Source organism: Periophthalmus magnuspinnatus, chromosome 8 (assembly GCF_009829125.3).
Source record: "Periophthalmus magnuspinnatus isolate fPerMag1 chromosome 8, fPerMag1.2.pri, whole genome shotgun sequence".
NCBI lineage: Eukaryota > Metazoa > Chordata > Actinopteri > Gobiiformes > Gobiidae > Periophthalmus > Periophthalmus magnuspinnatus.
The window spans coordinates 11,874,068-12,018,246 of record NC_047133.1 but is presented as its reverse complement, the minus strand read 5'-3'; the positions used below and the strand labels follow the sequence as shown (position 1 = coordinate 12,018,246).

The following is a 144,179-nucleotide window of genomic DNA, read 5'->3' as shown; positions in this document are numbered from 1 at the left end:
GGTCCAAATCTAAAAAAAATTAAAAAAAATCCATAACCATATCCAGCAACTTCACAGCTCTTTGTTGTGATGACATTTACAGGGATGTCAGCTCTCAGTTTTTCACTTTAATTTCTGATGCTCTGAGTCTCCCCTCCTTTTGCTCACCGCGCTAAGTCACCTCCCCTTCAGAGCGCTATCACAACACGATCAGCGTCCATCCCGCTAATGAAACTACTACAGATCGCATCAGGTTTGCTAGGTTTGTCGTGTGGGAGCATGGGCAGCGTAGGCTTGTGGGCGGAGCTTTGCACAGAATCTTACAGCTAACAGTAATGAGGGTTTGAATATGGCCCAGGAGAGATCGCTAAATTACTCAGACATGCATAGATGACACAAAAAAATCTCTTCAGGCATGTTTTTGATGAGGGGACAACATTATAACATGGTAGAAAACACCAAAAAGAATCTATTTTGCATAATACCTGAGCTTTAAAGATATGGGCTGGTGTTTATCATGTATTTTAAAGGTCATGTACCCAATTTGTCCCTCGCATATGAGCAAAATCCATCTTGCCCCTGTGCAGATATATTGCATATGCAGCTCTTGAGGTCAAAATATGCCTGGTGCATGCTGTCGCCATCAAATTAGAAGGGCATTTTATTGTCTGATTATCTGGAAGTGCGTGTTAGCATGTTAACTGTTGTTAGTGTTGTTTTATCTTCACGGCAAAACTGTGGTCTGATCTCTGAAAGTTTTGAAAAGCGCTTATTAAACTCATGAATAATCAGGATGCTTGGAATGCATAATGTAAGTGAGGATTAATTTTGGACCACTGCAAACTGTCCGTCCGTTAGTTCATGGGACCGCGAGTGTAAACAAGCTATTTGCATAATTTCTAAAAGTTTGTTTTATTTAATTACATTATTAATACGTACGTCCTCTTGTTATCAAACAAACACATTGAAATTAAACAACAAAATGCTATATAAAACTGAACAATCAGCACCACGGACAGCTCCACAGCACAGGGGCGTTCAGGCAGTGGCTTTGAGCTCTGTCCAGGTGCTGATTTGGAGATCTCTGCTGTCTTTGCGACCTCGCTGCTGAGAGGGGACTTAATCGCTTTCTTGACCAAACGCCATCGTCTATTGAGAGCCAAAAGAGCAAACAATAGGGTTTTGTAAAGTTAATGCGTAAATTGAAATGCTTAAAAGTGCACTATGTAACTTTTCTGGCAGGGAGTCCACGGTCTACTTTTCCATCGAAATGTTATTGCTTCGCCTGCAGTGTTCCATAGTAAGACATTAAACTTAACTTAGTTTTATTAAATTTGCGGTGTATTTAGTGAATAAATAAATTAATAAAATAAATAAAAATAAATAATAAAGGTACAGGAATAACATGCAGACAAGCAGGGGGTAGACAATCCACTAGAAATGTTCCATAGTACATCTTCAACAAAATCCAGTATTTGTTCGCTTAGAGTAGAATGCACGTCCCAATTTTTTTAAACAGGGGCCACTAATTAAAAATGTTGGTGGTTTATTTCCAGCTCTGACCAATGCTCTGCCACTGTGTCCTTAGGCAAGACACTTGCTTCTGTATTAGATGTTACCTGAGAAAATGCTATGAACAACAAAAAATATTATATATATATATATATAACAGTCTCTTTCATTTTATTATTATTTTTATGTATTTATTATTATTATTATTATTATTATTATTATTATTTATTTATTTATTTATTTATTTATTTATTTATTTATTTATTTATTTATTTATTATTTATTATTATTATTATTATTAAATTGTATTTATTATTATTACTTTTTTAAATTTTGTTTATTTATCATCATCATCATTTATGTATGTATGTATGTATGTATGTATGTATTTATTTAGCAGATTACTATATAATCCATGACATAAATAACATCATTTTGAAAACAATACATTAAAATCATGCACAGGCCCTTTAATGTTGATACTTTGCAGCTGATATTATCAACATTCCCTGGGGGGGTGATGCTAACAAGAGGTACTGATCTGTCTGAAGCTCTGTTACTCAAGTTAAGACTATAATCTGAGCTTTGTTTTAGCACAATCTGACCACAAAGACTCATGTTTGCTGGAACAACAACAGGTGAGCTGATTTGTGCTGTTAAACAAGTCCCTCTCAAATAATATTACAGTCACTATCTAAACCAGCGGTAGCCAACAGTTTTTCAGTTAGTCACTCTCACCATTTTTGTTGAAAATTAAACACCTAAACAGGACTGTGAATGCTCGGATTGATTACAGCCTGCTGAAAATGTCTTGTTTAAATCGATTTAGTAAATTTTCTTGAGAGTTCAGACTTAAATCTTAAAAACTATTTGGCAGTGTTTGCTAATGTATACACTGTGGAACCACGGTATCTGCTGAATATTCCGCCATAGACATACATACATACATTTATACAATACACCCCAGCGTGTCATCACTGCAAAGTATCAATACATGACAACAGACGTATAAATGAGCAGATACAACCTTGCTGGACTGTGCATTTGGTAAATACTGAACACTATACGGCCGATATATAAATACTACCTGCTGGCCCCATGTTCAACACATCATCATATTCTGTATCTGAACACTACCTAAGGGGCCAGTCCATAAGTGCTCCATAAGCTAAAACCGCTGTTGTTACTAGTGATTATAAATAATGCTGACGCCAATTCGCCGAAAGGGGCTGCAGAGATTCACATCAATTAAACATGACTACATTGTCCCACATTGGTCATGAGCACTCCCATTACCAACTCCAACAACACAACAAAATATATTCATGTTTCACAGGGAAAAAATTCTTAATACAGAACTTTAATGGTGCGCTATGTAATATTTCTGGTTGAGGGTCTGCAAGTCGATTGGGAAATGTTATTGGTTTGTTCAGAATGTTCCAGGGGATAGCATTTAAAGTGTTTTTTCTATGTATTTGAGCAAAATGTGTCTTGCCGCAGTACAGATATATTGTAGAAGAGGTCTTGCTGTCTGGATCTAATTATAAAGTGTTTATAAAGCGTTTTGATGTCCAGGTTTTAGAAGTGTGTGGTTTGCATGCTAGTTGTTGTTAGCATTACTGAAAAGGCAAACCTCAGCTCTGGCCCTTGAAACTTGTGAAAACTTTGGGCCACTGCAAATCGTTTGTTTTAAGATGGTAAAAATCAGGTGCAGCGTCGTTAAACGTCTTCTACAATGCTACTAATTTTAAATGGTTTTCAGTGGTCCAAAATTATTCCTCACTTTGCCTTATGTATTATTCACCACAATGAATTTCTAAGTGCTACTCACAGCTTTCAGAGATCAGTGCGGAGTTTTGCCGTGAGAGTAAACCTAACGACACTTAGCACGCGCTTCCTGATTAGCAAACAACAAAAAGCTTTCTAATTAGATGCAGGCTGTACACATCAGACATATTTTGACCTCAAGAGCGGCGTATACAATATATCTGTACTGGGGCAAGCGTTCGACTCCAGTGAAATTAAGTTAATTGAGCCTAAATTTGGAGTTCGGACCGCAAGTATCATAGCAACCGAAGAGCCAATCTGGAGCCAGGTTGTTCTCACCTGCACCATTATTCACTACATTATTCACCACAATGATCACACCATAGTTTTGCAGTGAAAGTAAAGCTAGCAACACTTCCTGATTAACAATAAAATGCTTTCTAATTACATGCAGACAGTATGCACCACACACAATTTGACCTCAAAAGCTGCGTATACAATATATCTGTACTGGGGCAAGACATATTTTGCTCAAAAATGTGTAATTTAATGTCATCTCCACAGAGGCAAAGAGGTGATAGACCCTCCAACAGAAAAGGTTAAGGTACATTTTATTGCCCCTGTAAGAACATTTGTCCTCTGCATTTGACCCATCCTTCTACGTCACTGAAGCATCTCCTCAGGGACCCATCTACAGATCTTGAAGTAATCTTGGTCAGGACTACCTTAGCTGACAGATTTGATGGTTGAAACCGTAGTACCCGGAAGAAACCCACCAAGACACAGAAAGAACATGCAAACTCCATGTAAAAAGCCAACAGTACCACCAGAAAAGTTCCATAGCAGGCCTTTAATACCTCCACTTAAGGGAAAGAACGTTGTATGGCATGAAAATTGCATGTTTCGCCATTGTTCAGTTTATCACTAATTCAAGGCAGCATGTGCAAAAATACCCGCGTGCGTTACCAGCCCGGAGGTAAAGTTATTCATAAGCGGTGAATTATTGAGGTTTAGGGAACACTGGGGGAAGCGAAAAGGAGCGGGGTATTTGCTGAGTGCGCGCTTTGTTTTGGTTTGGCACTTATGAAGGAATACAGGCAATTAGCGCCATGAAACAAGCTAACTACACAATGTTATTAATGTGTGAGAATAAAGCAGGGAGAGATGGTGAGATAATTAGGAAGAACTAGGAAGAAATAATGATGTCAAAGGGAACGGGGGTAAAGGTGTTTTTTTAAATATGATATGGTGTATGGTTGGAAATTGTGCAGTGAGTTAAGTGAAACCAAGAGGAAGCAGGTTTGAACCAATAGACTGTATAAAGAAGGGGACTAAAGGAGTGTGACATTGTTCGGTTCCAGTCAAATTAAGCTGATATGGGGGAATTTGTCTGCTATTAATGTTCATATCTTGATTTACGGACAAAATAGCAAAGTAAAAACACCAGGATCATGTATAGTGGGTTCATACGAAGATTGTAAGACCAAAATGACGAAGTTCACTGCAGCAGTTACAGAGGGAACGGTGACAATTTGTGTAGAGAACTGGAGCCCGAGTCCTGTCAGGATTTTTTAAATTTTAGACATTTTTCTTTAATTTCTGGTGAATTTTAATGTGTTCCAGTTGGTGACAGTCAGCTTAAGTTTACATTATAAATGGTCCTTACAAAGTTGCCCTCACCTACACCCGGCTCAAAAACAAATGCAGGCAGCAGCAGATTTTTGCTACAATAGGTATAAAACAAATGTAATTGTTTGAGAGGGATATTTAGGCTGCTGTAAACACAAAAGCCCTGTGTCCAATAAAACTATAAAACTATATTAACTATAAAACTATATTATTTTCAATATAAATGTATGGGCTCTTGAGGGCCATCTGGTGGCCTCTGGGCCCTAAGCAGCTGTTTAGTCTGCTTATTGGCTGGGCTTCCTCACAATGTCAAACTATGTCAAGCTTTGCGTTCAAAAACTGTGCTGCCTCTACTGGCTACTGTGAAATCACTCAGAATTGCCCTGAATAAATAAATGTCTAGGAAAAAAAAAAATGAAAAAATGAAAATGTTAGACTATTAGCAATGAATACCCTATATGGTAGAAATCCAAACAAATAAATCAATATAAATGTTTTCTTTGATTATTCTATGGAAATGTTTGGAACGATGTAAGAAATGCACATACATAAAAATTCAGTTGAGAAAAAACCTGGTAAAAACATGTAACATTAAAAAAAAAGTATGGCCAAGAGAATACAGCTCCTGCGCCCCCTCCCCTGCTTGTCCCTCCTCCGAGCGCTCCTCCTTTGTTGGGCCTGTTCATTATTATTAGGTTCTATTGTTTATCCAACATGATGCTCTGAATGTGTAGGAGGCGTTTTTGCATCCCCCTGCAACACAACATCTCATTACATCAAATCAAATGCTTTCACTGATGTTCAACTTTTAGCGGTTATAACAGCTAAAGCTTTTTCCCAATTTAAATTATGTATATTAGTTAACATTTCACCTCCAATTACTGGCCAAACTAAGACAAGATTATTTTCATTTTCATTCGTTTTTTTGTTTGTTTGTTTGTTTTCCCCCAAATGTGTGGTGATTTAAAGCTGTGTCTGCATGAATAAGTTCCAAGTTTTATTTTTACTTGAATGTTCTACAGCATTTTCTTATTTATTATTATTATTTTTTTTATTATGTTTGTATTTAAAACCAGTACAGATAAATGATATAAGCAGCTTTTGAGATCAAAATAAGTCCACTGTGTGCTGTCTGCATCTAATTATTACAGTATTTTACAGTCTAATAATCAGTAAGTGCGTGTTGTTAACATTGGTCTCTGAAAGTTATGAAAAACGCTTATAAACTCATCGTGGTGAGTAATTAGGATGCTCGGAGTGCTTAAGTTAAGTGAGGAATAACTTTGTACCACTGCAAACTGTTTAAAATGAACAAGTTCTGTTTTTTTTCATGTTTTTATCACCGTAAAAATCAGGTACGGCGCTTTTCAAAAAGACCATTTACAATCTCTACAGCGAACTCCTCCTTCTGTATTGTAACGCCACATCCCATCGCATCAGATCAGTACACGTCGGATCGCTAACATCAAAACAGTGGGGAGGGACAAGACAAGCACAAACAAACACAAAAATAAATAAATAACTTTACACCCCAACAGCGACATGATAGGAGCAGAGGAGCAGGCGTGAGATATGCTGGCTGAGTGCACCGTGTGAGAACATTAGCGCAGGGCAGGGGAGTCCAAGTGCGTAAAATGGTGTCAAATTTGGACCACTCCTGGTATGTGCTCCAAAAATATGCCTCAGTTTGAAGTTGAAAAGATGGGTTGTGTAGCTTTTCTGGTAGAGGGTATATGCCGTGTGCTTGTTTCCGTGGTGATGTTGTGGCTTTAACTTGAATGTAACACAGCATAGCATTAAACATATATCTGCATTAAATATATATCTGCATGGAGATGGCAGCAAGATGAGTTCAAAAGGGGATATTATGCAAATCAACTTTTTGTAGCTTTCTATCGTGTTATAACGCTGTTCCCTCATCAAAAAGTTGCCATACATGTTAGGTTAGCGGGTTAGCGAAAACTTCAGTACAATGCTCAGCCCATAAGTCTACGTCATCCATGCTCCCCCATGATAATACTCCATAAATATTAAAAAAAACATGATACAAAACAATACTCTAAAACTTCATATACCTGGTACGAAGTGCAGTAGTTTCATTAGCAGGATGCATGCTAATTTTGTTGAGATGGCACTCTAAAGGGGGAGTGAGCGCCAAGAGCAACGGGAAGAGGAAGGGAGAATCGGACCTTCAAAAGTGAAACTGAAAGTATTTATGTTGTCATTTTAATGCATTGTTTTTGGTGAATACAGCATTTTCAAAACAATAAAAGGTAACATGCTGATCTAAATATGTTATGTGTTAGCAGTTAATACCCCATAGAAATGTAATACCCCCTCTGCAAAACCAACCTTTCTTTCTGCTCAAAATATGCACTTTACTGTGTTCAAATTAACAGATTATGGTTTTAAGATTAGGGTGGACCGCCGATTGTAAACCTGAATTTCAGTGCCTTCTGTTTGGATACACTCTTTTGTGTAGTGGTTGTTAATTTATCCAAATGTAAGGCAATGTAAGTCAATCTAGCTCTAGCTTTAAGTTAGCAAAGTAAGAAATATATCAAGACTGTCATTATATAATCTATTAATTTTACATAAAAGCTCAGTGGGCCATAGTAGCACAGTTGGCAGAGTGTGTCCATCGATCTGAAAGTTGGCGGTTCGAATCCCTCTCTCGACATAAACATCATTGGTTGAGTTAGCGGTGCTTTTCCAGCTTCCACAGATGAATGCTGCCGTTGTGTCCTTGGGCAATTCACCCACATCACCCCCAGTGTCTATGGCGCTTTGAGTGACTTGAAGGTCACTCAAGGCGCCATATAAAAATGTAAACACAGAGCATTTTCTTGGGTAATACCTAACACAGAAGCTACTGAAGGGTCACCTCATTTCGTCCAATCAGGCACATTGTCACTGTGAATCATGGGAAAGCAACTGCCTGACACTATCCTAGACACTTGATTCTCTGTCATTGTGCATTTTCAAGAGTGACAATGAAGGGAATAGTAGGCAGAGATTGCAGAACAATAATGAAGCAACTGCATGACACTATCCCAGACAGTTGTTTATGTGTCATGGTGCAATATCATAGTGGCAGGGGGTAAAAGTTTGAATGAAACTGCTCCTGACTCATGGTTTGAAATTAGCTACTCTTTAAAAACATGCTCTATCACTTTCACTTCAAACGGTTGGATTTTGTGTGTTTCTCTCTCTCCACTACCATTGTCTAACCTCCAAAGTTCGTCCATTCAAACGTCTGCCACCATACCTCACCCATTCGTGTATGTTTTGGCCTCTCCTGGTTGAATTGTCAGATTGGGTACTGACATAGCTGGTCCGCTGCACTCTGTCTGTGCCCTGCAGAGGAGAGATAGGGCTTGTCCCAGAGGCGATGCGGATGTGTGGGCAGACTCCAATGGAACTGATAAGCCCTATACCTGCAGCACAGAAATGGCGCACTGGATTCCACAGGATACAAGTAGAATTCTATAATTGAATAAAGAAGCTGTATCTGATTTACTGCCTTAAAGGGGCACTATGTAACTTTCTAGTGGAGGGTGGAGGCTGGAATGTTCCACGGTATGATCTTAAGCATGTCTAGCTCCATGAAGACAAGCAGGAGATTCGACCAGGTCAAGTCACGGGTTAGATGGTTAGACAGGTTACCCCGCTCAGTAAGAATGCATATTTTTCAAAGCCATTTTTAGTATAATAAGCAACAGTAATTAAACAAATGCAAGATACACAAGTTAAATGTAATTCTGTGCAACATTCCTGGCAAAGCAATAGAATCGCCATGGAGATCAAGTGTCTAACCCTCAACTTCAAAAGCCACATAGTACATCTTTAAAAAAATAAAAATAAACGAGAATAACATAACTAGTTAATTTTAACCCTTGTGCCTTGCTGAGGGAAATGTGTGTATCTGACGGTTTATTTATCATGATAGCTTTGGCTGTAGTTGTTTGATTGCCATGAAAATTCACAAAGGGATGAAACTCATTTAAGTTTCATCCTGATTGGACCAATTTTGGTGATGTGAAAAGTTCTTTGGACACTGATTGTGCTTTGGAAATGTGTGTATCCATTGACTTCCATTATAAATAAATTTTTTGACCCCTACTCTAAATCAAGATGAAAATATTTTTTTTTTAGTTTTCAGGTGTTTGTAATCCCAAACACATGGCTGTAACCAGAGCAGTCTTGTGTGATGTCACCAACTACTGGAAACTGCAATGGCCACGTACTGAAGGCAGCACAAACTTCTGCTATTAAAACACCATATACACAGTTTAGTGGTAAAGTTGATTTAGTGTTTAGTTCCACTTTAAGATTTAAAAGTCCTATATGACACAGAATTAATTTTAGTGAGCTTTAACCAGGTTAGAATGTTGTTACCTCATCAAAACCATTCTTGGAGTTGTGTTTTGTTTCATTCAGACATGTTTGAGTAAACCTTTATTATTCGTCTGTCTACATCTCCAAAGCTCAGCACGCTCTGTTCTACCTCATAAACTTGAAAACAACTGCTTCTTGACATCACAACTACTTTTTACCTTTAGTTCAGTAAAGATTGGCAATTCTAGCACTGAAATTATCCAAATGATTATGCAGAGTTTGTGTGTTAAACATGTGTGAATGAAAGAAAACACAACTCCAGGTATGTTTTTGATGAGGAAACAACATTATAACACAGATCAGAAAACAGTAATTGAATCATCACCGTGTGTCTCCAGTCATTGACCCGTCTCTTGTCTGCATTTGTCTACTTTTACAGTCTGAAACATGAAGCTTACACAGTCCCTTCACCACATACATGTACTGTACTGTGTTTTCTATGGGGACTACACAATGTTCTCATTAATGATTCAGCTCCACACTTGACCAGACATGTCAACTCTTTAAACATGTGTGGAGGTGTCTCTAAGTGTCAAATCATCACCCTATACCTGGAATAAAACAGCTCTTAAAGGTACTCTATGTTACTTTTCTGTCAGGGGGTATTGTTATTGACTTGCTTGGATTGTTCCACAGCATTAAACTAATCTCGAGACAACAGATGAAGGCAGCAGGCCAAGTTACAAGTCTGATCTGTGAAGAGGCGAACCCACTTATAGTAAGAATGTATGTTTTTCAATGTCACTTTTTGATATAAAGATGCCTGGAATGGAAAAAAAAAAATGCAAGATAGATAAATGTAACACCATATTGTGGGGAATCTAGGCAAAGCAATAACATCTCCATGACCACAAACAGGTATGTCCCAAAAAATAAAAAGTTACATGATGCAGCTTTAACAATGAGTCTGAATGGATTAGGTGTCTGATGCCCTCTGCTGGCAAATTAGCAGATAAGAAACATTATTGTTGATAATAATCAACAGATAATAGTGATTTCATTTTAATAATCAAATCATGTAGTTTTTGTTTAAAGCAGACCTATTATGCAAAATCGACTTTTCAGAGCTTTTAACCATGCTACGATTGTTTCCCCTCACAATGTACTCACCCAAAGTTTTATTTAGAGTGATTTGTGCATGTTTGAGCAGTCTGTAATCACTTTATTTTCAAGATGCCATATTGCCAATCAACCCCCATTTTCACTGCCACCGCCATAGACCCACTGCTGTCTACTTACTTTGATTTACAGCAACGTCGGCTCCCATTTAGCACCACTGTTTTCTAACACGGAAGTCACCAGATTTCTTTCTTTTATCAAGTCATTTTAGATGAATATTGTGATTTAAAATGTGCAAACTTTAACATAATGATCCACGGGTGTCATAGATTATAACTATATAACAAACACAGGCACAATATTTCTTCTTTAAATTAAAATAGGCAAACATGCATTATGTAGCAAAAAACATGGACTAAAAATCCATTTTACAAGTAACAACATAAATATAATACTAATAAGTTTACTTTCTAATATTTATCTAACCCATGTCTGTACTTTTCCTACCCACAATCCCCCAGGAGGCTTATGGTAAATAGAAAACTGGTTTACACTTTCCATTAGACGCTTAACTCCATTACATAACTAACTGCTATTGATCTAAACATCCTGAGAGACACGGATGGACACGCACTTCCTTGAATTCCCTCACTAACCTAAACTACTACACAAAATATGTCCACCCGACTCTGGGTAAAAGGCAGAAAACACACTTCCTTAAAGCAATAATTGCTCTGGGACTGAAGCAAACATTTAAGTTAAGTTGGGGAGACAAAAATGTTTATATTGCAGATCTGAAAATAGTCCTTAAAGGGGCGCTATGTTGGAAGGAATCTGTTTATTGCTTAGCTTGGAATTTTCCCCAGCGTAGCATTAAACATATCTATCTTGCATTTATTCAATTACAGGTGTTTTAGTGGAAAAAGTCACTTGGAAAAAATGCTAGCTTACTGTGGGTCACCTCTACACAAATCTGACCTGTAACTTGGAACTGGCATCATGAGCTTGTCTCCATGGAGTCAATGAAGTTTAATGTGATAATCTTTGAATTATAATTCCTCATTACAATATACCTGGAGTTCATTCACGCTTCCTGTTTACGAGGCCGTCTTGCTTTGAGCCTCAGAAATCACAGTTTAAATGTTCTCTTATTGTTACATCATAGGTAGAAATTCAAAGGTTTCCTGCACAGTTTACAGCCTACAAGTCATCTCCAGACTCACTTTTGAGCATTTCTGAGGTCTAATTGCACTCATTCCCACTGTGTGTTTCAATCCAAATAACAGCACAATTATATAACATAATATGTGTCCTTTAACTGAAACATTCATCTTATACTGTAGCGTACCTGATTTTAGTCCTGATTTCCATCCTGGAGCGTTGTATGGCAGGGACCACCCCCACCGCACAGCCTCATTACCCACACAGAATCAATCATTTAGGGGCTTGGATGAACACAATCAGCAGCCACTTTGCGTTTGCCTGGAGGGACTACTTTCTCTGGTCGTAGCCAAAGCGCCGGCTCACTCATACATATGGAGGGGCATGGTGTGTCGTGAGGCAGCAGGCAGGTGTCAGCTCCCTAAATGCACACAATTTGAGTTAAGCTATGCACTGCGAAAATACTAATTTAAAAGTAAGTCATATTTGATAAGTTTCATGGTACTGGATATGTTTTTTTTTCATTTATCTATCCTATAAATGATCTCTTTTTTTTCCAAGTGCAATTGTGATTGATCTAAAGGTTGGTGGTTCAAATCCCACTCTTGACCTAATCATGGTTGGTAAAGTGATCAAATCCACTGGTCCACAGGTTTGCGGTGCGACCCCTGCTCTCACAGATGAATACTGTTGTGTCCTTGAGCAAGACACTTAAGAGTATATACTACAAGTAAAACTTTTTTTTTGGTTTGGTTGTTCCACATTAATTATCACAAGCATACTCTCATTCAGTGTACATGAAAATTATTACATGAAGTGGTTGAAGTGTCTTGCTCAAGGACACAATTTCACTATGAACTAGATCAGAGTTACTCCCACCTCACAGCAGTACCTGATATTCCTGACGGCCTCCCATCCAACTACTAACCAAGTCCAACCCTGCTTATCTTCCGAGATCAGACAAGATTAGGCATTTATGAGCAAATTTCAACTCATTTCAATTTGCCAGCAGTTTGCACTTTTTTAACAAAAATGTGTAGTTGCTGTACTTTGGTCATGCTGTTTTATTAATGTTTAAATAGTATAGTTTAACATTTCTGAACAATGCAACATACAGGACCTTTAAAGAAAATTTTGTTTAGATTTTTACAAGCCTGTCAGCATGCTGCCACACGACAATTCTCCATAAATATACAAAAACATGACACAAAACAATACACTACAGCTTCACAAATCTGATGTGATGTGCAGTAGTTTCATGAGCGGGATGCACACTGACTGTGTTGTGATAGCGCTCTGCAGGGGGTAGTCTCTTAGCATTGAGAGCAAAGCGAGGGAAGACTCAGAGCGTCAAAAGCGAAAGTAAAATGGATTAAACATGTGAACATAGCACTTTCAAAACAATCAAAGGCAACATGGTGATCTAAATATGTTACACGTTAGCATTTTATACCCCAAGTGTAATACCTCTTCTTTAAAACTTCAATGAACAATGAACCACACAGGACCTCTAAACACCTATATTTTGCCAACATCTCCTTCTCTTCCTACGTCTGGTGCAGTGTCACTGTTGAGGCTAAACGCGCTCAGTGGGGAGGCATGCAGTGATTCACCTCGGCTTACATAAAACCTTTGTCTATATATAGCGTCAGCATGACTCCAGAATTCTGCATTGCCGAGCTGTGTGCGTGGGCCCGGCTAGAGCACCCTGCCTGATCCGCAACGCTAGCGTGACGAACACCAAAAACCTGTTAGCGGTTAGCGCGTAGCATCCTGTATATGCTCGTGTGTGTATGTGTTCCCTTTACATGGGCCCATGGGATTGGTCTAATGTATGCGCTATTATGTGTTGGTTTAGCGATGTAGACATTTTGTGAATTATACAGGGAGGAAGAGCAGCTGTGAGCGCGCGCGAGGGATGCCCAGGAGGGATAGGAAGAGCGCTCTCCGAGGACAACAAAAATAAATAAATTAATGAAAAAAATGGCATGCATATTTGTGAGTTGTAAAATCTGTAAAAAAAAAATAGCATCGAGAAGCGGTGAGAGGTAAACAAAGGCTAAATCCATATTTATGTGGCATCATGAATGAAATATGAACAGTAATACACATTGGAGTGGGCTGATAGAATAATAGGGGATGGTAGAAGAAAAACTACGGATGATAAGGTGGACAAGTGTGAAACGTTTCTACCACTTGGCGCCTGTACCTTATTTTTACTCTTTTCAAAAATAGTTCACAGTGTTCCAAAGTTACTCCTCATTAACTTATGCATTCCTACTTGTTCACTGCCAACAATAAGCGTGTTTTCCCCTTGTTTTCGAAGACCACATTGGAGCAACAACAATTAGCATGCTAACACTCACTTCCTGATTCTAAAACACTTTATAATGCACTTCCTTATTCTAATACAGACAGCACACAGCAGACTTATTTTGACCTCAAGAGCTCTTATAAAATATATCTGTACCAGCTGAAACATCCCTCTTCTCCACTATATTTCCACATTATGAGCTGAAACTTCTCACTCTTTTTGCCCCATCACCACATTGCCTGTATCTGATTATTATTTTTTTTTTTTTCATGCATTTGAGTAAAATTTGTGTTGTCCAAGTAACGAGGTAGAGGAGAGTTAGATGTTTTCGCTGGTAATGTGGTGATAGGGTGGAGGAAACTGAGATGTTTCAGTTGGTAATGTGGCGAGAGGGGAAGAGGAGAGTGAGATGTTTCATTTTGGTGATGTGTTGATGGGGAAGAGTCATGTGAGAAGTTTCAGTTGGTAATGTGGGGACAGGATGGAGGATAGTGAGATGTTTCAGTTGGTAATGTGGTGATACGGTGGAGAAGAGTGTGATGTTTCAGCTATGAATGTGGTGATAGGGAGGAGGAAATTGTGACGTTTCAGCTTGTCTTGTGGTGAGGAGCCGTGGAGAGTCAGCTGGAAATGCACTGATGGCAGGAGGAAAGTTAGACCTTTTAGCTGGTAGTATGGAGCTATGGTGGGGGAAAGGTAGATGTTCCAGCTGATGATGTGAAGATGGGATGGAGGAGAATGAGATGTTTCAGCTAGTAATGTGGTGATATGGTGGAGGACAATGAGATGTTTTAGCTGGCGATGTGGGGATGGAGTGAAGGAGAGAGATATGTTTAATTTGGTAATATGCTGATTGGATGGAGGAGAGTGAAACGTTTCAGCTAGTAATGTGGTGATGGGCAGAAGGCAGTGAGTCATTTCAGCTGGTAATGTGGTGGAAAAGAGTGAGATGTTTCAGTTAGGCAATAATGTAATATGATAATATGATAATATGGTGGAGAAGAGTGAGATGTTTCAGCTGGCAATTTGGTGATATGGTGGAGGAGAGTGACACAATTCTGCTGGTAATGCGGTGATGGGATAGTGTAGAGAGAGAAGTTTCAGTTGATGATGTGGAGATATGGGGAGAAGACTGAGATGTTTCAGCTGATAATGCTGTGAAGGGACAGTGTAGGGAGACGTTTCAGTTGGTGATCTGGTGATATGGTGGAGAAGAGTGAGATGTTTCAGCTGGTAATGTGGTAATGGGGCAGAGAATGAGATGTTTCAGCAGGTACAAGGGCGACATGGTGAAGCAGAGTGAAAAGTTTCAGCTGTATTGTGGTGAAACATCCCACTCTAATTGGCATTTAAATAAGTTTAACACTAATCATACTGTGGAACATTCCAGGCAATGCAATGACATGTCCATGGAGACAAGCAGGTGGCCCAAAAAGTTATATAGTTCCCCTTATATATTAAGTGAAAACCTTTAATACAGTTCTAACATACGGTTGCATAAGCCATTTTCATTTCACTGCCGGTCAAATCCCACTGTGCTATAGAGTATCCAATAGAGGAGCCAATCCAATATTTAAACAACCGTACTCCATATTGCTATTCCTCTGCAACACCTGAACTGTGACCCTGAACTTAACTTGATTCTTAAAGAGGTACCACGTAAAAACTATCTTAAGCGGATGAGTACATTCTATTTTCGCTGTCAAATCCTGTTACAAATTCCATTAATCAAATTGTTTTTCCTGGAAGACCATGCACAGTATAGTTCACTGAGGTGGAAAACCCCAGGGAACTTTAAGGAATAGGGAAAACAAGCTGACAGCAAGATGAGGCATGGTGAGTTGACATGTCACTTACTTCCGCTATACTGGTACCTACAGATGCGTGTATGTATATATGTATGTGTGTGTGTTTTATAAATTAAAGTGCCTCACCTGCATGTCATAGAAATGTCCAATCCAAGACATACACAAGATAGGATGCAATATTGTTTACTATTTATGGGTTTAAAGTGCATATGACAGATTATATTTTTTGTAATTATGACTTTGTTTGGTGGGGTAGTACCTGTGGTAAATATTCATCATATTACATCAGTTAAATGGCAGTTTGTGGAAAAAAGCTGAGAAGAAATCCTAAATAAGAAATCCCCTCTGTATTTTTTTTTTTGCTTCTATCAACAAAATGAAGAAAGACATTTACAGCTGCCCCTGTGCATTTTTTCAGATCTGCGCTACAGTGTCTTTATTCGACTCCTACACTGTAAAACTCCTGCCTCTGTGTTATTGTTAAAAGGTTGACTCAGCACTGTTCACATATTATGGGCCATCTGTTGCCAGGTCAGGGGAACATATGGATTATAGCTGTCTCTACAAGTGGTACTTGTTGGAGAGAAAGGAAATAGACTTGTTACAATGGGTTATTCTTGTCCTTACAGTTTCCAACACGATACAGTCACAACTAAACCTTGAATGCAGGATACAGCACATCCCAGAGAGACATTTTGAATTTCACTGTATACTGCATAAGTTATGAATGTATTTATATTATGTGCAATTAACTAATTTTCTATAAGCATTGCAACTCATGTTCAGATGACAATTTTAGTTTCAGTGCTGAAATCCAGTTGATATTAAACCCTAAAATCACTCTGAATATTCACTGTCTAAACCCCAGCTACTGCAGCCAATCATTAACCAGTGCTAGTGCAGCCTCTGCAGCTTAGTGAGTGAATTCTGGTTTCACATGAGGTATGGCTTGTTTCGTGGGGCGACAGTGGCTCAGTGGTTAGAGTGTTGTCCCCAAACCCAAAGGTCGGAGGATCGAGACTGTCGTTGCGTCCTTAGGCAAGACACTTCACCCACATTGCCTATATGAAAGTGGTGTGTACGCGAATGATAGGTGGTGGTCGGAGGGGCCGATGGCGCAGATTGGCAGCCTCACTTTCGTCAGTCTGCCCCAGGGCAGCTGTGGCTACAATAGTAGCTTACCATCACCAAGTGTGGAAATAAATGAATAATGACTATAGTGTAGCGCTTTGAGAGGCTTTGAAAAAGCGCATTACAAGTGTAAGCCATTATTATTTATATACTGTGTTCTCTATCTGCAGTCCAATGACGCACATCTGCGCTACCATTAACTTATTTGATTATTTTTTTCAGACCAAGGTTTAGTTTGCTTTCATACCTTTTTATACCTTTCAATCCATACTTCACTGATCAGACTGCAGATGGCGCTGTCATCCTCCTTCCACCAGTTGGGAGACAGGGCCAATATGTGTTTGAATCGGCTGACCGGACATTTCACAGCAACAAAACTGTCAGGCATGAAAACAAACTAAACCTTTAGGGGGCCCTAAGTTGAATTTGCCCTTAGGGGCCCTCAGCATTTCAGTGCCACATATTCATATTTGACAACATTAAGACATCATCACAACCACTTATAAAAAGACTGCAAATTCTGGAGGCTCACAGCAATAACCACAAGTATAACAGTATAAAAACATGTAAGGATGGGGTGTCTGCCAAAGAAATTTTAGAATTCTGGACATTTTTTTCTTGGTTTCTGGTGAATTTTAATGTGTTCCAGTTGACTAAAGTGGGCTTACATTTATCAATTATTTATGTCATAAAATGCAGGATTGGATAGAGTAGCCAGAAGATGTACTTAAGCAAGGGAGTTACTTCAAAATCATATCACTCAAGAAGTACAAAGTAGTGATCCAAGTTAAGAGTTGCATAAAAGAAACAGCCTATTGTCAGGCTTTGGATGCTGTGATTTCATGTAAATGCACATATTAATGAGTAGGATGCACAGATACCAGTATCGGGTGCCAGTACTCCTACTCGTCAATGAGCTGCCGATACCAAGATCCGATACCACTGTGTCTGTGCTGCCTCTTGTTTGACTCACAGCTCATCTCTCCACAGAGCAGTGAGCTCTGAGCTGAGCACTGCGCAGGTGACCATAAAACTGCACATGAACTGTTCTGCACATTAAGCACAGCTTTAATCACATGTGACTGTCACGTGAAATATACAAATATTTAGGACTCTAAAGGTTTTTTCATAGTTCACAGAGGATCAGCGCAGTGCTTGTATTTACAATAGTAGCATGCTAACGTTGCTAAATGGCGCTGGCGATTATTTGCTTGTGCTTTTTGTCAGTTATTATAATTGATAAACAAATTTAGCGACTGAACAGAGCGGGTTCAGAGCGTTTAAAAGACGTACAGCATGTCCATATTGGACAAAGTGGGACCGTTGTAAAAGTAACACAAGTCACTGTTATGCTAACAGCAGTTAGCGTGTTAGCCGTTAGCTCGTTAGCAGTTAGCGCCGTCTGCAACAAGGAAGTGGTAAATATTAAAGCCAAATGCTTATCTAAATAAATGATGTTGGAATTATACTTAACTACAGTGATTTCAGTAGATAAGATAAGAATTCTAAGATAAAAAGTGGCTATAGTATAAATGAAATTGATTAGATTTAGAACTATAGTCAAACATCAGTAAAAATAATGTCTGGAAACGGTATTTTTACTCAGTATCGGTACTCAAACTGAAGTACTCGTTTTGCAAAACGTGGTATCGGTGCGTCCCTACATGAGCATTCACATTCAGGAGTCGTTCACAGGTCGTTCTTTCGTTCATCAGATGTAACAGAGGTTTCTGTCATAATCAACGTTGTTAATGTGACACAGGAGCAGTGACGCTTTAACTAAACTCACATCATTTGATGTTTAGAGACAAAAGGATCAGACAGAACCACAAACAGCCAGTGAAATAACTGGACTCACCTGCTGTCCTCTGTCCTCTGAGGTGTGTCCTGTCTGCACAATTATACACGTCCAGCCTCACCGTTTAATCTGCAGGTCCACTGGTGTAAAGTGGGTCATATTTCGAGTCTTCTCTGAAAAGTCCTGTCCCCAAAACAATCTTCCTCTGGGCTCTTAATGCTTTGTCCAGTATTTTGGATAAAACGAACTTCACTAACTTTTAGTCTTTCAGTTTGTAAAACACCCATTCAAACGTCCCTCTGCTGCCTCAGCGCTCCCAGAGTGCACCTGGAGGGGAGGGGTCCTTCACACCGGTAACATGTAGCTGTCCACATCAATGCCTGACTCAAAAAATGTAGGCAGCATATAACTAGCTACTGGAAATAAAACACATCTAATCGTTTAAGAGGGATATGTAGATTAGTATAAACACCCGAGTGCCATTTACATTTCGGAAAAAAACCTTTCCATTCATTATTTTCAATATAAATATATGGGCTCTTGGGGGCCCTCTGGTGGCCTCGGGGCCCTAAGCAGGGCCTGCCCAGTCTATAAACAGACTAAGCTGCTGCTAAGCAGTTTGATAAAGATTCATTCCGTTGCTGAGGAAAGCTACAGGAAGCAGCTGGAACATGTAAAGCAGGTAAACGAATGCTCCTGTCTGACAAAAAGAATTGCTATCAAATATGTTTAGAGTTTATTAATAATGTTTTTATGAGTGTTACTCAACAGTGCCACCTTGAATGGATGGCACATTTAGTTTGACTGACAGCTTAATGTAAATCTGATTGTCTACCCCATGCACTGGGATTGGTGATGCAGCTCAGTGAATAGGCTCTCCTGGGCTAGAACCAGACTCAGCCATGGGAGACAGGTGTACTACCCACCGGGAACACTCAGCTCAGGCTGCATTCAGACTTATCTTGATTTGGACCAATAGAAAATTGTTAATTCTATGTAAAATATTTAGTAGAACTTTATTTTATGTAATACTGGATTCATTGTTAAAAATTAGGTATTATGCAAAATCAGCTTTTTGCAGTTTTCTACCATGTTACAACGTTGTTCCCTCATCAAAAACATACCTGAAGAAGTTGTATGTGTCATCCATGGATATTTTGAGCAATTTAGTAATCTTTCCTGGGTCCTATTCAAACCCTCCTAAGGGTTAGCAGTACATCACCCATGTTCCTGCACAACAATTTGCCATAAATATACAAAAACCTGATATAAAGCAATACGCTACAACTTCAAAATCTGATCTGAAACTTTAAAACTTGTTAATGCGTTGTTTTTGGCAAATATAGCATTTTCAAAAGAATGAAAGGGAACATGGTGATCTAAAGATGTTATGTGTTAGCAGTTAATACCCAATAGAAGTGTAATACCCCCCTCTTTAATGTAAAAACAAAATTTTCAGTCACTTCACAGTTTTTCCCTTCTTAGTTTTTTTACCCACTACCCCCAGCCCCTCCCTCTCCCCCTGACCCCTCCGCTCTCTCCCCTCTTACCCTTGCTGCTGTCGTCTATGCTCAGGTGAACCAGCTTGACACACCACACGCTTTCTGGAGATGAGATTGTGTGTTTGTGTTACCGTGGATATTGTGGGTGGTCGGCTGTTTGCAGATGGCACCTTCTCCTCGCATCTCGGTTGACACTGCTGATATGAAATGTATTCTGTCAACCTCTACCAGCAATATGCTCTCTGTATACAGGCGAGTGTTGTCACCATATAAAGAGTTTCAAATATGGAATAGACTCAATACTCGATGGTGATTCTGATACCGCGATACCCTTTAGATGATAGAGCGAGATTTTTAACATTAACTAATACTTTGTACTTTTTTTTATATTTCCATGTGCTCTTATATCTGTGTAATCCCTCAGTGTCCAGGTAGGTTCCATAGTGGTCCATGGGTGTATACTAGTCTATGTGTTTTATACTTGTTCTGATACAGCTCAAGATCACTCTAAAGTTATTCAGAAGAGGTACATTTTTTGTTACTTGCTGAAATGAGTATCTAGTTTCGATATTGTTATTACAAATACTCATGTTGCTGTTATTGAGTAGATTTTTGAGTTCTTTTTTGTACATATTTTTAAAATCTGTACGTATACCTGCACTTGAGTAATCACCCCAATGCACTGCTCTTTCTCTGCTTCTTTGTAACACCTGATCAGTCAAAGCTCAGAGAACAGGCAAAGACAAATTTGGCAGTAGCATTTGTAGTTGAGTACATTTTAGCCACGTAGCTGTACTTTTACTTCAGTATAACCTTTCAGTACTCAGAGGTTGGTAGTACTCATTTACATTTACTTGAATAACTTATTCAAGAAATTGTACTTTTTGGAGTAACAGCATACTTTTTTATTTTATTTATTTCATTTGTGTTTCTTGCACCGCTCCTTCAGATGTGATTCGTTTTTTTGTAATTTTTGTGTCTACCCTTTGAAAAATAGCAGACTTTGTGCATTATGTAATGATTTGTCCTTCATATTACAACAACTTCAAATTATAAATCAGATATTCTGTCATGATAGTTAGTTACCCTTCTTGAGTTGTAGTTTTCCAAATACTTTTTTACTCTTACTTGAGTAATTTCTTGGACCACTACTTTGTACCTTCACTTGAATAATATTATTAACTAACATTACTCTTATTTACAATTTTAGCTACTCCACCACATCTGTCAGTTCTCCTTCAACCACTGCTTCAACGTCACTGGTACAACCCATTGGCAGCACTTGGGACCCTCCTACAGATCTTGAGTTGATCTTTTGAGTTTGTGCAGGAGTATCTAGTTGGAGGATAAACCTATTGAGCATGTTTTAGGTTTGGAGAACCAGGAGTACCTACAGAAAAAACAACACGGTAAATGGTCACATTTTTTAAATTTCTTTTTTACCTTCAGGGCATTTAAACTGCTCACCCATTCAACCTGTGGGTCATCACTAATGATTTTTATTTCGACAGCAGGACTTGAACTGCCAACCTAGCGACTGAGCTACTCTCTCTCTCTCTCTCTCTCTCTCTCTCTCTCTCTCTCTCTCTCTCTCTCTCTCTCTCTCTCTCTCTCTCTCTCTCTCTCTCTCTCTCTCTCTCTCTCTCTCTCTCTCTCTCTCTCTCTCTCTCTCTCTCTCTCTCTCTCTCTCTCTATATATATATATATATATATATATATATATATATATATATATATATATATATATATATATAATTTGAGACCTGCAACTTAACCAGCCTAACCACTACAGCACTGCCACTGCTCAACACTATTTATCTGCAGTGGCAAAAATGAACTCTATCTCAATTGGAATTTGACACCTTTTACAACTTCAGTTTTAATTCAATCTTAGTAATATATTCAAAATGGAAAAAAAAAAAGAAAACGACAAAGCTTTCATTCAAATCGACCTGGTACAGCTCTCGACCTGTTGGCATTTGAATCATGCTTTTTAGCCGTGGCTGTCTTTCATTGCGTTTTGTTACATCACCTTAATTTAAAATGATATCCACGACCCCCGAGAGACGAATGGAGTTTGTATAGTTGGAGGTATACGCTAGAGGATTGTCTCCTTTTGATTCAGATCTGTTTTTATCCCCAACCCTATGAGGAAAAACTCACAATAATCCAACCTGCAGCTACTTCCAGGGACTTACTTTATGGAGAAATGGTGGAGGGATGAGGGCATCTAGTGGTAGACTGTAGTGCTGTAAGCCTGTGGATCGTGATCGGCCTTTTTCTAATGCAGATGAAGTTTTGAAGCCTGAGTCAGACAGCACATAAGGCATTTTTTTATCTCTCTCTGGAAAGTAAAAAATACAAAAGAGAGAAAAAAATTGCATGTTTAGTCAGTTGGACTATTCTCCTACTATAACAGAGTGCCCGTGTGTGTGGACAGATATTTATCACATTGTTAGGACTGACATATGTATACACCTTTTATAGGGTCATGCCTCCATTTGCATACTTTTACTGCCACTTGAGTAATATTTAGTCTGAAGTAACAGTACTCTTACTCTTGAGTGATTTCTTGGGCCACTACTTTGTACTTCTACTTGAGTAATAGTATTTTGAAGTATGTTACTCTTACTTAAGTACAATTTTTAGCTACTCTACCCAACTCTGTTCTTCACTAATAGATCTGCTTGACATCACATGATCACCAAGTTACAGGTCAGATCTGCGGAAGGGCGACCCGCTCATAGTAAGAATGACTGGATTTCAAGGTATTTATTCAATAACAGAAACATATGATTGAATAAACGTAAGAATTTATAGTGCATCTTCAGGAAATGTAATGTTAAATGGACTTTTTAGAGCTTTTAACCATGTTATACCTGTTTGCCCTCAGCATTTAGTCACCCGGAGTTTTATTTGTGATTCATGCATGTTTGACCAAGCTTTAATCGCTTATTTTCAAGACTCCATATTGCCAATCAATCCCTGTTTTCACGGCTACTGGCATGCGCCTGCTGCTCTGTATTTACTTTTTTTCTCTAGTTTTATTTTCTTAACCGGTGATATGCATGCGCAGTATTCTTTGCGTCTTCTTTAACACAAAGCATGGAAATCCAAAAGTTCCAAAACAACTGTGGCCTCTAAAACCGGTGTAATTTGACTTGTGTTACTGAGGACATTGTATTCCAGAGCCCTCCCTCTACATCCCGACAGTTGTTAGTTCCACACTGGGGGCTATGCGTCGCAGAGCAGAGTCAAAGCAGCCAAAGCAGCCTGTGTGCGAGTGGACCAAGTGCTTGTTACAGCTTCTCTTTCACATGAGCTATTTCTAAACTCAAGGGACACTGCAAAGAAACAGGATAAGAACTCCAGGACAGAATAAAGGTGAGGTGGATAATATTGCATTTTTTGTTATAGAAATGTGCAAAGATTATTCATGTTTTGTGCAATATTTGAACCTTAACCAAGACATTTGAAGACATGCTGTACCTTAGGTCTTAGAACATTATTACACAAAATTATCTGAAAGTCACCATCAGAATAATGAACATAAAAAAATGTTTAGTGCAAAGCTTTCATAGAGATATAGTAGTGAAAACAACTTTAAAAACAGTGGAACAACCCAATAAACCAATGGATCACTACTGGTTAATACATCTATCACTCAATTGAATTTATTCAGCCCCGCCCACTTTTTCCATAAATGCAACTAAACCTTTCGGTGGAGAATTTGGGAAAAGTTTTGACGCTAAAATATTATATAAAGTAGGTTGATTTTTTGTCAAATATTCAATGTTTATGTGCAACAACAAGTCAACAATGCACCGATTCTCTAAAACGGCTCTGTAGTCCCTATGGAACTTATTTGCTGTCAAGATCAGCAGACTCATGCAAAATAATATAACCACAATGATGATGCAACTTCCGGAGTAAGGTGAATAGTGGCAAAACATTTGATACTTGATACTAAGCACTATTTAAGGCTAGTGTTTAGTAATCTCCATTGGTTTAACATTAGGCTGTGGCATTACTAGGCATTAGAGTTATGTCACAATCCCATATAGGTCTATAAAACTTTGAGATGTTAATTTTTGTCAATCTGTCACTCACAGAGAAATCCCAGTGGATTTAAAATGCATGAACTAAAAAGGAGCACACTTCACTAAAATGGAGATAACAGGTTAATGGTTTAAGGTTATTCAAAATTTTGAAAATTGTCAAACTTGGGAAACTAAGTTTGACAATTTTTATATAAAATTTTACTTACATGGGCAGCAGGCATAGGGATAGTATATATAAAAGGACATAGCTAACCTGCTATGTATAGAAGTGAGCATAGGTGCGCTTCCAGCTCTATTGACACTGGCTCCAATTCACCTTCTATTGAAAAACGGTCGCCTCTCTCTCTGTAACTGCTGCTGTCAGACTTGTCGTTTTGGCCTTAAAATGTTCGTATTAACCTGCTCTACATGATCGTGATGCTGGTCCTGTTTATTTCACTATTGTGTCTGTAAATCAAGATATGAATATTCATAACAGATAAATCAGGCACCTTATTTCCCCAAGGTCACTCCCGTTACCCTTAGCAACAGGTTTGATTGACAGCAAGTGCTCTCTTCCTGATAAACCAGCAGTGTGGGCGGGAAGGGTTGGGAAGGGGCAATCCTCACTCTGGATTGGGTCTTTGGTTGCTATGATACTCGTGGTCGAAATTCCAAATATGAAACTCGACTCCAAATTGGCCCTTATAACTGCTAGCCTGGATGAGCTGCATTTGACTGAAGCAGAGAAAGAGTCGAACGCTCGTCACACTCACTTAGTCCACTTCTTTATACAGTCTATGGCAGAAAATGTGGTGGATGTAGAGGTAATTCTGTAATTGTTACCCAGCAACCAAAATGTAAATGTGATGGCACACATAGAGGTACTCCTTTTAAGACATTAGCACTACTTCTGGTAATTTCAGCTTTCTTCTGAACTTTTCTTCTCAAACTTCACTGATGTAAAATGCAATAAATATTTACCTAGGTACTATCCCTCCAAACCAAGTCACAATTAGAAAAATATGAAAACCTGCCATATGCATTTTAAATTATTTATTTATGTGGGTTGAGGTTTAGAGGTGGTTTTGCAGCATTTTGGAGGATTTGATCATTTTGAAATAAGGGAGAAAAACAGTTCAGTTGCAGTTCTGATGACAAGTATAACTGCTTACAGATGTGAAGTAGGCGTCTCTTTTTGGCTTTCACTCCCTCCAATCGGCTTACAGTAAATACTGAGCAGGAGGACAGGTTATTTGCTGTTTAACTGTCAGATTGCAGATTTGTTGACCTGGTTTATGGTTCATATCTCTGGAATTTGAATAGTGCTCTGTGTTGTAATGAAAGAAAGTGTATGAATTGCAATATGCAATATGCATTGAAGGATGGGTCAAATGCAAAAGACAAATTTCTCTACAGAGACAAGAAAGTGTAGCTTAACTTTAAATAAAATGGTCTACAGTAAAATACTGAGCTGGCAACATAAATTGCAATTTTGATCTGACTATGTAGTAATAGAAACAGGTTTATTGACTTCATGTTTAACACTGCTGAAATGATCCTCTGCTGCTGACCCCACCTCTTCATATTGGCATTTCACCATAGCATGTAGGGTTTTGTTTTTATTTTTATTTATTTTATTATTATTATTTTTTACAGTGTTTGTTTGTTTGGTTGGTTTTTTTTGTTTTTTTGGGGGTTTTTTTAATGGCTAAGTTATTTTTCTCCCTTGTGTGCCACAGGATAAATGTGTTAGTGTTAGGCTCCATCCAAATGAAGCCAATTGAGGCGAGCTGTTATAGCAGAAAAGTTTTTCCATAGAGTGCAATGTAAACAAAAATTGCTCGAGTTCTGCTGAGAGAGCACCTACAACTTTGAAAAAGGTACTTAGCAGCAAGGTGCACAGCTGTCAATCAAACCTGTTGCTAACACTAGCATCGAGAGTCAACCTCTGGGAAAGATTATTATAATGTTCAAATCTTGATTTAGGGACTGTTTTGCAATAGAAGTCAATTATAACCAGAATTGGATGGAACCAACTCGCGCTTGTGGTCACTTCCTATTTGGAATGAGGTGGCTTGCGGGCTAGCTGCATATTTATCTACAGGGTGGCCCAAAAGTCACTGACACTTTTAAATCTTCAATAGCTCTGATAATTCTTAAGTTATACTCATCAAATTTTAGCAGTAGGTAAAATGAACCTTCAGAGATTTTTGGCAATATATACAGTTATAATTGTTCACTTACACTTGAACTTATCACTACTTAAACTAGGGAAAGTAAAAATTACCTAATTTTTAAAAATAACATTTTTTAAGTGTCCACCATTTTCTGTTTCACACTGAATAACTCGATCCAACACACTTTGCATAACATTTGAAAGCATTTCCGGGCTTGTGGCTATTATTTGATCCTCGATATTATGTTTTAAGTCGTTTATTGTCTGAGGTTTATTCACAAACACCTTTTCTTTAAGATCGCCCCACAGGAAGAAATCGGGACTAGTCAGGTCTGTGGAGATCACATACTGCCCTCTGTCTTTGAAAACGACTTATCATTCCTTTAATGGCATTTACACTTGGAGCATCTCTGGTATTAAAATGTCGACGATAACACCACTGGGTTTCTGAATTTGACCCATGTGACTCAAAGTACCACAATTCACAATGAGGGTTTGTTCCTCGGTGTTGTATTTGCTCAGATTAATGTCAGAAGGGTCGTTTTAAATGCTCTGAAAAAATAAAAGAAATATATTTAGAAACAAAAGAGTTGTGAATTTTTTTTCAACTGTCAGTAACTTTTGGGCGACCCTGTATATGTAAAGTCTATGAAACAAGTAAATTCTCTTGATTTGATTTCTAACTCGTCTTTCCTCTCTCTCTTTGCACACCTGAAGGTCTCACACTCTGCTGCACCATGCCCCTTCACCTCTTTCTTCCCCCTCTCCCCATCTCGGTAGTCTCGCTGCCTCTTCTTCTTCTTCTTCTCCTTCCCTGCTCCTCTTCAGTCCCTCTCTCCTCCTCCTCTGCGGTGGACCCCGGTGGCCGAACAGAGTATCGCATCTCAGATCCCACCTTCACCTGCTTCACTCACCTCGTGGTTCACTCCGGTACAGGTGACGTTTACGCTGGTGCTGTGAATCGGATTGTAAAGCTCTCCGCCGATCTGAGACTGCAGGCAGGTCATGTGACAGGCCCAGTGGTAGACAACAATGAGTGCTACCCCCCTCATATTGTCAGACCATGTGAACACAGGTAAAGTAGGACATAATACACATAATATAGTTCATTTAACACAATTTTAGTAGGATTGTACTGGGTTTTATTGAGTTTTAGCTGAGAAGATATGAAATAAGTCAGTTTTATAGCGTAACGTGGTTAAATGATGGACTTAAATAGAAGTACAAAGTAGTGGTCCAAGGAATGACTAAGTAAGATTAACTTAAAGAGTAACTGTCAAATATTACTCAAGCCGGAGTAAAAGTATGTTGCTAGAAAACCTCTCTGAAAAGTACAATTTGTCAAGTAAATGTAACTGAGTAAATATAACTGAGTAGTTCTAACTTCTGCTTTGTTTTGACCCTCTTCCCTGTGTCTCAGCTTGGACTGGTCCAATAATGTGAACAAACTGCTCCTGGTGGACTACAGCGGGGACAGACTGCTGGCGTGTGGGACCAAATGGCAGGGAGTGTGCATGTTCCTACGCTTGGACAATCTCTTCAAACTGGGAGAACTTCACCACCGCAAAGAGCATTATCTGTCTGGAGCACGTGAGGGGATGGCAGGTATCGGGCTACATCCAACTTTTTCCAACTTTTTCTAACCCATGCTTGTCGGTACAGAACTATTGGCTTCTGCTGGCACGTTTTATAACAAACTGTATGTAATGATTTATTGAGCTGGAGCACAGCCTGTATATACCATGACACACCATACAAACTTTATTTACAAAGCACCTTCAAAACTTTAATAGTTCACCAAAGTGCCATACACAACATCCCTTATATGTTTGTCTGGTGTTCTTGTGGCTGTAGTAGGTGTGGCATTTTGGATGTTTTCAGTCTGAGGTTGGTAATATAAATACAAATACAACTGGTCAAGGTGATGAGAGCAGAGTCATAATGTTGTCAAATGTGAATCATCAATAGCTGAGTCAGGAGACATCCGCTATCAGGGGCCCAGAGACAAATCAGCTTAGGGCCCCCCTCAAAGCTAGGTCCAGCTCTGGTGACAGACCTATAAAAACTCAACAGTATATAGGCTTATAGATGGACATAATTAATCTGCTAGCCGCTGCCCTCAAAATAGCAAGTGAGCATCCATTAACTATGATGTACAAAGTAGTAGGCCTTTAAGAAATATAGGACATTTATACATCAATTTTATAATGATGTAAAAAACAAATAATTCATTTTGTTGTCTAAGTTGTTTCAGAACACCTTCCCTCCCCTGGTTAACCTGTGCCTTGATCTTCTCTTAGGTGTAATTGTGAGCGACAAGGACCACAAAGACCAGAATCATCTTTTCATTGGTGCTGCGGTCGGAGGGAAGCCCAAATACTTCCCCTCGCTCTCTAGTCGCAAGCTAGTGTCTGACACGGACACCCCCGACATGATGTCTCTGGTCTATCAGGATGAATTTATCGCTTCCCAAATCCAAATCCCGTTGGACACTGTTGCCCAATACCCCAACTTCGATATCCACTACGTCTATGCTTTTTCCAGTGGCTCCTTCATCTACTTTCTCGCGCTACAACTGGACACCGAGCTCAATGAGGGAGGTAATGGAGGTGCGGAGAAGTTCTACAACACCAAGATCGTTCGATTGTGCTCCAAGGACAATAGGTTTCATTCTTATGTGGAATTCCCGCTGGGCTGCACCAAAGACGGAGTGGAGTACAGACTGATACAGGCCGCGTTCAAACAGAGAGCAGGGAAGAAGCTGGCCCTGGCACTGGGGCTGGGCGAGAACGATGACGTGCTGTTCGTGGTCTTTGCTAAGGTCAGAAATCATCAGCAAATATATAGGCCTACTAACCAGGGCTGGGCACATGAACACATTTTATCCCATTAACTCAAAAAATAATTAATTGAGATTAGTTATTATGTCGCACGTAAACGCAGGTCACAAAAACTGGATCTAACCGCTCACTCAGACTGTACCTGCTCCACCTGTGACCCCTATGTAGGACCGGTTTAGTGACACTCACCAGAACCGGAGGCTCTGCTGTGTTGTTGCGTCACCACCTTCGAAGCTGCACGGGCAACACCATGTACAATAACTATTAGTCCGACCCCAGACTTACCCCAGGCTCAGGGTGCATTCTGAGTGAAGCGTAGAGCCCCACCTCTGCGCTCACCTGTTCCTCTCCCCCCTCTGTCCTCTCAGCACATGCATGATGAACATGGGAAATGAGGAAGAGGGCCAGTTGTACAGAGAGTGTGACAGAGATAAATCCAAGTTCCATTTGACATTTTAATCTATCCTAAATCATGTTTACTTTGAAAAGATGGGGATATTATCTATTAACATCCCACATGTTGAGTAAGCAGACAGCTGGTTTGAGCTAGGACTGCACCAGACTGAACCAGGACTAATCAAGGACAAACTAGGAGTCTGATTACCAAGTCTGAGTCAGAACTAAAGCAAGACTAAGCCAAGACTCTGCCTCCTCATAGGCTCATAGTGAGCAGAAGGTAGCAGCAGAATACTCACAACAACCACAGGATTAGAGGCTTTTGATTTAAAAAAAAAAAAAATAGGTTCAGCTTCAAAAGGTTAAATAACATTCCAATCCTATATTTGAAAGCAGACATTGAAAAAACATACCAGAGTCAAAACAACAAAGCACTGGGTGAATACTGCAGTCTAGTTAGGCCTAAATGGTAAAATAAAGAGCTATTTAGGAGCAATATAAGAAAAACCCCTGTATTGTTTTTTGACCTTTGCAATCAATTGCAATTTAAGAATGCGATTTATCACAATAAAAAATTACATTAAATTGTGTAATTAATCAGGTGTTTTTAGAAAAAGTTTCACTCTTCTTCTTTTTTTTTTTTTTTAAGTAACATATAATTTTTCAAATTGAGTCCAGTTCCTTATGAAAACAACTCAAACTACTGATGGGACTTTGGGCTCTTCACATGAATGTGGATAAATTGAATAGGCAGCATTGAACAGTTAAAATGAGTTGAGAACAGTTAGGTGTGACAAAAAATGCAAACTGTTAAAAGACATTTTACAATGTATTTCAAAGCTTTAAAACTAAAAGCCTACAAATAAAAAGATAAAATGGGGTTGACTGGTGGGCAGCAATAGTTAAAAGAATATATGGCTCACAGCAAGGCACAAAAGTCTCATCCAGGTGAGATCCTGGTCCAGCGAAGTGACCTGAGCACAGAGAAGCAGGCGCTTCACAACAGCTGCACAACACACAACAATGTGAGGGGTCTTTGGCCAGCAGCAGCACTTATGTGACTGGCAGGGTTACCTCTGCCACTGCGTCTTCAGGCTTGGATTCAGTTCAGCCGAGTCCTGCTGGTTCCTCCACCGCAGTGTCTCTCAGATCCACTCCCTGGCCCTTTGCTTTGTCTTTTGACCCCGAGGGCCACCAGAAATGACACACAGCACAGCTGTAAGGAACCATTCAAAACATCAAATCACTAAATCAAACTGTTTAACTGTTCAAACATCAGAACTATCACAGTGTTTACTGTCAGCTATGGAGTTGTAATTTCTATGACACAGCAAATGGATCTGGTCTAACCCTAATCTGGATTTGTTTTTTAGGGCCAGCAGAACCGGTCTAACCCCCCCACAGAGACAGTCCTGTGCCTCTTCACACTGCACGACATAAACAAGGCCATCACCGACAAGGTCAAGTCCTGTTTCCGGGGGGAGGGCAAACTGTCTATGCCCTGGCTCCTCGGCAAGGAGCTTCCATGTATAAATACGGTTAGTAGGACTTAAAGGGAACACAGTCAGATTTTATGAGCTTTTAACTATTTTAAAATGCTTTTTCTTTACTTACTCAAAGTTGTCTGGAGGACGAAAGGGGAAAGTGAGGAGGGGCTGGGTCTGGAGCAATAAAGGAGGGGAGGAGGGACTGGATCCAGAGGACTAAAGGGGAGAGTGGAGAGGCAGGGATGGGCGGGGTCTGGAGGATCAAAGGGGAGAGTGGGAAGGGGAGGAGGGTCTGAGTCTGGAGGATTAATAGGGAGAATGAGTGAGGGATGAGGAGGAGCAGTGTCTGGAGAACTAAAGGGGAGAATGAAGAAGAGAGGAGAGGTGGGGTCTGTAGGACTAAAGGGGAGAGTGAGGAGGAGACAGTCGTGTGTCATAGGTTCTGGCAACCAAACCATCATGTAAAATGTAAGTAAGTAAAAATGGATTGCTTTAGTTAACTTTTTTAATATATTCACTTAATAATTAATAATACAAAAATGACTTAATTACAGTGATTTAAAATGCTAATCAATGATCATTTATATTCTGGGATCCCTCTTGTACGTACTTACCCTGGTGTGTGGTTCTCAGCCCCTGCAGATTGAAGATGACTTCTGTGGTTATGACTTTAACCAGCCTCTGGGAGGGAATCATGTGATCCAGGGACATCCCCTATACGAAGACCGTGTCCAGGGCATGCGGGCCGTGGCTGGATACACCTATGGGGAGGACACCCTAGTCTTTGTGGGGACAAGGACTGGACAGTTAAAAAGGGTGAGCTGTGGTTTTGATTCATGAAGATCAGAGGGTTTGTACTGCAGTGCCATATCTGGACCCATTTTAAACCGTATACAGTTAAGCGCTTTAGTCCAATGATCTCAAATGATTGTTGACACTTAAAGCAACACTGTGTGAGATTACTGGTCTCCACAGCGACAAGCAAGCGGTGGACCCTTCAAGGATTAGTGGAATAAAAACACCTGTACTGAAAAAAACATTGATTTCAATATATTTTTGGACAGAATTTGTACGATGTATCTTTTCAGGTGGAGTGTCTGGCACTTGCTCGCTTGAAGATGTTATTGCTTTGACTGGAATGTTCCATAGACAATAAACATCTATCCCCATGGAAACAATCAAGTTCAAATATGTTTTTGTTTTTTTTGTTTTTTTATAAGTATAAGATAGATAGAGCTATTGACATGCTATGGAACATTACAGGAAAAGAAATAACACTAACTTGGAGAAGGGTCAAAAGTATCAAAAATCAGATAACAATCGATATTAAAACTAGTATTCAAAGTAGATACTCATTTAAACTGGTATCAGTACTAAAAAAACTTTCCTGAACCTTTCCTTAGCTGAATACCTCACAGACATCGTAACAACACTAACGTAATTTAGCCCTGCTCTTATTCGTAAACTCTAAATTGGTAACGTTTTTATATTGCTCAGGTAAAATTATACAAAAACAGGTCCTAGAATTTGTATGGAATAACTGAACCATTCCTTGTGTCTTTCTGATCTGTGTGGATGATTTCAGTTCCGAGTGGATGGCGTGTCGCACTCCCAGAATGCTTTGCTGTATGCGACGGTGAGCGTGGTACAGGGGGAGCCCATCCTCAGAGACATGGCCTTCAGTCCAGATCATCGCTACATCTATGTGCTCAGCCCTAAACAGGTAACCCAACAGAGAGAACATATAGAAGAAGAGGAGGAGGAGGAGGAGGGGTCAAACCAAACTTTTTTTAATATATATATTTCTGGTGGGTTGTCATTATATTGCCATTATTGAGCTGGCTTCTTGTTTTACACATTGGAGGTATTTGGCTGTCACTGCTTTCCTTGTTTCCTCTTCAAGGTTGTCATTTGCTTATGGAATACCAAGGTATTTGAAACTGTCCTCAGTGTTTGATATTGTTCCTTCTGAGAGTGAGACTTCTTCTGTGTGGACTACCTTCCCTCTTTTTGACACCATCCGGCTACACTTCTCAAGCCCGAAAATATAGTTCCCCATAAGCTGTATAAGTATTCACTGTGATTCATATGACTGTGTTTACCCTGTGTAGGTGACCCGTTTACCGGTGGAGTCCTGTGACCAGTACAGCACCTGCTCTGAGTGCCTGGCCTCCGGGGATCCTCACTGTGGCTGGTGTATCCTTGCCAACAAGTCAGTACTCTTTACATTATGTGACAAAAAGCACTCATCCCTCACAGCAGGACGGTTCCAGATTGGACCACCAGACGTGTCTATGTGAAGTTTGCATGTTCCTCAAGGCACAAAAGAGCAAATCCTCCAACTAAGATAGTCTTGACCAAGCCTAGCTCAAGATCTAAAGATGGGTACCTATTGCTTCTGACAGGCTGGCCCAGAGACACTGAAGGATGGGTCAAATGCAGAGGACAATAAAGTGCACCTTATGTCTTCCATCCCGGTGTTAATGAGATATCTGTTGCCATAGCATTTACCATTTCAAAACTAAATTCTGTCTCTTTTGAATGGTAAGAATAAAGACTACTATTGATACTTTGCAGGGAGACTGGGGTATAGTGTGGTGGCGGAGTTTTTCATGTATGTCTATGGTGGAATTTTCAGCGGTTGCCATGGTGACTATGCACAAATTAGCAAACACAGCCAAATAAGTTTTTAGATTGTCTGAAAACTCAAGAATGCAATATACAGTAGTTTTGCAGTTCCAGCTAAGTGAATCCTTTCAGATTGTTAAAACAAAGCTGAGACTGAAGACAGAGCAGTGCTTCTAATTTTTTATGTTTTTTTTGTTGTTGTTGTTGGTTTTTTTGCAGCTGTTCGAGACGTGAGTCGTGTGACAAGTTTGAGGAGCCGCAGCATTTTCACACTAGACAGGATCAGTGTGTGGATGTCCCAAGTGCTCCCAAACCCAGAGAAGACATCAGTTTGGCCTGTCCAATTTGAGAAGAAAAAATATAATGATAACCAAACTTAAAACTCCAAAATGTTTTTTGTTTTTTTTTTCAAATTATGACACAATGTTTTACACTACAAAAGAGGAAAAAACTGATCTGAGCGATGTAGATGAAGTATCTTTTCCAGAGACACATAAACTGTGCTCATGGTGAAATTCAAACTGGTTACCCTCTGGTTCCTGATTAAAGACCCACTACACCACAATCAGTGTGTTTTTTGGGGTTTTTTTTTTTGTTTTCCATTGCAAGATCTCAACATTATAGACCTTATTCATCAAATGTTACCCCATAGCCACAAGAAAACTCAATATCCAACTCTGCTTCGCCATAGACTGGGGGAAATGGTGGAGGAATGGCGACGGCTGGTGGTCAACTCTTGTACTGCAGGTGTCTTTCATGCGTGCCTGTGGGTCTTGATTTGTTTGTTTGTTTGTTTTTTTTGCTTTTTGGTTGTTGTTGGGGGTTTTTTTCAAATTCAGATGAAGCTTTTTTTTCTTTTTCTTTTTATTTTTTTTTTTAACCTTTTAAACCTGTTTTAATTTTGTTCCTTCATAAAATACATACCTGGAATTGTATCTTGCTTCATTCACTCTTGTTTCATTAGTCCATTAATGCAAAATCATCTTCTCTGAGCACTTAAAAATTCCCCATTTGCATTTTGCTCAGATTGTTGCATCACAGGTAAAAATTCAAAATCCTCCTATGCAGTTTTTAAGCCCATGAAGTATCACCGAACTCATTCTACGGTGAAATTGCAAATGCACAGCTCTATTAGCATAGCTTTCACTGTGGTTGAGCGCAGTAAAATGAGACAATTCATTCAATTTGACCATGTTTTAATACTGTTACAATTGCAGAATGTGTTAATACTGTTACAAATGCAGAATGTTTTAATACTGTTACAGAATATGTTAATACAGTTACAAATGCAGAATGTTTTAATACTGTTACAGAATATGTTAATACAGTTACAAATGGAGAATGTTTTAATACTGTTACAATTGCAGTAGCACCAATTAACAGTAACAGGTAGCGATACTCTTTCATATGACAACATACAAAACTCCCTATATTTTAAACTTGATCTAGAATCTGTGTTTTCTCCTGCTTTATGGCTAATCTTGGGTCCTATCCACATGAAAAAGCCCAACATCTTCTCATTTAAGTGAAACTGAACACCTAAACCACAATCGCATTTCAAAGAGCGCTACTAAACCGGGCAGGACCTGGAGGGGCGTGGTCTAACAGTATAAGCAACACCATAACAGGTATCCACACTTCAAGCTCCACCCCTGCAGCCAGGTGTTTGTAATCAGAAACACCTGGCTTTAATCAGGGCAGTCTTTTGTGATGTCACCACACCCATTTTTATAATTTTGACCAGAAGGCTGCAAATTTACCTAGTCTGCCAAAAACACAGTAACAGTAACAGTAGACAATGTTAGCAAACAACATAGACCCAGTTTAGAAGCATAAAAAAAAGACATTTTTGGATTTTAAGCAATAACAAGTAGAGTTATACAGGCCCTCTGCACTCCATCTGAAATTTTGACAAATTTTGAATTTTTATTAAAAAACAAACAAACAGTAAGTTATCAAAAGATTACTAAACATTTTTTGTCATACTCTGATATACTTTGAAGTAGGACAATAATAATGATTAGGTTAGACTACCAATCAATCAATCAAATACGAAATTAACTATAGTAGTTTCGAGCTCCTTTCGATCACAGATCAAATTAAACATTGTAAAACTTTGCATAACACTTTCCTATGGCGTTTTAAAGCAAGACATGTGTATAAAAAGTGAGACTTTATTTGATCTCAATGGTGGTGATGCGTGCGTCTCCATCTACGTTCACCACAGAGTATTTTTCCAGGCCCATGCGGTTTGGGAATGTGAAGGAGGAGCCATCCGGGAGAACCACCAGGAACTCAGCCGGGTTAAATGTGATGCTGATCTGAAATGATAAAAGAAAAGATTCAGAATTTTGGGTCCTATAATACGTACCATATAGAGGTAGGTGTAGTTGTATGTACTTTAAAGTGGGACTAAACGCCTAAAGAAGAGAGTGAGGGAGGGCAGGGTTTGAGGATGTAAGGAGCAGTGTGATTGGTCGAACAGGTATCCACACTTGAAACTCCGCCCCTGCAGCCAGGTGTTTGTAATCAGAAACACCTGTCTATATTTAGGGCAGTCTTACGTGATGTCATCAATTACTTGAAATTGCAGAGGCCACTAGAGGCAGCACAAACTTCAAATTAAGTGTTCTTGACCAGAAAACTGCAAATTTATAGCCTTTCCAGCGAGACCATTTCTTGAGAGATCACAAACCCTTGAACAGCTCCGCCTAAATTGTTTGCATGTGATAGGTCCAAACTGACCAATCACAGGGAAGTACTGTGGTTTGTGCAAAAGATGTACCTACCTCAGTCTATGAAGCTGTGTAGAAAAGTGTGTAGAGAGAATCGCTTAATGCATTTATGGATGGGTAAGCTGTACTTTTCTCTCAGCTGGATTTAACTACAGTTTGATTTCTTAGCTTTTTCGCTGTTGTGACACTTTGACCAGTCAACATGAGCTTGTCTCTATGGAGATGGATATGTTTAAAGTATCAAAATGTATTCTCGAGACCTTTAAGCCTCATCAAAACCATATCTGGAGTTGTGTTTTGTTTCATTCACACATGTTTGAGTAACACTATTATTAGTCTGTCTCCATCTCCAATGCTCAAAATGCTCTGTTGCACCTTGTGATGTCCACAGCTACCTTTTCCTTTCCTGTGTGGGTATAGTAGGTAAGAAAGCACTCATTAGGGGCTTGAATGATTATGATATTATGATAAGTATGACTGAGGCACAGTTCACACTTAGGGTATCTCATTAGACCTAGACTACAAACAGAAACTGTAAACAATATTTGTGTTAGTTTCAGTGTAGTTAGCTCCTCCCTTCAGAGAGAAGGGACAGACTTTATATTTTTCTTTTACTATGGATCAAACCTGGACGACTGAGTTCAGTAGAGATCGACAATTCCAGGGCTCAAAGGAAGGGCGTGGTCTACCGGTATAAGGAACAGTGTGATTGGTCTAACTGGTATCCACACTTGAAGCTCCACCCCTACCAGTCAGAAAAACCTGGCTGTAATCAGGCTGTCTTTTGTGATGTCACCAGCTACTGGAAATTGAAGCGGCCACTGGACTGCAAATTGACCTAGTCTGCCAAAAAAAGGACTACTTTAGTTCAGTTGAGATCGGCAATTCCAGGGCTGAAATTATCCAAATGATTCTAGTGAAGGTGTATGGAGTTTAAAAATGCAATGAAGCATTTCCTGTATTACCACATGACATCACAAGGTGGAATGGAGTGTTTTCAGTCACCAGGTCTGCTTGTGATGTGGAAACATTAGAACATAGATCAGAAAATACTGTAATGTGGTCCTTTTAGTGCCATACTGTGGGGCATTCCAGTCAAATAAGCAGGTGGCATAAAAGTAACATATGTGAACCTTTGAGATAATGTGAGTTTTTTTTTTTTTTTTTTACCTTCCAATAGAAGAAGGAACTGAATGTAATGCTGTGATTGCATGGAGCCAGTGTTACCTTGAACTCTCCCCCAACCGTGAAGGGGAAGCTGGTCTCCCTCTGCTCAGCACACCAGACACCACCCTGGTACGAGTTACACACCACAACGTTCTGGTCTCCGTGCGCATCGAAGCGAGGGTTTATATGCATGGTGACGTCCTTCTCATCTGGGCCAATGTTCACCGCAAAACTGGACGAGAGAACAACACACAGACGCAAACAGAAGTGTCATCTTAAAGCAGACTTATTGTGCTTGTGTTTGCCATATAGTTGTAGATTTGTACTAAAATGACTATACAACTGCTGAATCCTATGCTCAAACATACACAAATCTCTCCATGTATGTTTTTGATGAGGTAACAACATTCTAACATGAACCAATTTCACATATTATAGGGCTTTTAATGTATTGCGATTTATTCTAAACAAACCAAATAATTCCTAAAATCTAAACATGTGTCAACGTATTATTGGTGAACATCATGTCAAATGCACGTACTTTGTGGCGTCTGCTTTGGCCGTTCCCACCAGCGTCAGAGTCTGTCCCACCTTGAAGGACATGTTCTTTAAGAGCAGTGTCCCCTGTCAACACAAGAAACGACATCAATTAAATCTAAATAATAATATGAACACATTTTAAAAAGTAGTAGGTAATTATTTACAAACAAACACAGCCAGCTAATTTTTCCTCTCAACCAGTCACTTCATGAGCTTGCCATAGACTCCTAGATCTAGAGCTACAACCCTTCCTTGCCCCAACTCCACCGCAGCAGCAGAACCATCAGCCTGCCCCTCATTAGTGTTGTCTAAAACACTGAAAGCCAGATACTAATCAATAAAAATAATAATACTAATAATGCACCAGTCTCATATTGTGCTTTTACAGAAAATTGTGTGTATTATTCATTCATTCAGTAGTGGTAAGCTACTATGGCAACCACATGTGCCCTGGGGCAGACAGAAGTGATGCTGCCAATCTAAGTCATCGGCTCATCCAATCCGAACACTCACACATGCACCACATTCATACAAGGCATTCATAGTAGGCAGCTAGAGTCACTGGCACTCCACGGTGGGACCTATTCCCATCGGTCGCCCATCCATATCCTAACAAGGCCAAGCCCTGCTTAGCTTCTGAGCAAAAATACTAATCGGTGCAGGTATCAATACTATAATTCTGAACATTTTTGGAAGTAGTATGACCACATGGCAGCTCAGTGCCTCAGTGGATAGCAACACTCCAGCCTCACAAAAAGAAGGTTGTGGGTTCTACACAAAAAAGTGTATATTATCTTAATCTTTTGATAACACTACTCCTCAGCCTCGCCATCTCTTCCTCTTCCCCACCACTAGTCAAGCCCCCTATTTTTTTTTAAAAGGAACTATAAGATTTACATCTTAAATTCCATAAACATGACCTAAGAGTTGAGGGAAACAACTTTAATGATGATTTATTCTTAGTTACAAAAACACTGGACATAATAGAAAAGATGTTTATGTTCTAATTTGGTGTTTTGTTTCTCAAGACCAGACTCCAATCAGAAAGCAGAATGAGCCTCACGTGAGTCTCTTATTTAAGTTGCCAGTTTCAATACTGAAATCCATTTGGTTTAAACTAGTGCTGTCAAATAATACATTCAAAATCAAAAATGGCTCTGATCTGAAGCTCCAGCACCCAAGGTGCTGGGGTGCTGGAGCTTCAGATCAGCACCCCAGCACCTGCAGCTAATCATGAATCAGTGCTAGTGCAGCCTCTGCAGCTCAGTGAGTGAATTCTGAAGGTTCTGATCTTTCACATGAGGCGTAGCCGATCCATATCCTTATTCTGCCCCTACCACTTTTGTCTCTAAATGCTAGTAAAATGTTCTTTCTGGTGGCAATTCTGGTTAAGCAGGAATCTCATTCATTTCGATGGAGAATTTGAGAAAAGTTTTGCCACTAAAATATGATATAAAGAAGGTTAATTTGAGTAAAATGTTCAAAGTTCAAGGGCACCAACAAGTCAACAACGCACGATTTTCCAGGAGGCTTTAAAACAGCTTCGTAGTCCTTATAGAACTTATTTGCTGTGAAGCTCGGCAGCCCCATGCATGACAATTGTGGAGAGCAATGTGAATACTGAGAATAAAACTTGTATCCCCTATCTGCAGGTTAAGGCACTGGCAACACAGGTTCAGTTGTGTATATACCTTTTTCTAAACAATAAGAGCATAGGGGACATACTTATTAAAAATGTATCTTCATTAGATCACCGACGTCTCCACCTGCCGGAGTCTAAGCGTCAAAGTTCATCCCTTCTACAAACTATTCATTCATTGTCATGTGTCTGTTTCTCTTGGCTTTCGGTAGCACCACCTTTATAATAAGTCCATTCTCCATCAGATTCACGAGCACATGTTCCTCATTAGTTTGCCATTTGTGGAACACTCAAAGATTCCAACTCGGTCCCACGTCCGCCAGTTGTTCGGCAGCTGCACTTTTTCCCTAAACCAAATTTGGAAAAAAGTGGGCCTTGATGAGTAAAACTTTCCAAAGTACAGAGTAGAAAGTGCGGGAGACGGAGGAGAGCTGAGGGAAGCAAAAATGGCTGAACCAAAATGCACATGTGGCAATGGAAATCATGGAATTCACTGCGGTTAAGAAGATAAGATTTGTTGCTCTGAACTTTTCGTCACCTTTAGGATATATCGCACATGTGGTAACTGTTTATCAATAAATTGTTTGTGAGATTGACTGTCTTGTCATTTAGGGTTGATTTGCTGCGTCTAGCTAGCGTTGCGTTTGGGGTATTGAGATAAGATTTAAATCGATTTTACGTGACCACAACGGGGAAAAAATTGCAGCGTTGTAGTAGCTCAAGGTACAAGATGAACAACGTGTAGAAAGTCCATAGCGCTCTACAGATAAGTGAATATTCAGAAGTATAAATACGTAAATAAATATGTATAAAGTATAATGCATAATCAGTAAATGTATTTGAGCGTTTAGTGTCCGCCATCCAAACAGCAGTACCAGTTCAAACTCGTGGATGGACGTTTGATATTAACTCTCTGCTGGAGACTGTTAGTTTTTATCAAGCTGTACTTAAAAACAACTTAGAACTGTGCGTTTGTGAAAAAGTAAAGTATGTTTAAATGGAAATAAATCCTGTCTAAATTAACACATAAGGAGAGTGTGACGTATGGGTGATTTGTAGTTTAATTATCACAAGTACTACCCAAATGTGTTACTTGTAGTCGTAGCAAATATAAATTATTGCAAATTTTGGTAAATTTAGATATTTTTATGTTGAAATAAAAGTGCTTGTGATACCGGTGGAATGCTATTGGCCTACAGAGGTGTTCATTCATGCATCAAGACTCATTCATATACCACAGAGCAAACACAAGGTGAGGTGGTGAAGTGTTCTACCCCCCCAAAAAACAACAGTTTTACCAACAAAATGCAGCACCAATAGCAGGAATCAAACAGGCAACCTATAAGTTACTGTAAGTTTTTTCTTTTTTCTTTTTTACTGGATACATTTTGAGGACTACTGACTATTAAAAAGATAGAATATTTGTTTCGAGTTGCTAAAAAGTGGACTAAGTGAGTCTCCAGCCAAATGAAGCTCATCGAGGCACTTATAGGAGTGAATTTGGAGTTGAATTCCATATTTGGAATTCCTACCGCGAGTATCATAGCAACCAAAGAGCCACACTGGTTCAGCAATGAGTGGACACTTAGCAACGCTGTCAATCAAACCTGTTGTTAATGCTAGCGGGAATGATTGTCTGTTATTAATGTTCATATCTTAATTTATGGACACAATAGCAAAATAAAAAATACCAGGTGCAGAGCGGGTTAATATGAACATTTTAAGATCAAAATGACGAGTCTGACAACAGCAGCTACAGAGAGAGACAACAGTTATTCAATATAAAGTGAACTGGAATGCAGCAACTAGCATGTTAGCTATGTCCATTTATTTATAGAGTCTATGGCTGCAATGGTAACGGTTCCAATTTCTCATCAATCTGAAACTCATGAATATGTACAAGAACCCAAGCAAAGTATTAAATTATCATTGTAGCATTATTAAAATCTGAAAAACTTTGTTAGCTCAGTGGATACGGCATTTACCCCATGTTATTTAATGCCATTTTCACTTCCCAATAAAAAATAATAATAGGCTATTTACTATTCTGTGTAAAGAACTGAACTAGCAGCTACTCAGAATACACAGATATCACATGGTCCCAGCGCCAGTAAGTAAAAGTTATTTCAGTTCAAGCTAAACTATATTAGACTGGAATTTCATAGAGCGACCAAAATGTCTCTTAAACATGAGATAAGGGCACAGATCAGCATAGTTTGAAATCCTTTTTTTATTTGTTATTGATACTTTGCAGCATTCCCCGGGGCTGTGACTCTAACTCCAGACACTGCTCTGTCTGAAGCTCTGTTAGACTTTATTCTGTGCTTTATTTTAACACAAACTGACAAGAAAGAACTGATTTAGCTGAAACAACAGGTGAGATTGTGCTGTTAAACAATCTCCTCTCTCAAATGACACTCAGAAGCATTTTGTATTTTTTTTATTGAGTTTTCAGATCATCTTAAAGGCACAATATTACGGAAAACTGACTCTTGTGAGCTTTAGCCCATGTTATAATGCAACAAACAGGTCAAAAACATACCTGGAGTTGTGTTTTGTTTCATTCACACATATTCGAGTAATCCTGCATTATTAGTCTGTCTATTCAAAATGCTCCGTTCCACCTTGTGATGTCATGAAGCGGTAGTACCTTTTACTTTTAGTTCAGTAGAGATTGGTGATTCCAGGTCTGAAATCATCCGAGTGATTCTACTGAAGGTATATGGCATTTAAAAACACAGTGGAGCACTTCCTGTATTACCACATGACATCACAAGGTGGGAGGGAACGTTTGAGAGGAGAAGTCAGCCTAAATATCCAGGATTTAGGCTGTTTTTAATGAAGAAACAACATAGTATCGTAGATTCTAAAAAACAGCGTATTATTATGGGCCTTTCAAAACGTTTTGTGTTTACGTGCATTCTGTCACCATGGTAACTGCTGAACATACTACCATAGACATAAACCAGAACTAGAGCAGCACTTAACCAACTCTACCTCAGGACTCAGTAATCAGTGTAGTAGCATTACTTTTAGTAGAAGTAGTAATAATAGTAGTAAGTAGTACTAAGTAGATATTGGTAATGAATAGTTTGACCATATATGGCATTAACAAGGATTTGCATTTCCAAGTTATACCTATCATTATTTGTGCACAGTCATTTCACATAGTGGTATGTGCTAAGCTTGTGTCAATGTCACAAGCAAAATAAAAGTAAAACATAAAAACATATATTTACAATAACATCAACCAGAAATATTGAGTAAAGTTAACTTACTTGATTCATTTTTGCAGATTGGTAAGCTACAGTGCCAGAAGAAGGAGAAGTGAAGAGCTCTGCAGACTGGAAGGCCGGGCTAGGGCTGGGTCATTCTATTTATGCACAGAGGGCGGGGCTTAGATGTGACAGGCAGACTCCACAGCCAATCAGAACTAAGCCCTGAAAGAAATGGACCAATCAATCCTAAAGAATCTTGCTAATATTTATTCACATCTTGGCAGTACTTAAGTAGTAAGTACATAAGCAGAGGGTAGTTATTACTTTTGTCACCGAATACTTTTTTACTCCAGTCCCTTTTAACAATATTACGTGTTTACTACTGTTTTGAAGTAAAAGTATTGAAATTATTATGCAAGTCTATAAATAAATATAAATGAGAAATGGTAAATGTATGCATAACATTACAGTACCTTACACCACACCCCGTACTTATATGTTGCACTGATACTGAGTCATTTGTATAATTTTTACTATATACTCAGTAGCAGTATTTCAAGGTATTCTCTGACTATATTTGGTTACTCTTGTCCTCCTTCCAAGTGATAGTAAATACCAAAGTGGTCCGTTATTTCTTGACAGGACTTTGTTAGGTTTTTACTTGCCGGGGTGTTGACCCTGAACGCACTATGAACGCATAGCCTACCGCAGCAAAGTGGGACCGAAATAGAAGTGAATTTGTTACCACGGAGACAGCTAAATATTTGGCAGGCGCAAGCTATCTTTCATTGCACACTGCATTCAGCCAGCTGCAGTGTCCAGTAACAATGTTTATGTTTAGTGGGACAGGCAAATGGTTTAAATCTGTAGGGGATTTTCAGAGTTTTGTACCAGTTTGGCAAAAAAAAAAAAAAGAAAACTAAAATGGGTGTAAAATTATAAATGGTCAGGGCTAAACTGGGTGACACCAAGACTTAGTCAGCTATGAACAATGGTTAAAGCAGGACATGTGTAATGGATTAGGTATAAACTAGCACTAAAGGGGAAGAAAAAAGGACTAAACCTAAAAGTCTATAAAGGGCTAAAGCAGGATTAAATCTGGACTAAATGAGATCTAAACCTATTCTCTACCAGTAATAATCTAGTGTGATGTTTTCTCACACCTTGCAAGGAGCCATGTTTGGACTGACCCTGACATGTCTTAGGTTAATGCTTATGTGTGTCTTCATGCTCTGGGCTCCAGGACAGGACTCTGCTTTGTGAGACACTGACGTCACAAACAAACATAACTATTGATTTCTTATTTATAAAAATCAAAATTGTATCTGAATTATACTTTTTTATAGGGATGTGTGATATATCAGTCTCAGCATCGGTATCAGCCGATATTTAAATGTATGTGTAGGAGCAACGGCTCTACTCCGAGATCCTCCAGTGTGACCGAGCTCTTCACCCTATCTCTAAGGGAGCACCCAGCCACCCTGTGGAGGAAACCCATTTTGGCCACTTGTATCCATGATCTTGTCCTTTCGGTCATTACCCACAGCTCATGATCAGAGGTGAGGTTGGGAAAGTAGATTGACCAGTAAATCGAGAGCTTCGCCTTTCGACTCAGCTCCTTCTTTACCACAACCGTCCAATACAGCGACCACATCACTGTAGATGCTGCACTGATCCGCCTGTCAATCTCACGCTCCATCCTTCCCTCACTCGTGAACAAGACCCCGAGATACTTGAACTCCTCCACTTGAGGCAGAGACTCTCCACCCACCCGGAGAGAGCAAGCCACCTTTTTCCGGTCAAGAACCATGGGCTCGGATTTGGAGGAGCTGATTCTCATCCCAGCCGCTTCACACTCGGCTGCAAACCGCCCCAGTGCCTGCTGCAGGTCCTGGCTCGATGAAGCCACCAGGACATCATCTGCAAACAGCAGAGATGAGATAATTGACTTTATCAGAAAGGCTGACGGATATGATTCCTCTGTAATTGGAACACACCCTCCACACCCTGGATTACGCCTGAACTAAAGACTATTACCAAATGAAGACGCTACAAAAGAAGAAGCTCATAAATTCCATTGCGTACATGCTTGAGTGAATTCTATGGTGAAATGGCAGAACTACACGCAGAATGTTTGCTGACTTATCATGACTGAAGGGCACTATTATGAAATCTATGATGAATATTCTGTAGTCCTTATACACTCACCACATTCAGTGTCATGTGTATTCTGCCCTCAAACTCAACCTTAAGACAGTCATGAGATTTCAATGACATAATGATTTTAGACAAAAAATAAAAGTTTTAAGAAATGTGCTAAAGGATAAATGGTAGAAAGATTATGGAAATTCTGTCACTTTTAGGACAAAAATGTGGTCATTTTGTCATAAGTTAAGAATTTTATACTAGACATTTTCTAGATGTTCCACAGTATGGCATTAACAGCCTATATTACTCTATTCTCTGATCTATGTTATAATGTTTCCTCTTCAAAAACATACCTGGAGTTTTGTTTTGTTTCGTTTACACATGTTTAACACACAAACCCTGTATATTTAGGTTGTGTTCTTCTCTCAAACAGAAAACACGCTGTTCCAACTTGTGATGTCATCATGTGGTAATAGAGGAAGCGCTCCACTGTGTTTTTAAGCTCCATACACTTCACTAGAATCATTAGCTGTAGCTGTGAACTTAAAAACTACCACTACATGACATCAGAAGGAGTATTTTGAGTTTTGGAGATGTAAACAGACTATTATTGAAGGGTTACTCGATCGTGTGTGAGTGAAAAACACAACTTGAGGTATATTTTTGACGCGGTGACAACATTCTAACATGGCTTAAAGCTCACAAGAGTCCATTTTTTTTAGGACCTTTAAATGTATCCTTTCTATAATACAGTTGTTGTTTTTTACCCCTAAAAATATATATCTTGAAAAACATTACATCTATATTTAAGATTACAGAAGATGATAAATGAGTGTCAATAGTGGTGCATTTTGTAAGCACTCACCCTCCAACCTGGTGATAGCTGGTTCAGATCTCACCCATCATCATTGCACACTCCAGTCACGAGGTAACAGGGAGGGCATCCACTGTAAAATCACAGTCATGTCTGAATAAAATAAATGATTGGATGGCACTATTTTCACTTCACCTCAATATTCATGCATTGCACACAGGTAAGTACATTTCATATCATATTCCATTTGTTATTCTTAATCATAGACTGTATATATAAATGGACGTAGCTAACCTGCTAGCTACCGCGTTCCAAATGGGAAGTGAGCATGGGCACACTTCCGACTCCATCGACTCTGGCTCCAATTCACTTTAAACTCACAAACTCTCCTCTTTCTGTAACTGCTGCTGTCATTCTAACCTTAAAATGTTTGTATTAACCCACTCACATGAGCCTGGAGTTATTATTTCATAAATACTACCTCAACTTATAGTTCAATGCATGAAAGAAGGAACTTTTTTCTTTAATAATAATGATAATAATAATGTATTTTATTTATAAGCGCCTTTCAAAATACCCAAGGACACTGAACAAGATAAAAATTAGATAAAAACAGACAAATACAATAAAACATGACAAAAAACTTTCTACTGCTATAACTTATTATAGATGCAAACTAACTACTAAGTGTTTATTTCTGCTATTTATTTATTGCAGCTCATGTTTTTTTAACAATACTGAACATTTAAAATATTTTTTGGGGAAAAATCCTGCTTCATGGTTATTGTATCAACGGCATTTTATTAGTTTCAATAGTATCGTTTATTGCCTATATTTTCTGCAATTTATCACAGTTCAAATTTTGTTTTACTTGTTCACTTTTGGTTCTATACTTTTAATATGTTGGGTTGTTTTTCTTTGACCCACACCTAGTTAAATGGATTTTTAGTTAATGGTTGAAGCCAGTAGCATTAAAAAAGGTCTACTGTGCTTGTGTCAGCTATAATATATAGTTATAATGTATAATGCCTGCGGATCATTATATTATAATTTGTACATTTTAAATCAAAATATTCATCTAAAATGACTTGATAAAAGGAACAAGTTTGCTGACTTTCACTTTAGAAAACTGCGGTGCTCGATGTGAACTGACATATTTTACTGTTACATGTCAGCTTAAGCTTAGACTTTCAGCTTTATCAGTTCTTTTCCTTGAACAAACTGACCATGTGATTTGGTCAGTCAGCGATCTCTGTGTCATCTGAGGAATTTCACCTAAGTTTAATTTCTCTCAGGGCATGTCCTTTGACTCTCCTCTGCAACAAAAACTCCACAAAAACTCTGGAAGAGAAGCACAATAAAGGAAGAATCCATTCCCACGGATTGACAGGCCGATACTGAATTCCCGTTTGTTCCTGGTACCACAGAGCAGCACATTCATCTGCTTTTGTTGTTTGTAGCTCTGTGGTTGCGCTCTGGTGATATTTCTTATGGCTGTAGTCTATTCACATTGCTCAGTCAACCATTTTCACTGTCTTCTCCTCCTCTACCATTTCTTCTTTAGTGTCTCCATCTGTAAAGTCCATCTCACCAGTTTGTTTTTTGGTTATAATCCCCCTCAGTGGTTCTGATACCTCTCTCTTCGATCTGTAATTTTCTGAGATCAGATGAGATCAGGCGTTGATAAGGAGATTTGACCACGACCAGTCTAAAATAAAAAAAAGAAAACAAATAAAATCAAGTTAAAAGTCATCCAACTTATTCTAAATCTTTCCGTAAATCTTTTTTTTTTTTTTAATTATTATTATTAAAACATGCAACATCTTCCTTCTTTTATGTCTTCAGGTCTGGTCAACCAAATGTATGAATCAACTTATCTAAAAGTTATTAAAACAATATCAGCCTTTCTCTTCTCACCAGTGTTTGTTGAGTGTTGAGTGTGGAGTGAATGATTAAGGCATGGAATTAGAAAGCAACTGTATAAAATGTATATAATAACATTTTTACTACACGTGGCTCAACTCAGTATTCATCCTCTGGAAAATATGACATTTCAGTGACATTTGGGGTAGATGCATGTTAAAACTGAACCTTTTGTTTCCCCCCAGTGGTCAAAATTAGACATTACTCCAATCTAGAGGTCTAAGTGCATTTATTTGAGCAACTTTTAAATACAATTGTTCTTTTTGGTCCTATTTGAGTAACATAATATTTATGTTGGTAATATTAAAAGTCCTATATTATGCAAAATTGACTCTTGTGAGCTTTAATCCATGTTGTAATGTTGTTACATCATCAAAAACATACTTGTTGAGTTGTGTTTTGTTTCATTCACTCATCATTAAACTGTCTACATCTCCAAAGCTCAAAATGCTCTGTTCAACCTTGTGATGTCATGTAGTGGTAGTTTTCAAGTCACTTTATCTTTTGTTAGAAGTGTTAGTAGAAGTTGGCAGTTCCAGGGCTGAAATGATCCAAATGATTCTGGTAAAGGTGCGTTTAATTTAAAGACACAGTGGAGCACTTCCTGTATTACCACATGACATCATAATGTGGCACAGAGTGTTTTCTATTTGAGAGAAGAACTAAATATGCAGGATTTGTGTGTTAAACAAAACACAAATCCAGGTATGTTTTTAAAAAGGAAACAACATGATAACAGATCAGAATATAGCACAATGCAGTAACAGTGCTGTTACTTGAGAACATTTATATACCACCTAATGCTGTTATTGAAATGCCTACTTTCAATTTCTAGTCAAAAGTATGTATCTTTAGCTGACCTGTTATTATACTATTTTATGTCAAATATTTCATTTAACTCAATGAACTCAATTGAACTAATTATATCCTTAACCTATTTAAACAGAAAACATAGACTGTGCAATTAGTATAACCAAATTTTATCATTAAACCAATGTGTAATTAATGATGTTATAATGAAATTGCTCAAACTATAGCCTATCCTATATCAAGTCAGTCTGATGCAACCACAGCACAGACGACAGCAATATGCGATGGTTTCCTTGTTGTTCTAGTCCTCTGTTTGCATTGCACTCTAATCTAATGTAGCCTGTTATCAAAGCTGTAAATTGAGCATTGAAGATTTATAGCAAAAGGAAGTTTGTCCATAATTTTAAATGGACAAACTTTACAAATGTGTTTGGAATAATTCAAGCTCTATCTGCTGTTATCAAGGTTATCTGGCTTTATAATTATAGACTAGCGTTGTCACAACTACTAAAATTTAAAACTCAATTTTGATACTAAGGAATAGACTCAATCGACACCCCTGGTTTTAGTATTAGCATAGTATTGATCTGGTTTTCAATACTTCTGACAGTCCTATCATAGACATACACAATATAATTTAAACTATATGTTGGCCTTTCCTATTTTACAACCTGGTTTGGTTTAAATTAAGTTTAATCTAAATTTTTGTGATAGCCTGCCCAATATCTGGAATTTCCCCATTGTGAGACAAATGTATTATTATTTCTATTTAGTGTGAAACTTGGACAACATCTTTTTAAATATCAAACATAAACAGAATACCTTTGCTTACTCACCTGAATTTATGCTCTTACATAAGTCCGTTGCACACATTTCACCTGTGGTTACATCAACCTGGACAGAGCATTACAGCTATATTACACCATAACAAAACTTTATCTAATTATATGAACCACCTCCTGTCTGTGATTGGTCTGTCATTTAAATATTCTGAAATTCTGCAGTCTGATTGGACAGTATAGCAAAATAGGCGGGGCTACATACCTAACCACGCCTTCCTCATGATTATTACTAAACCGCTAATAACAACTTTAAAAGGCAGGGATCTTACATTCAAATTGACTATTTTGCACACTGCTGGACCTAATTGACCAAATGCACGTTGACATATTTGGGATTTAGCTTTTTTTTTTTAGATGTTTTTAAGGCGTTGATTTCGTTTGCCCAGCCGTTTCCACAACAACTGCTGCAGTCCTGTTTATTTACACGGAAAAATGGCTTCGATAGCAGCCGCAGCAGCGAGCCTCGACCCGGGCTCCATACCGCTCGCAGACGCTTTGGTCCCCGCCAGCATCTTCGCTCCAGACAGGGGAGGATGTGCGGAGGATATCGGGGATGAGAGCTTTGAAGATGAGGACGTGTTGAATGGAGAGTCTCTGGATCGCGTTGACTTCACCAGCAAGGCAAGCAATCAAGCTAGGCCCCGGTTAGCTTAGCGATTTAGCATCTCCGGCTACAAATGAATGAATGGGATAAACGCATAATAACGCGTTTATTATAATATATTTCGAGTCTGTGTGCAAATGCAATGAATGTGGGCTTCAAAATGTTAGAATTCTGATTTTGCAATGGTAAAAGTTTCATAAAATAGCCGCGGAATATGAATAAATGAAAGAAATAGGCAATTTAGTTTTAGCTAGCCTAGCGCCGCCTGCTTGCTAACTCTGTAACGAAATTATAATAACAAGGGATAAACAAGATGTCTGCGTTATCTGTCGTGTTTTTAAATATGTGCAATTCAAAAATGTGTAGGAATACAATTTTACAAAACAATTAAATCATTACAAAAGCATATATATAACATGATATGCGTGGAAATCATTTTATGCAACAGATAAGGCAGGGTAGTGCAGACATGCTAGCCTTATTTGTAGCATAAGAGTAGATAACACGCTTATTGAGCAGTTTCAAATAGGCTAATTTGACACACAAACTTACAACAATACTGCAGTATGTGGGTGGTACAAAGTGCATATAAACTGACGTATAGATTGATTACAGGGACTTGCATAGGTTGGAGGACTTAAAGATTTGGTTTTATGTATATTCCACCTGCTTGTGTCAGCATATGTTAGTCATCTATACGTGTATTTAGTGTTTACTCAATGTACTAATGAAAATATTAGGCTACCCATTTGTTTATGTTTTATTATAGTATAGTGTGGGCTTTATTAACAAAAAATAATAGCTATATATATTGTGTAATTTATTCTCAATAATCAAATTATATTGATTAAAATGAAACAAAAACTTGTTCTAGTCCTCTGTTTGCATTGTACTCTAATCTAATGCTGCCTTTTATCAAAGCTGTATATTGAGCATTGAGGATTTATAGCAGAAGGAAATTTGTCCATAATTTTAAATGGACAAACTGTATAAATGTGTTTGGAATAATTCAAGCTCTATCTGCTGTTATCAAAGGTATCTGGCTTGCATCTCTAAAACTTTCATATACACAGATGTTCCACTATATATTGCACATCTCTTAGTAAAATAAAACATTATTAATAGATATTTATTTTTATAGTGGCAATTTAAAACATAGCATTGGCATCGAGGACATAGATAAAATATATTTATAGATTTATACAAGTTTGTAACCCATAGATGTCAAATGGTAGTAGCAGCGTTTGTGAGTCAAGCTATAAAGAAGTTGATGAATAAGTGAAATTCTTTGTTTTGTTTTTTTCTGCCCCCTCACTCTCTCCTCACAAATCCTAACAGCTCGCCCTGGTGAGCCCAAATGGAGAGCAGTACGACTCACTACTGCGGCAGTTACGCGACCGCATGGAAGAGGGCAGCGGTGAGACCATCTACGTGGTGGGGATGGGCTCAGGTATGATAGAAGAAAAGTAAATTCACCATGTGCTAATGCTGTTTACAGCACAAAAATATACACAAAGTAGTTTCAGTTTTATTCAGAAGTTAAAACATCCTGTTTGGTGAGGTTTTCGTCTTCTCAACATTTCATCTCTCTATAAGGAATTGAGACTTGGTGATAGTTTAGTATCAGGCTGCACGATGAATCAAAATCAAACTGAAATCACAATTACCAAATCACAAAGGCTTCAGTTTTTAAGTACCATCCACAAACAACAAAATCGGCATAAAAACGGCAAACACTGTAGTTTAAATGTGTACAAACATGCGATTCTTTTAGTATTTGTCAGTTCATATTTCAGTCTTTTTGACAATTCTGGATGCCGTTAAAATGTGCAAATCTTATTATTGAAACATGAACCGCAAATCTAATTGTCATCAGAGAGCTTGTCAAAAAAATACAATTTGATATTTTACCCACATCGTTCACCCATACTTTGGTGCACTTAGTTTTTTTATTTTCAGCATTATAGAACTGACAGCAGTAGTGGGGAATGTATTGTTATTCCCCACAGTTGCCAAGAAAGGATACCAGAGCCTCTACAAGCATTTAAATGGAAAGTGAAAAGAAACCCAGGGGAAAACAAGCATTATTGCGCAAAGTGAAACCCTTGGGCTCCTACCATCCCTTTTTACAAACACGTGTAGAAGCCACTACACCGCAGTAAACTTGCTTTGCTCTCTCAGATAACTGCACAGATGGTGGTTCCCAGGGTCTGACGTGAGGAGGTTATGCAGCCTCTGCTTCCAGGAATAATTTACAAAAAGAATAATTAATAAGAAATAATCCCTATATATGAGAAAATTAATTAAATGATCTTGGTCAATGTGTAATTCATAATTATATCACTTATTTCTGTGACTGCTTGTTGTAACTGGATGTGTGTGCTGACCCCTTGATCAGATCTATTGTGAGAAAGTATTACGTGATGAAAGCAGGGGCATCCAGTTGTGATAGAATGACTGATGTGTTCATGTACTCGTCGACCAAAAAATAATTTCTACTATGGTGGGCAATAAAGTTTAAGTTAAACTTAGGCCCTGGGGCCAGTTGAGACACTCAAAAGAATTTTGATTTGCTTTCAGACTTCCTATATTGGCACAAATTGCCACTGGTAGAAAAAAAAAATCCTAGTCTCCTATTCAGTCTTATCATATTTATAATCTTGACTTGATATTGGTTCCAAGCTTAAATACAGATGTTGCCTCACAAAGCTAATGCTCCATTTAATTGATCCACAGAAACAAATGAATTCTGATGTTCTGGGATGATGAGCCAATGTCAGGGCGAGGCAATGTTTTTTTCTACAATGTTAGATTTTATTTTATTTGGTCTCATAAAAAAACTTAAATGCACATGCTTTTACTGGCAGTGTATTGGCTGCAAACCTCTTCATTAAGTAGAACCAAGCTGATCATTGACCATTAGAAATAGAATTAGAATTTGATCAAAAATATATTATCTTCCTAGCCTTACCCAATATATCTCTTTATGTCTATAAAATAAAATATTTGGACATAAAATATTGTGCATTACACATGTACTTCCTCTGTAATATCTGCCCCTCTCCCTTGTTGTACAGATGGAGGAGACTGGGGCCTGGATGAGTCAGACATGGAGGCCTCTGTAGCCACAGTGCGCTCCATGTGTGAGCAGATCGACGCAGACCTCATCCCTCTCCGCGAGCGCACAGAGGCTGCAGGATCCGTACGTGACTACCTGATCCGCAGACGTGTGGGGGAGCTGGACTTCCTGGAGGTCAGGTAAGAGGTCAAAAGTCAGAAGAATAATGTGAGATAAATGTATGTTCACCTGCCCAGGGACTGCAGATGGAAAGTAGCAGTAGTGAAATCTGGTACAAATCATCTTTTCTTTTGTAAGATTAATGAATTTGTAAATGTTCCCTGACAAAATATCAGTCTCAACTCACTAGAGCCAGTTTCCAAAACAGACCAGTAACTGAAGAATAGAACCTACACATCAACTTGTCGGGATAGCAGCCAAGAGTCACATACAAATGCAGTTAACATCGCCACATAAACAGTTACAAGAACGACAAAAGGTGTCAACTCTGATCTAAACACAAATTACCACAGTTATTTTAGCTTTTTTGGTCAATTTGCCTTGTAGTTGTTTGCCTCTCATGAGCATAGTGCTGTTGTGTCCTTGGGCAAAACACCTCAACCATATTGTCCTTGGTAGCTTGTTGTTCCAGGAACCACTTCCTCCCATATCAACTGTAAACTTGAACAAAAGATAGTTGCAGAGGGAGATGCACACAGCACATAGTGGTCTTATTTTGAGCCTAAGGGACAAAACAGATTTTGCTTAACTACATATATCACATATTTATTTTGCAAAGTCTTTGCTTGCAATAAAGATGTTATTGCTTCTCTTTTACTCCAGAGTTGCTGTAGTGGGAAATGTGGATGCGGGTAAGAGCACTCTTTTGGGCGTTCTGACACATGGAGAGCTGGACAACGGCAGAGGCTTTGCTCGCCAAAAGCTCTTCAGACACAAGCACGAGATGGAGAGCGGACGCACCAGCAGTGTGGGGAACGACATCCTCGGCTTTGATCAGGAGGGACAGGTGAGGAGAACAACTTCTACTGCAACAACAGAAATACTGAGAAAGAAATGCTGATCGGCTAAAAGTGGCACCTGTAATTAGGAAGCAAAGACAATTGATGCTTTGCAAAGACATCACGCTGGGTGTTCTACATGTATCTCTGTGGTGGAATGTTCTGCAGTTACCATGGAGACATGGTGCACAGATTAGCAAACACTGGCAAATAAATTTTAAGATTCTGAAAAGAAAGAAAAAACAATGGGTTTAAACAACATATTTTCTGGAGCCTGTGATCAGTACGAGCATTCATGGTCCTGTTCAGATTCAAGTCTAACAGAGCCTCTAGTTAGGACATTTTTTTCTGAAATATTGTTATCGTAAAATTTAACAATAACAATTCTACTTTTCTACTTTGTGTCTGAATAACATTATCTTTTTGTCAATTTCCAGGTAGTGAACAAGCCTGACAGTCATGGAGGCAGCCTGGACTGGACCAAGATCTGTGAGAAGTCCTCCAAAGTGATCACGTTCATCGATCTGGCCGGTCACGAAAAGTACCTCAAGACCACTGTGTTTGGGATGACTGGTCACCTGCCCGACTTCTGCATGCTCATGGTAAGTGCACAGTCTAATATGTTCTTTTATGTAGTCAACCTGAATCTTATTATATCAATATACAGAAGGGCCATATTGAATTGAAATGAACATAATACTAGAAAAAAGAAATGAATGCAGGATTAAACAGATGGCCAAGTAAAATATCATGTTGGCATGTAAAAATGTGTTGGAATTAAAGGAACTGTGTGTACCCCGTGCTCTTGTAGTATTAAAAAGGTGTTATAATCAGAACTGAATATGGGTTACTAGTGCCTTAACCTGCATATATAGTAGAAGATGCATACAAGTTTTCCTCTTTCTTACATGGACAGGCCACGCCTCACGTGAAAGCTCTGAACCTCTAGAATTCACTCACTGAGCTGCAGAGGCTGCACTAGCACTGATTCATGACTGGCTGCAGGTGCTTGAGTTTAGGTAGTGATGATTCAGATCAGAGAGAGTCAGAGAGTTTAGGTCTAAACCAAACCTTGAGGTAAAAATAAGTCAGCTACGTACTCTCTGCATCTAATTATGAAGCGTTCTGTTTGTAATTGTGCTGCTAGCATGCCAATTGCTGTTGAGATTAGCATTCCCTTCACGGCAAAACAATTAATGTTCTAATGAGCTTCTACTGTTTTAAAGATGAGCAGTCACCACTATGACTTTGATTAAAATTGCTAAACATGTGGAAAAGAACTGAGGTATAATTTTTCTTCCAAATTGCCCTGTCCTAACCTTGAATATCTTTCTTTTGTGCAGGTGGGCAGTAACGCTGGTATAGTAGGAATGACCAAAGAGCACCTGGGGTTGGCGCTAGCTCTCAATGTGCCTGTGTTTGTGGTGGTGACCAAGATAGACATGTGTCCCTCAAATATCCTGCAGGGTACTAAATATTTACTATATTTGTACATATTTGTATTTATATAAAGTATACTGACTGATCCTTGTGTCTTTTAACAGAGACATTAAAGCTGCTCCAGAGGTTACTCAAGTCTCCAGGCTGTAGGAAGATCCCTGTTCTTGTCCAAAACAAAGACGATGTTATAGTGACCGCGTCCAATTTCAGTTCTGAGAGGTACAGCCTGTTTGCTTACTCTTTACATTACATTTCGCTGAACTCTTTGGCAGTCAGTAGAGTGAAGTATTATCAGGGGGTCAGTACGATATTATGTCATTTTAAAAAGAGGCGCAAATCACAGGAGAGTTTAGTAATTTATGTATTCATTCTAACTAAAGGCGCTGCATGAACAAACTGTGTATAAGCTTGTTGTATAGAAAAACTTAAATTAAAATAGTTCTTGTGTGGCTTCTTACAAAACATTGCAATCGTAACTTTACTTTGTGTCTTTGCAGGATGTGTCCAATCTTCCAGATCTCCAATGTGACCGGTGAAAACATGGACCTACTCAAGATGTTCCTTAACCTCCTGTCCTCCAGAACATCGTACCGTGACGACCAGCCGGCAGAGTTCCAGATAGACGACACCTACTCTGTGCCGGTACATGCACAATCAGATCTTTTGTGGAAAGTACAAGAGTGCATTAGCTTTATTGGCTTAGGGCAAAAAGTGTTCTAAAAGCAGCTGGTCTACGCTCCCCAAGGGAAGTAACAGAAGGCACCTTTTGTAGTTGTAGATGTAATGTTAATGAATTACACCAGGAGACATTCTCTCTACTCACTTTCAATTATGCAATGGTAGAAAAGAGTTTCTTTGGACAAACCTTATTTTGTGAAACAGCTAAAAATACACAGAAGCATAGTTTTTTGCCTTCTGTAAACTACAATGAATTATTTTGTATAAAACCAAGCAGGATTCCATTACACACCAAAGAATGATTATAAAGGAAACTAAATATATTACTGTGTTTCTAGGGAGTGGGAACAGTAGTGTCTGGAACTACTTTGCGTGGATTGATACGTCTGAACGACACCATGCTCCTGGGCCCAGACCCTTTGGGCAGCTTCATTCCTATCGCTGTCAAATCCATCCACAGAAAAAGAATGCCCGTGAAGGAGGTGAGAGGAGGCCAGACCGCTTCCTTTGCTCTTAAAAAGGTACGTAATGTTTTAGAAAATTCACTGTTCTATACACCAAGGCCGTGTTTCTCAACAGGGACACATACATAAACATGGTATAAAGGTTTTATTCATCATGTGCATTTATAGTGAAAAATAAAGAAAATATTTGCTGTCAAAAGGTTTAAAACATATGAAATACAAATAAACAATATGCAATAATAAAATATTCTACCCAGATTTTTTATTTTAATTAATATGAATACAAGGTTAAACAGTTAAAGGTGCTGTGCCTAATTTTTACCATGAAGTAATTCATTTTAAATGGTTTGCAGTGGTCCAATGTTACTCCTCACTTTCAAGTTTATAAGCATTTTTCACAACTTTGAGAGAACAGAGCTGTGTTTTGCCGTGAAGATAAAGCTAACAACAACTAGCATGCTAACATACTCTAACTGTGTATTTTGACCTCCAGTGCTGCTTATACAATATATCTGTACTGAAGCTAGGTACACAACCTTTAAAGTAGTGGTGACATCAGTTAATAAGTGCTATTTGGTTGTTTTTTTGTTTATTTATTTAGTATTTTTTTACATAAATAAATGACTTGTTATACCGGACTACAGTGCATGGACAAATAAAGTGAATGTTTTCTCTTGTATTGTCAGATCAAGCGCTCGTCGATCCGTAAGGGCATGGTGATGGTTTCTCCTAAGCTAAACCCACAAGCCACATGGGAGTTTGAGGCAGAGATCCTGGTGCTACATCATCCCACCACGATATCCCCCCGATACCAGGCTATGGGTACGTAGCAACAAGCTAACTGCACTAGAAAAAACGTTGCCTAAAATAAAAGCCTGTTTTTGTTCAGTTTGGTTGTGTTTGTTTTAGAGCTGCACGATTTGGGAAAAATATCTAATAGCAATTTATCTGACAATCATTGCCATTGAGTTTATATTTGCAATTTATGTTTTAATAGGATTTTGTTAAAAGTTCATATTTTAAGGAGATTTTGTGAAACAAAATGATGGTTCTTCAAAAACTGCAGCCTTTGGGATTTGCTAACTGCTAGTTGGATTGCGATTAATCTTGCAGCGCGATTAGCAATTCAAAACTAAATATTTTTATATCTTTTGATGGGCAAAGTCCTCAAAAAAGACAAATATAAACTTCATTACTGTCAAAACTTAAAAGCTAAAAAGCTAATTGCATATACTGTATTGTTGTTTCCAGTGCACTGTGGCAGTATCCGTCAGACAGCCACCATCTTGTCCATGAACCGTGACTGTCTGAGAACCGGAGACAAGGCCACAGTCCACTTTAGGTTCATCAAGACCCCAGAATATCTGCACTGTGAGCAGAGACTGGTGTTCAGAGAGGGAAGGACCAAGGCTGTGGGCACCATCACCAAGGTAACCGCACACACAATATGCTTTTCCACCTTCAAGACACACAAAGCACTTTACGTGAAACAACCACCCATCCATTCACACGCACATTCACACACCAGTGTACACAGACACTCCCTGTGATGTTTATGTCGAGATTTGAACAGCTAACCTTCGGCTCAGAGGACAAACACTTTGCCAGCTGAGCTACTGTCGGCGTCTCACCAAAATGTATATGCAGTTGTGTTTTATTTCCTCGATGATGTTACACTGTAGCAAACATAGTAAACATCTATGTTGCATTTATTCTATTAGAGGTGTTTTTATTGCTCAAAAATACCTTGAAAAACACGCTTTACTTTAAATCTACCTGCAGATTTGTCTATATCACGCTAAAATGCCTTTAGTCTTTTAAAGGCATTTTGTATTGGGTAAAAGCCAAATGTATTTTATTACTATATCTGAAAATGTATTGCACATTTTAAAAATCAATGAGAAGACTGGAAGGATAATAAGTTTAAAGAGCGATGTGTTGCTGGGCATTGTTGAGCTATTTTAAGTTATTTAACACATTTTTGTGATCTGCTTTTTCAGCTTTGTTCACTGTCTTTTCACAGCTTTTGCAGTCAACCAACAATTTGCCATCGAATTCTAAACCTCCTCAGATCAAAATGCAGTCGACCAAAAAGGCCCATATACGAAAAGAAGAGAGCAGCACAGCGGCAGGAGAGGAGTCAGCCACGATAGCACCGAGCGCAGGCCCCAGCACAATACCACCGGTGAGAATTTAACTGTTCTAGAGTTTATGTCATTTTTCTCCTTTACTGTTATGAGTGATTATAGATGTAACAGTGTAATCATAAGAGACAGAAAGGCAAAAAACCTTATTGTTAGTAAGTTCATAGCAGAAATAATAATAAGATTCACTGCTCGTCCAAGCTGCTTCTTGAGTTCTGCTCAGATTGCTGGTATATATAATGTTCTAATGTTTCTTCTTACAATAATTGTAACACTAAAATCTGTCATTGTGTTATCCCTTGTCTATAAATCTAATGAACTAACAACACATATGTTATAACTAACTCTTTCTACTCTCTCTCCTCCATTTTTTGTATTGTTTACTTTGTTGGTTCCATGTCTTCCCATCCCATTATTATATATTTTCTATTTTATTTTCTGCTGCGCTCTCTCCCTCCCTCCTGCTGGTCACACAGGGAGAGGGAGACGAGGACCCTCAAATAAAGGAGGGCAACAAAGAGAACAAGGTAACAACTGTCAAAATGGCCGACAAACTAAGTGTAACGTTTTTTTACTTGTCAAAAACGTGGTGTTTGGGTGTTTTAAATGTTTGTGATGATAGCACCTCAAATAAGAAGGTCACAGGTTTGATTTCTGGACAGTGTTGGGTATTTCTGTGTTTGCATGTTCTCTGTGTCTGTGTACAGTAGGTTAAACTAGATTTATTATGGAAAATCGACATTTCAGAGCTTCTATAACTATATAGCAGACACAAGGACAATATGTCTTCTTTAATGCTAGATACTCCTGACCTAGATGTTGGCACAGATTTGGAGTAGGATCCTCAGGCAGTACTTTGTGGTTGTCTAGCGCCCCTGACTGGTGAGTCCAAATTTCTTTATGGCGACCAAAAAGTTGACCATAATTATATTCTTCATCAAACTGTCAAAATGCATTTTAGTTGTTATTTTGCAGGATGAGATCTGTCAAGTATCAAGCGGCCATTATGTATATCGATTAGGTATGCTGTTGTACGAGAACCATGTGGAAACAACAGCCTGCGACTATCCCAGACTGTGTCCGAATGCCTACCTGAGCTCCTCTCCCCTCATTCACTCCATAGGCCTGCACTATTTAGTCTATAGTGCTCTCACTGACAGAGTGATTCGCACACGCAGGTCACTACTTTCAGGTCATGTGACTCGGCCATATGGAGGAAAAAGTGTCTGCTAAACTGGACTGGCACATAAGTATTTACGGGCTAATAATAACTGTACAAGTTTTTGTCGAGATGGAGTTATCGCAAATGGACTGGACTATTTGCCTTTTGTCTGAGACTTGGAAATTATCGCACTTTTAACAGCTTAAGCTTACGTAAGCGGCTAATGCTACCAAATTTACACTATAACTGTTTATTTAACAGTTTGTTATTCATAATCAGGGAGCAACACTGCTTTCACTGAGTCGTGTCATGTCCATTTAAAGACCTGTTGCTCTCTGCTGTAGTTTTTCCGATTTCCAATTCTAATTTTGATTGCAGTACATTATTAGCTGCTGGTCATTTGGGCACCACAAAAAATGGCGTGACCCCTAAATAGTGCCTTAACTAGGAAATAGTGTGGACATGCGGGGACAGCTCCAGACTCATGGTGCAACATCACAGTGAGAAAAGGGACTATTTGTTCAAAATGATTGTTGCTCCTCACTCATAGTTTAAAATTATCTACTGGGCCAAACCTGCTTGTCAAAGCCTCATCCTGTCAGATCTCAGAAGCTAAGCAGGTCTGGGCCTGGTCAGTACTTACACAGGAGCCCGCTGGGAGTATCAGGTGCCACAGTTGAGGAGGCAGTGGCAAAAACTGTCATTGTGTCCTTAGGCAAGACGCTTTACCCACATTACCTGGTATGAATGTGGTGTGTGTGTGCCAGTACCACCACTGAGTCTAGAGTGAATGAATGATACACGGAAATGTAAAGAGAGTTTGAGTGTCTGGAAAAGTGCTATAAAAGACTAATGCTTATTGCTTCTATAATGAAATCTCAGGGATGTTATTATTATTTATTGTCCAGCCCGGTCCTACATGTTGTTTGGGTGTAGTCTGGTGTTGTACTGATAATATTATGTTTATTCTATATCTACTCCATTACATGTGTGTTCATTTTTTTGCAGCCAAAATCCGGAGGAGGAGGGAGGAGACGAGGAGGGCAGAGGCATAAAGGAAAGTCCCAGAACACCACCAACGCCACGGCAACGCAGTCTAGCACTGGGGGCGGAGCCTGCTAAGCTATGTGACAATACCTAACCCCTCTGCCACCACTCAAGTGTCTTCATAACATTCAAACCATCAAGTAAAACATCTGGCACAATACCACTGAACTGCAATATTATTTGATTGAACATAAAGGCTGGTTACATGTATAGGGATAATTTATAAACAAAAAAACAACAAAAAACAGTTTTTAACAATTTGGGAGAGTTTTTTTAATTAATTTTTTTAATTACAAATATTGATGATAATTAGTTAACATTGTAAGCACATCCAGAATTCGTAGTTGAAAACTGAACTACAACAAAAAAAAGAAAATTTGATAAAGGACAATTTATAAGTATTTCAAAATGTAAAAAAAAAATAAAAATGTAAACATGCAAAAGCAATGCAAATTAGGGTTTAATTTATTGAAAGTAGGCCTGGGCAATTAATTCAATTAATTTGTGGTTTTAACAAGATTTAGCAAAAATGCAAAATCTTAAAATTGAACATTATTATGAAGGAAGTTTACTCCAGACTTTCTATTTTACAAAGCAGGTTATAGTGCAATTAGATTGTTAAAAAAACGCTAATTCTAATTTGAACTATTTAAATGAGATTACAATACAATACATTTTTGAAGGCAGTTTATGTTTTCATAAATAATAGAATATGATGTGAATGAGAATGTGAAGAGCTTTACCTTCAGTTAAAATCAATAAAAATCCCAATTGTTCAGCGTGTGCAAAAACTGTAGATTTTATTTTTTGGTGATATTGCTCAGGCCTAATTGAAACAAAAAAAACTATCCCACGCATTTTATGATTGCATGAAGACACAGGACATTTTGTCCATTTTATAACAGCCATTTAAATTGTGATTTAAATATGATTGTGATTTTAGCAATTATTCTAAACAAATTTGCATTATAGAAAATTATGTTGAATCAAAATTCTCTGAAGCTTTTCCGACACACCAGCTGTGTAAGGAACGGTTACACTTTTTCCTTCTAGGTTCAGATTTCCTGTTTTTTGCTCTGTTAGGTCTATTGAAGGCCCGTTTTGGATGTCCTCAAGCTGAGAGGACTTTTAAAGCTTTAGTATCAAAATCAGTATCAGAACTGAAAAAGCTGGATTGGTGCATCCCTAATTTATAAATAAATAAATTGTTATAATAAGAAGTTATTCCTGTACATATGTAGCCAGTCCTTTCAAAGGGAACAAATCGGGTACATTTAAAAATTTGAATTTTACAAATACTTAAATAGACCATTGCTGTCCATGTTTTTACATTCTATCCGAGGTATTCATGCACATTTTTTTTCTCTTTTTTTAGGATTAATTGTTGCTGTTTTTAAGGAATTTGAGGTTTTATTAAGGTAAAACTTGAAACCAGAATTGCAAATGGGTGTAGTATTTTATTTATTTGTAGAAAATAGAAGAATTTGATTACTTAGGGAAAAAAAAAATTAACTTTAAACAGCAACAAGGGCAGCTAAAACCCTCCCTCCTATCATTCCCTGTGTGAAGAATTCTATTTATAATATCACATTATGTTGAATGCTTGTGCCCAAATTGGAAAAAAATATATTGTACAAAATGTATGCAAACTGCTCATGAATGTAGCAACACAATTTTCAATTTTAAGTTTTAGCTATACCGGAAATATAAGCTGTAATGTTTCTCAATTTTGCCAGTTTTTTTGTTTTTATTTTGGGTTGAAACACTCAGAGGCGCTGTACCTGATTTTTTTCCCCCATGTATTTGAGCAAAGTAGAGATTTTATAAGCAGCTCTTGCAGTCACAATATGGGCATTTAATTATAAAATATTTTATTGTTGATAATCAGGAAGTGTGCTGTTTAGGATGCTCAGAATGCAAAAGGTAAGTGAGGAGTATCTTTTTACCACTGCAAACTGTTTAAAAGGAACTAGTTCTGTTTTTCACATTTTTAAGAATGGAAAAATCAGGTACAGCGCCTTTAACAATAAGTTTCAGAATTGTTACACACACAAACACGCTTTTAGCATAGTGCAGTTTGCATCGTTCAAATGAGGTAATCCATTCACGTGTAGTTCAAATGGAGAATAGCACACATATTCTACTATGGCAGTTCCTGTTGTTTCTACCCTTATGATTGCATTATAGCTGCTTGTGAATTTCCTGTGACAAAACTCAATATGCCGCCAATATGACCGATAATAAACTGGCTTCAACTGGACATGTGTTGTTTGTGGATTTTTTTCTTCATAATTAGAGGTGGGAGATATTCTGAAAACTTGCAGATATTAAAAACACTACGTCACAATGCATTTATATTGTCTTTCAAAACTCTCAAAGTTTAGCAATGCACTTCAATGCACTCTGTTGTTTCCTCCTCAAGAACAGACCTGGAGTGTTTTGTTTCATTCACACATGTTTAACACACAAATCCTTCATATGTAGGCTGAGTTCTTGTCTCAAACTGAAAACACTCTGTTCCACCTTGTGATGTCATGTGGTAATACAGGAAGTGCTCCACTAAACTGTTTTTTAAACACCATACACCTTCACTAGAATAATTTGGATGATTTTAGCCCTGGAATTGCTAATCTCTACCTCTACATGACATCACAAGGTGGAACAGAGTATTTTGTACTTTAGAGATGTAGACAGACAAATAACAACTCAAACATGTATGAAACAAATATGAAACAGAACAACTCCAGGCATGTTTTTGAGGTGCTAACAACATTATAACACTGCTTAAAGCTCAAAAGAGTCGATTTGGTTTAATATAGCACCTTTAAACAAATTCTGTAGCCACAGCTGGGCAGCTGTGGCTACAGAATTTGTTTAAAGGTGGGGTAGACTGACTAAAGCAAGACTGCCAATCTGCAACATCAAGAATTACTGTACATCACATTCAAACATTGGCAGCTTTGGCAAAGTGGGTGAAGTGTCTTGCTCAAGGACACAACAACAGTGAGTATCGGTAAGAATAAGGTTTGTATCGAGCCAGTTTTATAAGTAGCAACTTGGATGAAATAGATAAAAAATAGAAAAAAAGATAAGATCAAAATTAAAAAATACAATATTTAAATATAAAATATGCAATTTTTTTTTTTTTTTTTTAGCATAAAGTGAGATTTCTGGAATTTTTCTGGTACATTTCATTAACTTTCTGTTCATTCAGTTGTGGACCTTGTTTGCCATATTTATAGATCGCAGATCTTGATATTTATAGACAGCTCATCTTGGATGGATTAATAAAACATCAGTTAAATATATCACTTTGTCAACATCACCCAGCCTGTGTTTCATAAAAGATGCTAATTATTGTAACAATTATAATAATGTCTGAGTTAATAGATGTGTTTTTATCATTATGGCTGATCAACACTTCCCTAATTTTTATTGCGACATTTGTCATTATTGTACATAAACTAATGAAAAAGTTACTCCAAAGTCCAAGTTCTGACCTCCGAGTATAAATGGAACGCAGCATTATAGTCTGTCCTCCCCTCCAGAGCTATTCTCACCTTTACATCTGAAAAGTTACACAGTGCAGCTTTAAAAAGACTCCAATAATGCGCAAAGCATAAATAAACAAAAGACAGCACAGATATTCTAGATGAAATACAACATTTATTCACTGTGAATTTCAACAACATATATATATTTTTATGTATAGCTTTATTTACATAACATTGGCAAGTGCATGCTACCATAGTAACCCACCTACCCATAGTGTTATCATCACTACTCAGAAGGCAACAGGTTTTTAAAGTAACAGAGTACTTTTTGAAGTGTATTCTGAGGTATGCCGGACTATTTTTTTTATATTTTGTTTATATTTTTTTTTTGGAATGTTAAGATTTTGGTCAAACAGGAGACAGGTCCTTTGCGTTCTACATAGTCACATTGATGTAGACACAATTGTAGAAATATTGTTTGGAAAGTACACATTTTTTGCACTATTTTTTATTTTTAAAAGAAGAAAATATTAAGGGGTGATATTTGGAAGTGCAAGTGACATTTTGGCAACTTCACAAGGAACAGAACTCGGCTGGGCAATATTTATTTGGATAACACTGATCATATTTTTGCCATCTGAAATGTACTAAGGTAAGTTACGCGAAGTCGCTGTAAACGTCGCCACAACAAAGAGCCATGTAGCCGTAGGCCTCTGGAGCTGCAGATCACACTGGGGAGTAGTGGATTTTTTTTCATTTGAACCAAAATGACTACATGACACTACCACATACTGCACATATCACTGATTAAGAAAATGTGTGCAGAACAGTGGGCGTGTGTCGGTGAAAACGGGAGTTGATGCCAATATAGCGTCTTGAAAAAAGTGATTAAAGATTGCTCAAACATGCATAAAGCACTTCAAATACAACTTTGAGAGGGTGAATGAGAAGAACAACTATAACATCTTTAAAAGCTCTGAGAAGTCGATTTTGCAGAACAGGTCCACTTTAAGGTAATTGAATTGACTGTTATATTAAACAAAAAATTACAGAAATAATAATAATAATAATAACGCATTATTATTAATGTCTAATGTAGGGCTTTTCTATACGCTCAAAGTTACTTCACAATTTCTTGCATGGGGCCGACTGACAGAAGTGAGGCTGCCAATCTGCACCACTGGCCCCTCCAACCACCACCAACACTCACACCACATTCATGCTAGACGAGGTGGGTGAAGTGTCTTGCCTAAGGACACAATGACAGTGGCACTCCACTGTGGTACCTGGTATTCCCAGCGTCTCCCATCCAAGGAGTAACGAGACCCAGACCTGCTTAGCTTCTGCTTAGATCAGGCTTTAGGTTTGGCTAATAAAATAAATACCCTCCTTTGGAAAATTGCACAAAATGTTGATGTGCATCTTGATCAACGATTCTGACAATTTTCTTATGACACATCATATATTTTTCTTAAATTTGTCAAAAAAGCTAAATTTTTGCTGACCTATAAAGCAATTCTTAAACAAAACTGGTAACAAAATTTCAAAAAATGTGAACAGTAACATTTCAAGCCATGTGTTAGTAGAATTGTATAACATTCTATAGCAGCCCTTTGGCACTGGACAATTCTATATACACAAATGTAGGATGCTGTTGTCTTTTTCCAACAAGAAGTTAAAAAAGTTTTTTTGGCAGCTGTTAATGACTTTATACACAACTCAATTTTGCCCAAAATGCCACTTGCACCATGTTGATCTCCACCCTATGTTGCACAATAGATTTGGTTTATATACGGAGCCAGAAAATGCGAAAATTTTGAGAATTGTTAGACCAAGATGGCCTTATTCAAGTCTTATTGGTGTGGTTTTAACCTTTGATTGACAGGAGGCGCACACACACATAGCTGTATGTGTCTAACCGTCGATGTCCCAGCTAAAGAGATGATGCTTCACCAACATGTCCTGCACGCCTTCTTTGAGTGGCCTCTGCTCCTTCTCCTGCAAGACAAAAAACAGGGACAAAAATTACTACAAACAGTATACAAATCTGGAAGATGGGACGTGATGGAGAAGAAGGACGGTGAAAAGAGATACCAATTATGTAGGTTATATAAAACACCACATAAGTGCAAGAAAAACACCGGAACACCAAAAGTGACTGAACTCTACAGCCAAACAGGGACTGACACCATCTTGAATTCACACATCTATGTAGCTCTAATACTAAAGGTTCTACATTATGCCAAATAAATGTTTCTTCTTTTCTGAGAGTCATCCTCAGTGGTCAAAATTTCAGATTTTCGACTTGTACATGACAACTGGAATGATCCTGGAATTTTTACTTGGAAAATTGGAGAACTAATGATAGAGATTAGAAAATCCAACATGGTTGCACCCTGTGTTAGGTGATGATAAAAATTAAAAACAGAAAATTAAAAATGTTAAAATATTGATCATACTTGTGTTATGTTCCCTTTAGTTGCTCCCCACTGTCCACCCGCTTCTGTGAACCTGTTCCTGTCCAGCCTCTGCAGTTATAAATGTGGCATTATGCTCTGTTTTACTTATGTTGCCAACGCGTACAGGGAGCTTAGGGTGACCAGAAGACACTATTTACCTGGGACAGTCTCAGTTTTGAGCTCTGTGTCCCATGCCGGAGCAGAATTATCCAAAATCATTGATTTGTCCCAGTTTTATACAAGAAATGTCATACGTGTCCCCATTTTTGGCCAATTTGATAACCACCAACAGTAAAGGGGACAATACATACCGTAGTCATTTGTCATAACCATTTGCCACCCAGTTTTGAATTTTTAAGAACTGGACACTCTAAGTGAGCTAATGTCAACAAAACCAGAAATTCACTGACAATGTCCGGGTTACTAAATTAACTTACGGTAACTGGATCTTCATTTTGGCTAATTTGAGACCTTTCAATTGAATCTGTACTGTAATATACTGGTCATGGGCCAGTGGGTCATGGGTCTCTGGACCTGTCTGTTTATTTAGTTTGTAGAACAGGGACTGTAGCATTTAAGACAATCTCACTTTTTCAGTACTTTACAAAGACGTGAGTGTGGTCACTGGTGAATCTCCCCGAGTTCAGATGGGTGTGATTGACAGGTGGATTAGCCAATCTGAGGTGAGAGAATTTTGTTTGGGTGACAAATGAGCTTCTTCATTTCACACGTCACTGAAAAAAAATGATCTTATCACATGATCATGTTTGATTCTGGCTGGAGATGCAGCAGAGGGCGTGTAGGAAAAAGAGAGATATATCTTTCTGGATTTGTAGGGCAGCCTTCTGGTGTTCACAAGGCTGAATAATGCATAATATAGGACCTTTAGGTTCAGTGTCAGAATAGTCTAAAAAGTGAGTGATTCCCAAATGGTGGGTTTGGACCCTGAAGCAAAATATATTCAATATGCACATAGAATAAATAATATGTACAAAATATACTATAGATTAAAGGGGCTATACCCAAATATTTGTAACATAAAATCTATGTGGCCCTAGTACAGATATATTATAAAAGCAGCTCTTGGGTCAAAATGAGACTGCTGTGTGCCGTCTGTACCTGATTAAGTGTTGTCGCCTTCTGCAAAGCAAGTAAGGTTGGTATTAGCATGCTAGTTGTTGTTAGCATTATGGTGATGGCAAACCTCTGTTGTAGTCTCTGAAAGTTGCGAAAAGTGCTGATAAACTCATTCTGCATTCTGAGCATCCCAATTATTCACCGCTATGAGTGAGTGAGGAATAACTTTACACCACTGCAAACTGTTTAAAGTGAGCCCTTATATTTATCAGAGATTACCAAACAGAGTCCCATAGTCAGACCAGTTGAGAAGCAGTCCTCTAACACTAGATACTGTCACTGTTAGTAAAAGTGTCAGTTACAACAAAATTACCTAGAGATCCCAACTAAAGAGGTGATGCTGAACCAACACATCCATAACGTCTGCTTTCAGAAGAGCACTGGTCTGGAATAGCACACAGGCGTTATATTTACTAGCCTACATGCTACAGCTACACTAAATAAAATGGATATTTGTAGCACAAGGGTTGGCTTGGATAACAGTTGAACTCACCTCTTTCTTGTCAGGAAGCTCACAGTCCTGGGACAGACTGAAGGCAAACTTTGATAAGACCCTAAAACAAAAACAATCATTAAAAGTGAATTTGTATCTTTTGAACCAATGAACCAATGACTGGACCGTACAAACAAATACTCCACATTGATTTTACGAAGTGTCACAACAGAACAAGCTGAGAAGGCAAACTTAAATCCAGGTCAGAGAAAAGTACGTAAATAGTCTATATTTCTACTAAAATAGGCAGAAGTACACCCTGTCAGTGTCTCATTGTTCGTTTTGGTTTGTTCGGCACCGGCTTCCGCACGAACCATAATGCTCTTTGCTTTTGTTTACTTAATATTTTTATTTCTGTGTAACAATATCAGCCGATTGAGGATTCGGTGTATAAAGAATGAAAGGCTCAATAAGAAACAGATCAGCATAAAGAGAAAGGAGTGTGTACCTGAGTTCACACTTGATCTGGACCCAGCCCGGGCTGCGCAGGAAGGACCAGGGCTGGTACCACTTCTCCACCACAGCCATACTGGAGCACAGGACCTCCAGCCACAAGTGCAGCACCTGCTCACTGAGGGCAGAGGACAGGTTTACACTGTGTATCAGTTTATGTGGGTGTATGAATAGGGTATATCACATATGTCAAACTCAAGGCCCAGGGGCGGAACGCGGCCCTCCACATCATTTCATGTGGCCCTCGAAAGGGTAAACTCAAAGGTATGATGGTTTTAAAATGGAATTTTATCAGGAGATACGCAGTTACGCAGCCACATTTTTACATCTAGGCTAACTTGAACAAGTAATAAATACAGAAACAGTTAATTAACAAGTTAAAAAAGTAGTTTGATTTATTTTACATCCGGCCCTTTGAAGGCAGCTATTTTGCTAATGTGGCCCCCGGTGAAAATATGTTTGACACCCCTGGGGTATATGTATGTGGTATATGTAGGTGTATATATGGGTGGATGAGTGCATATGTTGTTTTCATGTGTTTAGTCTTACTTGAGTCCAACGCAGATCAAAGACCTGAACTTGACGTCCATCTGAGCGTGTGCAGAGTCGTGGCTCATGTTCACAGACTGCACTGCCTGAGGAGAGCACACACGGTTTAAAGCTCACCAACAGGATTATATTATTACTAGATTATCATATTATACTACAGTACAGTATTCAGATGCATTAGTACCAACATTTTGGGTATCTTAACATATGTACTGTTACTGAAGGCACATTTGAATCAGCCTGAAGACAAGATAAGTTGAACTGAAGAATATGCACAAAATGTACTAAACATTAAATTCAAATGATCAAAATACAGGGTCAAATCAGTTGAGAAGCTAACTAGCCTCTACATAATGTTTTATTTCTCTGATATATCAATATATCAGTTCATTTCTAAACTTTACTATATATTTATACAATACAGAGACGCTAGTGAGAAAAAAAAAAAAAAGACAAAAACATGCACTTACTCTGTACAACAGCTCCTCTGGTGTTAGAACTTTCCCATCTTCATCTAACCTGGATTTATGGAATTGGAAAATAGATTTAGTGACCCCAAAAAATGCTTAAAAAAACAACTCATATAGCACATTTTTACCTGTATGTTTTACACAACACCAGCCTGGAGTACACAGAGTTGAAGTCTCTCTCAACTTCTCTACTTGCCGCCTGTGCAAACCAGTAAAAAATAAATACATAATTATAATACACAGATACACACATGTATATATATGCATACACTGCACATCATATCAGGTTTTTCCAAGTTGTTGTGTAGTTTTGTATCATGCTTTTGTATATTTATAGAGAGTTGTCTTGTGGGAGCATCGATGACGCACAGCTAACTGTGAGCCCAGGAGAGATCACCAAAATACTCAAACATGCATGGATGACATATAAAACTTCTTCAGGCACGTTTTTGATGTGGGAACAACACTATATGGTAGAATTAAATTTGCATAATACTCCCTTTAAGTGTTTCTATTCCATGTATTTGTTGCATCTCATGTTTTTAAATGATATTGTACATTTGGAAAGGTTTTATTTGGGATTGTCCTGGTATAGGGTTATTATACCAGAGGTACAAGTACGATCGTTAGAAATTATAGAGATATTTTCTACTGAAATATACTGCACTTGAAAATGTGATACTGTGACAGGAGTAAAATGTGCATGTAAAGATAGTGAGTGTTACCATGACTACATTTGCCCACCTCCTCTATGAATAACCAGGGGTGACATGGTCCTCCCAGTATGGACGGCTTCTTGAGGCCGTGGTAGAAAATGGCCTTCAGAGCTGGACACAGCGTTCCCCGAACCAGGTCTGTCACAGCCTCGGTAACAGAGTCATCTCCTGCCAAAGAGTACTACCAGATACACACAGAAAAATGTATTTGAATAAGTACAATAAAAGTACCTAAATAAAATATAACAATGCATCTTTACCTCTTTGCTCCTCTCATCCAGTATTTCAACAAACTTGGCAGGAAACCATCCTGAAAAAAGAAAAATAATAATTCTTAGACTTTGGCTTAAAATTATTCTGAAATGTTTTTTTGTTTCCATTACCACTACTCCTGCTTTGATCATTTTTTTCATTTTATGTTTTATGTTATATTTTTTGTTTAATTAGCTTTTTATTTTTATTAACAACACTTACTACTTCTGTTTTTTCTGTAGCTTATTAGCAAAATATTACAATAAAAATATGACAGAGTATCAACATAAATAACCTTGCCTTGAACTACTTAGACCATAATCCTTTGTGCTAGTTTACTGTATTCAACTGTAAAATTTTATATATTTTGACCTATTGAGCTATTCTGGGGGCATTTTTTATTCAATATTTGACTTTGTGTTTAGAAATAATATAAATGCTATTGAGCCAAGTTAAAACATCAGAAAAACAAAAAGGATCCCACCTCGAAGCCCATTGAGCTCCCCTACCCAGCAGTGTTCATCCTTCTGTGAAATGATCTGTGGAACAAAAAAACTTCAAGATCTTCATCTTCAAAGCCACTGAAATGTAACGCTTTTAACACGCTCAAATTGACTGTTTCTAAACCTACCATCATGTTTAACCATTACATTAAAAAGCAGAATGAGAAGGACTCTGAATACTTTAGTAGTAGTTTAGTAGTTTAGTGGACTTAAAAAAAAACCATAATAAAAGTAAATAAATAATAGTAATAATAATAATAATTACATTGATTTTTTTGACTGAAAATACTGCTGTGGTTTATTGAAATTCTTTACGCTTTTTTATTTTCTTTTAATTTACATGTTTTTTTGGGGACATTACATGAACTTACATTCAGTTCCTGGAGACCGGGCCTAACCTCTCACTAACCACACTACCTGCCAAACCTTAACCTATTTTAACCCAGATCTAAACTTACCCTATTTTAACCCATATCTAAACTTACGCTGTTGATCTAATGATTAAGAATTTACATTATGGGGACCTTATTTTTTCCTCAAAAGAGAGACAGGTCCCCATGATGTCAGTGTGTGTACAGATTTTAGTCCCAACACATCACATAAAAATTTGGGCTAAACTAGGACTAAATCCGAAACTAAACCTGGATGAGACCAGGAATACAGCAGGACCAAACCGAGTCTTTACCAGGATTACACCAAATCAAACCATGACCTAACCCTAACTAAAAAAGACATTGCTTGAGTCTGCTATATAGTTACAATCTATGACACATGCGGATCATTGCGTCTCAAATGTTGTAACATACAGTGATGATGTCGTTTTTCCTGAAGCCCAGCTCGTCGTCATCATGGCGCTCAAAGTCCAGCAGCGCTTTGGCCCGTCTCCTCCGGTTCCTGGACACCATCAGGAAGTTCTCATGGTCCCTCTGGTGGCTCTCCATGGAGTAGTCTGGCGTCAGGTCCTGGGGTATATTAAATTGTGTCAGATATTCTATGACATTTTCAAACATTTTTATCATTCTCTCACTCAAGATATCTACCACTAGGATCAGCAGTGAACAAGGACTAAACACTAAAATATTATACTAGGGCCAAACAATGTGTAAAAAAGGTGCAAACTGCAATAAACCAAAAAAAAAAATGCACCAAAAATTGGACTAAACCTAACTTTAGATTTTCTTTCCTGTTTACAAATGGTAGACTAAACATGGTCTCAAGTGGAATTAAAGCACACCAGGACTATTTATTTATTTGATAGGGACAGCGCATATTAATGAACATCTGTAAAGACAGTGTAAACATGCCAGATTATAGCAAAAAATACTAATTTCCACCTGTTGTCCCTAGGCAGGTACACAGACAACAAATACAACATAGACATTACAAAAATACAATAAAAGCAGCTAAAGGTGCTCACAGACCTGGTTTTCCTTCAGCCACAGTTTAAGGTGCAGTTTGAATGTGGACAGAGATGAACATTCTCTTATTGTCAGAGGAAGACTATTCCAAATATGAGTCCCTTTAACAGAGAGCACGGTTTGTCCAAATTTAGTGCGTCTGTGTGGTACATCACAATCTCCTCGAGATGTGGCCCTGGTTCCCATCCCAGTTACAGTCTTTAATTTGATAAAGTCTTTCAGCGGAGGAGCAGCAAGTCCATGTGGAACTTTAAATATAAAACAAGCATTTTTAAACTGTATAAAATTATCAAAATTCAACCAATTATATTTTTCTAAAACAATACAATGTTGAAAGGAGCTAGGATTTTATAAGATTTTTATGGCTTTTTTAAAGAGGGATTTGATTGGTTTTTGTGTTGTGCCGGCAGCAAATGACCAGGTGGTTATGCAATATTCAAAATGAGAAAAAATCATTGAATGTAAAAAAAGTTTAGCTGAGTGCTGTGTCATAAAAGGCCTTACATGTCTAAAATTTCGCACATTAAAATTGATTGTGTTTGTCATTTGTTTTATGTGTTTCTTAAATGTCAAATTCGGATCCAAAGTCAAACCTAAATACTTGAATTCTTTGACAAGATCTAGTTCTACTCCATCCAAAAACAAAACAAAACACTGGAGCGCTGCAATTCATTTGCTTTTTTGGTAAACATCATACATACAGTTTTCTTTATGTTAAGTTGCAAGCAAGAACCTGCAAGACTAAACCAGGACTACAGCAGGAGTAGGGCAGGACTACAGCAGGAGTAGGGCAGGACTACAGCAGGAGTAGGGCAGGAGTAGGGCAGGACTATCACCAGGACTATCACCAGGACTATCACCAGGACTATCACCAGGACTATCACCAGGACTATCACCAGGACTATCACCAGGACTAAACGCACTACATGTTGGGTTTCCATGCTGCTTGGCGATATTACATTGATTTCCCTTCAAGATTGTGATCCTAACCTTAACTATAGTCACTGCTTGCCTAACCTTAACCTTAACCCTAACCTTAACCTATTTCAACCAACATCTCAACTTAAAATCATCTTGATGATACCAGGACTAAACCAGGACTAAACCAGGACTAAACCAGGACTAAATCTGAATTTGAAGTCATGTTGTTTATCTTTATACCGGGATACCGATACCTTAAAATCATCTTGATATCAGGACTAAGTGGGGACTAAACGGGGACTAAACAGGGACTAAACCCATATCTGAATTTGAAGCCATGTTGTTTATCTTTATACTATACCAGGTCTATACCAGGACACAACCAGGCACAAATCAAAGACTAAACAGGTCCAAACCAGAACTCCCTGCACCCCTTGTCCCCTTTAAGTAGAGTTACCGTGCTCCCGTGGCGTGGGTCCAGACAGTGGAAGTGCTGAGCTGTGCGTGTGATGGCCTCCCTCAGAGCAGCCACCAGCTCAGTCTGTTTGATGTTCTTAGACTTGAGGGCCTCTGCCTCATCCTCTCCAAACAGAAGGGAGCTCAGGGTGGACTTCCTGCGCAGAGACTGTCTCCTCACCACCTACACAGAGAAAATGCACCACTCTAGTATTGCTAATACTATAAACTTGTCATCAGCTTTTTCTACATTCATCTCACTTTATGTAACCTTTATTTTACCAGGCAAAAACAAATTCTTATTTACAATGTTAGCCTGTGTGTGCTAAAAAGCATTCGAGAGGAAGGGAGTTGACACAGAAACAATTAGCATTAACACACATAGGCTTAAATAATTCTGTGCCATGTTGTAACGTCCCTTTATGTAATGCAGTTAGGGTAATGTTGGATGCATTATTCACTGGAGGTACAATAATGCCCATCTTGAAGCGAGCGCAATGCATCAATAAACAGGAAACACCTGCTGCTAACGTGGCTTAGCTTTGTTTTGCTAAGCATGTGGGCTTTGGGTGAGAAATGTTCTACTTTGTTGTCTTGTTTTCACAGTTTTTTATCCAATCATTTCGCTCTGATGGTTAAGTCTCTCCTTAAGATAAAGCGATTCGGGAGGCGAAACAAACCAGATCAGCTTCGGACCCCACAAACGGACCACTACGGTTCACTTAAGATAACAGATACACTTTCAGACCATGCTGCTATACATTAATGTTATTTTAAAGAGGGGGTATTTTACTTCTATGGGGTATTAAAAGGTAAATAATAAAAGACCAAGACAAAGTTACATCACATATCTACCTTGTTGATGTTGCTGTTGATCGCCGTGTTGCCGTTGTTAAGTTGGGCCTGTTCGTTGAGGATGTAGGCCAGGTGCTTGTGTCTGTGCGCCTCCAGTGTCTCCTGTGACAGAGAACCGGCCAGCCTCATGGCCTCTCCCAGCAGCACCGCCACATCACGGAGCTGACTCGGCAGGTCCGAGAGAGTGTTAAAGATGGACGCCGAGTTCTCAGACGAAACCAGCTCGTCCTCCTACACAGACAAATATATGATATGAAGTTATTATTTGGGTCATCAACTAGTCAGAGGTTATTTTGCTGATAAGTTAACAAACTAGTGAGCAAGGGCCTTTTATTTTGTTCGTTAAGGATTACGAACTGTACATAATTGTTTGTGCATGTTATGTTTTAAAAAATATACTGAAAATGAAGGAAAAAAAACAGCATTTCATAACATAACAGGGTCAGATCATGATTTGATTTTCATTGTCATTGCCCAGCCCCTATTACATTTTTTTTAGGAAAACATAGATTAAAATTAAAACCTCCTCCTGCTCGTTTTCATGGAAATGTTCCTTTGGCTATAATGTTCCACAGTACGGCCTCAAACATTGATGATGTGCCACCTATAGAAAGTTACGTACTGTACCTTTAACACTTCAAACTAAATTCTCCTTCAAACAAATTTTTGATTATTATTGATTATTTCAGCGTTGCGTACTTTAGTAGAAAATGTGTTGTATTTTAGATTTTATTCTAAATCTTCAATCTCATGTAAATGTGTCTTCTGCATGTGACTAGCTTGATGCGCATGTGATGAGTACCTTGATTTTGAGCATGCCCAGAGTGACCTGAAAGAGAACCAGAGAGCCCTGGTAGAAGAGCAGGTCCCAGATCCTGAGCAGCAGCCGGATGTCCACCACACTGGCAAAGGACGTTAGGAACCAGTGCAACGTGATCAGGGACAGCTCTGGAGAGGAGACACAAAATAAACTGATTACAGTTACTTCTAATAAAAATAATGGCTCTGATTTAGAAATAATTACAACTGCACAACTGTAAAAACTGAACTTTACGGCAAATGTATTTAAAGAAAACAACTGATGCTATATTTCTGGCATTTACTAATAAACTAATAGATAATGTAAACCCTAAATTTCATATTTTAATCATTGTAAACCATAATAATTTAAAACTAAAAAAGGTCAAAACTGCAGAACGTATGCTGGCCCAACCTTTTCTAACAAACATTTCATATTTTGTTTATGAGCTACAGTCTAGATTTTCAAAGAATTAAGTAAGTACAGGTACAAGCAAGTACAGGGCCATAGGCGGTGATGGGAGGTAGGTGAAAACAGACATTTTTTGAGCGCTCAAACAGAGGATAACATATGATTCCTCAAACATGAATCACCCATGTACCATCCCATCCTCTAAAATACATCAAGTACATCAAGGGGCATTCTAATAATAAAGTAGAGTAATGATCTGATATTTTGTGTTTAGTTCAGATTTGACACCTTTTGTTGTTCTGGTAACTGTTTATGTGTTGTTGTAATGTAACTGCTTTTGTATGTGAGAAATGGTTACTATGATGATAAGTTGGTCTGAAGGTTCTATTGATCAGTAACTGGCCTGTTTGGGAGACTGGCTCTAGTGAGTTGAGACTGCTGTGGGTTTGCTCTTGTTTTGGAGTGGATTATGGCCTGCAGTAGCCCTTGTGTTCAGAAAATAAACAACCAGCAGAAATTTGGCAAATTTTTCTTACACCAGAACATGTCAGTATTATTACTAAGCTAATGATGAGAAGGCTATAACATGGTTAAAAGCTCAAAAGAGTGGATATAGCGGGATATGTTTCCTTTTTATTATTTTTGATGGTCCTTTCTTCCTGTACCTATATCATGGTCCTGCAACAGGCGGTCCAGGTCGGGCAGGTACTGCACTATGAGCTGCCTCAGTACTCTCTGGTCAGTCTGCACGCCCAGCAGAGTGGAGGAGAAGTACGAGGGAGGGAGGAGGTCCTCTATCAGAGCACACATCATCCACAGCACGTCCTCCTCCTCCAGGAACAGCAGTAGACATGACACGACCTGACGGGAGAAGTCAGACAGTCAGAGACACAGAGAGAAAGTATATTTCATCCTTTTTTTTTTTTTTTAAGGAGCTAGAAAAAAAATCAAGGGTGGGTAAGAATAACGTTACTAAGGAGTGGTCCAAGAAAATTTAAAGGAAAAAACATAATGCATAAAATCTGGTATTTACAAAAGGATAGAGATGAAAATGAGAAACAAAATCATATCTGAAACACAAGAAACACAAAAGTTCAAATCAAGCTTTTGTCACTTGTACTTGCAACTTTTACTCAAGTAAGAGTAATAGTACTTCAATAAAATATTACTCAAGTATAGGAGTAAAAGTATGCTCCTAGAAAAGTACTCTGAAAAGTATAATTTCTAAATGTCTAAATGTAACAGTACTACCGATACGAGGAAGAAAAGGCGAGATTTGAGAACTATTTTTTTTTACATCAAAACAAAAAAGATAAAACCAAGACCAACCAAAATCTAATGTCGGACTTAAGGAAAATCGTGAATAAAATCTGCCTTTTGTCCATTTTACCAAAAACAGAAGTGTACTGTTTTTTTTTTGTCCAAAAACAGTAAACTTTTGTGAAATGGACAATTTTGTGTGGTCTCCACATATTTATTTTCTTGTGCGTCAACCAATGTTGTTCTTGTTTGAGAGTGAAGTATTACACAAAAAAATGAATGTGAGTGAATACATGCAAGAGTGCCACAATATCACTTTATAAAGAGCATTTTTTTTCCATCACTTTTTGCCGCATTTTTAATAAGCTGTTTTAGGGCAGATATTCGATATTCTAAAAAAAATACATTTCAATATTATCATTTTTTCTATTTACCCCCCAGTTCAACCACACACTGGGTTAGTATGCCCTTGCTCTCACCATTCCCGTGCCCTGGCAGTACCCTATATCTGGATAGAGCCATGCCAGCCCCCGGAGTACCCGCCTCAGCCTGGGCACCCCCACACTGCTCATGTTGTTAAAGCAGGCATTAGAGGGCATGGTTCGCAGAAGGTCCTTCTCAATCTGTGGAACAAAGGACAGAAAATATGTGTAAACTGAATGACATTTAATGTAATGATTATGTACTACAGTGTAGGATCTGACCTGTTTTGAAGTGGTGCTTTCATCATTAGAACTATTCTTAATTATCTCTCTGTAGGAAATCTCAGAGGTCCTCTTCTTTTGGAGTGCTCCTGACAAACGCATCCAAAGCTGATGGAAAAAATGTATACATTTTCACGTTACATTACCAAAATAATTGCAGCATTTGTGAATATTTAAAAAGGGATTGTAGAGTCAAAAAGCGTCCAATTATAAAAGTATATTTTAATGTCTGTGAACCAGAAAGTAAGGCTGTTACCATCCTAGTTTAAGTTAGCAGTGATGTGACAGTATTACTCTGGCCTCTGAAAGCTGTTTAAAATGGACTAGCTTTTAGTGTTTTTCACAATACTGAGACTTTAGAGAGTCACCCTAGTACCTGTGGTCTCATACTGTGTGGTATACCCCCGAGCACCAACGAGCGTAGCCTGTCGGAGTGTGGCAGGGTGGGGGAGATCAGGTCCCAGGTCAAATCTCCCACTGTGTGGTTGTGAGTGAACTCCAGGTGAGCCTGCCAACGCAGCCTCTGCTGGGGGTCCTCTCGCTGGGGAGAGCCCTCACTGCACAGCCAGCTCTGGGCCTCCACACCCTCTGGAACACAGAAGGGAAGGAGGAAGTACTAGTTGTTAAATATATAAATTATAATAAAAAAATAATAATAATAATAAAAAAGGTTTTGTATTTATTATAGACAGTAGTAGTAGTAATACTATGTTTTACTATATAAACTATATATAACTATTGTGTGTATGACATTTTTCATAATATAAGTCGCACATTTAGTGATCTGGAGTGAGATCGAGAGTAAAATTGTAAGCTTGTTTTTTATGCTTTAGTTATCTGATCTTACGTTAACATACCAGACATTTATTCAGTTCACCGTCTATACTTCATGTAGCTGAACAAATATGTGTTATGTAACAGTTGATTATACATGATACAGTTCAGTTGTTTGGCCACAAGATGGCGCTGTTGTGTCTGTAATACCTTTAAGAAAATGTACTTGACTCGTTTTCTTTTCTATATTTCATATTTAATTTCCCCTCATTTATTTCCCCTTCATTTATAAGACCATAAAGGTGATTTTTATTTGGAACAATATCGTAAATGTTTAGTTTATCATAAGTCTAGTTTAAGGTCGCAAAAACTAATTCCGTTGTTTTCCGGTTCAGTCTTACCTAACAGAGCACTATTTAAGAAACAATTGAAAAGTAAAAATAAAGTTTTGGGTTCACCGGTTTGTTTACTAGCAGGCCAAAGTGGTATGTATATTTTCCATGAGTTCATGTGCAGTTTTGTGTGTATATGTAATATGAGCCAGAGCTTATGTTATATTTTATGTGATTGTTAGTTCTACTGTGTGAACTGTGATGAAGAAGTAAGACCACAGTGAACAGCAGTGAAAAGAACTCTTATGTCTCTCATGTTTGTGGACAAGCCGGCATTAGTCACATTAGCGTAGAATATCTGATTAACTGTTAATATCTTACATTAACATACCAGACACATTCAGTTTCGTCTATGCTTCATATAGCTGAATAAATATAGCAGTAAATGTGCTACGTTAGCGTGCTGTACTACTATTCAGCCTGCTGTTCTCTATTTTATTGTTATTTTTATAACTCGCCTTTAAAAATAAAATGTCTGCTCTTGGTCTCGAATTTTGTAAAATAAATTTCCTCAAAAATGCGACTTATAGTCCAGTGCAATTTATATACTTTTTTATGTTATGCATTTTTTTGTGGTGCAAAATACTCTAGAGCGATGTATAGTCCGAAAAATATGGTATACAAAACTATTTTAGTTCAGTGCTGATGTAGACTATGTTTGACCCTGTTCTAGTTCTGGTTTAGAAATGCGACATCTCAAGTGTTTGAATGGAATACAAAAAATCTGTAAGTTCATTATTTAAATTCAGTCTATCCACCACTAATAGAGAAATATTGAACCATAAAGTTAATGTAGTGTTACATTTTAAATACCTTCAATGTCCACTCTGAAGCCAAACTCATCATACTGAACTTCAGGCTGCTCTGAAAGGTCTTTCTGTAAAAACAAAATCATTTACACCAGTTCAATCAAACTCAAGCTTTTGATTTAATTTATCAAATCATATGATACGGTGTTTTCAAAGTTTACATGCACACCAAAATCTGATGGTTAGCAGATTTCTGTACCTTTAAGAAAATGACAGAGAAAGAGAAAGAACATGATTTTGCCCTTTACAGGTCATTTTAATAACCTTACAACAAATCTGTCAATATCAGATTTTGAGAGTGCGTGTGACCACAGCCAGATAGTGAATGAACTATCCCAAACCTGATGGTATTTGGCTAAAATGTCCTGCGGCCACATGCTGGGGGTCAGAGCGGAGAAGGGCCCTCCAGGAGCCGGGGTGTACGTCCCTGAAAGAGACAGATACATTATATAACCAAAGACCGGTAATGCAAAGAGAATATCACAGTCATTCTGTTGTTTTCAGTCAGGCTTTAAAATCGGATTAACTGCACAACTCTATTTCAAACGAGATTGTGATCAGATCACACATAATACAACAACATAACATACCTGACATGATGCAAAGCTCTTGGTCAGTCTGCCGGAGCGTCAGAAAGTCCTTAGTGATCACAAACAAACAACAGCAGACAGTGTTAGTCAGAGAGCAGCTCGGCACAAATGTGGACCATATGACTGCACTCCGGGCTAAAGGCTCAATCACTTCATAAACAACTGCACTGTGTGGGACAAAAGAGGTACTGTGCTGTTTATAACCAAAAATATTACACTTCTGAAATAAACGAATTAGCATTCAATTTAGGGCTGAACAACTGCAATGTTGCTGTGATTTGGTTGGTGAATGATGTTTTAAGATTAATTTTATTCACAGTGGTCACACATTTTGGTCTAAATGGAGCAATAGCTAATTTTGCACACATTCCCATGGAGATTTTTGGCCTTCTTCAGAATGTTTTATATTATTTAATAATTACAGCCTTACTTATTTTATGATTGCAACCATTAAAATGGAATTTGAATCATTTTGAGAATCGTTTGGGAATATTCAAAGATGGGATATACTTTATGGGATTTAATCAACAGAAATTAGATTAACAGATACCAAAATATCCATATTCACACTTTTCTCCATAAAGTTGGTATTGCTTTGCATGGAATGTTCTGTAGTATGGCATTAAATTTATTTAGTATTTATTTCATTAAGGGTGTTTTATTGCTAAAAAACAACATGCATTCTTACAGTGAGTGAGTTCGTCTTTACTTCAAATCTGGCCTGCAACTAGGCTATTTGGTGTAACCTAATTGTCTCCATGGACATTGAGACGACGACCATACCATCCGTCATATAAATTTATAGGCAAAGCAAGCAGGTGGAGGACCCTCTACCAGACGTTACATGTTTTACTATTGGACAGTAGGGGAAAATCTCACATTTTTCTGGTAAGCATTGTGATAACGATTAAATTTATGTTTTAAAAATAAGATTCTGTTAAAAGTACACATTTTAAACGTGTCCTGAAGAATTGACAAAAAGACTGAAAGAGGAACTGGCATGAACTGGTGTGTATACTTGATTCCATTTAAATTAGAGATCAGCAGTTATGTTTTTTTCAATGGCAGATGCATTGTTTAGTGTCCAGAGAAACCAATGCCCGATAAGCTTTACTGATATTTTTGGGCCGGTATGCAGTGCCAATTTTGGTAATTTGACTCAAGTTATCTCTCTGTGGACTAAAGTTTTTAAATAAAGCTTTAAGCATATACTCTTTATGCATATGAAGGCAGCTGGTTGGCCAAACTAAATATTGGCCTCTGCTGGAGATTTAAGGTCAATAGCCGATATGCTGCAAAGTGTAAATATATAGATATATCAGTCTATCTCTAATTTAAATTGCAATTTTGATTAGACAGAGATTCCTCTTGCAGCCCTACTGGACTGACTGTGCAAAATCGAGGTGAAGAGTGAAGCAGCATTCAGCTATTTGCCAAAGATAGAAAATATATGGGCATCCTGCAGCAAATCCAACAGAGATCAAAACTGTCATCATCACATCCTATAATTCAACTCTGCCCTTCTTTCCATCCTCAGGCACAGACTGATTCAACAAAAACCCAGCAGACAGCACAGCCATTTTGTTATTATTTGTCACAAAGCCAAAAAACTACATAAAACTGGAACACTAGCTGCTTTGAGCAAGATGTCTCTAAAATAGCTGGATGGGGAACAGAACAGGTCCACTGTCTGTCAGGATGTGAGCATATGTAACAGACTTGATTTGGTGGGATAGTATTTACATATTTATAATAGTTTTACATTTAAGTGGCAGTTTGTGGAAAGAAAAGCACAGAAGTACAAAACACAAGTAGCGGTGAGTTCTACAACGGAATACCTCTACCTATGTCAACACAAAAATTCTATCAAAGGAACGTACAAGGAAGGCGTGGAAGTAGGTCGGTCACGATATCACATTTTGAAATGTGATATATTGCTGAAGTAAATACAGGCGATAAACGATAATATTGAAACCAAACCATAGAGCATAATTATCTCCAAAAAAGTATTCTTAACTGTACAAAACTGAAGTACAATAAATAAATAACAGAATGCAACACTTAAGTAGTTAGTTTGTCTATAATGAGTCACAGAAGTTCATAATTTGACCTTCTACAGCTCAAATCTCACCATGGAACAGAAAATTTACCAAATATTTCCCACTAGTACAAAGAAAGAGTATCCACTATAAATATTGACCTCCAAAAATGATTGTTCCATCTGTCATGTATTGGACAAAAAGTTGATATAAGATTTATTGTGATAAGCCTACGCTGAAGACATTATAAAATACACCTCTACTTCCAACGAGGTATTAAGGTGTTGCAGCCCCCTCTATTGTCAGCAATGGGAATGAACAGTGAGAACATAAACCAATGAAGCCCTTAGGACATGCGAGTGCTTTGCTAATAGAGCCATTGTTTTGTTGTGAATACTATTTAAGCACAGAATGAGTCTGGTGATAGTTTATGGGCTAAGTAACTGCAGGAGAAGTTTTTACCTATGATGCAACAATTTGGGCAAAATGCAAACAGAGCATTTTTGAACACTCAGAAGAGATGACTTTGGATTAATCAAGCGTAAATCAAACAAAATACAACTCCAGCTATGTTTGTGATGAGAGGAGAACAATATAACAAGCCGAGAAAAGTCAATTTTGCAGTGAAATGAGTTGTGTAGTCTGTCATATGCATTTTAAAGCAAGGCAACTCGGCTCCAAAATCCTGCCAAAATGAGTCATCCATGGTAGCAGCAGCAGCAGCAGCAGTAGTAGCAGCAGGCTCGATGGATCTCCCAGGGGATTAGGGAGTTTAGAAAGATGAAAAATCAATTTGTGACTGGGAGAAAGGCCAAATGCTGTGAGGCAGTGACTGTAGCTAACTGCGGCGCGGATTACGAAAGGCTTACAAATACAACAAAAAAACCTTTAACTGTGGAAGTAAAAGGAGTAGCTAGTAAAGAACGGATTGATTGAAATTGCCGAAAAATGGTGGTAAAAATACATTTAAAAATGACTGAATAAACAAACAGAATAGAAGTACATTGAATAGGATCATGTCAGCTAGCATAAAGAAATTACACTTAAAGAAGTACCATGTAACTTTTTAGTTGGAGGGTCACCCATCTGCACTTTTTATGGGTAGTGGAGCGGGCACTGCCTCATTTATAAGGTTTCACAAAGTGGCATTAAACTCATCCATCTCTATGGAGACAAGCAGGTGACCCCACCAAGCCCAGTTACAGGTTTGATCAGTGAAGAGACAACCCCACTCACAGTAAGACTGCATGTTTTTCAAGGGTTTTTTCTTCTTCTTTTTTTCCTTTTTTTGAGTAATAAAAACTCTTAACTAAATAAATGCAAGATACATTTAATCTCATAGTGTTTAACATTCCAGACAAGGTGAGAATGATTTTTTGAGTTGATGGTTGTTGTTGGTCTTATTGAGTCTGTGGTTACAGATAATAAACAAATCTCTGTCACCATTCTGTGTTTTTTGCATTGCTATTACAGAGGTGTGCTAAAGTAAGGCAAGTTTATTTACATAGCACAATTCATGCACAAAGTAATTCGCAGTTACATTAAAATCACAACAAAACTAATCAAAACATAAATAATCATCATAACATTAGCATTAAAAGATAAGTGTGCATATGACTGAAAGTTTTTTTATTCTGCATAGTTAAACACAACTATTTTGAGCCTATTTTGAGCTTAAGTAGAGGCCTGTCTCACATGTTCAGCAGGAGGCCGGCCCCTGAAGTCCTCAGAGTGTGAGATGGTTCATATGACACTAACATGTGAGAGATGTACTTTGGTGCTAGTCCATGGAGAGACTTGTACAAGCAGAGCTGCTTTAAAGTCTATTCTCTGAACCACAGGAGCCAGTGCAGAGACCCAAGCACAGGACGCATGTGTGAAGTACTTCCTGGTTCTAGTCAGGACCCGAGCAGCAGTGTTTTGGTTGCCTGGACGTGCCAAAATATTGAAATATCCATTTTGATACTATATTTGGTGATACAATATCAATATTGTAGGCTACTGTATTGATATCTATTTCTTGGTCTATTTTACAAATAAAATTGTGTGAAGGAAAACTTGTTACGTTTGACATATTCACCATTTTGATGATTAAAATGGGTCCATTCAATATTAGGTTTGTGTCTGTGTAATCCCTCAGTCATCCAGGTCTGATCCATAGCAAAGGACGAAGTTTACAACAATTTGTCCAGTTGACAGATTTAAACTTTGTCCTTTGCCATTAGGTTTGTGGTTTAACAAATAATTATGGTTGCCAAAATGTGATTCTCAACAAATAGTGATGCACTCTATATCATGTGCAATATATTGTTATATTAATTATTGTGAGCCATGTATCGTGAGAGACCATGCCCTGATTTCAACAGTACATTAAGTCACATTGACAAACATTATTATTATAACATTATTATTCTGAAGACCTGATGCAAAAGGGTAACAACAGGAATGACAAGTCACTACAGTTTTAAGCTACTGTTCAAACAATGGAAATCTCATGCTCTGCTGTCAGTGTTTGTCTACACACCCACAGGGACAATAAGGAGGAGACATCCTGCTGCTAGCAACACTGGTGATTTCACTCCTCAGGTCAGCAGCCAAATCATTTCTGACAAAGCAAGCCAATTTCCCTGTTTGCCATCGCCCCCACCCAAGGGTGCTCACGACAATGGAGTTTGTGGTGACTCATACAAGGCTATAGCTAGAGGTGGGAGATGAAAAGTGGTGTTTCTGAATATTTGCGGTTAACTTTGTGGTCAATTCGTTTTTTCAGCAAATGAATCCTTACCATGAGAGTTCACTTTCTTTCCTCCACAAAAGGTTAAAAAAAAGTAGACCATATGTACTTTAAAGGTACATTAACTTTCAGAAGATGGCATGTCACCTGTATAATTCCATGTAAATAGAAAGTTAAAATAATACTTCAGAACATTGTACATGAAAATAGATTAGTTTTATGTCATAATTTGGCAGATTATAGCCATAGGAACAACATTTCCATGGAAACAAGCAGAAAGAGGCAAAGGAAAGATCCAGGCCAGGTCTGTGGAGATGCAAGCCTGGTAACAGTTTTTTTCAGTTTTTAGTACAATAAACATAACTAAATAGAAAATACATGCTTTCATTTTAATCTATGTTTTGACTAAAAAGTGACTCTGGGTTTAAAGGTGCACTGTGTAACAATTCTGGCAGACTGTCACCTGCTTGTCTAGAAATGTAATTTGTTTGCATGAAATGTTCCCCAATATGGCATTAACATCTACGTAGGATTTAGTTAATTACATGTTAATTTTATTGATAGAAAGAATCATTGCGAGCGGTGTTACTTCTCCACAGATCTGACCTGTCACTTAGCCTGGTCACACACGTGCTTCACATGCTTGTCTCCTTGTAGATAAATGCCATACTGCACAACATTCCAGACAAAGCAGCAACACCTCAATAGACACTAGTTTAGTATTAACCAAATAAAATAAAAAACAAAGAGCTTGGTTAACTGCATCTGATGCTGATAATTAAATTATATGAAAACATAAATATATATTAAGAATTGAATAGTTCTCCTTCCCAATACATTGCCACTGCAGAGAATAAAATTAAAAAAGTCATCAAATTCATTCCCGTTGACAAGTTAAAGACCGATTGTGTGTGACGTCAGTAAACAATCTGCGTAATGAACGTGGCTTAACGTCACCTCGTAATTGAGTTACTACTTTAATACCGTTACGTTTTGCTTGACTTTTCCACGTCATTATATTGAGAACTGAGTAAATACAATCTTTAAATTAATGAAATCGTTTAACACAGGAGCCAAACCACTGATCAATAACCCAAACTCCATCCATTCGTTTTGGAGTTGTCAGCTGTTAGCCTGGCGTTATCATTAGCCACATGCTAGCTCTATTCCCAATGCAATCCTACGAGCAGCGCTGCAAACTTACCTCGGGATCATGCTAGCAGAAACACGGGATCGCTGTTTTTACGAGTCTTGGATCCACGTAGAACTGCAAACGGCGATCGTCAGCCCATCATTCGCGTTTTATTTTATTTTAACCAGTTGTGCCTTTTGGAGTGCACCTGCTAGCGCCGAGTATCTGCCCGGTATCCTTGCGCCTGCCGTATCTTTTTCCATGTACATCCAAAATGTAGATCCACATCCCGGAACTGGTGTTACTCCGCGAGGGATAAAATGACGTGGGTTAACGAGATGCTTTTTTTTTTTTTTTTTTTTTTTTGATCCCCCATCGCATCCATTCATGATTTTGTCCCCACTTCATTCATTAGAACTGGGGAAAGAGCCACCAATTTAAAAAAATAAATAAAACAAATCTGCTGTATTCTTTATGCGTGTTGCAAACATCTAAAAAGTATAGAGGCAAAAAATGTCCATGTTCAAATTGGTGTAAAAATAATGTTTGAAACTGAAAAAGAAAAATGGAAATGAACTATAATGGTTGCTTTGACAAACTGTAAACAATGATAGTTAATGGAGTGATAATGAATTGATTTCCAAAATACGTTATAAAATACATATGTTCAAGTCTGAATTATTTCACCTTCAGATTTTTTTCACTTTTGGATTTTTTTTTTTTTTAAATATCATGGCCACCGAGGCAGTCTATTCTTTTACAATTGTCCCTATTACATTTATCCTAATGTAAAATTTTTGATTATAAGTTTCTTTCCCACCAAACTATACAAAATACATTTAGACATTACATTAATCAAGATGAGGCTGCTCTACCTGTTTCCATCCAAAATTACAAACAGGATTAACCCATATTTATATTTAACCTATTTGAATAGTACACTGATTTAGGCCTACTTTTTTCCACAAGATGTCGCTATTCTGCAAGGAGTAAACCCAGCACAGGCTAAGGACAAAACATTTTACCTTTACATAGCTAACAACAACACGTGTAATTATTATAAAGATATGTATTAGCCTATTCAGAACAGCTGCTTACAAGGTTGCATAAGCCTATAAGTGATTGTAATTTTCATCACAGATTTCCATAAGGGACCTATTTCTTACTGCTTCACATGTAGTTCCATTTCTTTTTTTTATATAATTGGTCCCATGCTGCCCCTGACACATCATCACCCTGGCTATGATGCAGGCAGAGTTCATTTTTAACCATGTTTCTTCCTCAGTATTCAATTTGCTCTGCAGTGTGGCACTGGTGACTCATCCCATGCATTAAAACAGTGAGCACTACTTGCCCGCACTGGCCTCTGCTCTGCACTACTAAATATGACATATTGGCTACTGCTAAAGTGGGTGGGGTTATGTGTTTTCACTTGTAAAAACTCATTTCTGTATTAGTTTCATGTGGATTGGTTTCCCAGTGATTACCAGGTCCTATAACTTTTTGGTTTTTGAATTTTTAGGAGCCGATGCAACAGGACATTTCTAGGTACATTTGTAGTAAGTGTGGTGTATTGTACTGAGAGTAAAGAATCCAAGAATACATACAATTTTTATTATCCTTGAACATAAAATTAATATAATAGATGAATTACTAATTGTTCATGCATTGTTTTTAATGTAACTGCTTTTGTATGTGATACTTGGTTGCTATGCCAACAAATTTACGAAGCTACTGTATATATAAGATTTATATTTATAATCTATGTTTGAGACTGCTGCTAACGGCTTGTGTTGGTGCAGGTTATGGCCTACAGTAGCCCTTATGTTCAGAAAATAAGAAAAAAACTGAAGAAATTTGACATGTTTCTTTGCACCAGAAAAGATGTATAGGTAGGTTGTATTCAGATAACACCAAAACATTCTTGAATCCCGATAGTTTAAATTGAGTTGGAGACAGATCAGAATTCTATGGTGGAATTTGCTGTGTAACTGTCATATTGCAAATTTGTTGACCTGGTTTATCATTCATATCTTTGTAATTACTAGGCCTATCTACATGAAATAAAAACTGGCACAAAGCCCAGCCACTTCTTTGTCAGCATAAAAAAGTAAAGTGAATTCTTTCTTTTTTTTTCACAATAGCCCAGTGAAATGATGACACCCTTAAACTTTAGAACATGAATGCAATCTTGATCTTTATGAGTCACAAATTCACATTTAAAACATTAACACAGCATAATTCTTTTGACATTTGTGTAACAATCCAGTGTCCTGTTCTGCTATAGTGTTTTTGGTTGTGTTTAAATGTGTGCACTCTATGGGTCCTCTTTATATGAGGGTGTTACTGCACCCCTATGCTCCACCCAGAGGCCTGAGGTCAGCTGACCAGCTCCTGCTGCTGAACCCAAAGCCAGACTCAAGACCACAGGTGACAGAGCCTTTTCGGTGGCAGCACCCACACTATAGAACAGCGCCTCCTGTCTGTAAGATCCTCTCAGTCTTTAACGCTGTTTAAGACTAGACTGAAAATTGGCATTTAACACTAACTAGACAGGACACCTTGGTGTTTTATTGTTCTTTTCCTGAGTGTCATGTTATCTGATTATTTGTTTCTTGTTGACTTTTATGTGAAGTACTTTGGTCAGCTAAGGTTGTTTTTAAAATATACTATATACTGTACATTGAATTGAATGAATGTCTCTGTACCTTTTCTATGACGTCAGGCGGAGACGGGAGGAGGAGGAGGGGGGAGGAGGAGGGCAGGGGTGTGTGTGAGGGTTGGTGGTGAGGGGTGACGGCAAAGCAGGACAAGACAGACAGGGAGGGGGCAACATAACATGGGAACATGGAAGATTTGGATGATATAGATTTGCAGACCAAGAATTCCTCCATGAATATAATGCCAATGATAACTGTTTGATACTGTGCATTTGTGAATGGAAAAGCATGGATTTAACATTTAACATTAATTAGATTTTTTAAATACTTGATTTAATACTTGCAGAGGATTAATTTAAGAGCATATTTTTTCCATCCAAAAATGTTTCTTGCAGAAGTATTCTATAAGTAGCTCTTTTCATTACTGTGATGGCAAAACTCCTGTCTACTTCTGTAAGTGCGGAATAACTTTGAATTACTGCAAACTGTTAAAACTAGTTCTGTTTTTCACACTTTTAAGACAGTAAAAATCATGTACAGCACCTTAAAGGGTGTCACACAGATTGAGTTCTAATGTAGATTTGGTTTGGTCCAGTTCTAATCCAGGTTTAGTCCAGGTCTGGTCCAGGTTCAGTTCTGGGTTTAGTCCCAACTTTGATGTGGTGAATGTGCAAGTGTAAATATATTTATAGATTATTAAGACTGATGAAAATGTATCTGTTTTGGAGCATAACACAGACTGTGCTATAATGTTTTGTTTTTATTGTTTTGTTTTGGTTGTTTTTTTTTTTGTGTGTTTTTTTTTTTGTTGTTGTTTTTTTAAATCTGTTTTGAAATTGCTATGTCAAATAAATAAATAAATAAATAAAATAAAATAAAATAAAATCAAGCATTTAGTTTTACTTGGATAAGATAAGATCATCAAAAAGTAAAGCTATACAGTAAATAAATCAAACCAAAACAACTGATGAGATTATTATTTTGAATTAATTTAAACCCATATTTATTCTTTCCTTCTGTTTTTTCCAGTGTGCTTAATTTGTTTCCCTTCACGAACAGAAGATGGCACTGTTACATTATACAAACCATTTACTGCAAATGTGTATATGTGAATGTTTGATCTTGCCTGTGTAAGAATATGTGTTAAATGTGGCTGCAGGCATACATACATTTGTATTCATTTAACCGTTAATGCTACTGTACCATACATAATGGAAATATAACAAATGAACCAAGTGTCTTTTGTATGTATTTCCTTGGACTTCTGGGTAATGTAGTGTATAAGATGAGCCATGTACTGTAGGTTTTATTTTCCTGAAGAGTGCAGACCAGTGGGATGGTGCTGTAGTCCTGGTTCAGATTAGATTAGATTCAATTTTATTGTTATTTCAGTGGGGCAAATACAGTACAACAAAATGCAGTTTAGCTGTGAAACGAAGCAAGTACTAGATACAAAATACACATAGCTGGAATATTAACAGTCGAACATGACATGAACAGTACAGTTCTGGTCTTGTTTGGGTTTAGTTCTGGTTAAATCCTGGTTTTGTTTGGTTTTAGTCCTAGACCTGGTTTTGGTCTGCTTTAGCCCTGGTATACTCTTGTTTTTTTTTTTGTTTTTTGATCCTGCTTAAAGTGGAACTAAACACTAAATCTGCTTTTTTTATGTGGCATTACTATTCTTTTTATATGCCAAATTAGTGCAAACAAGGAACATTTTCAGCTTTCTGGTCAAATCAACAAGAACTGAGTGTGTGTGCTGCCTCCATTGGCCACTGCATTTTCAAGTAGTATGTGACATCACACATGACTGCACTGAATAAAGGCACGCGTTTCTGATTACAAACTCCTGGCTTCAAGGGTACTGTGTGTGTGGAGACGTGTGGAGAGGCCAATCACACTGCTCCTCATATATCTAGAACACTTCCCTCCTCCCCCCTCCAGGTACTGCCCAGTTTAGCAGATTTGCTTGAAATTTGTTTGTAGGCAGAGAGTAGGTGTTTACTCTCACTTAAATCTTATAATGAGACCTTAAATGACTTATTATTTAATCTTATCTTTGTCCCCAGATACAAACTATGAAAACGTGGCACATGATGACTAAGTACGTTATAATTTGCTAATTTTGACACGGCCTGTCCGTACGCTGAGAATGAGAAAAACTTGCATGTGTCCTCTATCTGCAGGTTTAGGCACTCGCAACTCAGGTTCAGTTGTGATTGTAATGCCTTTTTCTTTTTAAACTAGCAAGAATGCAGGCTACATACCTTTAAACCTTAAGATTTGGCAACATGTTTTGATTTGAGCTCCACTGATCATATATACACCATTGCAGTCGCGCTCTCTCTCTCTAGCCTCTTGTCCCCCCTCCCTCTCTACTTTGAGTCCATATTTTCTCATATCCATAAATAAGAACGACCCGCCCTGCCCTCCGTGTTGCCTGAAGAAAGCCACAGATTGGCATTGCTTCTTGGCTTGTTGGCAGTGTTGCAGCTCTTGCCCTTTATTATATCTTCCTCCTCTTCCTCTCCGCGGGACAGTCTCAGGAGAAGGAGGCAACAGCTGTGCAACCACCCCCCTCCCCAGAAGCCCCCCCTCCCTCTCTGCAGGCAAACTCTGACTCCTGGCGTGGCTTCAGATACAAAGGTAAGACAAGGCAGGTTATATGTATTCACCCATAGATCTATTTCAGAGAAGAATAGTCTTGAAGGTTGGAAGGTATCGTATTTAGCCTGCACTCTTACAGATTTAAAAAGGTATTACAATCACAACTGTATCTGTGTTGCCAGAGCCTTAACCTGCAGATACAAGTTTTTTCTCATTCTCAGTATATGGACAGGCCTCATGTGAAAGCTCAGGACCTCCAGAATTCACTCAGTTACAGAGGCTGCACTAGCACTGATTCATGATTGGCTGCAGGTGCTGAGGTTTAGGTAGTGACCATTGAGATCAGAGAGAGTCCTTTTAGTGTTAAACCAACTGGATTTCAGCACTGAAACTGGCAAACCAAATGCTTTCTAACTCTGTTCAGATTCCCAATAATCGTCTTGTGACCCAAAACACTAAACTATAATATAAACAACCTGGTCATTGTGTTCAGTGTTTTATAATTAAAAATACATCAGCATTAAACTGTTTACTTTGTATCTGGGGACACAGATGGATCAAATTTATGAAATTTTTAATCTAACACACAGTTCCTTTAAGTTAAACCCACACATCGGAGAATTTCTCCATTGAAATACACATGTTTTATGCCATACTGTGGAACATTATATAGGAACAACATTTCCACGGAAACAAGCATGAGCAGGGCAAGTGTCAGGTTTGTGGAAATGCAAGCCTGACACATGTTTTTCTTTGTTTTTAGTGCAAAAAAAAATCTCCAAAAAAAAAAAAGCACATTTATTTTATAGAAATGTCACAGTTTAACCATAAAGCATTTTTGGACATCCACTAAAATATTTTAAAAACTCCCATTTTATTTTATTTTTTTCATTTTTAATTTTTTGTATAAGAAAAAACAAAAACAAAAACACATTTCCCATCACAGCAAAGTTAGGTATCAATAGTCTGCGATATCAGCATAAGATAACTTCAAAAAGAGCAACCTCAGTTAGCTGTGCACTCACCGCATTTCACAAACACTATGGATAATTCATATAAACGCAGACGCCATATGATGTGTCAGGGGTATTGCATCATGACTATTGGGTTATTTATGCTCTATATCTGCATGCTAGTGATGTCTATATGGTTTATTTAGTTGTTTCCCTTCTGCACAATCATAGTGGTTAGCATTAGCATCATTAGTGGATGAGATGTATGATTGTAGCGCTAACCTCTACCGTGGTTTTACGACAATGTGTGCAGCTTTTTGAACCCTCACCTTAGTCTGTGTGGTTATCTTGTTCATTCTAAGTGGACATGGTAGATTATCGCTCATGTTCTCAGGAGATTGGGAACTGTTATTCTGTTGTTGTGTCCTTGGGCAAGACACTTCACCAGCTCTGCATGTGAAAAAACATGTTGGGCCTGGAGGAGAGCTTCCTTCTGCTTGTTTCCATAGAAATGTTGTTCCTTTGGCTATAAGACAACAAGAAAACTTTCTTGTCGTCTTATAGCCAAAGGAACAACAAAATTTTAACATATTTTTTGATAGAGGGTCTGCCACCAGAAGTAGTTTTTTTTTCTTTGCCAGAAAAGTTCCACTTTATGATATTCAATGACAGGTGTTTCATTGCAGAAAAAACAAAACAAAAACCATTACAATTACCCTTTCCTCCACTGAAATTGATCCTTTTTATTCTGTATACTGAGGCACATTCCAGTCAGAGCAGTAACATCTCATTGGAGGATGTTGCAGACATTCCATCACAAAAGTTACATAGTGCATGTTTAAAGGTACAGTATGTAACTTTCTGGAAGTGGCAGGATACCTGCATGATTCCATGAGGAACAAAAAGTTCAAACCATACTTCAGAACAAGTTTTATTACATACTGTTGTATATTATAACAAAAGGAACAACATGTTCGTGGAAACAAGCAGGAGGAGGCCCTCCGAGGACAAATAAAAGTCAGGTCTGTGGAGATGCAAACCAGCTCAAAGTAAGGACATATGTTATTCAAAGAGCATCAAAGAGCATGACTTGAGATGGTCCAACTGCAGCTGTTAATTTGTGTCTCGCTCCACAGAGTGCAGTCCTCTGTGTTCTTTTTCCTTTTTTTCTCCTAAACTACCATGTTTGTTTTTACCAAAACTGAGCATGCGTCTCTCTGATTGGTTCATCCACCTGTCAGTCGTGCCCTGTGGAATCGGGGAGACAGGTTCAATTCCAGACTAGCGATGTGACGCTCATGAACGAGTCGACTCTTTTGAACGGTTTCTTAATGTGAATGGTTGGATTCTTTTTTTCCTCATTTTTTAAAAGAGCTAAATCTTTTTCTTTCTGATTTGTATGCATTTTTATACTGATTAAGACTGAATCGAGACAAGAATCAGCACAGAAGCAGAGCAGACAACACGACTGAGAGATTTGTGCACAAAAACAGATTTGGCATCATATTAACAGTTAGTTTTGAAATGACTATTATTGTAGTGCAGCGTTTTATTCAGATTATGCATAATTTGGGTAAACACTCCCACTCTCAGTTTGAACCATTTAAACATAAAAACAACCAAAATATGCAATAGAAAGAACCAAAAAAAAAGCTTTTAATGTAGTCTTTTTTTTTTTTTTTTTTTTGCTGAAATATTACATTCTGTGACTTTCTTGTTGTTTTACTGTGCCAATGGCAATATAAATATGACATTTTCGAAAACATCAGAAAATAATTATAACTTTATTTATTACCTGACAACATGAAACAGACTGGCAAAGGCGTCTCTGGCTAAAGTCTCTGCACAAGGACATTATGCAACAGCTGCAATATTTTTTTCTGTTGGTAGCAGGGATTGAACATCCAACCTTTGCTTAGCGCGTTAAGCTTGTTGAACCCTCACTTCTCTCAGGCCAAGGCTACCTTGTTCATTGTATTCTGCCGTGGTGTGGTATCATTCATGTGGTTTCATTCACATTCTCGGGAGGGAACAGGATAAGAGACTGGGAACTGTTGTTGTGTCCTTGAGCAAGACACTTCGCCAACATTGTGCGTATGAACTAAAGAGTGTTTGTTAAGTTGGGTAGTTGAGGGGAAATGGATTGGAAATCACCTTTTACCATTGCTGCAGAACCAAAACTGAATACAAAAAAGCAACTGTAAAGCAACATATGTGACAAAACTCATGCATCATCATAAGAACAAAGTATCAAAGTACTAAAGTGCATTATGGAACTTTTTCTGGAACTTTTTCTTTGCCTCCAATGTTTCAAGGTAGGATGTTAAATATGTCTTGCATTTATTATGGCTAAGTCTGCCTTAAAACATACAGCCCAGGAACTAATGCTGGCAGGTGGTTAGCATGCTAGTTCCTGCAACAACAAAACTCTGCTCTGGGCTCTAAAAGTATAAACTCATTGCAGTGAATAATTAGGATGTTCTGAATGCATAAGGTAATTGAGGAATAACTTTGGATCACTGCAAACTGTTTAAAATGAACTTTAATTTTTTTTTGTACTTAATTCAGACAGGTACCATCCATTATGCATTCCTTAATTATCTTTTAAACATGCTTTTACTCGCCTTGGGATGAGAATTTCACATTTTCTAAATTAAAATAATGTCTGCTTTTGCAAAATGTACTTTATAAACCTCACCTCTGTTTCCCTGAGGCATTTATGTGCGGGCAGCAACGGGAAAGAACATTTAGAAAGTAAAGAGCTGACGACCTTATCCTCCGTGAATGCTATGCTAATAGAGCCATGCTTTTGTTGTGAACACAATTCGACCCCAGAAAGAGTCCGGTGATGGTTTATGGGCTTAAAAATTCTATAGAAGTCTGAATCTATGACGTAACAAAACTGGAAAAATACGAGCAGAGCATTTGTGAGTGCTCAGAGGAACTTTGGATTAAAGGATTAGAGAAAATATGATGAAAGAAACAAAATAGTTAGAAAGTCAAAGTCAGTTTTACTTAATATGTGTTTTGTTGTTTTTGTTTTTTTTAAGATATAGACATTTCACCTTTTTCCATACACAAATACCTATAGTGATGTCATCCTAGCAAAACCAAATAAGTTGGAGTTTCCCAGCTTCATTATCTGGAGACACAGAGAGAGGAGTTATTTGGTCTTTCATATGAGTTTCTGATGAAGTGATGAAATGAGGATGCAAGCCTTTTTCTTTTGTGTAAGAATATAACGCGTATTACAGACTCATTGTACCATGTAAAAGAGCGGCAGGATTGCACGATGGCTTTGGGGATAGATCACATTACAGTCACATTTCTGTCATGTGTTTGGCCTTGTGTCTTTGCTCCTGAGACGTTCTCTTGAAACAAAAATGTAATGATGTAAATTCCCAGTGCAATAAATAAAAAGACAATGTACAAAAAATGTGTAGAATAGCTCAAACGGGAGTGAATAAACCTAAAAATGATAACTGAGCATTGGATTTTGTTTTTAATTCAGTATTTTATTAAGCTTTTCTCTCATGATTGATTTAATTTTTAGGATTTTTTATTTATTTTTATTTTTTAGCCAGACTAGTAGATATAGATCTGGTGGGAATATTCCACAGTATAGAAATAAACTCATCTATTACCTTGCATTTATTCAACTACATGTGTTTTTATTGCTCCAAAATAACTAAACAAACACGCTACCGTCTTACTGTGAACTGGCTAGCCTCTCTACAGATCTGACCTGTAACTTGACCTGTATTGGCAATTTTTTTCATAATAAATCCTGCTTGTTTTTTCACAATGACTGAGATAATAGTCTTTTATAATTCAATAATAATAATAATAATAATGAGTACTATATTAACAGGCTATTTCCCATGTGCACTAAAAGGATTCTTCTCTTTTAATGTAAATTTTATGATGATTATTTATGTTTTGATTTGTTGTATTGTGATATTAATGTCTTTCTTATTCTGTAAAGCACTTACTGAATTACTTTGTGTATGAATTGTGCTATACAAATAAACTTGCCTTGCCAAACGTAGCGCACTAAAGCACATCTGTTATGCGCTGTGAACTTTAGACACTATTTTTTACCTTTACTTGGACAAAGCTCGTTGGATAATTATCTCGGAGCTGTAGCTGGATCACGTTGGAGCCTTTGGCAAACTGGATGTGTTAGTGAGTGGACCCAACTCGTGGACCTTTTCTTTTAGTGGGTTGCGCTCTATATTTTACTTTAAGAGACGTTTCTGCAGTATACTGTAGGTTCTAAAACTCCTACGTTTAAACTACCGCAAAGAGAGCTCACATAAAGGAACCATACAACACAAAATGACAAGCTTACACTTACCCAATAAACTGACGTGCAGCAGATTTATCCAAAACCATTGATTTGTCCCAGTTTTCCTACAGAAATGTCTCAGATGTCTGTATTTTTAGCCAATCTGACACTGCCCAGAGTAAAGAGGGCAATTATGTTGTCATTTCTTTAGCTAAAATACAGAAAACTGCGCTTGAAAATGACCAAAAGACAAAAAAAAAAAAAAAAAAAATGCAATGACAAGTCTCTCACTTGATCCAGAAGTGAGTCGAGAATGGACAATGTTTGGCCTGTCACGATAACATAACAAGTAATGAGTTTGTGTAATTTTTGTTCAGAATTTCACAGCTCAAATCTCATCATATTGCAGAAAAAAATCCATAAATTTCCCTCTACTACAAAAATTAAAAGTGCTAATGATAAATATTGACCTGCCAAAAATGACTGTTCCATTTGTAATATACTGAATAAAGTCGATATAGTAATTATTGTGGCCTAGACAACGTTACACACTCTTTTCACAATTTTATTTATACCAACCATCCCAACCCCAGTGTGTCCCAGTTTTTAATTTAGAAAAAGTGGTCACCCCAGTCATACAGTGTTGCCAGTAAGACAAACGACATTTAGCCGACCCTTGCACCTGAAAACTCGATTCACCCGCTGTATAGATGTAATGGATGTAAAATGCAGTACAAAAAATATTTCACAATCCAGATACGCATACATATATTCCACCTTGCTTTATAATGTGAAATCATTTGAAATAAAAGTGATAAAACCTGAAAGACAAGACTAAACTTTGTGTTGTGCTAAGTCTACCTCCAGCCTCCACATGGCCATAACTTCCACATCCCTTTGTCACTATGGCGATGTGTCCCCTTGTCGCTACGGCGATGTGAGTATGCTATCATCTGTCCGCACATCCTTACTCACCGCTCAAAGGTCAGTGCAAAGCGACAAGGCCAGTCTCCAAATATACCCTACCCTGCCCTCACAAACTCTTTCTGCTCTTTAGCAAACACCGAATGCTAGCGTCGCAAATCCGGTAGGGACAAATAGAGCAGTATGCTAATGGTGCTGTTTATCGAGATGGACTGAGGCGGCCCCCCTGCTGCAATCTGCACTTACAGCGCTCATTAATCTCTATTACGGAGACAAAAAGGGATAAAGCTAGCATAGCGCGGCACGGAGATTGTGACGTACGCCTTATGTCTTTGTGCTTTGGCAGCGTTCATCTGGTAAGTGCAGGCAAAGAGGATAAAAAACTGCCATTATATTGTGCTACTGATGCATATGCTTACTTACTCCAATCCTTAAGCACGCTGTGTCGCTAATCATTCACATGCAGAGGGATATAAAGCTATTCCAGGCCTGTATAAACCAATATTTGTTAGACTATGTTTTATTTAAAGAGGGTGTAGTATGCATAATCAATTTTATTTTAGCTTTCTGCCATGTTATAACTTTGCCTCATCAAAAACATGAGAGGTTTTAGATGTCATCCGTGCACGTTTCAGTCATTTAGCAAGCTATTTAAACTCTCCGTACGGTTAGCTGTACGATCCTGTGCAAGCCTACGTCATCTGCTCCCACGTGACAATTTTTCATAAATATACAAAAACATGATTCAAAACTGCACGCAACAACTTCACAAACCCGATGCGATGTGCAGTGGTTTCATTAGCAGCATGCACGCTCATTGTGTTGCGATAGAGCTCTGAAAGGGGAGTGACTTAACGCAGAGAGCGAAGAAAGGGGAGACTCAGAGCATCTAAAATGAAAGCGAAACTTATAAAACATATTAATACACGTTTTTGGCAAATATAGCATCAATAGCATTGGTATAGCATCATTCAAAACAATAAAAGGTAACATTGTGATCAAAATATGTCATATGTTTGCTTTTAACACCCCATAGAAGTAAAAGTCCTTCTGCTTAATAAATTCTAAAATGTCTTACTGATGGATCTACAAGCTTAAATTTCAATCCAGGTGCATTTGTTGCTAAAAAAAATACATTGAAAAACATGCATTCTTACTATGGATGGTGACACCTCTCCACAAATCTGATCTGTAACTTAGCCTTGTGTCGGCCCTCTGATTTGTTCCACAAAGTTAAGCAAGTTGTGTTTGAAAAATAATGTTTTGTTTTTGTTGTTTCATTTTCCTGAACTTTTTGTAGAATGCCATTTACAAGAACATGTTTGCTTTGGTAGTGAATAAAAAGAGTAGCACAGATTTGAAGGGCTTTGTTATTGACCATTGCATCCTGGAGTAGATGGTTGAAGTAGATTTTCTCATATAGTTAATAAAAATTTGTTTTTCAGCAGGTCTTGAAGTCAATATTAGACCACGTGTGTGCTAATGTTGCCCCGATACAAAAATTTCAAACTTCAAATTTTGCTGCTTAAGACTTGATACTCAAAACCGATTGCGATAATACTCTTTCTTTAGACAATAGAATGTGATTTTCAACATTAAATGGTGGTACAGTGGTCCCTCGTTTATCGCGGGGTTATGTTCTAAAATAAAAAAATCTGCAAAGTAGTCAGCTTTATTTTTTTTACAGCTATTACATATCTTTTAAGTCTGTAAAACCCCTCACCGCGCGATTTATAGACTTTTCTCAGACATGCATCAACATTTTCTCACATTTCTCTCTTGATTAAACTCTCTCAAAGTTCAAACCTTCGTAGACGTCTTGGTCGGTGCAGAACGTTTCATCGACATCGTGGGTTTTGTCGGGGAGAAAACTTGCAAACATACAGCACTTCAGAGTCACACTGCGATCGAACGTTTATGTAAATTTGGTTGAACACATTCTGTACTGCACAGGAGACGGCACGGAGGAGAGTGATGGACAATGGTCTACAGTCCAACAGCCAATCAGGACGCAGAACACAATGCACGTTCATACGCCATAAAAAAAATTGCAAAATTGTACTTAAAAAAGTTGCAAAAGGTGAACTGCGTTATAGTGAGGGACCACTGTATCAGATTTTCGATGACAACCCTACTGTGCGCTGTCTAACTATAAATCATTTCATTCTTTGCAAGACCAGGACGAGCATTGTTAGCATGCTAGTTATTCTTAGCATTACCGTGACCCCAAAACTCTGGTCTCCGAAAGTTCCAAAAAGAAAGTTCCACTTGTAAAACTCATTGCAGTGAATTATTAGGATGAGGAGGAATAACTTTGAACCACTGCAAACTGTTTAAAATGAACTAGCTCTGTTTTCCACATTTTTAAGACTATAAAAATCAGGCGCGGCGTCCTCAAATAATCACAACAGGACCCTGCAGCCCACATTGCGACAGCCATGATAAATCCTACGCCACCTCATACTTATACCTGTCCAGATTGCGATCTAGTGACCCGCTAGCGCCCCAGATAAGAATCGGCCATGAGGAAGAGCTCTCTACGGTGGTAATCACTTATAATGGGAACGAATGGGGTCCCTCTCCCCCTGATATGCTGTTTACTCCCTGTCAGAGCTGATAAATACTGCCGGGTATAAGCGAACGGAGCGGAGGGGGGAGTTAGCGAAGACAATACAAATTCAATATCGAGATGAAGGGAATGCAAATACCCACATATGTGCTTTGATGACGTTAGGGCGTTGTCGGCAGGATGACAAGTGACTGTACGGTGAAATAGCGAGGTTCATATCCACACGCTTTGTTAGACTGTGATAAAAGATGTTGTTTCCATTGTGGAGGAGTAGCGGAGCAAGGAGGTGACGATACGGGGTTGGCGTGTATGCAAAGAGAAATGTATCTGTAAGCTAGATGCTGGGAATTCTTTGATGCATTATGAGGTGTTTTCACGGTAAATGTCCAGAGAAATGTTTGTAATGATGGCGCATGTCTTTTGTTCCACTGTATCTATTCATAAAGCGTGTTTACAATGCAGGGATTTCTACAAAAGCATAAGTATTACCATTTGATGTTTACTATTAATTACAAAGACCATAGTAATTATAAATCCGAGTATAATACGTAACTAATTAAGGATAATGTTTTCACTGTATATACGCAAACCACAAGTATTTATGTCACTTAAGGGGGTGACAGGAGCTCTGTTGGTAGAGCGTTCGCCCACTGATCCGAAGATTGCCGTTTCGAATCAGCATCATTGGTAGATCCACAGACCAACATGTCGGTAGTGAGATTCCAGCTCCCACAGATGAATACTGTGTCCTTAGGCAAGACACTTACCCCACTTCGCCTCCAGTGTCCGAGTACGCTTGATGTAAGATGGCGCTTTTCCACCTTCTATATAAAAATGTGACCATTGACCATTAAAAGGTGCACTAGCTTTTCTGTCGTTGCATTTGACCCATCCTACAATGCTGCTGGGACGACCTGTCAGAAGCTTTGGGCCAGTGACCTACGTATGTCCAGATCTGGAGCTAGTCTGGTCAGGACTACCTTAGTTGGAGGATTTGACCCTTGGTGCGTGTTTTGGGGTGATGGGGGAAACCGGAGTGCCCAGAAGAAACCGAACCAGACACAGGAAGAACATGCAAACTGCACAGGAAGTCGTGGGCGATCCGGAACCTGGAACCTTCTAGCTGTGAGGCGGGAATGCTAGCCACTCAGCCACCGTGCTGCCAACCTATCTTCGTGGACAAATACAGGTGCCAAGTTACAGGTTAGATCTGTGGAATGGGCCCTCGCTACATGCTTTGAAAGGTATTTTTATCAATAAACCTGTTCCTGTAATTGAATGAACGAATTGACCGAGATAAGTTTTAATGCCACACTGTGAGATCTTCCAGCCAAAGCGATAACATCTGACAACACTGAGACAAGCAAGTAGACCAGAAAGTTACATGGTGCAACTTTAAATTTAGAGTAAAATCTGTCTCACTGCTCTGTGCTGTCATATTTTCTTTATTAGTTTTTTTCTCTGCTAAAAAGCGAAACCAATTGACGTCTGCCCTCTTATTTCAAACCTAATTTTTCCAATTTCATTTCCCATTAGTTCTGTAATAAAAGCTGTATTGTTTGAGCCACAAAGCGTTTGCAGTGAATGCTACAGCAATTCAGAAAAACAAACTGTAGAAAAAAGTAACACATCGTAAAGCAACACACGAAAGCTACACATGTCACCTGCAGGATTCCATGGAAAAAGTAAGTTAAACCATAACCCGCCATACATTCTCTATAGCGGGGGTGTCAGACTAATTTTCACATTGGGCCACATCAGCAAAATGGTTGCTCTCAGATGTAAATATAAGACAGCATAAATGTAACTAAATGTAATCAAATGTAATGTAAAATAAATGTAACTATTTTTTAATCTTGTTAATTAACCATTTCTATATTTATTACTTATTCAAGTTACAAATATTGCATATAAATTTGCATAGATTAAAAAATGTCTGTGTGATAAACTGACAGTCATACCTTTTAATTTACCTTGTTGCAGGCCACAAAAAATGACGTGGGGGGCCGCATTTGGCCCACGGGCCTTGTGTTTGACACATGTGCTCTATGGACATATACATGTTTTATGCCATACTGTGGAAGACTAGACCCAAAGGAACAGCATTTTTATGGTAACAAGTAGGGGGAGGCCCTCTTATAGGCCAAATAAGAGTCGGGTTTGTGGAAATGCAAGCCTGCTCACAGTAAAGACACAGTGCAATGAAAATCACCAAAAGAAAAAACAAAAAACTACAACAACAAAACAAATCATGCTTTTATTTTAGTTTATTTTTGGGCTAAAAGGTTACGTACTGAGGCTTAAAAGGAACTGATGTAAGATTTTTATTTAAAATTAATCACCAATTTGTGTACTCAGAAGGAGGTAAATATGTTCAAATCAAATACAGCTTTTACTGATAACTAATGCGGATTTATTCTTAACTACAAAACATTGAACACAATACCCAAGTAGTTTACGCTATAATTTGGTGTATACAGTATATTTGTGATTTGTTGCTGCTGAATTCCTGTTAGTTTAAATGTAAAACGCCTCCCTCTGATCTGAATTCTCTGCAGCTGTCGTAACACCTGACGGGGAGACCAAAGATTCAGAACTAGGGTGAACAGTTTAACAATGTTTATTTACAGATAACGTTATGCAAATGAAGGTTGACGGGGCAGACAGTTGAGAGCGGGGTCGTGTGCAGTAGTCTTCGAGCGGGTCGTGGGCAGTGGGGTCAGAGATGAGGGGGGTCCGTACCAGTCGAGGTGAACTGAGGCAGAGGGTGAGAGGTTCGTGCAGGTTCAGGGAGCGGGATCTGGCAAGGAGCAAAGGGCAAAAACGAGACTGAGCCGAGCAGAGCGGTACATGGGAGGAGCCCGAATCTCCGCCCTGCTCCAGGCTCTGAGACAGAAGGGAAGAGGAAAACAGCACAAAACACAAGGCAGACTGGGATCTTGAGAGCAGCTCAGTGAGTGAATTGTGGAGGTTCTCAGCTTTCACATGAGACCTGGCCTGTTTATATACTGAAAATCAGAAAAACTCGCACTTGTCCTGGCAATGCAAGTTCAGATTCCCTTTAAACTACAGTACTGCATTGTGTAGCATGGTGTAGTTATGTGTAGCATTGTGTAACACTGTGTAACTATCTTGCCAACCTGTCAAAACCAACAAACTCCGGTACTGAAATACAGCCTCCCAGCGGATATTGAATATGTATAATGCATCTTCGTTACTCATAATACGCCGCACTAACCTTTATAGTAGGCTCCGAGGTGCACATCCCAGATTAATGTGTGTGAGGTATTCTGCTGACAAGGCTGTTTATCTCTGCGTTTTAAGTGATCTGCATCTCCAATTTAACCCCAAACTGCTTATTCATAACCACGCTCCATTCATTTTCTGTAATTACTTCACAGGCTGGGGAGCAGTGTGGGTGGTGCTTATCTAAAGGCAATTAGTTCATATATTCTCTTTAATTTGGTGTGTGTTTTAAAATAATAAAATAAGTAGATATGATGTTGCTTTGCTCGAAAATGTGCTTTGAAAATAAAAGTATTGGTTATAAATGTTTTTGGGTAAATAATAGCAATTTGCAAGTTTTTGGTTACATTTTACATTTTTGACATTTTGGAAAGATAATTCAAACTGTTCAAACTATAACTTAAACTACAATAGTGCACATTAACATGCTAATTATTGTTAGCTTTACTGTCTACCGTTACAGAAAAAACTCCAGTGTGGTCCCTGAAAGTAGTGAACGTATTGACTGCATAAGGGAAGTGTAGAATAATTTTGAACCTCTGCAAACAGTTTCAAATGAACTAGTTCTATTTTTATCATTTGAAGACAGTAAAAATCAGGTACAGCGCCTTTAAGTATGTAATTCTAACTGCTATTGGTTGGTAACTGCCTTATGATGAGGAAGTTGATGGGTTTGAATCCAACTCTAACCAGTACATAATGTTGTTGTGTCCTTGGGCAAGACACTTCATCCACCTTGCCTCCAGTGTTTATGTACATACTATACAACAGTGTGTTTGTGGAGATGAATGTGGGACATCAAATGGAAATGAGTCCACGGTTACAATCCAGCATATTTATAGCATGTATGTTTTTCTGTTTTGTTTTTTTTGAACAACACATGTAATGCAAAAATTGACTTTTTTTTTATTTTTTTTTATTTTTTTTACTTTTTAACCATGTTATAATGTTGTCCCTCATCAAAAAGATACTTGGAATAGTTTTAGCATCATTCTTCATTCTTGTTTAATTAATCCATTAATCCAAAATTGTCTTCTATGGGCCTCAAAAATCTCCTCCACTCACATTTTGCCTGGATTGTTGCAACACAGGTAAAAAATAGACTTCTGCACAGTTTTAAAGCTCATAAGCATAAGCATTACCCGAATCATTCTGAGGTCAAATTTAGTTCAGAACAACCACATGTTTCTATTAGCGTTAGCGTGATCTTCATTTCTTTATTCCCTCATTGATCATTCAGTTTATTGACAGCAGAGGGAGCTCCAACAACTCAATCCCTCATTGAAAGCAGTGGTGTAGTTAAAGTGTTTTTGCAAATATAGACATTATTTTAAGTGAGAGAATGTGAAAATACCTTTCCCAAGCTGACCAAAAGCATGTTTCAAAAGGGAATGAAAGCCACAAGAATGCATAATACGTGTTCATTAACGTGCAGTGTCCTGAAATGATCACATAATAATACCGTCCTTGTCCTAGTGTCACTTTGCTCAGCCTGACACTGGTGAAGGCCTTTGTTCTTCTTGTCAACTGTGGACTCAAAGGAAGCTGCATTTGACGGTATCTTCTCCCTCTTCGAGCTCATCATCATAATCATCTTCTTCACCTCACTGTAAAGACAAGAGAAATCAGAGAGGCTTATTTTTAAATCTAGCTGAAACGTATAGCTTCATTTATTTTACATATACCTCCATCAAATCACCTCTAAAGCTTGTATTTTTTATACACATTGATATGGAGTCTGGTCCCTACGTCCTCTGTTGCGTCTTAAGCCCCGTCAAACGTGATCGTGCAATCGGATCTGGTTTTACAGTGACACCTGTCAAACGAAGGAGCTCATTACTCACCTATCAAGAAGTAAAATCAAATGTATCTCACCTCAGATTAACAGAGTTTTGTGCTTCGCTCATTGATTCTGCAGAAATCCACAATATTTTTCAGCCCCTGTGATATTCTTTTTTCCGTTACTATTTCCGATAAGGATGGATCATGCCTGTCCCTGATTGGCTAATTCACCAGTGACCAGACTCACATCTTCGTAAAGTATTGAAGAAGTTTGTGTTCTGGATCCCAAGCAACTCTCAAGCTATTTGTTGAAAAAAGAAACAATATACATCAAAAACCATGGAGAAAAGCTATTATCATTAATCCAATAATCTGTAACTTTCATTTGATTTTTTTAAGCATATCTTTTTAACTTTGTGCATGCTCTTATTTGTATTTGTATTTATTCAGTGTGTTTATGTTGCACTTTTTCACCGTATCAAGTTCCTAGTTTGTGAACTGTGTTCACAGACTATGGCAATAAAAGTCTTCTGATTCTGATTCTGATTCTGAGATACAACATCAGCTACATAGTTTCATGGAAATAGAAAGTTAAAGCCATAATTTGGAACATTCTCCATGGAGGTAGATACGTTTAATGCCATACTATGGAAGATTATTGACCTTATTCCACCCGCCCACTTTACCCACTAAATACTCAAAATTCTGCTTTTTCAGTGGTTTCCTTAGTAGTTTCTTTGTTAAGAGAGAATCCCATTCATTTCAAAGGAGAATTTGGGAAAAGTTTCACCTCAAAAACGTGACATAAAGTAGGTCAACAATGTACTGCCGCTTTAAAACGTATTTGTAGTCCGTATATAACTTATTTGCGGTCAAGATCAACATCCCCATGCAAAATAATACAACCTCAATGACGATGGCGGCGCCCCCTCGATATAAGTCGAATAGCCAAAAGAACAGCATTTCCATGGAAACAAGCGTGCCAAATAAAAGTCAGAGATGCAAGCCCGCTCACAGTATGTTTTTTTTTATTTTATTTTTTTTCAGTGCAAAAAAACCCCAAAATGAAAATGTCCCAAAAAACATGCTTTTATTTTTGTCTTTTTTTTGGCGTTACATAATGAGGCTTTAAGATGCTGCTCTCTTCATTGTTTTGGTTGGGTGTGACTCACCATTTTGTTAAATAAATAAAGCAAATCTAAATTAACGCTTAAATTTGACAAAATACAAAATGACTTCCACCAGTGAAATGACGTCATGTGACATTTGTGTTGCTGCAAACCAAAATGACCCTTTTTGACCATACAGCTTTGAGGGCTGTCATGTACCCTTTACAGTTGATAACTTAAATATCACGAGCCAGGCGACACCACTTGAAAGCAGCATATCAATTAACATTTGCCTGCTCCCATCTCTATTAAAGGCGCTGTGCCTGATTTTTATAACAAAGCAGTTTGCAGTGGCCCAAAGTTATGCCTCACTTACCTTATGCATTCAGAGCATCCTCCAGCATTCACCTCGATGAATTTCTAACTCAACTCAAAGACCAGAGCGGAGTTTTGGTCATGCTAATAACAACAACTAGCAAGCTAACCGGACACATCCTGATAATCGGACAAAAAAGACCTGCTTTATAATTAACAGTGGATTTATTTTGACCTCAAGAGCTGCTTTTATGATGTATCTGTACTGGGGCGGTACAGTGTTTGCTCAAATATGTGGGAAAAAATCAGGTACAGGCACTTTAAAGATGCAGATGTAACTTTTGTAGATTGGCATCTATCACCACGTGTCTCCATGGTGATGCTTAGCAGAATGTTCCACTGTTACGGACATTTTTAATAAAATAAAATAACAATTTGCGTCACCTTAATGGAGGTAGATATGTTTATTGCCATATTGTGCATTCTAGTAAAGCACACAGTAGTACACTACTTTCTACATTTTATAAACACACAGAATACATCAAATCTATGACAGCAGTTAAATATATGGAATTATGTAAATATTATTACATTCAAATTCGTCAAAACAGCCACAGTTTGTTTTGTCAACAGCACTACAAACCCAACAGTGCTTCTTCAGAACTGTAAATACATCTCCTACTGTATTTGTTTTTAAAAAGAGCCCAAGTTGCATAAAAGAAGACAAATTAATGTTTTTGGATTACCCCACAGCAAATATAAAAGTGTTAACATTTAGAGGCTTTTTCAGCAAGTGCAGCGTTGATTTGACCTTCTATGAGTCATTTCCAATTTGGCTTCACTCCCAGTTGTCATATAGTGGGGGTTAAAATTGAGAGTCATGAAGGATTTTCCTCATTTAACTTTCAGTGAGTGATGCTGAGTAATGAAACTCAAGAGGGCCTAATAAGTTACTATGGTAACACTCCCCTTTGAGCAGGAGTGCACACGGCACATGGCCCTGGACCTGTCACACAGGCTTAGTGCACTGACTGAGGCGGTGCTGCGACTCTGAGATTCTGTGGAAACAGGTTTTGGACGTCTTAAATTGATTCATTTATTTAAACATATTTTCATTGTATTTTATTTATTTTATTAAGAAAACTGAAATTAAAACATTAAAGCATAACCTCCATTAATATCGACATTAGCTTAATGACTTCAGCAATCAACCTCAAGCTGCTTCAGTTCTTTAATGAAATTAAGTTTAACATTTAATCAATTTAACCCATTATAATAGAAGTTACTCATAAAGTTCAAAATTATCTCTTAAAAATTGTTAATGCTAACACATTTTTGAGAGTTAATCATTAACTTCCCCAAAAAGGGTCATTTTAACTCTTTCCTGACTGGTCCCATATAAACATAAAAAAAGAGTTCATATTATATTTCTGGGAGTTGATTTGATGCTGAATTTGCTGTGTACAAACCTTTGACCTTCTCTTAATGATCTTTATAAAAGAACCTGAAATAGTTTTCACTCCACAGCTGTGCCTTGTCAGGGTCAAGAAACGCCACAAGTGCAAAGTTGTGATAAAAGCAAAGGATGGACATCTAAAAAAAATCTGAAACAGGCTGAGTTATTTTTTTAATTTTATTTTATTTTAGTGCTTTCAGTGAGAATCTACAATGTAAATTATGAAAGTAAGTTATGAAAATAAAGAGACAATGAATTGAAAAAGTGTGTCCAAACTTTTGACCAGCAGTGCACTTCCACATGCAGTTCTATGCCTCCGTTCAACAGCACTATTTTGTGGCTGTATTTATCTCACTTTCCCCTTTGACTTGAGACCTGCCCTACTCCCTCCCCCTTCACTCCTCCTCCTGATAAGCTGGTGCTAAAGCTACGCCCGGCTGCCTCTCTCACCTCCACACAAAATTAAGTTTAAGAACTAAACAAATAGAAATGTGGAAACACGTGTACTGTATCCGTGCTAACATATCAAACAGTGATTTATTTCTATCCAACCGTGCCTAACTCCCAGTGCGAAATATTGTAATATTGTAAGTCTTCTCCCATACAATAGAAATGCTACGTTAGCAGGACACGGATATCATCATGTTGTAATTCGTGCTTAGTGTGCTAATTCCTGTGCTAGCCCGACGCTCGTGCAATGTATTCCCAAGATAACTGTTTCTATTGTCACAAATTAATGTTGCATAGACAGTTATGTAATCTAATCACTGAATTTGCACAGTTGTTGTTATTAAAATATTCAATGTTTATCTTAGGTCAAACATGACTAATTAAAGGAACTGTAAGTAATCATTTGATTTAATATATTGACTTTTTCTAATAACAATTGCAATGCTGATTTATTCTTAAATACAAAAATATTCAGTGCAGAAATCCAGTTGGTTTAAAAGGACTCGCTTTGATCTGAATCTTCACTACCTAAACCCCAGCACCTTCAAACAATCATGAATCAGTGTTAGTGCAGCCTCTGCAGCTCAGTGAGTGAATTTGGGAGGTTTTGAACTTTCACAAGAATAAGAATCAGAAAAAACCCTATTTGCAGGTTAAGGCAGAGATTCAGTTGTGATTATAGTACCGTATTTTCAATGAAAATAAAAAATGTATTTTACAAAATCTGAGACCAAGAACAGACAACTTTAAAGGCAAGTTATAACAAAACACCACTCGGGTTAAGATCGCCTTGGTGTCCCACCGGAGGAGCTGGCGGACGTTGAGAGGGAAGTCTGGGAGTCCCTGCTTAGACTGCTGCCCCTGCAACCCGGCTCCGGATAAGAGAAAATGGATGGATGGCAAGTTATAATAATACAGCACGCTAACTTAACACATTTATATTTATTCAGCTATATATTTATTCAGTGTCTGGAATGTTAACATAAGATATTAACAGTTAATAATAATAATAATAATAATAATACATTTTATTTGTTAGGCGCCTTTCAAGGCTCTCAGGGTCGCCGTACATAGTACAATACAAAATGAAACAGCGTAAAATGATTAAAAATACATTTAAAAAACAAATATAGATTAAAGCAAATATAGATTAAAAGACAGTGCAGTTATGGTCCGAGAGGTCAGGGTGAGATCAGATAACTAAAGCATAAAAAACAAGCTAACAAGTTTACTCTCGATCTCACCCCAAATCACAAAATCCACTGAAATCTTCGTCCTCTGTCTCACTTCCGCTCCGGAGGACTGGCCAGAATACGATTTTCTTTTAGGAGCCATTTTCATTCAGTCTTTCTTAGGTGTCTTTTAAATTACCATAATGTTGACATTTTATATTTTCAATGGCACAGGAGTAGGAGATACTGGTACACAAGCCTAGAGTGCCCTTGCCCAGATGCCAGTGTGACAATAACGAAGATGTGAAATTATATATTTTAATAATTTCACATATAAGTTGCATTTGAGTATAAGTCGCACCCCCGGCTAAACTATGGAAAAAAGTGCAACCTATAGTCCGGAAAATACGGTACCTTAAAAAAACTTCAATGTTGACTTTAAAGGTGCACTGTTTCAACTTTTCTAGTGCAAGGTGCCCCGCCTGCTTCTGCTGGACTCCATGGAGATGTTATTGCTTTACTGTTCCACCATTTGACATTATACTCTGTGGAGATAAGAGGAAGCTCAGATCTGTGGCGCGAGCCTGCTCACAGTAACAATGCATGTTTTCCAAGGGATTTGAGCGATAAAGACACCTGTAGGCTAATAAAATAAAAGATATGTTTAATGCCATACAGTGGAACATTCCAGACAAAACAATAACATCTCCGTGGAGACAAGCAGATGGCAAAATAAATGTACTGTCACATTTTTCTCAATGTAATGTAATTTGTGTTGATCCAAAGCACATTACTAGTTTACGATAATGTCTTCCCTGAATCAGCGTATAACAATAGTGAAGTGGAAAACATTGGATATTGTAGCATGTAACATTTTTCTAATAGAACTTTTTTTTTTTTTTTTCAGAAAGAAGTGCCAAAAATAAATTATGGCATGGTCTTGCCTCATAGCAAGAGGGTTCTGGGTTCAATTTACAAACCTAGCAATGTTAGAAACTCTAGTTTATGATATAACGTGACATGATGCCTGTGTTATACACTCACCTGAAGGATTATTAGGAACACCATACTAATACGGTGTTTGACCCCCTTTCACCTTCAGAAATGCCTTAATTCTACGTGGCATTGATTCAACAAGGTGCTGAAATCATTCTTTAGAAATGTTGGCCCATATTGATAGGAGCATCTTGCAGTTGATGGAGATTTGTGGGATGCACATCCAGAGCACGAAGCTCCCGTTCCACCACATCCCAAAGATGCTCTATCGAGGTTGAGATCTGGTGACTGTGGGGGCCATTGTAGTACAGTGAACTCACTGTCATGTTCAAGAAACCAATTTGAAATGATTCGAGCTTTATGACATGGTGCATTATCCTGCTGGAAGTAGCCATCAGAGGATGGGTACATGGTGGTCATGAAGGGATGGACATGGTCAGAAACAATGTTCAGGTAGCCCGGGACATTTAAACGATGCCCAATTGGCACTAAGGGACCTAAAGTGTGCCAAGAAAACATCCTTCACACCATTACACCACCACCACCAGCCTGCACAGTGGTAACAAGGCATGATGATCCATGTTCTCATTCTGTTTACGCCAAATTCTGACTCTACCATTTGAATGTCTCAACAGAAATCGAGACTCATCAGACCAGGCAACATTTTTCCAGTCTTCAACTGTCCAATATTGGTGAGCTTGTGCAAATTGTAGCCTCTTTTTCCTATTTGTAGTGGAGATGAGTGGTACCCGGTGGGGTCTTCTGCTGTTGTAGCCCATCCGCCTCAAGGTTGTGCGTGTTCACAAATGCTTTGCTGCATTCCTCGGTTGTAACGAGTGGTTATTTCAGTCAACGTTGCTCTTCTATCAGCTTGAATCACTCTGCCCATTCTCCTCTGACCTCTAGCATCAACAAGGCATTTTCGCCCACAGGACTGCCGCATACTGGATGTTTTTCCCTTTTCACACCATTCTTTGTAAACCCTAGAAATGGTTGTGTGTGAAAATCCCAGTAACTGAGCAGATTGTGAAATACTCAGACCGGCCCGTCTGGCACCAACAACCATGCCACGCTCAAAATAGCTTAAATCACCTTTTTTTCCCATTCTGACATTCTGTTTGGAGTTCAGGAGATTGTCTTGACCAGGACCACACTCCTAAATGCATTGAAGCAACTGCCATGTGATTGGTTGATTAGATAATTGCATTAAGGAGAAACTGAACAGGTGTTCCTAATAATCCTTTAGGTGAGTGTAGTTCAGGGAGAGCAAATCCTTGTCCTTTATTTTATTTCGTTTTAATTTCCCCTTGCTGCCTGCTATCTTGAAATGTGTAATTTGGTATTTTTGAAACAGACTCTTTTTCATGGCAAGGGGCTAAATGATCTGCTTTGATTGTGTCCACCTGCTTTGGCATACCTCTCTGTTGGTTTAGTTTGTCCTTGTACTGGCTAAACATTTGAGTGCTCCAGTATGTCCATGTTAACATCCTGGCTTTAACTCAGGGAAACACATTTAATTAACCGAGAAAAGGCTACCATTTTGAGCCATTATGGCCAAATGGCGTTTTCGGCTCACACTGCCCTGCTATCATTCTGTCTAGGTCAACGCAATTACACATCACCAAAACAAGAGGCACTTCTGGGGACATGTCCACAGAAGTGCTGATTGTGATTGTAATTCTAGATTAAAACAGACTTTTTGCCCAATTCAGTTTGTGCATGTTTTGGAAGAGAAAGAATTGGCAAGGGTAAAAACTAATAATTTTAATAACCAACTAACTTTTAAATCAGGCAACGTGAATACGGCTTCAATGTGAAACTCTAACTTTTGTTTATGTTTTTACGCTACTTCATTTAAAATATATGTTTTTATTGTTTCATAATGTTTGATTGACTTTTTTAACCCTACAGGTATGACCTGGATGTGAAAGATTTTCAGAGCACTCAAGCCTCGAATGCAAGACAGTGTAGAAGATACAGCTTCTGTGTCCCACACTCACACCTGCACAACCGAACCAAGCCACAGCCGGTGATGCCATCACACTGTGCAGTTTGTTTATATGTGACACTAAAGTGCTAAGCGTGGCAACATGAAGTATCTGTTAAATAGTGAAGCAGATATGAGTCCTACTGTGATATGCTCCTCTGTGAGGTTATGGATTTAACAACAGCACGATGCAGCAAGGAAAACAGGAGACCCACCTCCTCCAACTGTGCCAAAGTCCGAAGCATGCTGTGCCCGGGCACGGATCGTTTGCACTCTCACTGGAGAAAGACAGCGCGCTTTAAGAGCGCTCCGTGCTTGTGCATGATTCAATTGGGCGAGTGACCTTTACACTATTTCACATATTATGTGCATTTAAAGTTACTCTTCTTTAAAAAATACAATTATTTGGTGTTTTCTCACTGGAATCTGACAGTATTCAAAAACAAATGAATTTTAAAAAGTTACTCAAGTAAATGTAATTATTACACTATGTAACTGTGGTTCTCTGAGTGAAGAGACTGTCCATATTATGTAATTGGGTGGGGAGATACAACAGAGATCTGAGTGTCACCCACCTCTGTCTAAATGATGAATGGTCACAGAGCCACAGTGCACCTTCAAAGCACTCAGAGCACTTTACATCAAGGCACCACTCACCTATTCCCACACACATACGGCAGAGCCGCCATGGACACCACAGCAGTGTTCTCTTGTGGGAGCAAAAGTGTGAGTCAGAGGCTTTGACTGCTTTACCAACGAGATTCAAATCGCCAACCTCTGGATCAGAGGGTGAACTGTATCAATTGAGCAACTGTCACCCTAATCTACAAATGTGTTGTCCTAGCAAATTATATGTGTGATATGGGTACAGTTGAGCAGTGGTTCCAAAGCAGAAACATACACTGGCTCTTGTATCAATTTAGGATGACAGTAAAAGGTTTGTAATAATAATAATAATACATTGGTCTTATAAAGTGCTTTTTCAGATGCTCAAAGTCACTTCACAATTTTGTATATTATTTATTCCCTCCACACTTGGTGGTGGTACGCCACAGCTGCCCCTGGAGCAGACTGACAGAAGCGAGGATGCCAATCCATGCCATCAGCCCCTTCGACCACCACCAACACTCATGCACACCACTTTCATACTAGGCGTGAGTTGCCTAAAGACACAACAACAGTTTTTGCCACTGGGGCACATTCCCAGTGGTCTGCCACCCAAGGACTAACCAGGCCCACACTTGCTTAGCTTCTGAGGTCTGATGAGATCAGGCTTTGATAATGAGGTCTGGCCTCGTTTAGACCAATCATTGATCTATATATCAGTGAAAGACTATTAACTGCATGGCAACTGTTGATATTGTTAGAAAGTTTGTTCCAGCATTTCTCAATAAAATTATAACAAGCCTCCAACCTTCTTATAATGGCCCAAGTAGGAGTAGCCCCATGATCTGTATGAATCTGTAATAGACGCTTTGCAAATGATTGGACTTCTAATCCTGGCTTTACCTTGACTTTTAGTCTCCTCTCCTCCGAGTTATGAAAAGCCAACATTGCAAGCCCAGAAAGCAGTCGAACTCGAGCAATGTTAAATACGCCAGCGTAGAGACAGAATTAATCCCAGTGGTGCTCCCACTCTTACCTCAAATGCCTTCAAAGGCAAAAAAGATACGCTCCGGGCTGCTAATTAATTCACAATAAAAAGGCGGAAAAGGCACTGCACTGAGCCATGATAACTTTAGTGGGATTTATGTAAGACTTTTGTTTGGGCTGCCCTGTTGGAGACATTCTCTCTTGTACTGCTAAATAAAGTGCACAGCTGTGTTTGTGTCAGCCCCGACCAATCAGATTTGAGCGAATGTTAGTTAGCGCCAAAGGCCAAGTATCTCAATGAACTTTTTCTGCCCAATGCTCAGCCCACAAGCCCACGTCACCCATGCTCCTGCATGACTATTCTCCATAAATATACAAAAGCATGATACAAAGCTGTACACAGCAACGTCACAAACCTGATGTGCAGTAGTTTCATTAGCCTGAGTCACGCTGATTGTAATGTGGTAGCGCTTCTCAAGGGAGAGAGAACAGGGAGCAAAGGGAGGGGAGACTCAGAGCAGCAAAAACAAAAGTGAAACTTCTAAAACATTTTAATATGTTGTTTTCGGTGAATATAGCATTTTCAAAACAATTAAAGGTAACATGGTTACATGTTATACGTTTAATGTAAAAGATGTCTTGCTAATCCAAACATGAAAGCATTCAATGTATTAATAACAAAATGTGCTAATACCTAAGCAAAGTCCCAAGTAAAAAGACAAACAAAAAACAAAAATACCATGGATAACTTTAATGGGATTTATGTAAGACTTTTGTTTGGGCTGCCATGTTGGAGACATTCTCTCGAAATAAAGCGCACAGCTGTGTTTGTGTCAGCTCCGACCAATCCCATTCAAGCGGCTTTTTGTTGGCCCCAGAGGCGTTCCAAAAGTAGCCAATGTATCTCTCAAATTATTTGTGGGTTCAAACGATCTTAGCATCAAGAGGATGTTATTACTTGCCCCGTTATTAAAGTAAATCACATTCCAAAATTGTTAAATTATCTTATCAAAAGATCACTTGATAATGCTGAGACATCGTTTTCATATTTCCTTTCAAAGCAAAAAAAAAAAAACATAACTTGCTAATACTAACATGGCATTGTGTAATTCAAATTGCTTTCTTACAATAGCAAAAGATCATTTGCTAGTAAAAAAAATTATTCCCTACTTTATCAGCAAAAACATGATTTCTTCACGTAACCAAGCTGATGCTATCGTAAAAGCACTGTTTTTAGTAACAAAATGCAGCTGAATGCTCACTTTAATCATCTGTAAAGACTTTTATTTGGGCCGCCATGTTGGAGACGTTCTCTCTTAGAAGTTCTAAATAAAGCGCACAGCTGTGTTTGTGTCAGTCCTGGCCAATCCGATCCGAGCTGCTTTGAGTGGGCCCTGAAGGCGTTCAAAAACAGCCACGCAAAAAAGTACGGCTGTGCATTCTGACAAGGTCCGGTTGAGTTCACCACGATGCGCGTACATGGCCGGGGGGTACGATGGAGCAGGGTGAGGGGGCTGCCCGTTCATGCCCATATGACAGCTAACATCCGCACGGTTTAAGATCCACTGGAGCTGACTTTGAACTTTGACCTTGCTGTGGAAAACATGGAAATATATCCCACTAGAGCAGGAGAAACAAAAGAGTGGCAGAAATTGATAAGTGAATGATCATGGTCTACATTCATATTGTGCTTTCTAAGTTTTCCAAGCTCTATGGTAGGTTTATTCATACACTCGCTCTCTACACATGGTTCTCTAGCCACAACTGCCAAGTGGCTGATTGAGAGAGACGTGGCTGTTATTCTGCACCTTAATGGTTTCTTTTATCGTCATCACTCTGAAACACACACACAGATGTCAGTGTTGGGTTTCCATGATTCTCCTATTTAAGACTCAAACCTCAGGCCTATATCTATCTATCTAACAAATAAAACAAGAGGGCTAGACAGTATGCTAATTTGTGTGAGAGCACCCATTAAGGGCCTGAATGATTATGCTAATGACTCGGGCACAGTTAACATTTAGTGAAGCTCATCAGACCTTGCCTACAAACAGTAACTATAAACAATAGTATCAGTGTAGTTAGCTCCTGCCTTCAGTTAGATATAAGGCAGTGTCCACCAGTAATCTGACCAGAAATGAAGAAGCGGCTTGGATGAGCAGCGAAACGAGGGATTACACAGACATCTTCTTGGGAACATCACATTGACTTATTCATTACCTGATTATAACCTTAAAGAGGGGGTATTATGCTAAATTGACTTTGTGGAGCTTTCAGAGCGTCAAAAACTAAACTGAAACTTATTAAACACGTTAATATGTTGTTTTCGGCAACTATAGCATTTACAAAAACAATAAAAAGTAACACGGTGATCTAAATATGTTAGATCACCACGTAACTCCCGCTTCTTAACTATAGTCACCACTTGACTGACCTTAACCGAAACTCTAACCTTAACCTATTTTAACCCACATCTGAAGTTTAAATCCTGTTGTTGATGTAATAATATTAGGTTAGGCCATGAGAATCTGATTTTTGTCGTCATAAGGAAGACAGGTTCCCACGAATACTGATTTTAGTCTTTGTTAGCAACTAGCAAGAAGGTAACAGTTAGAAGTTTGCGGGTTCAACTGCCGGGCTGCCCCCTCCGTCATAGGTTTTCTCCGAACACGCTGCTTTCTCCGATCAACCCAAAAATCATGCACAATAGGTCCAGCAAGAGTAGTTTTGACCAAGCTAGGTTCAAGATCAGGGGATGGGTCCTTGAGCGCTGCAGTAGTTCATTGCTCCTGACAGGTTACCCCAGAGGCACCGGTTGAAGGATGGGTCAAATGCAGAAAATCTAATTTCCTCACAGTAGATTGATAAAGAAACTCTTGGTGCAGAATAGCTGGAGGATTAGCATCAAATGTAGCCTTTTAATTGTTTAGGTTGCTTTTTTTAGTGTTCAATTTTCACTTATTAAAGAAAGAGTTTTATGCAAAAAAGCATTCTATCATGTTATTATTTCATTCCCTCATCAAAAACATGCCTGATGAGATTGTTTATGGCATCCCCCCCCTCCTGAGCCCTATTCAAACCTTTCTTACGGTTAGCTGTAAGATTCTGTCCAACAAGCCTATGTGATCCATGCTCCCACGTGACAATTCTCCATAAATATACAAAACGATTATACAAAACTGTACAGCAACTTGACAAACTTGCAGATGTGCAGTGGTTTAATTAGGGGGTTTCACACTGATGGTGCTGTGATAGTGCTCTGAAGGGAGAGTGACTTAGTGCGGGGAGCAAAGGGAAGAAAGTGAAACATGTTAATACGTTGTTTTCTGGGAATAAAACGTTTGAAAACCATAAAAGGTAACATGGTGATCTAAATGTGTTCGCAGTAGTAAAATATCCGTTCTTTAATGTATGAATTGTAGTTTTCCTTTTGTCTTGTGTGTTGATCTTGCAGCTATTCCTTCTAAAACTCTGAGCCCATCTACACCGTATAAACATCAAAGCGAAATCATAGGTCAAACATGGCAAATCTTTATATCAAGACATGTTGCCTTATTTTATCTCCTTTTTTTACACTCACACCAATAAACACATGAAACAGGAAATCGAAAGGTCAAGATATTAGTCAGAAGATTGAAGACTGCGGTGCAGAATGAATCAAAAGCACAGCACGCCACTGCGATGGAGATGAAGAGGAGGAAGAGGAGAGTGAGATAGAAGGAGGGGAGGTTAGAGGGGAGGGGGGGGGGGGTCCTCTGGGGTGTAATTAAAACCGTACTATCCGGTTCTCCACGACCAGGGATCTACGGCACGAGCGTGAGGCAAGCAGGAAGGCCTGGACCCCTGAGAATTATGGGAGGGGTTCTAGAAAGGTAAATAGTGGAAGGAGTGGGGATATTGAAGTATGTACGTGTAAGAAGAGAGGGAGAGGAAAGTGGTGTTGAAGGCGATGCCCGGGGAGTTGGCGGTGAAGTGTAGCCAAAGTGAATTGAAGTTCTAGTTCGTATGTGTTCCTTACAAGACCTAACAGAGATATGTATGACTCTGAGACTGGATGTATTTCTGCCTTAAGTCATATCAGTGTAAGGATATAGGAAATGTAGGGTAACACTTTATAATAACTACACCCTAGTTAGCCTTAATAAAGCATGAACAAAGACTTAATTAATAATGAACAAACACTTAATTAATAGTGATTCAGGCTTAATAACTACTTAATTACAACCTTAATAAACACTTAATTAGCAATTAATTGGCTTGTGTTGTGCATACTTATTTCACACTTAGTTACTCCTTAACTAACCATTTGTGTGTGTATTTGTAAATGTGTATTCAAGTATCTCACACTTGTTAATGATTAGTAAAATATGAGAGATGATTTACTAATCCTGCAATGCAATGATAATTCAGGCAGCTATTACTGGTTAAATAAGCCTTTTTGAGAGTGTTTGAGTTGATACTTAAATATGCATTTACAAATACACACTCAAATGGTTAGTTAAGGAGTAACTAAGTGTGAAATAAGTATGAGTAACTATGAATAAGTATGAACAACACAAGCCAATTAATTGCTAATTAAGTGTTTATTAAGGTTGTAATAAAGTAGTTATTGAGCTAGAATCACTATTAATTAAGTGTTTGTTCATGCTTTATTAAGGCTAAATAGGGTGTAGTTAATATAAAGTGTTAGCAAATGTAGTAATTACTTCCATATTCAAATATTCAAATGAAGGTAAGTAAATAAGGTTTAATTGTGTAATAATAATAATAATAATAATAATAATAATAATAATAATAATAATAATAATAATAATAATAATAATAATAATAATAATAATAATAATAATAATGTGTTATTCCAGTAAATCCAGTTAAATTTATTTCATCCATCCCTTTATTTTCTTCCACTTTATCCGGGCTCAGATCATGGAGGCAGCGGTCTAAGTAGAGATGCCCAGACTTCCCTCACCCCAGGTCCTTCCAACTCCTCCTGGGGACCACCAAGGTGTTCCCAGGCCAACCAAGAGACAAACACGAAAGCAGAACACAGAAAGGCAGTCAAAAAATGATTTATTTACAGTTAATTAAGTGGTTGGGCTGGCAGGGCTGGCAGGGCAGGCAGGGGAGCAGGGCAGGCTGGTAAGCAGGGCAGGCAGGCATGGAGTCAAGATCTAAACAGAGGAAAAACCACTACACAATATCAAAAGAGCCAAGTGATAAAGTACTAATGAGTAGTGTTGATCAAACAAACTGGCGAGGAGTGGCTGTGGAGCTGCTCTTCTTAAACTGGAGTTAATTTGTAGATGAAAGCCAGGTGTGCAGTCAGTAGCCACGCACCCAGACCGATGACAGGATGAGGGGGAGACAACTGGAAGAGCAGACTGTGACAGATCTCCTCCTGGGTGACTGAGCTCATCCCATCTTTAAGGGACTGCCCACCCTGCAGAGGAAGCTTATCTCAATGTATCCGCAATCCTTGTCCTTTCGGTCATTACCCATTAGCTCATGAGCATAGGTGAGAGTAGGAACAGAGATCTAAACCAGGACTGAAACTGCGACCTCATCACTGCAGATGCTGCACTGATCTGCCTGTCAGTCTCACGCTCCATCCTTCCCTCACTCGTGGACAAGACCCTGAGAATGAAAAGCCCTCAGACCGCACGCCGAGCAGTCCGTTGGCACCGATGTAGGTCGAATCCTTTCCATTAGAAGTCTATTTTTCTGCTGGATTCCAGAGTTCCCCGCCAGCCTTTCTCTTTAATAAATATACGGTTAACACATGAACAGATGGTTTCGCTCATGCAGCATCAAAGACGGTGATACAACAGCACAGCAGACCCCCGCTCCCAGTGTCACTGTACAACAAAACCGCTCCGATGCTGGAGTCACAGCTGGAAAGGGTGCAGTCTGAGAGAGGGGTAAGGTAAGCGAGGAAAAAATAGACAGTAAAACTCAGGAACAGCACCTTTGAGTTGTCCAAAAGTAAAGTCAATAATAAACCTCAACAATCTATAAAAGAACTCTACAACAACTCCAGAGAGCAACTGCTAGCCTTCAGACAACAACACAGATGGCAAAAAATAAATGAAATAATAATGACTTTTTAAACTTTTTGGCGTACATGACTTGGATGTTGAGTATCATAGTCTATATCTTTGGAAAGATAGCATGCTGTGCCAATCAAAGACAGTGGATATCCTGCCTAGTTACAGAAGAGAGACAGCAGTGAGTCGTGTTGACAAACCCCCCCAGTGCAGCCGCTTGAATCCAAGCGTTCATCGCGGAAGAGTAATTGACACTGACAGAGGATGGATGACGGTTTCTGCTCTGAAAAAAAGAGAAGAGAGAGGGAGAAAGAGGGGAGAGGAAGAAAGAAAGTGAGCAAAAGAGAGAAAGAGACAAAGGAAGAGTAAGAGGTAGAAAGAAAGATTAAGAAAATGAGATAAAAGACAGATTGAAAAAGAGGTAAACTGAGAGAGAGACATAGAAAGAGACTGTTTCTCTTTTCCTCTTGCTCTATCTTTCTCTTAGAATCCCGACCAGGCTTGTCAAAAGTAAAATCAGATACTAATCGATACCAAAATTTGGATTGAAACGAACAAAATACCCATTTGAGTAAGAATCAATGCTGAAAAAAATATATATATAAGGATACAGGACTGTATTTGTGAGAAACACAGAGAGATGTTGGCATCATGAGGGAGAAAGAGAGGAAAAGAGAAAGAGAGGCAGAGAGATGTTGGTATCCTGAGGCAGAGAGAGAAGGAAGAGAGAGAAAGCGCTGCCTGGATAGTGAGGGGGAGACTTAGAGAAAGAGAGATTTCAGAAACCTAAGGGAGAAAGAGAAAAAGAGAGTGAGACAGAGAGATGTTGGCATCCTGAGGGAGAGGGAGAAGGAAGAGAGAAAGCACTGGCTAGATAGAGGGGGGAGAACGAAACTTAATGAGAGAAAGATGTCGGAAACTCAAGAAAGAAAGAGAAAAAAGAGCGAGAGAGACAGAAAGATCCTGGGATTCGGAGGGAGAAGAGAATGAATGAAAAGAGAGAAACAGAGATGCTGAGGTCATGAGGGAGAGAGATGGATGAAGAGACAAAAAGAGAAACAGACATGTTGGGATCCCAAGGCAGAGAGAGGAGAAAAGAGAGAAACAGAGAGATTTGGGAACTGTGAGGGAGAGAAAGGAAAAAGAGAGACACAGAGATGTTGGGGTTATGAGGGAGAGAGAAGGAGGAAGAGAGAAAAAGAGAAACAGACATGTCGGGATCCCAAGGCATAGAGAGGAGAAAAGAGAGAGACAGAGACATTTTGGAACTGTGAGGGAGAGAAAGGAAAAGAGGGAAACAGAGCTATGTGGGTCCTGTGAAAGAGTGAAAGATAAAAAGAGAGCAAGAGACAAAGAGATATCTGGAGGAAAAGAGAAAAAAGGAAGAGACAAAAACAAGTGAAAGAGAGGGAAACCGGTAACGGAAAGACAGATAAAAGAGAATGAGGTTTAGGTCTGATGCTGATGTCAAGATCATGAGGGACAGAGAGAGGCATAGAGAAAGACAGACAGAGAGATGTCAGGATCCAGAGAGAGAGAGAGAGAGAGAGAGAGAGAGAGAGAAAGATTTGAGTTCACGTGTCCCAAGTTATAATCTCAACTTTCTAAAAAGCCGAGCGGTTTTATCATGTCAAAAAGACACAGGAACGCCAGATGCTACACAACAAGCGCTAATCATGAATGCCAAATGAAGCATAGCATTAATACAGAGAGGGAATGCTACACGGTGTACGTTACGAGTTCGAAAACCAAAAATATGTCATGTTTTATTAAGAAGTTGTTGTAAGCAGTTGCAGCAGTCATTTCAGGCAGGTGTCAGATGCTCAAAATGAGATCACACTTATACCAGCTGTTTTGAGATTACACAATTAAAAATGCACAAATTTGACTTTTAACTATGTGTGATTTTCGAGTGACACAGGTTTAGAAAGTGATGATCTTAAAACAATGATTGGACTTTTTTCTTCGTTGGGCGCCTTTAGCTTTGATTACGGCACACATTCATTGTGGCATTTTTTCGATTTCGCTTCTGCAATGTCACAAGATTTATTCCCATCCAGTGTTGCATTAATTTTTCACCAAGATCTTGCATTGATGATGTTAGCGTCTGACCACTGCACAAAGCCTTCTCCAGCACATCCCAAAGATTCTCAATGGGGTTAAGGTCTGGACTCTGTGGTGGACAATCCATGTGTGAAAATGATGTCTCATGCTCCTGAACCACTCTTTCACAATTTGAGCCTGATGAATTCTGGCATTGTCATCTTGGAATATGCCCGTGCCATCAGGGAAGAAAAAATTAATTGATGGAATAACCTGGTCAGTATATTCAGGTGTCAGCTGACCTCTTTCTTTGAGCACAGACTGTTGCTGAACCTGACCAACTGCAGCAGCCCCAATGTCTTTGCTTAGTTAAATCCAGGTCGTGACTTTTTTTTTGGCCAGGCAGAGTATTATTAGATGCAGCCAAAACAAATTTGCTTTATTACATGAAAAGTTTGAAAACAGCATTGCAAATATCTTTCTAGAAGGCCTTTTTTTATTCAAGTATCTAGTCATCCTCTATAGTAATTTAGTTTGAACGCTAACATGACTATGCACTTACGTAAGAGTCAAAATGCTAATGTATTGTGGATATAGCCTTTCCAAGATGACAATGAGTGACAAACAGCAGTGCCCCTCACTCGTCAAGGACACGGGGGGAGCCATCAGAAATCCGCTAATCATAATGCAAAAATATTTCTTCGGCTTAAAACTCGGAAATCTTCTCTTTACCTGTGGCGACATCATCATCGGCCACTTAATAGTAGCAGAGTTTTATCGGCAAAAGGAGGGACACAGAGGAATGAAAATCAATCCATATACCTGCAAAGGGAATATTAAGTCTGCCCAAGCGCAAAAATCAGAAAATCAATGTTTGGGTTAGGTTGTTGCCTGCAGGAAGAACAGAGGTAGCAATATCCAAAAATCACAGCAATGTCTTAATATTAAAGTAACAATGACACACGTATGAGCAACAATTTAATCTTTATAAGTCAGATATGGGCAATAGTCATTTCATGTTATCTACCCAACACTGTGTTAAAAAGTGCAATGAAAATCAGTGTAATAAAAATCACTGTAATCAAAATCAATGCAATCAAAATCAGTGTAATAGAAACTGGTGCAATAGATGTATGTGTAATAGTAATCAGTGTAATAGGAGTCAGTGTTATAGAAATCAGTGTCATTGGAACCTGTTTAATAGAAATCAGTGTAATGGAAATCACTGTTATGGGCCTCCTCTCAGTGGGACATGCCCGTAACAGATCTTCAGGGAGGTGTCCAGAGGGCATCCAGAATAGATGCTTGAACCACCTCCCAATGTCAATGTCTCAATGTGGAGGAGCAGCGTCTCTACTCCGAACTCTTCCATGTGACCAAGCTCTTCGCCATTATCTCTAAGAGAGCGCCCAGCCACCCTGCAGAGGAACCTAATTTCGGCTGCTTGTATCTGTGATCTTGTCCTTTCGGTTATTACCCAAAGCTCATGACCATAGGTGAGGGTAGGAACGTAGCTTAACATGTAAATCGAGAACTTTGCCTTTGGACTCAGCTCCAGCGACCTCATTACTGCAGATGCTGCACTGATCCGCCTGTCAGTCTCACACTCCATCATTCCCTCAGTCAAGACCCTGAGATACTTTAGCTTGAGGCAAGGACTCTTCACCCACCCAGAGAGTTCAAACCACCTTTTTCGGGTCAAGAACCATGGCCTCGGATTTGGGGGAGTTGATTCTCATCCTGGGGGCTTCACACATTATAGTCTCTGGGGTTACCCTCTCAGGGGTTTGCAGTTTGCAGTTTGCATATCATTTAAGTAATCTTCAAAGTTTGGTGTGTATATAACCACAGCCACAGTTATAGGAGTATATAAGAGCAATAAGAATCACGCTAAATAGAAATCAGTGGAATAATCATATTGAACCTAACTGACAAACGTTACTTGAGCAGTTAATGCCTAGCTTAACATTTGTTTGCATTACTGGCAGGATCCAATGTGACAGCAGGTGGTGGTTTTAGCTTTTTGGTTTGGCAAAGTAATTGAAAATGGCTCGCAGGAAAAAAATAAATAAAAAGAGACTGTTCTTGGACATTTTTGTTATTATATTTCAATAAGTGGCAATGAGTACAGAGCCAACATGTAACTTCATAGACTTGTATTTGAAAACAGAAGGAACCTTCCCTCTTTTCTTCAAGATAGCACAAAAGTATTGAATAAAATGGCTCTGCATGTTTAGTGACTATGGAGGATCATTGAATTATTTTATACAAATATTGCCCATGTAGATGGTTTAAATGCTTTATCATACTATTTAGATATGCAAACAGAAACCAGTAACTTGGCTTTGAAGAATCGTGTTTCATATTTTATAACTTGCTTTTAGCACATTTAAAAGACCTCAAAATAGCCAACGCGTCCTTGACTCGGAATGAATGGGGATTTAAGCTTGATTGAGGCTTAAATATTAGTTAGAGGAGATATTACGCAAACTCAACTTTTTAGAGCATTCTACCATGTTATAACATTGTTCTTTCATGAAAAAACATGCCTGAAGTGGTTTTATATGTCGTCCATGCATGTTTGAGTAACCTAGCGATCTCTCCTGGGCCCTATTCGAACCCGTCATTTCATAAAGACACAAAATAGGACAGATAACAATAAGCCACAACTTCACAAACCTGATGCAATGTTCAGTAGTTTCATTAACGGGGTGCACGGTGATTGCGTTGTAATAGTGCTCTGACAGGGGAGTGACTTAGCATGGGGAGCAAGAGTAAAAAGTGACACTGAAACTTATCAAACATGTTAATATGTTCCGTGTTAGCAGTTAACACCCCATAGAATTGTAATACTTTAAGCACAAGATTGATTTCTGAAGTATTACTAGTAACAATGTATATTAGTATGAGGTTAATATTGTGTCTAAAAGTTTCCTAAAATTTTAATGAATACATAAACAATTCATGCGTCTGTCAGTGTTCCTGTGCTGCTCTCATTACGCTCCTGTCTCCTCTCAGCCTCTCGCGGTGCTGCCCCCCACTGGCTAACCACTGTCGTATTGATTGGTCTTTCACAGACGCTCTCATGACTGCTCCGTCACGGTAATCACTCAATACAATCACACTGACATGTTCTCCACAATGATACCATAGAGACGCTAACAAGCTCCACCCATCTTTAGTCTGTCTATAGCACAGCTGAATAAGACCATTTGTATTAGTAGTTTTCTGTTCAAATATATGCTCTTGTAAATTGGCTAATCTAGATTTTGATTTAAGAGTGATGTTGTTGCCGTAACAACCTAAAACCTGTTGATCCTATTTTTATTTTTTATTTATTTATTTTTTATAAATTATGTCTGTATTATTCATATTTAATACATTTATGTTGAGCCTGAGACAGTAAGTAAGATTTGTAGATGATCTTTTGAAATGTAAACGTTCATGTAAAGGTACAGTGTGTCACTTTCGGGAGGTGTCACTTTACCTGTATGATTCCATGGAATTACAAAGTTAAAGCTTGACTTTTTCATGCAACATAAACACATGTGATATATACAAATTTGTAATTGGTCCTATGTTATGATAGATTATTATTAGATTATTTACATATGTGGTTCAATTTGTAGTTAGTCAGAGGCTTTTGAAAAGTAATTGTATCTTATTTGATGAATAAGGAACAAAAACAAAGCTAGAAATCAGCTGTGAAGTTTCTAGTTGGACCTAGAAGAGACGTCATCCTCTGTTTTGCATTTATGTCATTATGGATGCAATTATTGTTCCATGGATAACAACAAGTTTTATGCCATACTATGGAACATTATAGCCAAATAAACAATATTTTTTATGGAAACAAGCACTGGGAGGAGATTTATGTTTATTTATTTATTTTTAAATATATTTTTGAGTGCAATAAACACATAAAAAATATTTTTTTACTCTGTTTTCAACAAAAAAAAAGTTACGCTATCTGGATTTAAAACTAAATATCTAAATAGAAAAAAACTGTGACATATTTATATTTATATGAGGTCAACACATGTTTTTTGGTGAAGTGAAGCTCTGACATAAATACTCCAAAGAATTTATTTATTTATTTATTTATTTGTCTGAAATGGGACACCATTCCAAAAAAAAAAAAAAAAAAAAATCTACACATTTTTACATTGATATATGCTACAGTAAATGTGGCACTGAGTCTACTTTAGATTTTCTCAATTTATTTTTCTCTTGATTTTCAGAATTTTTGCTTCTGATTTTCGAACATAACTTCCAGTTAACAAAGAAATGGGTGTTATTATATCATTGAATCAGTATGTTATGATTATTTGTTGAACCTACAATATTGTATTAAAAGATGCGTAAACTGTACGTTTGTCTGACTTTAAATAAGTAAATAAAAAATAATATCTAATTTACTCATTGCACTGCCAACAAAAACTCCAATCATCTCACAGTCAAACAAGTCAAATAATACCAAACTACTCAAATCAATCTCCATGTCCTGAATCCAAATCATTGTAATTACTATAGACATTTCACTTTTTGCCAGTATATTCCTTCTGCGCTAACTGATGAGTAAGCACTTGGATCAGTCCCCCCGTATTGATCCCTTTATTTGGTACTTAACAGGCACCGCACGGCTTTAACTCGATAGCTCCCCAAGCTCAACGCGAAGCTTCCGGAGCAAAAAGTTAATTAATCTTAGCTGACAGAAATTCATTGTACGGCTGCGGACGCATTTGTTTCATTTGTTCCGTGTTTTGGCTTTATGATGCATGACAAGGCCCGCTGAATGGGCTATTGTTGCAGGCTCATAAGGAGAAGCATTGTTCTAAGGCCCATTCTCCGCTACTGCAGTTAGATGACAGTGATATTTATGGCAATGAGTGTTTAATTCATGTTTGTGTAGGAGTAAAAGCAAATAGATGCAGTAAACATAGACTGTATATATAAATGGACATAGCTAACCTGGTAACCGCCGCATTCCAAATCGAAAGTGAGCATGGGCGTGCTTCCAACTCCATTGACTTTTTGGAATTTAAAAAAAAAATACTGCTCTCTCTCTGTAACTGCTGCTGCCAGACTCATAATTTTGGTTTAAAATTTTCGTATTAACCCGCCTACATGACCCTGTTGTTATAATTTAGCTATTGTACCCATAAATCATGAACATGAACAGACAAATCAGGCGCCTTCTTTTCCCGAGGTCATTCCCACTAGCGTTAGCAACAGGTTTGATTGACAGCGTTGCTAAGCAGTTTAGCAGGGAGAGGCTGTTGAAGGTAACTTTAACTTTAACAGTGCTTCATTTGACTAGAGCTAAACACTATGGCCAACGTTACAATCTACTTCTGTGGTAGCAAACCATGTGCAACATTAGGTAGGTTGAGGTTTAACGCAGTAAAGTGGAACATTCAAAGCAATAACATCTCCATGGAGATAATGGACCATCATCTTGATCAGTAGTAGTATTTGAACAGCTCATTTGCCTATGTGACAGGTCAAATAATTTACTGTACACTTTTTTGTGTGGTTTCTATGGAAATGTAATTGCGTTGCCTGCAATGTTCCACAATATGGTATTACATATTTTTATTGCTCAAAAATAGCATGCATTCTGTACTGTAACTGTAAGTGGGCTGGTGATGTCATCCGCTTGTCTCCATGGTGATAAAATGAATGCCATATGGGGAAACATTCTAGGCAAAGCAATAACATGTCCATGAGGATAAGGAGAAGCTGGGAATGAACCGTTAACATGTTGGTTTAGGGGCGTCACTGCTTCCCAGGCTGTAATTGACTGAAATAGGATTGAAACGTAACAATAAAATGGTCTGAGAGATGGTTACTCAAATTGCAAACACAAATTAATTGACAATAACATGACGTTTTTATGATTCTCTGTCCGGCATTTAAGTTTTAAGTTGTTTAAGTCGTACAAAGGCAGGTTGATGGTGGCAGATGCTGAATCTGCATCTTTTAGAGTGACCCCAGTGCACACTGGATTTAGTTTTGTTTACTTTACATGGGTCAGACTTGTTGCAACATCCATTCTTCCAAATATACATGAAGTGAGCGATTTTTTACCAATTCCAAGCGCTTTTACTATCACAGCGGCTTGCGTAGGTGGGCCCCAGGTCGACCGTGTTCACAGCGCACTCGCCTCACTCCAGAGCGCAGGTGGAAACTCTCCCAGACCTCCTGTTTCCCAAGCACCGCTCTCAGAGTGAATTCTCTTTTACGTTGCCCTAACTAGTGTGAAAATGACCTAAATCATACTGAGAAAACATGATTAGAAATTCTGAAATTCTCCTCCCAAAAGTTCACAGGACAGGTGCATGGCGTCCCTGCAGCGTGGATCCAGCAGGACTCTGAGAGCGGCTTTGAAGGTAAGACTTTTCAAAGATTTCGGGTCTACAGTATAGACATTGTAAAGACATGTATGTGTTTGCATTATTTTAAATTATGGTTAATGTTAGGCTGTTTCCATAAAACTAACTGTTAGCATGACTGTGAGAATTGTACAAAAATTTGAATGTGTAGCCTCTGCAGAGTCTGCAAACATGAAAGAGTGATATCTGGAGCATGTTGCTGTAGCTGCTGGTAAGTTAACAAATATTATAGTTGATGTTGAGTGATGTTGTACAGCATCATTCTGCAAACAGTATCAGTTAAAAGAAAGACTAAAACATAAACATAAAATCCCTGTGACTTTCAGAAAAAAGAAAGACATCTTGAGAACCACCAACCCAATAACAATGTATGTGAACCAACTAAAAGTACTTTAACAGACGATAATATTTTCAACCTAGTGAACACTTATTACTTGTTCCTACAGGGTGGTGTTGCAGTAGGAGAACTTTGTACCTGATGCCCTACCTTTAACTGAATGCCAACAGAGAAATTTGAAGACAATCAAATGGTGAGTATTCTTTCTGTGTGATTCTAGACCAGTTCATTATTGCATTAGAGAGTAATAAGTGCTGTCAGTGTATTTAAATGCACAACACAAGGGAGATAATCATATGGTAATCATGTCTCATGTCCTGTGTCCACAGCCAGACACCAGAGCTTCTTCAGTAGAGTAAGTCTTCACATTGTCCAACTCACAGGCTGTCACTGCACCTGATGTAGTCTCTGTGTGTTTTTTCATTTAAGACACAAAAGTATGGAAAACTAATGAGTGTTTTTATGTTTACTTTACTTTAAACTTTTTAAGGACATTTGCCATTGTAGGTAGAAGTAATTGTGTAGAATGAACTAAATTATATATAAAAATAATACCATAAAAAGGCTATGTTTCATGATTAGGTAACATAAGAATATGCTCATTCAGCATAATCTGATCACATTTTATCAAGATGGAAAAAGTTATGTTTGTGTTATGAGAAAATTATGCATAAAAGGTATTGAATAAGTTTCAAAGCCTAAACATAATCTTATTGGATGCAAGCACTTTCCATTTTATTTTTGTGCAAAGCCAGCAGCTTTTTTTCTTTCAGTGTAGTAAGTATGTTAATGTCATATCAAATGATTCACATCACCTATCTGTTATCATAATAGTCTGTTTGATGCATTGCCTGTATCATGACCGCTTGTCTCCCATGGGTGCTAGTGTCAGCTTCAACAGTAACATGTGAACAACACTATTCACAAAGTCGTGCTAATCGCTCAGCCGTGACAGACAGCTCGTATTCAAAAATCAAACCGAATTTCGACTTTGAACTTTTCCATCACACAAGTCAAATATCAAATGTCACGAAACTCCAGGGGGAAAGCGCGTCTGTCCTCCTGCCTGCCAAAAAGATAGACACAGTTATATTTGAAGAGAATAATGAACTTTTAAGGATTTCTGAATCTTAATTAAACTTTTAATTAAACCATGTTTCTTTGAGTATTTCTGCGCTAACTTCTCAATCAAACTTTTTTTTCACTATCAGCCAGCAGCAGCCTGGTTCACATTCTCACATTCTGGTTCATCTCTTGCGATTCACGCCCACAATACAGACCTCAGTAATATTATATCAAATGCCAAAATGACCTGCTACACATGTCGACAATGGAACTACTGTTGTTTTCTCGTGAAAGAATATATTTGAAGTTGTGTTAAACCCAGCATATTTAGCCGTCTGACCATGTTACATTAGCAGCTATCGTTTTTAGCATTACCCTTGGCTCTGACTGCCAGGGGTAATGATGAGAGTCTGTTTTGACCAGACGCTGCAACCGATCGTGAACCTTTTCCCTTAATAAATGAATAGTGGTCTCGCCAGGCCTGTCACAATAATTACTATATCGATCTATTGTTCAATATATGAACGCTGGAACCATTTTTTTGGGGTCAGTATTTATCATGTGCACATTTTCTTGGCACTACTGGAGAATTTTGGGGTATTTTTTTGCTATATGATAAGATTTGAGCCGTAGAAAGTAGAATTATTATTACCATAAATGTAACAATATTGCAGATTTAGAATAGTTTGTGGTATAAATTTGCTCTTAGAACCTGGGTTATTGTGTCAGTGCCGTAAATTAGCTTAAAGGTCCTATATTAGGCAAAATGGACTCTAGTGAGATATAATCCATGTAATAATGTTGTTACCTCATCAGAAACATACTTGGAGTTGTGTTTTGTTTCATTCACACACATTTGAGTAGCCTTGTATTATTAGTCTGTCTATATCTCCAAAGCCTAAAATGTTCTGTTCCACCTTGTGATGTCCTGAAGTGTCTACCTTTTAGGCAAGGCAAGTTTATTTGTTTAGGACAATTCGTACACAAAGTGATTCAAGGTGCTTTACAGAATAAGAAGGACATTAAAATCACACAAATCAAAACATAAATAATCATAAATACTCATCATAAAATTACTACTACTGGAGACAAATGCATGGATAAATCTCTCCAAGTCTGGTTTTGACAGTATACCTTTGATGTTTCTTAGGTAAAAAGCTGCAGATGATATTGATTTGATGTGGCTGTTAAAGTTTTACATTTTGTTCAGTAGACTTTGTCAAATCTAGGGCTGAAATGATCCAAATGATTCTGGTGAAGGTGTGTGGAGTTTAAAAATACAGTGGATCACTTCCTGTATTACCACATGACATCACAAGGTGGAAGTGTTTTCAGTTTGAGAGAAGCACTAAAGAACTAAGCCTAAATTTGTGTCTTAAATGTGTGAATGAAACAAAACACAACTCCAAGTACATTTGTGATGAGGAGACAATAATATTGGCTTTTTAAATATGATCATTTTCATCTGTATAAATGCTTCAGCAATATGGCGCACTTGCAAATGTATTATTGTGACAGGTCTAGATCTGGTGCGTGTAACTTCAAAGGCAGTGACACAACTGCACAGCAGAGCCACAAAAAAAACACTCAACACTGGAGTCGCAGCTGGACCAGGTGCAGTCTGAGAGAGGCCTCATTTTACCTGCTTCACTTTTAAGATGTCTTTGTTATGCTCACTGCTGAAACTGACTCATACATGACTTTCTATACACATTAATTATAGCCTATAATAAAAGATGCGCTATGTAACTTTTCTGGTACAGGGTAGGCTATGTGGTTGTCTCCATGGAGATGTTATTTCTTTGACTGGAATATTCCAGCCCACGTTTATGTTGAAAATAATGATTGGAAAGTTTTTTTTTTCTGAAAACTAAATGGCACTCAGGTGTTTATACTAATCTACATATCCCTCTTAAACTATTAGATGTGTTTTATTTCCAGTAGCTAGTTATGTGCTGCCTACATTTTTTGAGTCAGGCATTGATGTGGACAGCTACATGTTACCGGTGTGAAGGACCCCTCCCCTCCAGGGGCACTCTGGGAGCGCTGAGGCAGCAGAGGGACGCTTGAATGTCCCGAACTAAAAGACTAAAAGTTAGTGAAGTTCAGTTTATATAAAGTTCGGGACAATGTATAAAAAGCTGGAAATATGACACCATTTTACAGCATTGGACCTGCAGATAAAACAGTGAAGCTGGACGTGCAGACAGGACACACCTCAGAGGGACAGAGGACACACCTCAGAGGGACAGAGGACACACCTCAGAGGGACAGAAGACACACCTCAAAGGGACAGAGGACAGGCAGGACACACCTCAGAGGGACAGAGGGCAGCAGGTGAGTCCGTTTATTACACTGGCTGTTTGTGGTTGTGGCTTGTCATTTTGTGGTAATTTATTTAGATAAACACATGGCTTTGATATTTATCACTTCCGCAGTGCAGACTGAGCTCCGCGCTACCGGCTAACGCGCCACTGTTAGCATAACAGTGATTGTAGTATTTTTATTTTTATTTTTTTTTACTACGGCCACACTTTGTCCAATATGGACATGCTGTACGTCTTTTAAACCCCCCGAACCCGCTCTGTTCAGTCGCTAAATTGTTTGTCAATTATAATGAGTTCCAATGCAACGCAAGCAAATTAACCCCAGCGTCACTTAGGAGCGTTAGCATGCTGTTATGTAAACACAAGCACTGGTGTCCTCTGTGAACTATAAAAACCTTTAGAGTCCTAAATATTTGTATATTTCACGTGACAGTCATGTGTGATTAAAGGTGTGCTTAATGTGCAGAACAGTTCATGTGCAGTTTTATGGTCACCTGCGCAGTGCTCAGCTCAGAGCTCACTCCTCTGTGGAGAGATGAGCTGTGAGTCAAACAAGAGGCAGCACAGACACAGTGGTATCGGCTCTTGGTATCGGCAGCTCAGTGACGAGTAGGAGTACTGGTACCTGATACTGGTGTCATTATCTTTGCATCCCTACTCATTAATATGTGCATTTACTGAAATCACAGCATCCAAAGCCTGACAAACATAAAAATAATGTGATCCTAAAATCCTCTTTTATTTAATGTTCAGTCCAAATGAACTGATGATTATAAATCTGATGATATGTCCAGACTGTTTCTTTTATGCAACTCTTAACTTGGAGCACTACTTTGTACTTCTTGAGTGATATGATTTTGAAGTAACTCCCTTGCTTAAGTACATCTTCTGGCTACTCTATCCAATCCTGCATTTTATGACATAAAGAACTGATAAATGTAAGCCCACTTTAGTCAACTATAACGCATTAAAATGCACCAGTAACCAAGAAAACAATGTCCAGAATTTAAAAAAAAAATTGACGCCCCTTCCTTACATTTTTTTTATACTGTTATACTTGTGGTTATTGCTTTTCTTAGCCTGTAGAATTTGCAGTCTTTGTATAAGTGGTTGTGATGATGTCTTAATGTTAAATATGAATATGTGACACTGAAATGGCGAGGTCCCCCGAGGGCAAACTTAGCTCTGGGCCCCCTAAAGGCTAGGGCCGGCCCTGCTCCACAGGTCTGACCCTGGTAGTTTCATCACACTGTGGAACATTCCAGGCAAAACAATAATATTTCCGTGGCGGACCCTACAGAAGGAAAGTTACATAGTACTATCTACTTTGCAACAGTATCCCAGATGAATATTATAATGTGCAAATCCTATGTTTTTAGATTGAAAACTATGTGCAAGTTACTATTTTAACTGAATATTTTAGCCAGTGGCCTTACTAAAACATGCATGTACTCCTATGATTATTCTGTAGATTAGAATGGCTGATGAGCTGAATGTTTAAAAGAGAAACCAAAAATCAAACTGACAAATCCATTGCAATCGCATCCAAATGTTAATAAATAGTAATTTTATCTGAATATACATAGTAATACATAGTAAAAAAAAAAGTTACATAGTAGGCCTTTAAGTAAATAAAAAAAAAACAAAAAACAAAACAAAACAAAACCCAAACAAACCCTATAATACGGTAAAGTAAAGACCTTTGAGCAGTGAAACAATGAGCACTGAAATCTGACACATGATATTTTGATGAAGTGATGATGATTTGTTCAGACTTTATTCCACATTAAAAAAACACGTTATTTTGGATATTTCTCTGATCTGTCCTCGTCCTCCTGCCCCTTCGCCTTGCTCAGGATCCACCAGAGCGGTAAATTGCCTCTCCCCTGAACTCTTATCTGGAGATGGGCGCAGACGAAGCCTATAGGGCGCCACAGATAAGGATTGGACGAGTTAACATTCAGTATTGGGTGCACCTCTGTGTACATCCATTTCCCATGATGCACTTTGGTATAGCTAATTCCCTCCCACAATTAGGGCAATGCTTTATCTATCATTAGTACAGAAGATAAGTGTTTGGTATCCAGCTGGTTAGTTATCACAATCTGGAGAGCAGTATTGTTTTGTATGTATTAGCATGGTTTAAACTATATATGTAACTATAACTGTCTGTGTGTGTGTGTGTGTGTGTGTGCGCGTGTATGTGTTTGTGTGTACATAGACATGGGGTTCAATGTGCTTCCTGTTCCTGTCACGCTCATTCACTCGTGTTTGGCATGCGCTTCTAAAGAATATTATCTGGATCAATTGACCACTGATCTTGATTTATGAATCCTGTTGTTTAAGTACAGATCGGTCCAAAACATTATTTATTGCATCTTGTACTACGGAGCAAACCCTTATGCTTGGCTGACTCATCTGTGCTTGACGAGCAAGCTAGCTGCAAAGAGCTGATTGCCGCTATCACTGGATGTGCTAAAATAATTGCCAATATGCCACAAAAACCAAGCCCAACACCAGAGGATTTTGAGGATATAAAAGCTTCCCTCGATTACCTGACTGGGCAGATGACGACAGCACCCACAGCTTCTGATTCTGCTGGTGCTGGTAAAGAAGAAAAGGACCAGCGCATCGAGGATTTGGAGCAGCGAGTGGACAAGCTGGAACAATATACTCTGAACTAAAATATACGAACAGAGAAAGTAAAATGGGAGGTGGAGTTGTCTTATTCATCCATAAATCATTTATCCTGTTAACCCATCTGTGACGTTCAATTGATAAAACAATATATTTTTCTTCTTATCATTATGAATCTCGATAGTTAAACATTCCATTGTTTCAAGTTGTGTGAATTGTTCACCTGGCTCAAGCATCGATGCTTTTGATGAATGGATGGAGAAATTGTTTTCAACTGTTAACCAAAAGCAATTTTTTATTTATTTGTGGGGACTTCAACGTCAACCTTCTGAATCCAACTAGACAAAAGGCAATAGATACATTTTCTGACACAATGAACAGTTTGTGCTTCTGTCCAGCAATAACCAGACTATGCAGAATAACGTCACACAGTGCAACAGTAATTGATAACATCTTTACTAATATTATGGGAAACCAAACAACTAGTGGCTTGTTAATATGTGACATCAGTGATAACTTACCTGCCTGTACTTTTTATGACTGTGATTTAAAAAAAAAAAATCAAAGAGGACCAGAAGATGACTTATAAACAGTTTAGAAGTTCACCGTTGACCATACTCACAAAGTGATGAAGTGTGTATTCTGGATCCCAGGCAAGTGAAATGTGACTGTGAAGAGGTGATGCCAATCAGTTCTGCAGTTTTGAACAGCAAGTCCATAGTCTCTTGTCTCTATTGCTAAGCAGTTTTAGGTCAGTATTGCAGCTCACAGTCAACAGCATCTAAAAAGTTGATATTTGTTTAGTTTAGTTTATTGGTTTATTTTAATAGGGACTATGTGCAAACACAATAATCTCATAAAAGAAGAGATGCTTTACAACAGATTTAGCTAAAGCTAGTTACCGGCAGGTTACAAACAATTAAAATACATTCAAGTATCTAATCATTTACATAACACATTTTCAAATTTAAAAGTACTGAAATATATGTCAAAAATTACCATATATTTGTTGTAGCTCTAGTTAAATTTACTAAGTACCAGACTTATGCTTGAAAAAAACACTTTATAAGAAAGCTCCCAATTTCCCACCAATTACATTACACCCTCTGCTGACAGCAATAGGCATGAAATATATATATTAAAAAGAAACTCATAGCAGCCATTTAGCAATGAGCCATTATGCTAATATATCCATGTATTTCTAAAAAGGAATGAATGCAATTTTGAGAGTCTGTGATGAATTTGGTTATGATGGTTATGGACTGAAAAACTGGAGGAAAAACTATCATTTCTGATTTGTAACACAGCTATTTGTTAAAATCAACACAGCGATTCTTGAGTTCTCAGAAAATTAAATGAAGTGAGCCTAAATTAAGCAAAATATAACTCTAGTATGTTTTTGATGAGGAAACAATGTTATAAAATTAACTAAAGCAAAAAAAAAGTCCCCTTTTAAAACATTTTGTGTTAGTGAACTCTATATGTTTCGATTATACCTTTAAAACCATGTTGTAGTTTTTATATCAGTAGAAAGTACCAATCGGAGTCCAGCTCTCAACAACATGGTACATTTTGCCCATATCCCCGTGTGCTTTATAATGGACATTGTTTCTCATGTAATATAATCCCCAAAGGGCTTTTCCACTACATGAAGTACATGAAAGACAGAGCAGAAACATGTAGCCTCCAGCGATCACATAAAACACTGACATACAGGCAGTGTGTAGAGGGCTTCACAGAACACATTCATGTAAATGTGTTCTATAGGCATTTGCATGCACCAACCAATGAATATTACAAATATTAACGGCCCCGTTCACAATTTTTTCCCATTGATTTAAGCAAAATTAACCTTGCCCGAGTACAGACATATTGTATGAGAAGCCCTTGAGGTTAAAATATATCCACTGCATGCTTTCTGTATTTAATTATAACATGTTTTATTGTATGATAATCAAAAAGTGCTCGGTTAGCATGGTAGTTGTTGTTTGTTGTTGTACTCTGATGGTAAATCTCTGCTCTGGAGATGTGAAAAGCACTGAAAGGCAGTCAGAGCCACTGACCCACAGGTTGGCGCTGCAATTCCAGCTCCCACAGATGCTGTCATTGTGTCTTTGGGCATGACACTTACCCCCTTGCCCCCAGTATCAGAGTACACTGGTGTATGAATGTATGTGTAAATGCATGAGTGGTTCCTTGATGCAAAGTGCTTTGGTAGAAGGTAAAAAAGCACTATATAAAAATGTGGTCATTTTATATAAGTCAGAGTAGAGTAAATTTTAACTTGTCAGACAAGTAACATCAGACTGAAAATTACTTCTGGATGGGAGTTGAAACATCTTGATTTAAAAAAAAAAATACCTGAAACCTTTTCTGCCTTGGCTCACTCCTGGACGAATAACAAATTACTCAGACTCAAAGCCTCAACATTAAAGAGGGGGCTTTTACAACGTTATAACATCCCCTCATCAAAAGTATGCCTGAAAAGGGTTTTCTGAATCATTCATGCGTGCACTATTCAAACCCTCTTTTGAGTTGGGTATAAAAATCATCGGGCCATAGAAGTCAATGGGCCGTGCTCAATGGTGCATGTCACCAGTTTATCCTTTAGGTAGGTACATCCGGTCCTGCCCTGCCCATGGACCATGCTCAGTTGAGGTTTTGCGCGATGAGATGAGCGGCCGCAACGGAGGCAAGGAAATAATAAATAACAAATAATAAAGTCTAATGTTTTTGCTTAACTTCTAAAGCATGCTCGTTCATGTCGTACCACGCTAGAGCAGAGCTAGAGCGTAGCCGAAACTAATGATTGAAAAACATTTTTTAAAGACAACACACAAATTTCAAGCTGAGAAAAAGTGTATGATCTGAAATTAAGTAAAAATCGCCACAAAATTCTACCGTTGTGAAAGCCCAGTCAGTCCCCATGAGCCGAACACGAGCAGTTTATGATTCCATTGCGCTCTATGAGGAAAAATAGTTTCTGGGCAGGAGGGATTTTTTAATTGTAGTACCAATGAGTGGCCACTAATCCAACTTGAGACAGCTCTAAGTAGCAATACCCTAACCAGTTAGTGTAATAGATTCATGAGCTCTTCCCATGCTCACACCACATGGCCCCTCCCCTTGTGGAACAGCGAGTGACCAGTGTTGGGATGTAATACCGACAATATGGATGCAGAATACACATGTAAGTAACTGTATTCTAGTATGGTGACTTTTTCATTTGGTAATATTCAGAATACAGTTACTTTCCTAAATTGACAGGAATAAATTGTTGCACTCGGTCACATAATTTATTCAAACTGCACAAAATTAGTGACAAAAATACAAAACACCGCTCTTGTGGTGAGTGCATGTGGAATTTTTCCCTTCTCCAATTAGTGATATGAAATGCATAACAAACAGTTAAACAAACATGAAGCTGTTTTTCAATTCAATTCTTCTTCATTCAGGACTCGGACAAGGACGGTGACAATACAAACAAATACACATTTTTGTTTAAAAAAAAACCAACATACCAGTGTCTCTACATCTTGGAGCATTTTCAAACCAACTAAAGGTAACATGGTGATCTAAATGTTATGTGTTAGCAATTAATACCCCTTAGATGTGTAATGTCCACTCTTTAAAACAGTTGGAAGTATACATGAAGTGACAGTAACTATGCTTGGATTGCACAGATCTGGAACGTACAAAAATTGGGCATGAATTAGCCTTTAGTTGAAGTATAAATTAAAGATGGTCCTGGCTCAGTCCTGGTTTTAGCCCTGTTTAGTAGACTTGGTTTGGCTCTCAAATTTCCAAATGTAGTTGAAATTTTTGTCCTAGTTTGGCCCCATTCTCAAGCAGTGTGTGTGTGTGTGTGTGTGTGTGTGTGTGTGTCAGTGTCATTGTCTAGCGGTGTAACCTTGTCAACATTAGACTAGTGTTTTAAAACGGCATTCCCAGAACACTTTTTATCTCCGAATATTTGGTGAGTGGATAGTGCTGTTCTTACACTGTGAATAATGCCCATTGTTTGGTTGGCTCGGTGGACTTGACCCTTGGCTTTTCAGACACGCAGCACAATAACACATTTGAGCATGAATTCCCACTCTGCCACAAAGTAAACCACACTACATAGAAATGAGGGAAGGTCAGCGATTTTTGTAATGGAGAAACAAAGAAGTTACTTAAAACTACCAACTGCGACTGTCGAGTGTAAGAATTATGCACCAAATTAAAAAGCTGGCTGCGTTCACACTTTTGTTCCTACTAGAGACAAAACTCAACAAGTACACTAAATAAGGACTAGGACCAAACCAGGATCAGACTGGGACTAAACATAAAAATGGATTTAACTCCATAGAACAGGACCAAACCAAGTCAAAATAAGTACTAAACATCTAACTTTTTGGCTTGTTGGTGTTACTTTGCTGGCAATGTTCCACAGTATAGGATTAAGTATAAGTATTTCACTTACACAGATCTGACCTATAACTTGTCCTGGTGTTGTTGCCTGCTTGTCTCCATGGAAATAAGTTTAATGCCATACTGTGGTAAATTCTAGATAACACAATAACGTCCCAAGGAGAATAGGAGATGTTGTACCCTCCATTTATAAAAATACTTATTGTACCTTTAAAGGGACTGTACCCATTTTTTTCCCATATATTAAAGGAACATTTGTTGCATTGTAAAATCAGCTCTTCAGGTCAAAATGAAATGAAATACTGTCTGGATCTAATTATAATGCCTCATTTTTTTACCCAACCAAGCTTTGCTGCACAACTACCGCTTATGTTTTTTGACAATATATTTTTACACAGTTAGATTAAGGTTATTTGCTTACTGTATTATAAGTGCCACTTTATTTCATAGTTTGGCCGGGGATGCGACTTGTACTCGGATGTGAATTATTTGTGAAATTATTAAAACATGTAATTTCACATCTTCATTAAAGGTAACAGCCCTTCCCACCTGCACTGCTGGTTTAGCAGGAAGTTGATGCTTAGTAACGCTGTCAATCAAAGCGGTTTCTAATGCTACTGGGAGCGACCTCGGGGAAAAAAGGCATCTGATAGGTCTATTATTAATGTTCATATCTTAATTTATGGACAAAATAGCAAAATAAAAACACCTGGATCATGTAGCGCGGGTTAATATGAACATTTTAAGACCAAAATGACGAGTTTGGCAGCAGCAGTTACAGAGAGGGGGGCAACTGGAAGTGCGTCTATGCTCACTTCCTATTTGGAACACAGTGGCCACCAGGTTAGCTATGTCTATTTATATATACAGTTTATGTCCGTGATGGCAAAACTCTGCTGTGACTTCTGAAAGTTGTGAAAGCTGCTTATAAACTGCAGTGAATAATTATGTCAGAAAGTGAGGATTAAATTTGGACCAATCTAAGCTAAAATGAACTAGCTCTGTTTTTTTTCTGGCACATTATCTCTAAATAAATAGAATAGTTGAATGGAATCTTTTTTGTTTTTTTCATCATGCGTTCCCTGATTGGTCAATTCACTTTCAATCAATTCTTATAAAAAAAAAAAAAAAATCTCATTTAACATTATCACCTTGGCTGTCACGCTCGCTGAATGACATGACTCTGTTTGAATGGGTTTGTTTACTATGCGGTTAATTACATGGGCATAACCCGTGTAGTGCCATCTCTGATGCAGTTACCCAACAGAATACGACAGCGCTGGAACTAGCACGTCTTGTATTCATGCGACGCGGAAAGTGTACTGTCTAATTACAGTAACATTCACTCAAGGCCTCCAGTTCGCTGCTCTACCGACAGCGTAAATTACCGTAATCATGATTTCTCCGAGTGCTCAGACTTCTTCCTCCCTTGCCCTGCCTCCTCTGTATTGGTGTTTTGGTAATTCCAAGATACACACTCACACACACACGCATATATATCTTCACATTATTGGACCACATGGGGAAATAGAGCACATGTATTATTTATCTGGGCACTCGGAGAGGTTATTGCAGCTTTAAACTTTAATGTCTTGGGCACACTGAGAGGAACCCGCGGCACAGATTCGGCGTATATCCTTAGGGCAGGAGGGTACTGAAAGGCGCAAGGTGAGTTAGGTATGCCATCTGATCTGCAAGGGATACGTTCGGTGACACTTGGCATGATAGTGTTAGCTGTAGAAGTGATTCGAAGTATTGGACTAAGGTGTAAAATAACAATCAAGGTGTTAGAGAAGATGGAGCTAATGTCAATTATAAGTACGCTAGCCTTTAATTTGTTAATGAAAAGCGTGTCTAAAACTGCCACTCACTCAAATGAAGTATGATTTATGGAGATTTAAATGCGCACCATGGTTCTGCTTTCTATTTGTCAGCTGCTTTTGCTAGAATAGTGTGGCGTTAAAGGTCCTATATTACACCAAAGTGATTCTTATGAGCTTTAAGCCATGTTATAATGTTGTTCCATCTCAAAAACCCACCTGGAGTTGTGTTTTGTTTCATTCACACACGTTTGCGTAACCCTTTATTATTTGTGTATCTACATCTCCAAAGCTGAAAATGCTCTGTTCCACCTTGTGATGTCATGAAGTGGTAGTTTTGAAGTTAACAGCTACCATTTACCTTTAGTTCAGTAGAGATTGGAAATTCCAGACCTGAAATAATCTAAATTATTCTAGTGAAGGTGTATGGCATTTAAAAACACAGTGGAGCACTTCCTGTATTACCACATGACATCACAAAGTGGAACAGAATGTTTTCTGCTTGAGAGAGGAACTCAATGAAACAAAACACAACTCTAGGTATGTTTTGTTTTTGATAAGGAAACAAAATTATAACATAGATCAGAAAATTGTGTAATATGACCCTTTCAACTTATCTGTCCTGCCTTTATTTGTTGCCTAAAATAGCTTGAAAACATGCATTCATACTGTTATTGGGCTTGTCTCTCTGCAGATCTGACCTGTGATAAAATCTAAATAACCATTCAATTTTTAGAGAAGGCATTATGCAAAATCTACTTCATTGCAGTTGCTCTTTTCCCACATTTCCTTGGAGAGTTTACTTTTTTACTTTTTTCTTAACCCTATAGCATCGGATGCTGTCGTCGCCAAAAGACTTGCGGTTGCGAACTTTCCAGTACCGTAACTCCGCAACCAGTTGTGCCATCATGTAAATTCAAACGGCGTCTCAAAGCAGAGGCATGGGGCTCTTTAAATATTTTACTGCCATTACGGTAATCTGCGTCCATTGTCCCTCGAAGGTGACGAGTGAGAGCACAGGTGCTGCGGGGATTTTCTCAGTCACTTATTCGATGCGTAAAAGAAAAATACGGATGGATGTGTAAAATAGAGGTAGTTGTGTGAAAAAATACAGTAAATTCTGATATTTCCTTTAACATGATTTTTATGGCTACAAAAAGAATAAAAGTCTACATGAGCTATACTGGTCTATAGTGTGCTCAGTCCTTAAAGGGTTAATGGGTTTGTACCTGATTTTTTTATACTCTTAAAAATGTGAAAAAGAGAACTAGTTTTAAAATGCTTGGAGTGGAAAGTTATTCTTCACTTACCTTATACATTCCGAGCATACTAACTATTCACCACAATGAGCTTATAAGCACCTTTCACAACTTTCAGAGACACGAACACTGTTTATCATAAACTAAGAATAACTAGCATGCTAAGCACATTCTGCAAAAAGGATATAACAGTGTTGCGTAGCCATTTTGGCCCTTTAAAAAATAAGAAAACTCCACTATTCGCTGCTGTGAACATCGTCAGTCAGCAGAGTTGATTCTTTTAAGTTATTTGAAATCAATATTGCAAATTAAAATGTCCAACGTTTAAAATAATGATCCACGGATGTCAGAGATCATAACTATATACAAAAAAATGACAAAAGCGCAATATGCCTTCTTTCTCATTTGATTAATTAGACCATCTGAGCCCCATTACCTCATATTGCAGGGTAAGGGCTGGTGTGTGGTTTGCATGCATGGAGACACGTGCTCGTTAGCAGCTTTCATTGCTTTTAATTGATGCAGCTGCTTAATGAATCCCTCTCTGTATCACGTATTCATCTGGGGCAGAGCACAATGAGGCAGGCTGTAGATAGTTTTCATAACAATGTTCTCTCCAGGCTTTTTTCGGGACTCTTTTGGACTATTGAGCAGAGGCCAGAAAGATTTGTGAAAAAGGCTAAAGTAATTACTGAGCACAGGTTTAGCTTTCGCCAACCAACCAGAACCAACCAAAACAAGGCCTAGTGGTCACCGTTCATTTTGCTGACTAAAATATGTTCATCTATTTTTTGTGTTATTTTTTTCCTTTCGTTTTCTCTCATAAGCTGCC

General features: G+C 38.3%; 4 protein-coding genes across 5 annotated transcripts; 2 read left to right on the top strand and 2 right to left on the bottom strand.

The window, feature by feature from the left end:
* The first annotated feature begins 23,297 nt into the window (after positions 1-23,297).
* On the top strand, positions 23,298-34,562 carry LOC117374767 (plexin A3-like). The gene is made up of 9 exons (XM_055223871.1): positions 23,298-23,442; positions 26,995-27,352; positions 27,698-27,882; positions 28,578-29,098; positions 30,887-31,051; positions 31,634-31,816; positions 32,586-32,723; positions 33,112-33,212; positions 33,848-34,562. The coding sequence occupies exons 2-9, from the start codon at positions 27,015-27,017 to the stop codon at positions 33,975-33,977; spliced, it is 1,761 nt and encodes a 586-aa protein (XP_055079846.1). The 5' UTR covers positions 23,298-23,442; positions 26,995-27,014; the 3' UTR covers positions 33,978-34,562.
* Positions 34,563-34,806: 244 nt separating this feature from the next.
* On the bottom strand, positions 34,807-43,046 carry LOC117374900 (beta-galactoside-binding lectin-like). The gene is made up of 4 exons (XM_033971110.2): positions 42,988-43,046; positions 38,072-38,154; positions 37,591-37,762; positions 34,807-35,949 (listed from the first exon to the last, which is right to left on the bottom strand). Exons 1-4 carry the CDS (start codon positions 42,994-42,996, stop codon positions 35,803-35,805), a joined length of 411 nt encoding a protein of 136 aa, XP_033827001.1. The 5' UTR covers positions 42,997-43,046; the 3' UTR covers positions 34,807-35,802.
* A 6,657-nt stretch (positions 43,047-49,703) lies between these two features.
* gtpbp1 (GTP binding protein 1) lies at positions 49,704-63,339 on the top strand. Of its 2 annotated transcripts, XM_033971433.2 has the most exons (14): positions 49,704-50,085; positions 51,407-51,518; positions 53,146-53,326; positions 53,970-54,153; positions 54,583-54,747; positions 55,489-55,612; positions 55,690-55,804; positions 56,083-56,227; positions 56,602-56,784; positions 57,414-57,549; positions 57,979-58,157; positions 58,751-58,912; positions 59,348-59,398; positions 61,042-63,339. In XM_033971433.2, exons 1-14 carry the CDS (start codon positions 49,897-49,899, stop codon positions 61,153-61,155), a joined length of 2,040 nt encoding a protein of 679 aa, XP_033827324.1. In that variant the 5' UTR covers positions 49,704-49,896; the 3' UTR covers positions 61,156-63,339. The 2 variants fall into 2 exon arrangements, with proteins under 2 accessions (XP_033827324.1, XP_033827325.1); XM_033971434.2 differs by lacking the exon at positions 59,348-59,398 and having other exon boundaries at positions 61,042-61,492.
* Positions 63,340-64,726: 1,387 nt separating this feature from the next.
* Positions 64,727-87,194, bottom strand: sgsm3 (small G protein signaling modulator 3). Its single transcript, XM_033971244.2, has 21 exons — positions 86,973-87,194; positions 80,996-81,044; positions 80,747-80,832; positions 80,410-80,473; positions 78,807-79,018; positions 78,431-78,538; positions 78,206-78,349; positions 77,132-77,327; positions 76,059-76,204; positions 75,257-75,487; positions 74,403-74,585; positions 72,413-72,568; positions 71,588-71,642; positions 71,112-71,161; positions 70,880-71,032; positions 70,264-70,334; positions 70,136-70,184; positions 69,666-69,751; positions 69,112-69,234; positions 68,664-68,724; positions 64,727-66,572 (listed from the first exon to the last, which is right to left on the bottom strand). The coding sequence occupies exons 2-21, from the start codon at positions 81,000-81,002 to the stop codon at positions 66,489-66,491; spliced, it is 2,265 nt and encodes a 754-aa protein (XP_033827135.1). The 5' UTR covers positions 81,003-81,044; positions 86,973-87,194; the 3' UTR covers positions 64,727-66,488.
* Positions 87,195-144,179: the final 56,985 nt, after the last annotated feature.

Excerpts from the sequence above, each read along its gene's own strand:
- LOC117374767 (XM_055223871.1), top strand. The coding sequence starts at position 27,015 with ATGCCCCTTCACCTCTTTCTTCCCCCTCTCCCCATCTCGGTAGTCTCG. Across the intron at positions 31,817-32,585 it reads GGACTGGACAGTTAAAAAGG|TTCCGAGTGGATGGCGTGTC; the intron begins GTGAGCTGTGGT and ends GGATGATTTCAG. Across the intron at positions 33,213-33,847 it reads TGGTGTATCCTTGCCAACAA|CTGTTCGAGACGTGAGTCGT; the intron begins GTCAGTACTCTT and ends GTTTTTTTGCAG.
- LOC117374900 (XM_033971110.2), bottom strand. Across the intron at positions 37,763-38,071 it reads GCCAAAGCAGACGCCACAAA|TTTTGCGGTGAACATTGGCC; the intron begins GTACGTGCATTT and ends TCTCTCGTCCAG. Across the intron at positions 35,950-37,590 it reads CGGTTGGGGGAGAGTTCAAG|ATCAGCATCACATTTAACCC; the intron begins GTAACACTGGCT and ends TTATCATTTCAG.
- gtpbp1 (XM_033971433.2), top strand. The coding sequence starts at position 49,897 with ATGGCTTCGATAGCAGCCGCAGCAGCGAGCCTCGACCCGGGCTCCATA. Across the intron at positions 51,519-53,145 it reads CGTGGTGGGGATGGGCTCAG|ATGGAGGAGACTGGGGCCTG; the intron begins GTATGATAGAAG and ends CTTGTTGTACAG. Across the intron at positions 55,805-56,082 it reads TCCAATTTCAGTTCTGAGAG|GATGTGTCCAATCTTCCAGA; the intron begins GTACAGCCTGTT and ends GTGTCTTTGCAG.
- sgsm3 (XM_033971244.2), bottom strand. Across the intron at positions 75,488-76,058 it reads TGGGCATGCTCAAAATCAAG|GAGGACGAGCTGGTTTCGTC; the intron begins GTACTCATCACA and ends TTGTCTGTGTAG. Across the intron at positions 66,573-68,663 it reads AGCTTCCTGACAAGAAAGAG|GAGAAGGAGCAGAGGCCACT; the intron begins GTGAGTTCAACT and ends TTTGTCTTGCAG.